The sequence below is a fragment of the Dermacentor albipictus genome, chromosome 1, assembly GCF_038994185.2.
Source record: "Dermacentor albipictus isolate Rhodes 1998 colony chromosome 1, USDA_Dalb.pri_finalv2, whole genome shotgun sequence".
Classification (NCBI taxonomy): Eukaryota; Metazoa; Arthropoda; class Arachnida; order Ixodida; family Ixodidae; genus Dermacentor; species Dermacentor albipictus.
Genome location: NC_091821.1, coordinates 194,134,372 through 194,258,800, shown reverse-complemented (window position 1 = coordinate 194,258,800; position 124,429 = coordinate 194,134,372). Strand labels below are relative to the sequence as shown.

Genomic DNA, 124,429 nt, shown 5'->3' with positions numbered 1-124,429 from the left:
TAAGCGTCCCCGACGGTAGGTTTGTTGCTTTACAACGAACGCCACGTATATATCGCGCGGTGCCGCCATCGCCCTCTGTAGACGTAACCGAGGGGCGTATTTTGAAACCACTTCGACGATAGTTTGCCGTCAGGTGCGCGCCGATTCTTTTAGCAAAATCGGATGAGCTACGTCATCCGATTTTGCTCAACCAGCCAACCAGCGCGCGCCTGACGGCGAAGTATCACGGAAGTGTATAGTTGCACTCGACGAATATGCCCATGTCAGAAATAATTATGCCGCACTACTACTGTAATCGCTCAACTTGTACGCTGCTTACTGTAACGCATCAGCGTATGTGACTGCTGACGATCCGTCGCAGTCTATAAAGACGCGTTGTAATCGTAATTGACGATCGCCAACGTCTTCTAAGCCAAGCCAGAGCATGTAACCAATAGGTGTTCTGTGATGTAACCTCCTTTTTCGAAGCTATCTGGGGTGGGCAGCACGTGAAGATGAACGAAGACAAGGGAGGCATATGCCTCCCTTGTCTTCGTCGAATGCCGCTATATAGCGGCATTCGACGATGTTTTTAACAGTGCGTAGCTCATGCGTTTCGCCGCGGATCGTGCCACGAACCTCGAGCGGTGGAATTAGCGGCTTTCTAATCCTCACGTTATGTTAAAGACTGTTTTTCAACGTGCTATTAGATCTTGCCGTTGAGTGCGGGAATTGGCTGACGTTAAAGAGGATTTTGAGAACTGAATGTTTATTTACATTATTTACGGTAGAGATGTTTACCTTGTCTGGTATTCCGGTAAAACTCAGGCGCACCGGGCGTTGGGGCGGAGGCGTAAACGTGAGCGGTCTAAAACTCCATAAACTTCGTGAAGTACTGCCACGCTTTGAAGAATGCCGCCTCCTCCTCGCGCGCTCTGGCCTACGACGACGCCGCGTCGCTATTGGCCTAATAGCATCACGTGGGCCCTCACGCCAAGCATCAGCACCATTTTTGCTCGAGAGGCGTCTACGGAGTGGCGAGGAGCACATGTTGGCGCTGTTGCTACGCTCGAGCAGTGTAGGCGGCGCCACGGTCGAGGAGGGAGCGTGAGAGTAGAAACGAGTGAAGTCGGAGGAGGAGTGTCGCTACTTTACGAAGTTTAAGGGGTTTTAGAGCGGTCTGCATGGGGCAGCCGCCTGGTGGTGCAGTGCTCAAACAGACAGAAACAGCTAATATTGCAGTAACCAAGTGTATTTTACTTTGTTGCGGGTGTAAATTTTTGGCAGCAACACGATTACGCCAGTGCCGAAAATTTACACCAGCAGCGAAGAAGAGTACGCTCGGTGCGGTGAAGAAGAGGAGCTCAGCGCCACCAGGTGGCTGCACACTGCTCACGTTTACGCCTCCGCCCCAACGCCCGGTCCGCCTGCGTTTTACCGAAATACCGGACAAGCTAAACCTCTCTAATATTAACACAATGAGATGAACAGTCAAAGTCATCGACAGCCGGCAGCAAATCGGACGCTGCGGCCCGTTGCAAGAACGAAGAACTCTTCTCGCTGCCTCTCGCTTTTAACCCCTTCGGTCTCTCGGGGTCACGTCATTTTCGGCCAATTGTCGAGCAGGCTCACGTGTCGTCATATTCCTCCAATGGTAGGCGCCCGTGCAAGTGCCGTCACATTCGGCCAATGGACGTCTTGCGCTAGAGTCTGAGGTATAGTAGCGGCGCATGGTGGCGGCGCGCGAAACGTGATCTGGGTAGTACCAGTTTGGGTAGTATTGAGCCGTGGCGAAGCACGTTTCTAGCACGAGTTTTGCGTCGATTCGCGCTTTTTTCTACCCTGTTGCGAGTGCCAAAAAGCTCGTCACTTCTCACAGACCATGCTGCAAGCTCGCCGCAGCCTACACTCCAAGAACAGTTTACACCCTTTGGCTTGCCCCTTCTGCCACACAAAAATAATCGTCATCTGCCTTGATGCGTGTCCTTTCTTTATCGCTGCAAGCCCGGAACTTTCCAGTGACGAACGACACGCGCGTTATCAGAAGGGGCACTCCAAAGGGTGTAAACTGTTCTATGCTGATAACGCGCGTGCCGTTCGTTACTGGAAAGTTCCGGGCTCGCAGCAATAAAGAAAGGAAACGCATCAAGGCAGATGACGATTATTTTTGTGCGGCAGAAGGGGCAAGCCAAAGGGTGCAAACTGTTCTTAGAGTGTATAGTTTAACGAAAACGGACTCAGTGAGACGTAATGCTGGAAACAGAAGGAATCGGCCACGCCGATCCGGAGACCTAGCTCAGCCTCGAAAAACCGTCACCGTCGTTACTTCTGCGTCGTGGGCTGCCATGAAGGCCTGAATCCCAACATCAGATTCTACCGTTTTCCTTCAAGGCCTCACGAAGCGGATCGAGCGTCGGGCGCGCTGAATGGCTGCAGTTCGTCGCGCTGGGTAAGCGAAACTTCGCGCCATGGTGACTTTCGCATATCTTGAACCTTGCTTCATTATCTGCGTTCTAAAATTTGGACTTTTGCACCTAGTCCCGACGGCAGACCGACATAGCAGCAGGCATGGCTGGTGATTCGATTCAAGACCCGGCCACAGCGACAAATAACGATTCGCCCGGTGCGAGGCGGTGATGTGACCAGGTCTGTACAATGAGCACAAATGGTCGGGCTGATTCAGCGACAATTCACTACCCCACTACGAGCAGCACAGCTAGGTAGTATTGATTGCAGCACATCGACGTTCGAGAGCTGTTATTAAAAGCCACATCAAGCGAGCAGCGCACGAGCTCGCGTTGCAGTGCGATTCGCACGTACGTTACTGCGAGCTCATATGCATTGCATCAGTTATTTATCAGTTGCTAAAGGGACAGATGGCCGCTACTACAGTGCAGGCATAACTACTTTGTCTAGCGGCATGCAGTCAACAAAGATTGCAGGAGGCCCGCCGTTTCGCGGCATGTCGAAAGACCGCTGCCGTCGCGGCGCGTACCCTCGTGCGCTCGAGCTGTTACGTACTGCTTATCGCTGCTGTGACAAGCATTTCCTCGCGTTTGTGCGCCTGAATCTAGCAGCGTGCAACGTTACTTGAAGTTCAACTTCGTACGCGACTCGCTTCACTTGCGATTGACACCGCTTAAACTTCGCCGCTTATAATTACTTCTTGAACGGCGTACACGTATTTGGCGTTGCATAATTCATTGCCTTTACGCAGCGTGCCACCTCCGAAAAAAATCTTGAGCGCCCAATATTCGCTGCAAGCAGTGGCACAACACAACCGAAAGTGGCGGATCCGTATTGTAAATGTGCTTTCCTAAGCAGACGACCGAGGTTGGTACTACCCAGTTCAGGACAGAGGGCGCTTTTTAGCTCCATTTTCGTAGCGCTCCCTGGGCAATGCAAGAACCCTATGGGGACGCTCCAAGGACTCCATTGCACCAGGCAACGTTACTTAGACTAGCTAGTCTAGTAACGTTGGTACCAGGGTCCTCCGGCGTCGCCTCCGCGCCTGGAAGCGCTCAGCTGGAGGAGACGGTTCTCACGTGCGGCGCATGAGGTGGGGGGTCGCCAACCTGTCCGACGGGTGCGGTAACGTGGTAGACGCGCCGCGGCGCACCATAATTGGAATGCGACGGCGATTGGATGTGGTCGGCGAACTTTAGTGATGCCAGGTAAAGCGTCCGTATCCAACAGCTCCTCCTCGCCCCGGAAGTTCGGAATGGCCGGTGAACTCAATTCGCTGGCCATGAGGAATGCTGATGGAACATGTAAAAACAAACTAAACATAGCGGTGCACCACATGCAAGCGCTGGCTCTTCACCCACGACTCGCCAGGCTGCTACTATGTCAAAATCAACCCTGGTTTCTTTTTATTTCTTTTCCCAATTGTGATAAAGCAGTTCCAAGCACCTTTCTAAACAGCTCTCCATATCTCCCCGAATGCCGACAAGGCCAGAGTGATATTGTCGTTGCAAAAGAAACGGGAGAAAGTTAAACCATTAATGAAAACAACTTTTATAACTACATACAAGCAAAGTTATGAAACTACAAGTAAGACTTCTAGCCCATAACACTTCCTACCTCGTTAGTCAAATCAAGGAAGGAAGGTAACACGCCGGTTTACCAAAACAACCGGCTCAAACCATCCGCGTTCCCATAACTTTTCTAAACTTTTGTATACAGGACGGTGAAGTTATATTCCTGGAGAATTGGACTACATCTGAGCAAGCGTCCATTCTTAGGGGACAGGAGTCTGAGCCAGGTAGGAGGACAGTGGCCGGTCTCGAAAGTGAATTTCGTTCAGTCCAGATAAGATAGTTTATGGACCAGCCAAACTAAGCAGGCGAATTTTTTTGGAAGCGCTGTGCGCCTCCCCTCTGCACGTTTTCAGCTAGCATGCAGTACCGGATGCTCCTCCACGTCTTCGCCCACCTGGCTGAGGACGACTCCCAACCCCCTGTCACTAGCGCTGCCCCCCACTGCACAATAAATTCCTTAAAATAATCAGGGGTCCGAAACACTGGTCCTCAGCTCAGAACCTCTTTCAGGTGCTGAAATGCGCTTTCTTTGGCCTCCTCCCATCAACCTTTTTCGGGCTCTCCCTTTAGGAGGGTGTGTCAGGGGGGCTTGCTACCTGTGAGAAATTTGGAATGCACCGCTGGCAATATACCACGAGCCCCAGAAAGGCTCTGACATCAGTCTTAGTTAGCGGTTCAGGAAAGTTATTGAGAGGCCCCATCTTTAGTTTGGAGGGCTGCCACGTTCCTTGTCCTACGACATTCCCTAGGTAGGTAACTTGCGAACACCCAAAGTTGCACTTTTCGGCCTTTATAAGAGACCCGCGTCTCGTAGACGTGCCAACACCTTCCTTAAGTGCTCCATGTGATCATTCCAGCTGTTAGAAAAGATGGCCACATCATCTAAGTAGGGGATCGCGTCATCTTGTAGGTCTTTGAAAACTATATCAGCTTGGAAATGTGCCAAGCGGTGAAGTGAATGCTGCATAGCGACTTTAGCTTTCCGACATGGGCACCTAATACCCCCTAAGTCGATTGTTGAAATTTACTGGGCTCCGCCCACCCGTTCAACTCGTTCTTCTGTTAGGTATAGGGTAAAGTTGATCCCTAGTAATCAAATTCAATTTCCTATAGTCCACATGTGGACGTGGCTTTCCCACTCGCCTCTGTGAGAATCATTGGAGAAGTGTAATCACTGTCTGCTGGCTCAATGATGCCCAACTCAAGCATTCGTTTGAGCTCTACTTCTATTATTTCTCGCTGACGAGGTGAGATCCGGTACGGTTTGGATTGCACGGGCTCGTCTAGTGTCAACTCAATCTCATGAGTAATGAGTGTCATTCTCCCCGGCCGGCTACTGAAGCATTGGTGAAATTCCTCAAAGAGTTTCCGGAGTTCGCTTACTTGATCAGCGTCGAGAGCCTGTCGGTTTACAGACAGACTCAGGTTGTCCTCTATGGAGCGTTCCGGATCTGTCACTGTCGCTAAAACTGGAAGTTCAACCGGTACTCCTTCAGATGCGTTTACCGTCGTGTTCAAGCCTCAAGAGCCAGTCAGTTTACAGACAGATTCAGGTTGTCCTCTATGGAGCGTTCCGCATCTGTCACTGTCGCTAAAACTGGAAGTTCAACCGCTACTCCTTCAGATGCATTTACCGTCGTGTTCACACAGTCTTCCCTTCCGCAACAAGGTTTAATTAAATTGCAGTGGTAAATTATTCCTTTTCCAGGGAACTTCCAGGGTGCAGTTAGTCTCCGATATCTTCTAGGTAACCTTTATGGGTCCGTCCCACTGTACCTCAAGTTTGTTTTTCGTGAAGGCCTTAGGATCATGACCCTGTCACCTATCTTAAATGTTCGCCTGCGTGCATTTCTGTCATAGTACGCCTTCGTGGTTTCCTGGGCCTCTTTTAGGCTTTTTTCAACCAATTTTCCAGAGAAACTTAAGCAATCCAGCAATTTTAAAACGTAACTCACCACCGTCTGGCTTTCACCTGTTCCTTCCCACATTTAGCTTAACATTGTAAGGGGGGAACGGATTGTCCGACCGTGCACCGAGTGAAGCCAGTGGCCTTATGTGGGACCGTTCTAAACATGAACAGGGTTGTGGGTAAATAGTACTCCCAGTCTGCTTTGTGTTCATGGCACAATGCACGTAACACTCTCTTAAGCACCGAGTGCATGTTCTCAACGCTGTTTGATTGTGGATGGTACACGGAGCTGTGTATCAGCCGCACACCACACCTTTCTAGGAACGTCATGGTTAAAGCACTTGTAAATACCGTCCCCTGGTCAGCCTGAATCTCTGCAGGAAAACCGATTCACGCAAACGCGGACAATATAGCGTCGACTATCTCCGTGGAGCTCAGTTCCTTCAAAGGAATCTCTTCAGGAAACTTTGTTGAGGGACAGAGCATGGTCAAAAGGTACTTGCACCCTGATCGGCTCGGCAGTAAAGGCCCGACGGTGTCGATCACCAGCCAACGGAATGGCTCCATGATTAAGGGAACCAACTTTAAAGGTGCTTTGCATTTATCTCCCGGCTTCCCAACTCGCTGACATGCATCACAGGACCTTACATAATTTTCCACATCCTTAAAGCATCCTAGCTAGTAATATTCTACAAAGAACCTCTCCTTCATTTTGTTGATTCCTAGATGTCCCTACCAGCCATTTCCGTGACACAAAGTCAGGATATCCGCCCAATACCTCTCCTGAACGATTAACTGATCAAGGATACGGCCCCTACTATCTTGTTTATACAGCAGTCCTCCCTCTTCGTGGACGGTAACATTGCGCGTAGCTATGGCCTCTTTTGCGTTGTAGTGTAAGCGTGTAAGAGTCTGGTCTCTATGTTGCTCCGCGCTGAGCGACTCCCTGTCCACCTGGAGAAGCCTGTCAAAGCCCACAGAGGCACGTGAAAGTAGAGCTGCTCTCCCTTTCCCTTACTTCCACTGATGACCTTTCTTCGCTACGCGAGTTTTCTATGACAATCATTTTAATTGGCACCTCTGCTGTCACACAGTTTTCTTTTTCCTCCGTTGTCCGAGGTTGTACTAGGGAATGCACTTCCTCGCGTTCCGCCACCGCTGCGGTCCTCGGTCAGCTGAGCGGCTATTTGGCATGCTCGCGAGCGGGTTAATGCCCGCACCCTTCCTTCTCCGAACTCCTGACCGCGCTCCCGTAACAAACGCTCCGAATGGTTCGAAAAGAGAGATGGGTAGTCCATTGGTAGTGTCTTCGAAACACCTGCCTCTGTTTGTGCGAAAGGACCGGAAATTTTCACTCGTGCCATTGGCAGACGCACGCCGTGTTCTTCTAGCACCTACTTGATTCACGTTACCTTCCCTGTACAGTCCTCGGTGTTTACAAAAGAAGGGTGAACTAAGTGCATGGTTTCTCCACTGTCCCTTAATACCTTACAGGTATTTCCGCTAATCCGTAGCTCATGGAGGTATGGACGGAGAAGCTCCAAGCTTTCGTCACTTGTGCCCACATAAAAAAGCGCTACCGGCTTATTTTTTTTTTGGGCAATCCGATGCGTAGTGACTTAGGCCCTGGCACTGATAACATCGAACCGGTCGCCTCTTCTCGAACTCTCGCGTATCAACCTTCTTTGTCCCCTCCTTCGGAGGGCTGCTAGCTCCTTTATCGTTGTTCCCTTCCAGAGTTTTTTTCGACTCGGCCTTCTCGGTAGCATTTACCTGCGTCTGTTTTTTGTGGTGGACATACCTTCTCGGATTAAACCTGCCATTTGAACGCTCGTCGTCAGTAGTGAGTTTTCGTCGCATCACATACTTATCAGCTAGCCAAGCCGCCTTATCTACCATACCTACGGCACCTCTATCCTGCACCTAAAACCTCACCGACTGTGGAATGCTGCAGTAGAATTGTTTGAGACAAACACACTATAATTTCGTCTACTTTCGTAGACTTTGGCACCCTTAAGCCATTCAACAAGGTTTGTTTTCAAACCGTACGCAAACTCCCAAGTACCCCTTGTCGCTCTTTTTGCTCGTTTCTTTGAATTGCTGCCCAACTGCTTCCAGGGAAATTCAGTACCCCCTCAACAGCGCTGCCTCTACTTTCCCATAGTATTTCGCGTCATTCACTGTTAATCTTGCGACTACATTCGCTGCCTCACAAGGCAACAAAGTCGCCAACCGCTGTGACCAGGTGCCCTGAGCGAAATTACACCTTTTAAAAGTTCTCTTGAAATGAACCAAGAATAAGGCAATGTCCTCTCCAACCTTGTGCGGTTTGATCCACTGGTCCATTCGACATGGCTCGACCTTGCTTGATCTGCTACGGTTGTCCCCTTCACTGCATGCCGTTGGACACATTTCTGAAGTTCAACCTGTAGCTCTGCCATCTCTTTCTCGTGCTTTTCCTGTTCTCGCTTACGCGTTCTTTTTATCACCTCCCAAACAATCTTAATGCTTTCATCATCATTGCCACTATCTTGAATTGCCTTTTGGATAGCTGGCTTTTTCATCTTTTTGTCTGCCTCAACTCCCAACTCGTCGCACAACAAGCCTGACCTCGTCTACCTTCCAAGATCCATGGCAGCTGCCCCGACTGGTGGTTAGAACTGTTTTCCTTAAATAATTTGTGCAAACATGCAACAAATTCCTGATTTCTAGAACCATCAAAATAAACACGCAAAATTTGAAGGCTGGCGAATTAAAAGGAAAAAAAACCACGCGCTCACTCACAGATGCAGCACCACGCCATCCGGTTCATCAGTCCACTGTTCGTGGTTCCTCAGGACTTCTTCTGACGAAGGCTCATCCTTACCACTGCCACCAGTTATTAGATCTTGCCGTTGAGTGCGGGAGTTGGCCGACGTTGGGGATTTAGAGAACTGAAGGTTTATTTACATTATTTACAGAAATAACACAAAGTAATGAACAGTCGTAAAGTCATTGACGGCCGGCAGCAAATCGGACGCTGTGGCCCGTGGCAAGAACGAAAAACTTTTCTCCGTCTCTCGGGGTCACATCATTTTCAGCCAAGCGTCGAGCCACCTCAGGCGTCATTTTCCTCCAATGGTAGGCGCCCGTGCAATTGTCGTCACATTCGGCCAATGGGGACGCTCTAAGGGCTCCATTGTCCGAGGGTTGACTTGCCTCCGGCGTCGCCTCCTCACCTGGAAGCGCTCAGCTGGCGGAGACTGGTTGTTCTCGAATGACCTTCCAGAGCCGCAAAACAGCTTTGCTCGGGAACAAGACCAACTACCTGGAACCATGCCAGCCTCCTGTTGCACTTTCGGGAAGAGTCATGCAGGGGGAAGACAATAGCCGGACGTGCGGCGCATGAGGTGGGGGTCGCCAACCTGTCCGACGGGTCTGGTAACGTTTAGAACGACAGAAAGCTGAGCTAGTTGGTAAGGTTTCATTATGCAAGAAAAGGTAAGGCGTGCAGACAAGACACAAGAGAAGAGACGTGGGCAACACGAATGCCGACTATCAACTGAAGGGAGCACTGAGGCGAAAAAAAGAAAGAGGACGCAAAACTCATCTGCGCAAGCTCTGGAATGGCCCAGAGCTTGTGCAGATGAGGTTTGTCTTCATTTTTTCCCCCTCAGTGCTCCCTTCAGTTGATAGTCGGCGTTCGTGTTGTCCACTTCTCTTGTGTCCTGTCTGCACGCCTCACCTTAGCTGGTAATGTGGTAGACGCGCCCTGACGCACCATAATTGGAATGCGACAGCGATTGGATGCGGTCAAGGAACTTGAGTGATGCCACGAAAAGGGTCCGTATCCAACAGTGCCTAGCCTGCTCTATTGTGAATGGCACGATGTGCGACCTTCACGAAGTGACCTACGTAACGAAGGATTTTGGAGGTCATCAGCACTGTTATAAAGGCATTCCACTGTATTAGGAAAGATGTAACTTGGAACCTATGGGCACATACTTACTCTATGGTAGGTTAGCCAAGGACCAGGTAGTTCAAAGTAATCGAAAGAAAATTTTAGAATAGGTATGTTAGAATCAAGACAGATTGGTTGGAATGATTTGATAAAAATGTAGTGATAAATTCATCATCAGCCTGTTTTATGTCCCTGCTGGATGAAGGCCTCTCCCTGCGATCTCCATTACCCATGCCCTGCGTGGATTCCTACTATCGCATGCGAATTTCCCAATTTCATCGCTCCACAATGTCTTCTGCCTCCCTCAACCGAGTTTACCTTCTCTTGGTACCCATTCTGTAACCCTAATTGTCCAGAGATTACCTAACCGGCGCATTACATGACCTACCTGGCTCCATTTTTTTCTCTTAATGTCAATTAGGATATCGGCTATACCCGTTTGCTCTCTGATCCAAACCGCTCTTTCTGTCTCAAAACGTTATGCTTAGCAATCTTCGTTCCATTGCTCTTTGCACGGTCCTTAACTTGTTTTCAAGCTTCTTTGTCAGTCTCCAAGTGGCTGCCCCGTATGTCAGCATTGGTAAAATGCACTGATTGTATACCTGCGATTGCAATTTATAGAAACAACCCCCGCTTCAATTTTTTTTTTTCTTTTCTGAACCTAGTAGTACAAAATAGTTATCCAAAGATATTTTTTTGAATAGGCATGTCCGAGTCAGAAGACAGATTGGACAAAGATTTTCTGAAAACTATACATTACAGAAACAAAAAAGGAAGGCCACATAAGATCCTTTCTTCTATTTCGACTAGTTCACAAGTGTGTGTAACGATAGCAGCAAGACGATGGTGATGACTTCCTGTTCTCAGACAAAGAAATCTTACCACCTGAACTAATCGCGAATGTAGTGCGAACGCAGTACAATGTTGCACAGCCTACTAAGTCGCACATGATGCTTCGAGAAAAAGACCGTAATAGAGGCTTATTTTGAAAGCATACCAGTTTCTCCGATCCGTCCCTAGCAACTAGCGCTTGAAGCGCTAGGTGCTACAGGGAATTGGAGAAACCGGCACACTTTCATTTTTACAAGCAACTTGTCGCGGTTTCCTTCCGAACTCTATGACTGAATGGAAACTGGCGTGCATGCACGACCTCTTGGATGTGCTGCATGAACCACTTGTCTCAAGGAGCTAGTTGGAAAGGTGTGCATGAAAATGTGGTCCAATGGTTAGAGAATCTGGCTGTTCTGCTGGGATACCGAGGTTTCAATCCTACCATCATACACAAATTATTAAGAGGCTTGAAACGATGTGACACGGGAACCTAACTGCCGCAGAGTACCTAGTACAAGTCAAACAATGCTTCGCATTAAAGGTATTACTGGGCCATTGGTTGGCCAATAAGCACTCTGTGTATCTGTAAAAAAGTCACAGAAGGTAGCCATGCATGCACAGTGGCAACAGTTGCATTAAGATGGAGAAAGTGATCATTTGTAGTGGTATCACTTCAGCAACATTAAGCGGAACATCTCCATGGCAGCATTCTTTTTGTGACTTCACATTGCAGATGCGTTATCAGCACATCTCGGCCAGATGGTGAATTGTGTGCATGAAAGCTTTGCATAGCCTGACAGCAGTGCATGTATTTAAAAGAAGAACCAACATTTGGAACCGCCAAATATGCCACTGCACTAGTCTACGCAAGTTACAACGGACCAGCATACAACAGACTTTAGGATATAATGAACCATTTTTAAGCCTCAGTTTGTTCTACCTGTTTTATTATAGCAACGAAGTTCACTTTTAATGGACCGCGCTACAACAAACTATTGGCTACAGTGGCCGAAATTAGCGTCAATTTTTTAAAAGATCGGGCGTATAAAACATACTTTTGCCGTGTCAACATGGGCGGACAACTGACTCGCAAGGGTCGGCTGATGATCGCAGCTCAATATTGCGTGCGAGGCACGGGAGGCAAGAGAGAGGGCTCTACTACGGCTGCTGCTACTTACGGCTTGCACGCCGTATGTTGAAAGCAATCAGCGATGTGAACAAAGTGCACACCCGCGAGGGCCTCATCTTCAAGGCGATCTGCGAGGTGGACAAAGTGCGCCCAGTGCCGGTAGCTTCGTATGTGCAGTGCTTTCGACGTTTAGTTCGCGTTGAAGCGAGACACAGCATGAAGGTCAAATCGCTCGCTGCCACACTGATCTTGCTCAAGTTGCTATCGCAATCGATGCTTGGTCGTTTGGGCGAAAGTTCAACTTTCTTGTTTTTTTTTTTACTTCGGACGTCCGTCCCTCACTGTTCGCAATAAATTTGTTAGACATCGCGACGGAAGTTTTAGAAGCGAGGTGTTTCGGATATTACAGCTTCGGATAAAACGGCCGTTTTTTGTCGGATTATAAGGGCACTCGCTCACACTCAATTCAAAGGCATGAGTGTGAGTGAGTGCCAGTGAGTATGAGCGGAGGTGAGTGCGAGTGATTGTGAATGGACATGAGCGCAAGTGAGTGAGTATTCTCCCATGCTGCCGATCTATGGCTGGCATAAACTACGGTGCTCTGTTGCTCAATGTTTGCTTGCCTGTAGAGGTGTATTAAACCAGTTTGTTTTCTGTCGTCTCGTCTATGTGCCGTTCCCTCCTCGATGGTCGAGGGGCAAGTTTCGAGTGACCGCTGTTGAAGTTGGCTGCTCGAGGTCAAGAAGTTATTTAAATATAAAGCATAAGTAATGGAACGACTAAGTTCATTCGGTTCCCTAATTATTTTAAGGAAATTTGAATATTTAAAGGAATTTGAGTTAAAGGTATACTCATTAGGCGTTCTAGAGTGCTTGTGGCCTGTTGACCTAGAACGATTCAAAGAATTTCGTACGGATGTGTCAATCGTTTTGTCACCGTGAATAAATTGAAATAAAAGCTTTAGTCGTCCTAGCTTTGCCCTACTTTGCAGTGTTAATAAACTGGCTCTTTTTAACAATTCAGTTGATTAATCTGTTAACTTGTATTTGTTATAAATGAAGCTTATTGGCTACCTCAGCACCCCCTCTTATGAGTTCTTTTGTGTACGTAAATCAAACAATACATGCGTACTCCAGCACTGGTCAAACAAGCATTTTGTAGGCCAGCAGATTTGTATCTGCTTGCACAAGACGAAGGCGTTTTCTCAGAAAGATGAGTTGCTTTGGTACTCAGCATATATATTGATTTCCACTTGAGGTTATGTTGTCAACCTGGGTTTCCCATCGCAGAGAGTGCGTTAAAGTGACACCTAAATATTTACCCTGAAATACACATGTGAGAGGTGTCATTAATAATGCAGGTAGAATCACATATGTTTCTTTCTAGTTACTGTTAGCATTACTTATCTTTGGGCATTTAGAGACATCTGTCACTCCTGACACCAAAAAAGGTAGAATTTTGCATATGGTGATCATTGCAATTTCACGGTACGAAAAATAATTGTCAGCAAATAGAGGGACTTTACCATGTAATTGGGAAGACAAATCGTTTATGTATATTAAAAATAAAACTGGGTCCAAAAATGTGCATTCTCACACTCCAGATGTAATAGGTGCTAAACTGGAAGCTTGAGTCTGAATATACACGAATTGTGAGCAGCAGAGGGTAGCACACTCACTCTCACACACATTTAAAAGGCGTGAGTGAGAGTGAGTGCCAATGGGTGTGAGCAGAGGTGAGTGCGAGTGAGTGCCAGTGATTGTGAGTGGAGGTGAGTACGAGTGAGTGTCAGTGAGTGTGAATGGATGAGAGTGCGAGTGTGTGCCAGTGAGAGTGAGTGGGCACTTGTGAGTGTGAGTGGAGGTGAGCGTGAATGTGGGAGTGCGGGGCCTGGAAAAATTAAGGTGAGGGATTGTGAGTGAGTATTCTCCCACACTGCCGACCTATGGTCTGTTGTATATAGAATCGACTGACTGTAACAAAGAGCCTTTCAGTGCTGGAAAAAAATTTGGAAATCGCTAAGTGAAATATTGGGTTAGTACAAAAAACAACATTCTAAAAAGTTATCAACCATTCACCATAAGCTCGCCGATAAGCAAGAGCCTTGTTGTGAAAGCACATTTTACAACTATAATGGGAAAAATGTCCGTGGAATGTATTCACGGCCTTCGGTTGTCGCTGCTGTATGCTTTGGCACACGAGTGAGTATATGAAGGCTTCAATGCCCAAAAAATGGCAACCTTAATTTTCACAGCACAGGTAAATCTACAAATTCTCGGGCGTGCACTACAAACTCGAATGTGCACTACGTTCTCAGAGTGCTCAAAAACGACCACACGCATATGCTATTACAAAGCACACCAGACAGGTTAACATAAGCTCATGCACATCACATGAGCAAATAGTACAATGCAGTTGACTTTCATTAATTCAACTCCAGTTAATTTGATACTGACTGCTAAGTCCTGGCTATGTGCCAAAGCATCCATTACTGCAATCTCAAAATTTGTCCTCAATTGATGTTAATCACACATACCGAAAATGCAAATTTTCAGCCTGCCTTTCCTATGTCAAAGCGTACTGACAATTATTACATATTCACCCAATTCTAATGCAGTTTTTTCCACCATGAAAATTGGTCTAAAAATTGCCTGCTCATTATGATTAGTTCATGCAAAACAGTGTTCATGCTTTAGCAACAGCCTATCGTCAGTGCCTGAAAAAGTTCTTGCGGAGGATGGTGATGATGTTGCGCCACGTTAAGCTCCAATTTATGAAAACCCAAAGTTGTGTTACATGCTAAGTTAGCGGCAACAGAGTCATCTTGCATGTTTTCGGTACGCCTGCATGTGTCGCAGGATGAAATGGTGAAGTAGGTAAGCCTAGGCATGGGCCACCATCTTGTTTGCCATTGCAGCAGAGTTGCTTTGGGCCACATGGAGGTTGACATGTTGTGGTTCATAGACAGCAATAAAAAGCTGTCAGACTGACGATGATGGACACAAATTTATTTCTGTCAAGATTAATTCTTATTTTGATTATGAATCTTATTTTTGATTGCCAGAATTGGAAGCATGCTACATTTTTTTATTACTACAAAACTGCGTGCGTGTTAGATTTGTGTGTACATTGTTTTATTATGAACCAGTAAAAACAATGTGTGCATTAAATTCGGCAGCACATTAGAATTGGGTGAAGGGTGTCAGATGATGCAGCTCTGTGTTGAGAATTTTTTTTAGCATTAGTATAAAAAAAAAAAAAGGTAGACAAGCAATGACCCCTGTGAAAGCCATGTTTACTAAAAGCAATACACAGGTAACATTTGAGACAAGCAAGGGTTCTGCAACAGACTCACAGAAATTGCCAGAATGCTGGTAAAACAAGTTAGAAAACATGATTCCATGAACTATGAAAAAAAAAAGAAAAAGGGAGAGAGACGGAGAAAGAGAGACAGCCATGAATAATCATTTTGTACAGATGCCAGCTGTGAACTGAACGCTTCAGAAGCCTTCCTGGTATTGCCGGGTCTCCATTTTGGCAATGAGTATTTCCAATTGGCGTTTTGCTTCGCACTGGGGGAAATTCGACATGTCATAGTAGTTGGGTGCAATCTTGATCAACCTGAAAAAAGAACATAACTTTTGAGCACATTGTGGCGCATGCATTGATAAAAATGCAGACACAATCCTTCTTGAGGTTGGAACACAATAGGCACTGAATTAGTTATGTCCTACAATATTGAACACAAATCTGACATCTACATTTTATTTAAAAAGCCCGAACAGGTGTGAAATAGCGTTAAGATTTCCTCTAGAGTTTACATATCGATACAAAAAGGTTGCCCGATTTCAGAGACCAAAGTACTTAGTGATATGTATAGTTAAACCTTGATTTAAGAAATTCAATGGGATCCAAGAATTGTTTCGTTAAATCAATAGCTTTTTAAAATTTCAATCAATAGTAATGCAAATAACGTATCTATTCAAGAGCGAAAGAAAGGATGCAACTATTGCCAACGTGGGATTTCGTAAAGCTGAAGATGAGCTTGCAACGGGCATTTCCATAAAAGGAAAACGGTGGCTGAAACTGTTTGTCAACACGCTGCTGAGGACAAGCAAAAGAAAATCAATCAACTGACGTGGTAGACAGAGTCAGTTACACCATTAAGTTAGGAGACAACATAAAAAGTGGTGTTTAAACAGCTGTGTCACATTACTTGTTACCATATACAAATTAATGTCAACGGAACTATTGCAGGAGTATCATTTTTTCTTCGAATAGAAAATTACTGCACGACAGTGTTAAGGCTACAGTCACTCAATCGTGGTATTTATCAATGGCCATGTCTGGAAATACGCATTTGCAGCATGAGCATGCATGTGGCCGGCAGTCTTAGTGTCAACACATACCAGAACCGGTCAAGCTCGGCGACGGTGATAATGCCAGCAGCTCATTAATCCTTGTAATAGTTTAATTAATTCTTCATTGTTTAGGGACCATGGTTCCAAGTTGGTGCATGTGCATAAGTTATCAGACACATATTGCAAGTCTGCCACTGCAGCTTGACATTGTGGGACTTAAGCGAAACATACACGCACGAGGCACCACAGAGAAACGGCAACTGCAAATTCTCGTGCGCAGTGCCTGCATTTGGCACAGCGCTGTGCTTCCTTAGCAATGGAAGGCATGCTACAAAACTTGGCAATGCACTAAATTCTCCGAAATTCCCACTGCAGTACAGCTCAGACGAGCAGATGTATCTTGACGCCATGCATTCGCCAGCAGGAGCCCACATTTTGCATGAACCAACATCTTCACAGTGCTGCCTGGGCAGCGTATCAGGCCAAGGGCCTGAATATCAAACAAGAAAGTGACAAATTACTCTCTGTGTATGTAAACACTGCACATACATTTGAGCAGCTCGCTTTTAGAAAGCCACGAGCAGAGTAGAAGTTACCAGGATAAATTTATTGCAGTTTATCAGGTGCTTGCTCCACAGACTTCAGCCTTTACTGAAGGCCATTTGAATCTCGCTTCCCCGCAAAAGCTGACATCATTGTACTAATTTTTTTTAGACTTCCAACCTTTGTCAACAGGCCTTTATCTTATGTTTCTCGCCTGTTAAGTAGTTTGTATCTTTATTTTACAGGCCCAAGCAACCGGAATGTTTCCTTCAGTTGAGCATTTCTGTGTTCTGTGTGACACATTTCACGCAAACACAGCATTTACATTAGTTCTGATTTTAGTCAAACAAGGCATAGGCTTTAGGCACACATTTTAAGTTTCTTTCGCAATCCAAATGAGCAATTTCCATGATTAGTGGTTTCAATGGCAACATATTTTAAAATATTGAAACAGTGGTCGCTTGTTCATGCTGTCTAGGGCAATGTACTTCAGCGACTTAATTTCTGGAACAAAATATTTCGCTTCATTGTATAGGAACGAAAAAAGCACTGAGGATGCTTGTCATGCATTAAAATAAGTATGGTTAAATACAATAAACTTTGTATACAGTCGAACCTACTTCCAACAATATTAAAGTGCCAAGGAAATTCCATTGCTATAACCTGGTTGCACAAAAGTGCAGAGAAACAAACATCCAAAGATTTTAACTAGACAGAATGCAGTACAGTCGAACCCACCTAAAGCACTAGCAGTTTTAATAACACTAGGATGTAACAATGAGTCGACCAATTAGACCGACCTGACAACTACCTCCATCTGTAGTGAAGGGTGACAATTAGCTGAGGCTAGGCACGACCGGGCTAGAGGGGCTCGGTGTCAAGTGTGCACAAAGTCACGGCCAGACAGGCCAGGCTGCAGCCGTGATAAATGTTCGCTTATTTCGCTGTGGCGGCATTGCATTCCTGCATGGCTTGCCGCCACATCTACACAATGGTCATCGTGTCACGTTCTCCTTCATTACAAACACAGCATGCGGTGGTTCCTGCTCGTTTCTGGTGCTGTGTAAGAAAGGATTTTGTTAATCTACTTCGACACGTACGATGTAGAGATGCATGAAACATCTTGAAGATGATGCACTACCGGAATTGATCGATCGAGAATATCACCCTTGAACACAACTTACATTTGCAAATTACCTTTGGTTTTTCTGTGCTATCGCGACACATAGTACTTATAGTCAACTTGAAAAAGTGTTTGCCAAGCAGATCTTGATGAGCAAGTGACTGTGCTGTTGAAGTGCAGCTCCGTCTACTGCAGTTTACCTGTTTTGTGCACGTTGGCTGCTCCGCGTCGCACTTACCTGCCGCGCCGCGGTGCACGCTTGCGCTTGGAAAGCTGGGACAAGAAAGGTATGTTCGGCCTACCTCTACTCAGCGTTGTGCAGTTCAGAGCCATCGCTCGTACTCGAGTACGTATTCAAGCACCGAACGGCCATGCAACGCGTCGGCATTCTTGCAACAGCTCAAATCACGAGAGCAACAGGGACAACGGACGCCAAGAGAGACACCCGTCAACTCGCAAATGAGGAGCGAGCAATGAGCCTGGCTGCCTTGGCCCAACAGAGAGACCAATAGTTGTGTACTGTTTTTAAATATGCGCCATACAGTCGCCCACCGATTTTCCGGACTCCGAAAATTCGGACATGCCCGATTATTCGGTCAGCTTTGCGGCACCGCCATTCTCCCCATAGACCATAATGTATAACAACTGCCGAAGGTTCGGACACCTTGCAACCTCTCGTCTGATTTTTCGGACACTCCTTGAGCCAACTTGGTCGAGAGCACCATGCACCGACTCTGACCGGTGCATGGTTTGACTTGCTGAATGCCATTTTTGTTTTGGACGGAGCTTCCTTGCTGCCCCACGAAGTGGCGCTACTGGAGATCCCCGCTCATCATCATCGTTTCTGCCTGGTTCGATAGAGTGGCTCTGCAGCAGTTCCGGTTTCAGCTTCGTAAGCCATGTCAAGACAATCCAGCAGCTAATTTGTTTTTTCACTCACGACGCTGCGAGCAGGCCAGCAGGCGACGTTTTTTCGTTTGTGTGACTGATGTCCGCCCGGTGGTGTTTGTTTTGTGTGCTGTGTCGAGGTTTCGGTGATCCAACGCTGCATACGGAAACATCGCGACAAGTCTCTAATGGCGCCGACAGTACCTGCGCAGACTGCGCTGGGGAATGCCGACAAGCGGGTGCCGGGAGGCTAGGATTTGTCGCCTTCCGATGTGCACACTACTGACGCCGAAAATGTTCTGTCGTGACCTGTGCAGTGGTTCCGGACACCGTCTCATTTGACAGTTTCACAGGTGCTCAGGCTGCTGTGCCGACATGCGCAGAACTCGATGACGGCGAGATCATTCGTCAGGTTTCTGCTGCACCGCCGGACGATGACTCTTGAGTCGGAAGATGACGCACCATGTGCTGCGCTGCCGTCGCATGCAGAGCGTGTACAAGCAGTGACTGTGCTTTCAGCCGCCTATAGTGACCATACGACCCTCTCCGAGATTCAGGCATATCTAATTGTGCGTAAACGGAACAGCGTGCAACGGCGCATTCACAATTTCTTCAAGCCTACTGCCGAGCCCGAATAAGTGCGTGGAAATAAAGGATTTCATTTTTTTGTCTTAATCTGCTTTTTCGAACACCTGTTTATTCGGACATTTCCGCAGTCCCCGTGAGGTCCGAATAAACGGTCGGCGACTGTATTTGCATTGCTACCACTTTGGCGCCAGGTGCATGCACCGTCTGCATAGGCGCTATTTAATAGCTGCTAATAACAAAATTAGGCCATTACCAGCGCCGCAGCTTGGCCAAGATTACTTTGAGAGTATACACTAGGCATATATAGTCAACTTAGCCCAAGTGAAATTTGTTGCAGTTGGCCCTTAAGCACAACATTGATGCTTTCCTTTCAAACCTGAAAAGCGTCTACGACCGAAGCAAGCTAACTCCAGGGCGCCTCACAACTGTGACTAAACAGGCTTCACAACTGCACACAATCCACCAAAGAACAGCTCAGGCCTTCTGGAAGATGTTACAAACTGCTAGCGTTTGTACCAGCTCGCCTGCGAGACCTTGAACTTAGGCACCTGTCATTTCGCGACCACCCCAGACAGCAAGGTGGGCTCCCTTGCTTCTGCAGCCTTATCAATAGGCAAGATGAGAGTTCCCCAAGCTCTGGAAAGCGCTCACAGGTGAACAGGGTGTATTTATTTGTCAGGCCCAGACAAACACTCCTTCTGCCAGCGTTAATGTGCCTCCTCCAGAGCTCCTGTGTGAGGATCCTCCACCCAACCAACAGTGTGGCGAACAAGCGAACACATCCCATATCCTCTGGTCCTGTGGATTGCATCCACCTTCCCTGCCTGGTCCCACAAGCCTTTCCCCTAAACCTCACGCCGGTTGGCTGACAGAAGCCACCAGCTGGACTGAAGAGTGCTGCAAGCGAGGCTCTAGACTGAGGGCCTTTTCAACACACTTGCCCGACCTGAAAATAAAGTTCTCTAGAAAATAAGTTTTTGCACCGAATTCCGGATATGTTGACTTTAAAACACCCGAGAAAAGGCAATCGGGAAGCATCGACAGCATTGCTTGCATTCGCTTTCCACCCGGTGGCAGCTCCTTAGCCGAGCCAGAGGGTGCACAGGGCAACACCCTCCGCTTATTCTCCCCCTTTTTTTCTGTCTCACATTTCGCACACACTTGCTCAGCTGCTTGCTACCAATTTTTTGTGTCCTCTTGCAGAAGCAAGGAGCTGAGAGTCGAAGTCTTTTACCCCTATTGCAGGGAAGCAAATCAAGAATTGAAATGGGCCATTGTCAAGGGACACAGTATGTATGCTATAATTATACATACGCTCACCCACTGTCTCCTCTCAAAGGACAATCACCGATACGCCTAATAAGTGTACTGGCAGGCCTTCAGAGCTATTTCGAATATGCTTGTGGCTATTTGAGACCTTAGGGGAAGTAAAAAGCATGCATTCATTTTTTTTCAAGCTACCAGATTTTTCTAATGTCTTCGCAGCATCTAGGGAATTTGAGAAATCGGACGTTGACTGCAGTGTCTTCCTGGAAACATTCGAGTGGTACCCCGTATACAAGTTTATTCTGAGCACTACTCACCATTCAGGTTTGATGTCTGTGACTGTACGAATGTAATTCTTGGTGGTGAGGACAAACTCATTATATACCACCCACTCAGGCTTGTGATCCAGACAAGTTGATGGGTGGAGCTGCACAACCTGGTTGTCCTTGATTGTCAAATAGTGGCCAGTCCTTTCCAAGTGGGCCACCTGTACAATGTTTGTCATTATCAGTTGCAGCTTACTGCAACTACTGATCAACCCAGCCAGCACGAAAAGACACTTGAGGACGACATGAACTGACAAGAACTAATTGACATTCTACATTTGGTTCTATCCACACCACATCTACAGAATTTTAAATATGAAAATGGCACAAATGAAATCAAAATTAGAAGGTAGTGACATGAAAGTTAAGGGCTGAAAGAAGGGTCTTGGTCATTGGAAGTGTGAGCACTCTGATAAGAGTTGCCTACTACTGATTCAAGTGGCAGGCCTGGCCACAGTGCTTCCTCTTTCTAGAATTAAGAGAAAGCTTTAGCTAGGACCCAACTAAGATGTTGCCTGTTCAAATAAATGTAAAACAAAAACGCTTTTCTGAGATAAACACTGGGCCAATTTTAATGAAATCTGTAGCACTTGAGAAAAAAAAATTGAATTCTAGTGACTGTTGGAAACAGAATTTTTATTTCGAACCTGAATTCCTGAACAGGAATTTTCAAATATTGGTATTTGTAAGTTTTTCTTTATATGCAACAAACCTTATCAAATTCGGTGCAGTGGTTGCCAAGAAAAACTATTTCTACTTTTCCACGTATTAAGATCGGAATACCCTAGCTAAACCTTCCTCTAAAGGAAAAGGGACCTTAACACTTTCCTGCTCGCAGGTAAAGCAGCAGTTTTTGTATAGTTTGGTAAATACTTTTTTTCATCTTAAAACTTTTTGTGTGCAAACAAACAGGGACGAAGAATAGAGGCAACACAAGGACGAGCGCATTCTAACAACTGGTTTTATTTTTGAAGAACCACCTGCTTAAATACCCACAGACCTGCGCGATCTAGTCAACGGAGCACGCCTATAGCGCATATGATACCTGCAGATTGATACCCGCAGAGTTTGATTCTTATGCCAGTTTGATTCCTATGCTAGGGAAATTGTGGAAGCACACTGGATTGAAAAACAAAAAGAAAAATGCATCAGCCATCCTTCTGTTTCATTGTTGGATAAAAAAAATTCGCTTCTATCATCACACCTTTAACGCATTTTATTGTAAGTGGTTGTTTTATGCACCTTGCTGTTTTTATGTTGACCGGGTGGCTTTTGTCCATGTCTTTTTATCACAAGTGTTATATGTACTTTGACGTGCTCTCTTGACTTGATTGCGCAGATCTGTGGGTATCATATGCGCTATAGGCGTGCTCTGCTGACTAGATCGCGTAGGTCTGTGGGTATTTAAGCAGGTGGTTCTTCAAAAATAAAACCAGTTGTTAGAATGCGCTCATCCTTGTGTTGCCCCTATTCTTCGTCCCTGTTTGTTTGCGCACAAAAAGTTTTAAGATGAATCTGTTCCAACTAGGCCGACTCGCAGTTATACTTTTTTTCCTATCACAGAGCATGGTTGGTATTAAAGTAAATAGCATCAAATTGAAGAGGAAGAAATGTTCTTTCCAGTCATACATTCCCAAACAGCATGGCTACTAAATCTCTTTTTTTTTATTACCTACAAAATTTGTATGAAAAAAAAAAACAGAACCTCACAAACATGCCATTGTTGCTTCACACAGAAAAGCCTTCAGTTTCAATGCAAAGGACCTGTGAAATATTCCAGCAAATATGCACGTAAAAATATTTTTGATATAAAAATAAGACGTTAACCCTAGTGACTAGCCCCAGCGCAATGACAAGGTAGACTCCCAGCCGTTTTATAGTGCGAAACGCGACTCGCTGTGCAGCTGCTGGCATATGATCCCGACCAAAGGCTGTTAACACCCTGCAGACGAGAACTGTGACCTTTGGAACACGCAGGATATCTTTATATCAGTGCACAGCAGCTTTGAAGCAGTCCAGCGTAGGAACTTCCTTCAGAAATCTGACAAAGTGAAGTTGTCTTCCGTGTCAGTGCAGCTTCCGAAGTCTAAAAACTTGCACGCAGATGCATTAGGATAGGTAGAAATGCAATGTTTCCGTGCACGAGCAGTACACAGCACCATCTTGGAAACTACGAGTGCTCACTGTGCCGATCACATCCCTTCTCAGGAGACGCTTTAAACATTAGCACATGGCGGAAAAAAAAAGCGGAAAACCAAACTGACTAAATAGTTCCTAGATAACCCAACAACTGGCACTAGCTGTCCAATAGTGCTCGGAAAGTGGCAAACATTTCTGGGTAGGGAAGGGGGGTGGGGGGAGGTGGGGGGTTAACCATCGATAGCGGGCTATCGATGGGAATAGATGCGGACAGGAAAGTGTTAAACAAGTGCAAGAGCATCCATGCTACCCCAAACAGACATAGCAACCAGAATCTTTTTGCTGAATATACAAAAACTCCTCTTGTTGCGACTTCTTTGATATTGTCATAAAACTTAAAGTACATTCAAACGGTTGCTTGTGAGCACTCTTGCGATGCAGTTTACATTTGGTTGGTCGCAATTGAGCCCTCTGAACACATTTGCCTGGCTCATTCAGAGCGCCGTGCTCCAGCTTAGAGCACTCAAAGGCGCCCTCACCTCCAAACTTGAAGTGCTACCGAGATCGGACAGAATCTTGATTACATGGCTACTGCGATAACTCTGGGAGCAGCTGAATGTTCAAGTGAGGCAGGGTTTATTTGGTTCCAGGCTCTAGAAGGCTTTGCATCACTGCAAACCAAGTTGAAGTACAGCAGGAACCAGTCGAATGTACTATTACTTTCACTGAGCATGTATACACGAGAATAGAACAACACGTTTGTCGTGCATTAAGTTGTACTTTAAATAGCCATACTCAAACAACCTGAAAATACTTTAAATTATAAATATGTGTATATCTCCTTCACACTAAAAAATAATCATAAAGCTCAACTTGCCATAAATTTGGCTGCATACTGCAATGCAGATGGTATTCTCCTTATGAGACCATAATAAAAGTGATATAGAGGGTTCAACGAATGTGGAGTAGTAAGAGGTGTATAGAAAGTGTAGTGGTTCCTAGGCTTACACTTTGAAATAAACCTCTAGACTAGGTAGGACAAATGCTGGAAATGTAGTAAGTGCTATCAACAGAACTCAGAACAGAAAACAAATGTTTGCTTCAAAAACTGCAGTATACCGTATTTACTCGCATAATGATTGCACTTTCTTGTAAAAAAATTGACGCAAATTCAGGGGTGCGAACATTATGCTGGTTAAATTTCCCACGAAAAGAAACATTTTCTTTTTTCATCCCGCACTTGCTGCAGGATCACAAGCAGGCAGCTGCCGCTGTCAGTGCGGGACACTAAAACAAAAATGGCGGCCGGCAAAGCAAGCCGAACGCGATTATTTTTCTTCTCGTGAGTACATTACGCGCATTGAAACAGTTTCTTTCGTATCAGTAATGAATAATATTGTTAATACTGGCATGTTGGAGAGAATAATTATAATGTAGCCATGTCCACTCTGAGGGGACAGAAAGAGAGATGGGCGCGCTTAGCTGCCAGTGTTGCGGAAAACTGCGGCATTTGTCTTCCATGCGATCCTAATACGGAACGTTTGTGCTAAGGGTGGACGAATATCTTAGCTGCGTTACAAGCGTCGGAGTATGAATAGGGTACACTTCCAACGTATCAGTGTAAACGTGGCCACTATCGTTGCCGCTCGCGATTTGTTGCGTGCCCACGAGTGCAGATTTGAAGAATCTAAAGGTGCCCTTTATGTTGCTGTTGTTGACCAAAACCATTATGAAGCCTACAAATAATAAAGCCGAGGCAAGTTTGGTTGTAGCTTTTTTTTTTTTCATGAAAGTGATGAAAGGAATGAAATGGGGCATCTACTTAAAAATGTTGGGTGTGTGCAGACCGCTTGGTATGGCTTCAAGAGTCGTTTATGTAGCATCAGACAGATGGTAAGCGTGATCATCATTAGCTAGATTTGGCACATGACATATAGCTGCGTCAAGTTCAGGGTGCGATCATTACATGGGAAAGAAAAAAACTGAATTGTGACGGCAAAATTCAAGGGTGTGATCATTACGTGAGTGTGACCATTATGCGAGTAAATACGGTATGTAAGCGTACTTTCGTTTCACTGCATTGTGGAACTACCCAATGGCACGTTCATGAGGGTTGCCCTGCCTTTTGAAAGCCAAAGAAGTCAGCTAGGACTTCAATTTTTATAGAGCTTTGTATTGACAGAGAAAAAAAAAAGTATTGTACCTTTTGAATTCACCTTGCCTCTTTCTTTTGTGATTTAGGCATGTTTTTGTCTGATTTGGACCAATGAACAAAAATAAAAAAACTTTGCTTCACAAATTTTGCTGGAGCAATTCAGACTGGATACATACATAATTCAAAAGTACATTCTTATAGCTTTATTTCTCTGTGAGGAGTCATCCTATACATCCGTTTCTTATATAATATATTAAAGGAAGTTACTAAAGGCCGCGTCAAAACGGGCCTTTTCCCCATGGGCTGAATAAAGTTAATACCTGAACAGCAATTTCCCATGTAGCCTTTCTCCCTATACAGAAAACAATTTTATGATGTTGGCCCCCAAATGTCACCTAGAATACCATAATACTCAATGGAGCAAGGTTGCCTTCAGCCACGTCCTGCTTTACCCAAAAGCATGTAAAATGCAATTTAAAATAGCCAAGTAGTAAAGTTAGGAGATGCAAACCTGCATAAAGAAGCCGGACACAAGAGTCTTGCGAATATTGATGTAGTAGTCTTTGCTAGTAAACTCTGTAGATGTTCGGCGAAGGTTGAAGCGGTCCATAATTCTTGAGAGCTGCTGTCGCACATTGTCTGCACTCTTCATAGAACGGTAGTTGATGAAGTTGTCGTAACACCACTGCGTGTCTTCATGGTCTATGTCAAGTGCAAGGGTATAAGCAAAGAGAAAGGGGGAGGGGGATAAAAACATTCATAACTGACCCATTAACGATAAGTACAACACATTAATCCTGGCAGACATTTCATTCAGCACTGTGTTCAATACTAATTTAAGATGCTCTACTTAAATCATGCACACACAAATTGATCAATTTATGTACATATAAGCATAAAAAAAGGGAGGGAGAGAGACCAACTTACACGTATGCACACATCTTTTGAACAGTAGTGACAAGTGTACTTTCGTTCTACCGATGGCTTCAGTCAAAAGTGGGCATACATCACAGAATTGAAACATTTTTCTCTCTTCCTCTTTCACGCTGAGAATTTACAGTGCATTTAGTCACTGTAGCCCATCTCTAAGCAAACAGCACTCATTGATGCTACTACCTCATACTTTGACATTCTCAATTTGACCAACTTACTAATATTCAGCTAGCAAATTTTTTCGAGGCATATTTCACACACCAGTGCCAGGTTTCCTTTCAAATTATTGTGAAAGTATGCATCGCTACTGAAAGCAAAACAGGCACACTTTCCCCACATCTGTGCACTTTCGTCCTTCCTAGCTGTCCAAGGGCAGTGAAACTGACAGCAATGAGCACATTACCCAGAACTGATAATGTGTTTGAAAGTAAAGGATTGCTGCAAGTGCATCTTCCGCATACCACGAACCTCTGCAGTTTGGGTTATGTAAATAGCCCAGGCAACCACTTCAACACTGGTTGCCAGCAGCTGCTCATAATAGAAGGTATTTTGACAAATCGAAAGTGGCATAGTAATAAAAACAATGCATTATCCAAGTAAATGTGTCCCAACTGGCCATCCTTCAGACCATGGTTGAATGTTATTCATGAGCTGCTGCCATGCGAGGCCCAAATTCCAGGCAGCCAAGCCACAGCCTACCTTAAGATCTTCTTGTGACCAATGCAAACGTGCACGATTCATGAGATACGAGGTCATGAGATACGGGCATTGCAAACATCACATGGTGGCAAGTGCATTTGCAAAAAACTCTCAATTGTAGCAGCAATAATCAAGCAGCCTTCTGAATAGTACAGCAAGTAATAACATGCAGTCTTTCCACGAGTTCTACGCATACCTCTCATAGAAGTGTTCCATGCTCGAGTATTTGATATGCAGTGCATAATGTAAAATTGACGGATGTAAGTGCAGGCAACCTTCAAAACAAAAATTACTCCACAAGAATAATATAGGTACAATAGTAATAGTAAATGAGTGTCGATTATGAGTTTGTGAACGCGGAGTTTGATTTTGACACCCACTGTGCTGAACAATGATGAAAAAAGTAAACGTTGTCAAAGTAATAAATTGAACTAGTAATTTTCCTGCACATAAACACACGGAAAATAAATGAAAATATAAAAAGCCTTTTGCTTACTGCTACCCCATGGCCGAAGCACTATACTGGGTGTTTCTATGAAGACTTTCAAGCATATCTAAAAATCATTGTTTTGAAATAAAAGGACCATTCCTACACAGAAATGCGGTGAGCGGTGGCGACCATGGAGTGATGAGTGACATGAGGTAATTGGTTGATAATCAACAAAAAACTAAAAATTAACAGTTAAGCTTTTAATTTCAGCAGGCTCATGGTAATCAAGAAATTGAAGGAACCTCTCCATACAAGCCATATTAACCTATGGATATGGAACAATGTGAGCACCTGCGCAAATGTGGCATGACAAGAAACATGTACAGAAACTTGCATCAGACCTTGTAAAAAATGAATATTCAAAATCGATTGAGCCAACTCACTCTGCTTGAAAGCGTGGTACACATTCAGCAAGGTCAGGTGGTCCCCGTCAATGTGGGCAAATCGCATCTTGGACTCGTCAGCAGCCTTCTTGGCCTCGTTGGGGCGGACAAAGCACTGCGGAACTGAACAGTGTCGGATGGGGGGGCCGCAGACGGGTACAGACGCAGCCCCACATCCACCTCTGCTTAGTTGCTTGCCACTAGGCTCACCCCAAGCACCTTTCACCAGGGTCCCATTTAGATGCCCTCCTGCCTCACCTCAGCCCTTTAGAAAGTGTCTTGCAGCTGCAGACCTGTTCACAAAGCACTGTGGGCTCCTCTAGTTCATGCCATGTTAAATGTCCCAGATACAGTACTAGGCCCACTTTAATATGACTTCCCACATCTCAACAGTTGTGCTTTGTTGTTAAACCAGGACATTTATCCCCAGAGCAATTTAAAAAATTATATATATATATATATATATATTGTCAATAATTTGGCATAAGCATACTCGCCCATTTCTGAGCACTCAGCTTTTATAAATCCAACCCTTTCACAAGGCAATCACATGTGTTCTATGAAGAACCAAATGTGAATACAGGTAATCTTTTAAAATATGTATTGTTAAAAAAGAAAAAAAAGCGAGAGAGAGAGCCATCACAAATGCTAAACTACGATATTGTTTTCAGTGCTTTCTATGCTTTCTTGAAGCAGTTAAGAATGTGTATACACAATGCAAACATATTTTTGCCTTTATTTTGCATAAAGAATCTGTGACCGATTGTGAAACCTAAACAGTGGCCAGGAACAAAATATTTCTCATCATAACCACTGCTATGGTAGCAAGTCCCCATCAGATGACCGAGTGCAATTTCTTAGTGGAGAATGAATGCTGGACTAGTGCAGTGTCTTGAATGTTTGACATGAAAAGAACAGTTTAACCACCCATAAGCCCTACAGGGTTGCTAAAACAATGATAGAGCTACATACAGCTAATAGTGCCATGTTAGATAGCCTGTTGCTGAGATATCGTCACTTGTGGCGAGATCAAATTTTGTGCTGCAACACGCATAGCTTGCAGAACTCCAAATGTTTATAGGCCATCACTCTTATATCATACCATGTTACTACAAGAATTACTGAAACAAACTGACTAACCTGAATCTTGGCAGACCACACAAAAATGACTAATTAACGAGAACAGGGGTCTGGAACTACAGTAACCCATGTAGTGCAATTCCCAACTTAACATCTTGTAAGCTGAGGAACTTGTTAATTATAAGCTTCTTTTAGTTATTTGCTGCACCATGATAATGACAGTAACAAAACAGGAGAACAGCATGCCACTCACATGCGTGTAGAGTGTTGTGTTCACTGAAGCAGCCAATAAGAATACAGTCGACATTTCTGAAAACCTTGTTAGGATTGATAATAATGATATTATACAGTAGGTCGAATTAAAGAAAGGAAAAAAAGACTACTACTTCATTTGGCAGTGCTCGTCCAATTTTAACATGCACTTTGAGCCTAACGCGCACCAGCTTTTATGGTTTTAAAGTAAGAAACTAAAGAGACGTCAGAGCTCCTAAACAAAGTGAAAGCCTAACATACACATGATTTATTAATAAGGAAAATGCAGCCTACCTTTGATTTTAGCAATGAGAAAAAGATGAAACTAGGTTTCCCTTCACAAGATTGAAGTTTATTTACACCTAATGTTCATCATAGTCACTCTGAGACAGCACTTTATTGCTGCCTACTCAACATATTGTCTACCGTATTGTACATTGCATGTTTAATATCCAGCAACAATCTAATCTGAACTAACACCTGAACTAACACTTTGCTAGCTCATCCTATGTTGCATGCAATTCTCAAGAATGCTGGCAGCAACTGACATGACTTTATTGCCACTAGATTAACAGGTAAATTGGTACCTTATCTCAGAGACAAAGCAGCATGTCACCATTGCCATTTTGTGATGACAGTGCTGATGACACTGGCTACAATGCAAGGCTGTCAACAATTTTGTGTTAAATTACACAACGCAGGCAATTTTCAGATCAACTTATACTTCAGGGCGAAAAAAAAAAAGTGTGCATTAGGAAACTAATGATTTATTGTGAGCTGCCGTTTTAACTTTAAAATCTCTCCAAGGCAGGTTGAAAATAAGTGTTTTCAGCAGGAGATATCGTTTCTTTAACGCATTCATTATTCCCATAGTGCCGCCAAAACTGCAACAGAGACTGAAACACACTTTGTTTCAGTCTCCCCAAAGCAGCCAACTGCTTTGTGTTGGCGTGGTTTCTGGCCACTTTGCGTTTTATGCAATAAGCCATAACTACAGCTCTCATCTACCATTTGACTCACCAACGGCAGCAAGTGGTGGTGATGTGGTCATGACATGTGCTACATCTCACTGCCTTGCTCATTGCGGGTGACTTATGAGGTAGAGAAATGATGCTCCTTCAGTCACGCTGCTCTCAGCTAAATCGTTTCTTGGCACGAAACAAGCGCTTCAATGCTTCTCACATTTTAAAAGTCTGTGCTGGCTGAACATTTGCCCTTAGGATCCCTTTAACATATGCAAATCCAGTGATCAATACAGAATGTTGCATAAATTTGAGGGGCAGAAATATGAGGCTCTTCCAACTAGATGGTTCAATTGAAGTTATTGTGAGATCCCTTTTCTGCTTGGACTCATGAAGGTTCACAGTATTGAATGAGTGAATAAACAATAAAAACAAAAATGCTGGATTGTTCACACACTAATTTTTCACCTAAATGGCATTTCGCAGTGAATGCATTTTTGAATATACCACATTTGGGTGCCTTAGTTGTAATTGCCTTAAAAGGTAAATGTACCCTGCAGTAATGCTACACAAAAAGTTGAATTTTCTGTAATGAAAAGGTGGCGTCATGTGTCCATGTTGGAGCAAAACTTACTCCCCAATTCTGCACTTTATTTGGCATCCGACACATTGCATCAATTTATTACGGATGAAACAGGCAAGTAATGAACATATACAGTTCTGAAGTTTATCTTCAACATTAAACAATACAAAGTCAAAAGGACTTCAAGCGATGCTAAAGGGACTTGCCTATCCTACCTTGCCTTGCCTCAATGTTACCCTTTGCTCTTCTGCACAGTCCTTTTTGCTAAACTATCAAAACATTTGCAGGCTGCCAAACTAAATACGCAATCTGTCTAGCAACTACATGAATGGTTTTCATGCAACTGTTGTAACCATTCTTGCTGTTTAAACAACACCATGCATGCCAAAGAAAAGCAGATAAAAGTAAGCATAGAAAGGAACAAAATAACCTTGCAAATGGCTTGTTACACAAAAAGGACCCACCTATTGCACCAGCAAGCATTGCCCGCACCCAAAAATGATTACTAACTAGTGTGCCAATACTCAATTGAATTATGTGCCTTTACAAGCATAAATTAACCGTTTCTATTCTTTTGAAGCATCCGACAATCTTGAGAGTTAAAAATAAAAAGGGGTAATTCATCGCATTGAAAATAAAACTTATGTTGTTAGTTTTGACAACTCCTTTTGCATTTGGCTGAACATAGCGCAAGCAAGCTTGAAATGCAACTCTGGCGATTTTTTGACCATGTCAAGGTAATGGAATATTTAGGTTCACCGAAACACCCGTCACACGTCTCATAATAGAATTGTTTTGCAAATTCGAAAACAATTTTAAATAAGCAAAAAAAAACACAAACAAAACCGAAACCTGATCAAGCAGCAAAATGAACCTTTTCGTATGCCATCAAGAGTGTCCCCAACGGGAAAGGCACACAAGGCATGCCGGTCTCACCCGTTGGGAGCGAAGAGCAGAGGCTCGGCTGAATCGTGACCGCGCCAGACCTTCGGGTGACAATGTCAGCTGCACCAGCTCTTCGGATCTGTCAAATATTGACAGTTATGATTCTGACGAAATCAAAAGCCATGGATCACCATTTGCATTTGACCCGCCACCACGAGAGCCAGTGCCCATGCGCTACATATTGTGCAGCTTGCTATTTTAGGTGTTTTACCTTTGCAAGGGAAGCGCTTCGCATGCTCAATGCAAGATGAGTGCGACTTTCCGCATTTGTATCCCTTAAGAACGGTGGATTTGTTTACATCGGCAGGTACAGTGACCACTCGCTATTCGCTTGATATAATGCTAGCCACACATCGGCGACATCAATTAATGTCAGAACATATGGAAACAGGCAGATTTTGTGAATGTGAGCACCCTTGATTCACAATATAAATCGCGCAGATATGAGCGACCACACACCTTCGAAAACAGCAAGCGGGAGACTGTAGTACGGGAGCATTGTTATGCTGCCTACTTATCATTCTTCGTATTCTCTTCATGCACAGAATTGGTTCCGTAAAGTGGTCATAGATGAGGACTTTTCACATATGATCGTTCATTTAGAGAATGCGTAGTTTTCTCGCGGGAACGCCGATGCCAGAATAGACACCGTTGGCAGCTGAACGAGGCGGTTGTTTACACTGCTGTATCGAGGGGCCTATGTTTGCTGCCCATCTGGGATACGAGGCAAACAGTGCACCTCGGAAGCTAAACAATGAGTCTGCATGACAATACGCAAAAATACGCACGTGTTTGTAGTCGCATGTAATTTAGGGAAGTGCCGTTGAGTGCAGCAGCCAGCTTTCCATCGAAAATGGCAATGCACCGATGTTTATACTGCTCCGTGTCGTCACTTCATGTTTTTTGTTTGTGCACTGTATGAAATGGGGAATTGTTTATTTCAAATACATATGGTCAAAACTGAACTACAGGAGTTTTCTTCACCCTGATGGCATAATTAGCTCCAGGCCAGTCCCTCAGATCTGCCAGCAGTAGATGCATGAACTATGTGACTGACATATAGGCTTAACCTCGGCTGAACGCGATTGGCATCGCCTTTAACTGTGTATGCGGATGGCGAGAGCTGAAGTTCGTGCAGCCAACAACACAACACCACTTGCCTCCCATCTCTTGCACGTCTACAAGGAACACAACGTCACGCGACAGCAACTGCTCATGCCACGCACCTGCTCACGATCGTCAACTCCTCGACACTCTCTGCATGATCCTGGCATGCTCTGCATGCAACACTCCTGACGTCATGCACAATGTGCCCTGTAACCGAGGAGGAGGCAAGGTAGGGTGTTCGAGGCAATTACTTAAATTCATTTGTAAAAAATCTGTCCAACTCTCAAACCTGTTTTTTTGAGGACACGACAGAAGTGTTCAGAGGAATGTACCCAGTGAATTTCATCGACATCCACTGTCTTAGAAAAATCAGCTCTGGTGACATTTAAAGGTTAACAAATGGCAAAGAAATTTGCTGGGTACATTCTTCTACGTATTTGTGTCATTTCTTCAAAGCAGCAGGCTCGAGAGTAGGAGACTTTTTTACGAATTAATTTTATTAATTGCCTTGAACCACCTCCCTGCCTCCTCCTCAGTTAATGGTCACACTGTGCTACAGTCAACGACTGATTTTCCAGATGCCCGATTTTTAAGGAATGCCTGATAATTCAGATGCAGTCACAAGACCGCCTCGTACCCCATTGTACCCATAATATGAACGTATACGAACATCCAAAATGTCAGACGCAAAAACCATTCATCGTCCGAGTTGTGGGCGTGCCATGACCTTAGGTCCGAAACAGCGTTATCCAAGCCAGCCTTGCCGCCATATTGAATATCTCGACACCTTGAACAAGCGCTCACGCATGCAGATCTGTCAGCAGTCGCAGCCACCACTACGTCAACATCTGGCATACCTGCTTTGACGCTTGCTACCAAGCTTCTTGCTGTTTGGTGCCTTGTTTTTCACTGAAAGAATTCACTGCTGTTAGCAATGGTGCTGATTCCACCTTTGTTATCCTCGCCAATCGCGTCTAAGCTAGGAAAGCAAATGCATTGCATAATGCCGGTTGCCAAAAGTCAGCCTCGCCTCAATACAGTAGTGTTACGCAGTGAAGCACATGTGTATTGCGGTGAAGCGTAACAAGAGTGGGAAGGTGCAATTGTAATTGGACACAGTATGCATTTCTTAATTATACACGAGTGCACGCGCCATCTCCTGTCACAGTACAAACACCAATATGCCAAGTAAGCATACTGGCAGGCCTTCAGAGCCATTTCGGACGTGCCTGTGGCAATTTGAGCCCTTGGGGGCTGTAAAAGCAATGTATTTCTTTTTAGGGACTGCCCGATTTTTCGGATGTTTTTGTGGCCATTAGGGAGTCTGAAAAATTGTACGTTGACTGTATTACATAGATATTGGCATACGGACAGCATGCCAAGGACGAATGGCAGACGACAGTGACAACAGCGTGGAGCAGTCAATCATTGTGAACTAGTGTTTGGCACGAGAAGTTGCTGTCGCAAGATGTTGCGTTCCATGTGGACATGCGTTCTATGGCATTCCAACATGTGGACATGTTGCATTCCATGGGTGGCAAGTGGCGCTGCATTGTTGTTGATCGATGACAATTGCATTCAGCCATGGTTGGGCTTAGCCCAGTCACCAAGTCTGTGCATTTGCTACTGGCAGACCTTACCTGAAGCTTAAACCATTAAGATGAAGAGGAAAAAAAAAACGGCTTATATTTCAGTTTTGACCATAGAGAATCAACAATTTTTCGTTCCGTACAGTGGACACACAAAAAACTAGAAGTGGTCCCATGGCACACTATCAACAACAGTATGTTACCATTCTTGAAGGCTGCCAATCGCTACCGCTAGTGCTTCCTTAAATGCAGCTACGTACATGGGTGTACTTGTAAGTATTGCGATGCTGATTCACTATTTAACTTCAGAGATGCACTGTTTACCTCTTATCCAAGACGGGCAAGAAGTGGTGGCCCCTTCGATTCAGCACTAAAAATGAATACCCCGTTTAGCTGACAATGGTGCGAGTACAGGCATTGGCTCTTATGCAAGAAAATTTATTTCTGGTCATACGTGCAAGGTCTTCATCGAAGTCTACATTATTGAACAAATGAATTAGACGCATGAAAAGAGTATGAAGAATTATAAATTAGGCAGTACAGTAGAATCCTACCAATATGCTTTTCACGGGACAGTAAAAAAAATATGTAACAGCCGGGAAACAAAAAAGCCGAGAAACTGAAAAAACTGAGAAATAAGGGTAGTGGCGAACTGCACAAACTTAATTCTTACGTTTCAACAAAAAGTTGCGGTTTCCCCTGATAGCAAATTAGTAGACACCTACAAAGTAAGAATAGTACTTTTACCATCCGTATAAACTTGTGAACATTCGCTTATTAAATAAATTAACAATCATGACGTCAGCGTGCACAGGCAAACATGAACACATCACACTCGACAAGTGTGGACACTTGCTGTCAAAATGCAGGTGTGAGCAAGTGCGGCAGCAGCAGCGAGCGAAGTGACTTTTGTGCCCTCTAGTGCTGTCTATCACTTCAATGCAAGTCAAGCAGCGAGAACACAGCATGCACAAAGGTATGAGCGGTCCACGCATTTAGACTGCCCTCAACGTGGATAGCTTTCAAGATAGGGCACGCATGACCGCGCAATACGCATTTGGTGCTACAGTACAATGCGGCCTCCCCTCCCACCGGTGCCTCGCACACAACGGAAGACGGCGCACTTCCTCCCCTCTTTTCACCCTTGCATTCACGAGATTGAGCTGAGACTGTCAGATCCCCTAGCGCTTTCACTTACACATACAGCATACGGTGCCGGTGTTATCACCCTTGGACTTTACACGAAACATATTTTGGCACATACAAAATATGCATCAAAATTAATTTTAGGGCCCCAGCGCATCGTAGACACCATTTTTAGACGGCAAATACGGATCTCAAAGGCCATGCTTTTGTTGGCGGAAACCGAAAATAAGTCATAGGTGTTGCCCCTGGCACCTTGAGTGGCCGATCCCATTGTCAAGCCACCACCAAGCCAAGCTACACAAAAAGTTAACATGGCCACCTGGGCCAGCTCACATGACAATGTTAACTAAGCACAATGGTGGTTACACGACGAAATCTGCCTGTTTTATTATGTTCTGGCATTAATTGATGTCAATATTGAGCAGCTAGCATTATATCTCATGTGAACGATGAGTGGTCGCTGTACCTGCCGATGTAAACAAATGCACCGTTCAGTGCTTTGGACTGTTAGCGGCTTCTTGTGGGATACAATGTGGAAATGTGTGCTCCACATTTTACAGTGAGCATGTGAAATGCTTCCTTGAGAAGGTCTAAGACACCTAAAATATTAAGCAGCACATATAAAATCAGTGGTTAGGGCTACCCTTGGTCTTCATGTTGCCACACGATCTGTAGCGCATGGGCGCGGGCTCTCATGGTGCTGGGTCGAATGCAAACGGCAATTCATGGCTATTTAATTCGGTAACTGTCAATATTTGACAGATCCAAAGAGCTGGTGCAGCTGACATTGCCACCTCAAGGTCTGGCGCAGTCACAATTATGCCAAGCATATGCTCTTCGCTGCCAGCGGGCGAGACAGGCATGCCTTACGTGCCTTTCACAGTGGGGACCCTCTTGACGTCACACGAAGAGGTTCATTTGGCTGCTTGGTCAGGTTTCAGTTTTGTTTTTTCAGTTTTTTGCTTATATAAAATTGTTTTCGAATTTGCAAGACAATTCTACTATCAGACGCGTGACGGGGGAGGGGGTTCAGGAGCTTAAATATTCCATTACCTTGACACGGTAAAAAAATCACCGGAGTTGCACTTTAATACCAGTATCGTTATAAGAGGGTTCGACTGTATATGGACATTCATTATATCAAGGTTTAACTGTATATTCAACTCTTTTCCTGCCATACGAAAAGTAGCCACATTTTTTAAGTTATACAACCTTTTTCTTTTTCTGAAGGAACTATTACACTTCGAATTTGATGGAATACAGTCGTCAACCGATTTTCTGGACCTTGCAGAGACAGAAAATAGTCAGCAAAACCGAACAATGCAAAGCACTCGTTCACCCTCAAAAACAACATTTATTAGGCTTAAAACGGCTTTAAAAATATCTTCGATTCCCTGCTTGATACTATGCTTGGACTTGCGCAAACAGTCTGACAAGAGTGTGACTGCGATGATGATCTCCATTGCCCAAGATCACCATGGAGATCGAAGAGACAGAAAAGACCACAGGAAACAAAAAGATCCCGCATCAAGTGATTATGATGATAGCGCTGACCGGAAAAAGAAACAAGAAAAAGTGTCGTCCCCTAGAGCTTTTTGACAACTAAGGAAGTGTGAGCATGGCCTCTGAGACGAGATGTTGTATGCTCTCTATTGAAAGTGTGCACCTCCCAATTTCAGAGGCTGTACAGTTGGCCACTGTAAGCCAAGCCTGGCTAAGCCAGTAGAAAATCTGACACGGCGGCCTTCATAACTGGTAGCGGGGCTCAGAACTAGCAATTTAGTCTGGAAAATTGAACTTTGGCACCTAAATTTATCAAAAAAATTGGTCGCGAAAATGCATTAGAATAGCAAGCCCGAATTATTGGACTCAGAAAAATCCGTTGGCGACTATAGACCGTTTTTTCGTAGGCGCCGCCATATTGTGAACGCAGTGGCGCCGCCTATGAGCAGCGCCATACTGGCTTGGGTGAAAGCGGTCTTTTGCATGGCAGGTATACGCTCGGCGGTAAGTTCTGGCATTTGTTTTCGCGGTCGTGTGGTCGGTTTAGTATGACGTGCGTCTTCTACGTGGCAAGCGGTTCTGTGAGACGTGCTGACGTGGTTTAAGGCGTCATGGCCGGAATTTCTGCTGGCGTTGAGGTGGACAAAACATGGAGCGCGATGTGTGCGCGCATAATTGAGCCTACAGTCAGCCTCGGAGATCAATTGTGTATTTCTGAATGTTCCGATCACTAATCTGACCTTATTGCACTATTACCCTCTATTTCTAAGCTGCGGTTTAGGAGCCATGAAATATACGGGACGGTCGTAACAGGGGGGTACCGTTCTGCTACGATAGGAGCTGTGATGTTACTTTGACAAGCGTTCAACCTGTTCGCTGCAGGTTACATTGCGTGACTACTTGGTTCGATGGATAAGGTTTCCGCCCTTGAATAAAAAAGTTTTGGCAAGTAATAGCATACCTTACAGTCTGAATTAAGCTTGTCCAGCAAAGGGACTGTTTACGAACTGCGAGAGTGTCCTAAGCAGTGGTAGGTGCTGGATTACATATATCTTTGTTCTATATACCGCATGGTCCAAGCATAAGGCATCAGCGGTTATGTATTTATAAACGTTGTGCGGCGTGACTATGCGAGGTCCTATTGCGGCGTTAGATTAGCCCGTTTTCTCTTGCTTTTTCGAAAAAGAAAATGATAACCGAATTTTTTTCAATTGTGTTCGTTCCGTTCTCTACAACGCACTAACACGTATTACGGAAATTTTGTCTTCAAAAATAGGCATCGCATTCTTTTTATGCGATCCCTCTCATATATTATGGCTGTATGCAGGCCAAAAAGACAATGCCGAAGCGCACAACTTACATATGTATCGTGCTGGCTCACCAACCGCAGTGATCGCTGTGTTGAGCAGCGCCATCGGCCTCATGCAGGAAGGCTAGCGTAGACATATGGTAATTTGAAGCCTACTAGACTTGAAGTGCACGAGAACGATGCCGGTGCATCACAAATATTTGATAGCGCCTGCCGCTTAGATGTTTCGTGGTTGCCTTAGGTTGGCCGTGCACGAGCATGCGCTCTTATGCTTTATGTTTTACGCCCTACACCAAGCAATCAGATAGTGAGCAGATTTACCATTTCATGCTGCTAATACAGAGACACCGGTTTTCCTTGTTGAATTAAAACAGATATAAGCAAAATAGTTCACAACACATACGCACACCGCAACTGATAATGTGCGTACATCGCGGCTGATAAAGCGCATCACATTTTTGCGCCCCCAAGAGATATTTCTGCCTACTGTAGTTACCGATGCACCGAAAGGCTTCCCTGACGACCTTATATGAACGGACATGGCGTAGATATCAAAAAGTACCATCTAAAACAACTCGAAATCGTTCCGCAGCACGCGACAGCAATACTTTCAAGCAGCGCCGCGCCGGATCGCCCAAGCCAGAGAGGAGGAAAGGCTCTCCGCGCGCCCTATCCTCCTCGTCCGATGAAACGGTCTATATATATATATATATAAAAAGAGTCACCGTTTTGCCTGAAATGAAAACCACCGATTGCAGTAACAAATTAGTAGATAGCTATATGAAGTAAGATTAGTAGTTTTATCAGCTGTTAGATTTGTAAACATTTGCTTACTAACTAAATTAACAAGACAGCACCGTTTCTTCGTCCAGTTGCGCTTACACATTCTATCACATATTCCCACCAACTAGCCTGGCAATGTGTTTTAACTAAATTAACAAGCAGTGTCGCGTGTGCAGAGGTAAACATGCACATCTTGCTTGATGAGCACAACTCGCTGTCAAAATGCTGGAATGAGGAATTGCAGCAGCAGCAACAATCGAATTGACGTTCGTGCACCACGCGCTTCAATGCGAATGAAATGTCGAAAACAGCGCGCATACAAAGCTACTGGCACTACGCGCACTCTGAAAACATTGCATATGGCTTTGAAGATGAGGCCCACATGGGCACACACTTTTAACCACGTTGCAAGCAGCAGCCACCGGAGAAGAACGCTTCCTCGCCTCCGTGCCTCGCACGCGACAGGAGAGGGAGCACTTCTGGCCTGCCTTCCTCGGTCGCACATGCTGTGATTGAGCTGTGTTTGCTGGCTCACCCTGACATGTTTTCACTCGCGCATACGACACACGGCGACTATTTTATCGCCCGTGGACTCTATACAGAACCTCACGGCAATAGCGATGGCAGAAATGGGTCTGGAGTGTTCGTATAATTGCTTTAGCATAAAAAGAGAATAAATGTGCCTTACAGGCATAGAAGTTGTATGTGGTAAAACAAAATTTTATTTGACAAAAAACGATATTTTACCATAAAACTGAACAAAATTTGTTAGAGTACTGACACAAACAAGTTTCTTCATTCTATTGCTCTTTGCGCGGTCCTTAACTTGTTCTCCAGCTTCTTTGTCAGTCTCCAAGTTTCTGCCCCATACGCAGCACAAGTAAAATGCACTAATTGTACACCTTCCTTTTCAATGATAATGGTAAGCTTCAGTCAGGAGCTGACAATGTCTGCCATATGCGCTTCAACCCAACAAAGAATGCTAGGCATAAAGTTAAGAAACAGAGAGCGGTTTGGATCAGCGAGCAAACGGGTATAGGCAATATTCTAATTGACATTAAGAGAAAAAAAAATGGAGCTGGGCAGGTCATGTAATGCGGAGGTTAGATAACCGGTGGTTCATTAGGATTACAGAATTGGTGCCAAGAGTAGGAAAGCGCAGTTGAGGACGGCAGAAGACTAGGTGGGGCGATGAAATTAGCAAATTGGCGGGCGCTAGTTGGAATCGGTTGGCGCAGGACAGCGGTAATTGGAGATCACAGGGAGAGGCCTTCGTCCTGCAGTGGACATAAAATGGGCTTATGATGATGATGATAAAATATTTTCTATCTTGTTTTTTTTTTTATGCAATAAGTAGCTAATGACCCAGTAATCACTGCACAAAACCCTATCTGCTTTAGAGTATGACAGCCAATTATTTGGAGTCCTGCTCGCAGCGACCAGTCCAAGTTTCAGTTTCAAAGAGCAACAAGAGGACAGGAGGTTTGTAAACACCGCTGGACACATGATCGCACAGAACTGTGCGCACACCAGCGCACGCATGAGCTTAGTGTTGCTAGTTTGTCTGTTACGTATGCACGTGCTTTGCTGTCCTCACTAGAGAAGTAGTCGTTGGTTTGGTCGTCCAGCACCGACGATTTCCTGCAGGTGGGAGGCGCCGCTGTATTAGACATGACTGACTACTTTCGATTCAATCCGCTACAAAGCGGCGACTTGGAATGCGCGACCAGCTACAGCTATCAATATGCGTACGCAACACTGCAAGTAGTAGGAACCATATGTCGAGGACACTTTGGGAATGAAGCATATTCTGGAGCAGGACACAAGGTGGGGTAAACAGTCAGCACAGCACCAGGCTTAAGGGTACATAGTCTCGGTAGAACAACATCAGACTGTGCTAAGCTCAGCGGGCTTCGTTTATATCAGGCACGCACGAAATAAAGCAAGCAATCCTGGCTGCTCATTACGGGGTCCATTCTAAGCGTCCAGTGGTGTGCACGAACTCGGTCCACTTTTGCCACTTATCAATGCCGACAGTAGCGAACGAGCAAGCCAGGTGAGCTGGTGATCACTGAGAAACAGTATAGGCCTAGCTCAATGGCAGTCTGATACGGGGTGATGGCCCTTGCAATCCGTCCACAGCTCGTAATAAAGCGCCTATATTCGTCAACACAATGAATGTCTGTACATTTGTATCGCTCATATGTAGCAATACAACTAGTTATCCCGACGCCATTGGTAGTGATGAGAAAACACCTTAGCCAAGTGAGCTGCTTCGCAGAGATCGTTGCAGCGGGGGCTGCGATTGTGTGTCAAAATCACCCCAGCGATTTGCTATTTTACACAATGTTTTATAACATGCACACTATTAATTACTTAACGAGTTATTTCCAGTCCAAGTCCAAGTCCATTCAATAATTGCTACATCAAAAATAGCTAACTGTATAGAAAATGAAACTATAGTTTTGAACTACAAGTTTGGTGGTGGAACCCGCTTTGATCATTTGGCACAGAGCTTGGCACAGGCAGAAAGCTGATATTGAGTGTATATCTATACACCACATGGTCCCTATTACAATCAAAATATTTAAGAAATGTAGCAGAATTGGTTTTATGCTAACACAGCATTCTGCATAAATACAGTCTACGCTCGTTACGATGGACCCGTGTACAGCCCTTTCAGATATAGCGACTATATTTCAGCTTTAGTTTGTTCTACCTATTTTATTAATGCAACGAAGTTCGCTTTTAACAAACCACACCACAATGGACTATTGATTAAAGTGGATAAAATTAGCGGCAATTTTAGTCAAAATCGGGCATATAAAACGGACGTTCGCCGTGTCGACGCGGGCTGGCAACTGATTTGCGAGGGTCAGTCAATGATCACGGCTCAATTTCTTGTGCACATGGGAGGGACAAAAGCGGGGCGTGGAAGCGTGTCATCTTTTGCGCACGAGGCACGGGAGGGAGGTGGCGGTTGTTAACGGCGCGGCCGCGCGGGCACTGTATCTTGAAAGCAATCTGCGACATGGACAAAGTGCGCCAAGTGCCGGTAGCTTTGTATGTGCTGCGCTTTCTACGTTTAGTTCACACTGAAGCAAGAGAGAGCACCAAGGGCAATTCGCTCGGTGCTGCTGCTGTACTTATCTTGCTTTGATTGCTTATTGCAATCAATGCTTCGCCTTTTGGGAGAAACTGCGACTTTTTGTTTGTTCTTTACTTTGGAAGGCCAACACTCACTCTTTGCAATAAAGTTGTTAGACGTTGCGATGAAAGGTTCGAAAGTGAGGCGTTCGGATATCACGAACTTTGGATAACACTGACGTTTTTGTCATTATCGGGATCTGTTGTAACGAGAGTCGACTGTATTAATAGCTTTTAATACAATGCCTTTCCCTGTGCACATTTCAGGGTATAAATCCAATTCTAACATTTAACTTGCAACAGGCGTTTACACATTCATGGCGCTTCAAGCAAGGAAAAAGTGAGAATGGGGGGGGGGGGGGGGACAGCAGAACAAGAACGTGTACTATAGAATGTACATGACTAAGACTTCTAAAGGTCTCTACTTTTAATGCACAGACTCTCCTGCATAACTGTGTGATGGCTTGTGTAAGAACTGCTTAAATTAAAACCATAGGGTCTGCTCTTCCGATTGCGCAGGGTTATAAGGAAGGTGCATACTAATACAGTCCAACCTCGGCATATCGAACGCCGTCACGTAACGCAGGGCACCGCCAGAGCACGTGTTCAAAGTTAGCTATGCCTGAGCATAGCTTGCAAATATTGGACGACTGTATCTCTGAAAGATTCTGCGGTATGCCCTGACCTGGAGTAGCCTGGGTGTTAAGCCTGTGGTTTGCCTAGTTTCATATGTGGCGGAGGATATCCTCTCCATCCCATGCAAAAATCTTTAGCAAGTTCGTTATATCAGGAGGGAGGCCGGTAATTTTTTTCACGTAATCATATAGCAATCTCTAGGGTCGGGTTACATGCTAAAAAACATGCCAGTTTTTAATTTAAACTGATAAATATGGTGCATAGCTAGTGTCATCTAGAAACGACTGAATCACAGCCGCTACTAGCTGCGCCAGTAGCCAACTGAAGCACACGAGTGACGTCGCCATTTTGACCTGTGTTGTATCGGTGTACAGGGTGGCGTTATCGTAATGGCACCAAACAGGCGATGCCACTATGCTGCCACTTTCAAACGTTTAAGCCAGGCAAGACTTCAGCATCGATAAGAAAAAATGTCCGTTGTTTGAGGAGGCAACAGGAGACGCTTTTCATGTGTGCCGCAACAAGGAAATGACAGCGATAAGGAAGATAGCAATATAGAATGGGCTCGACATGTTCATATTCAATACAGTAGCCGACCGATTTTCCGGACTCCAAAAATTCGGACATGCCCGATTATTCGGTCACCTTTGCGGCACCGCCATTCTCCCCATAGACCATAATGTATAACAACTGCCGAAAGTTCGGACACCTTGCAACCTCTCGTCTGATTTTTCGGACTCTCCTTGAGCCAACTCGGTCGAGAGCACCGTGCACCGACTCTGACCGGTGCACGGTTCGACTTGCTGAACGCCATTTTTGTTTTGAACGGAGCTTCCTTGCTGCCCCACGAAGTGGCGCTACTAGAAATCCCCGCTCATCATCATCGTTTCTGCGTGGTCCGATAGAGTGGCTATGCAGCAGTTCCGGTTTGAGCTTAGTAAGCCATGTCAAGACAATCCAGCAGCTGATTTGTTTCTTCGCGCACGACGCTGCGAGCAGGCCGCGTTTTTTCATTTGTGTACTGGTGTCGGCACGGCGGTGTTTGCTTTGTGTGCTGTGGCGAGGTTTCGGCGATCCAACGCGGCATACGGAAACATCGTGTCAAGTCTCTAATGGCGCCGACAGTGCCCGTGCAGACTGCGCTGCGGAATGCTGGCAAGCAGGTGCCGGGAGGCCTAAAATTTGTCGCCTTCCGATGTGCTCCCTACCGACGCGGAAAATGTTCTGCCGAGACTTGCGCAGCGGTTGCATTGCGATTCCGGACACCGTCTCATTGACAGTTTCACAGGTGGTGACACTGCTGTACTGACATGCGCAGAACTCGACGACGGCGAGATCATTCGTCAGGTTTCTGCTGCACCGCCGTCGCATGCGGATCGTGTACAAGCAGTGACTGTGCTTTCAGCCGCCTATAGTGACCGTACGACCCTCTCCGAGATTCAGGCTTATCTGATCGCGCAAACGGAACAGCGAGCAATGGCGCATTCACGATTTCTTTAAGCCTACTGCCGAGCCCGAATAAGTGCGTGGAAATAAAGGATTTCATTTTTTTTTCTTAATCTGCTTTTTCGGACACCTGTTTATGCGGACATTTCCGCAGTCCCTGTGAGGTCCGCATAAACGGCCGGCGACTGTAAATGCAGTTTTCATTTGGTGAAGGCTATCCTCGCTTTTTTGTTTGGCCAACCTTTGAGTAAGTATGGTAGCTTGCTTCTTATTAGTGACAGTGTGCCTAATCAAGGCCTCCTCTACAGAATCCAAACTCACTCATAATCCTCTACATAATCCAGCCTCACTCAAAAGTCAGGAGCAGGGTAACATCAGTGCTTGTGGGATCGTGTATGGCAGCCTCTTCATTATGCTGCTCGGCACTAACCTCTAGGGCGATCTCCGCATCCATCAGCTCGGCTGTGGTTCCAGTGGTGTCATCACCACTAATGAAGTTGTCACTACACATGCTGCCTGCAGTATGCTGACAGCTCTGGCGACAATCAACTTCCCTGCATTCTCGACGTGTCGGACAACCTCGAAGTTTTGCAGCAAATGTCAGCGACATTCACTTGTTCACTTTTACCGCCATCACAACACCACACACAGCACAGACCACACCACGATAACCACGACTGGCCTAGCTGCAGCACCAAGGAGGAGTCAGTGTATCAAATTTGCTGCCCTGTCAAACAAGCGTGGCCGCCACCTGTGTGTGCTACTATGTTCAAATCGCAGTTCAGGCACGATCAGTGCAAACGTGTAGCTTAGCACAGCAGTTGAAAACGCTCAGCGCATCACCACCATCTTACTAACCCTGCCCTTCTGTTTTCTTCTTGGATAAACTAAAAACTAATCCTTACTATTCAAACTGCATTAAGTTTTTGTTTTTTGTTTTTTTTAACATTCTTACTAGAGAGTGGTAGCGTCAGGCGACAGGGTGTCAACTCGTCTTGACATAAAATGAAGTTTTGTGTCACTCAGGGAATCTGGAAATGTCAACTTGGTAGACAACCGAAGTATAGATACCAGTGAGCACATGCGGTTAAATGGTGCTTCCAGTGCGATCGATACGTGCGTGCAGCAGTCGGAAACACCTACCTCCTGTCACAACATCGAATGCGGTCTGGGGCGGCGGAGTTCGATTTATCCATTTTACATCTGACACCATTTGATTAAAAATAAAGTGAAAGATGTATGTGATTTTCGATGTGGTATGTATGGGAAGAGTTTGTTATGAGCAATAATTTGATATATCTGTGTTCAATACATTGAGGTTCAACTGTAGCAAATTATTAGCCAATGCTTGCTAACCTCCTCGTCTTTCCCTTTCTTTTTTTCTGCACCTCCTCCTAGCCAGTAGTGAAGTATCCATATTACATGGTGTCTCTAAATTGGCAATGTCAACTATTCTAAACAATGTGAACTCAACATTATCCAAAGCTGCTTTCTAATCCAACAGCCTCCTTAAGCGAGCTCCACGCCACAGTAGTGCAAGGTAATATGAAACTGCCCCACAAACGGCACAGGCAACAAGGCCGTACAAAGGCAGAATGCTTGTACCAGAGAGAAATACATCAAGAGTGAAAACATAAAATGGACGACCGATGGCGTCAGCTATATCCATGGCTATGGCTGCTCAGTTCGTCTATGGTAATGATGATGACAGTGCAGTTTAGGTCTTGGTTTCATTTTTACTAGCACGGCAGCACTTGTACTTCTTTGGAACAGGTTTAGTGCTATTTTTCACTAAAATGCCATTTTGGAGCAGGATGGCACAGAGGACTGCTCTAGCCTCAATTTGACGCAATTGGCACAGCTGTTCCACTACTATAAGTGATAGGGAGCAGTATGCCCACAGAACGTCCAAAAACAGCTCTCAAAACCATTGTTAGTGGGTTAAAAGCTGGCCAATGGGCAAGGTAGGAAAAGAGTTAAAGGGACCGACAACTTCCCAGAATGTGTCACGAGAAGGCGCAAATGAAAAGGACAGGATTTATAGTGATCGAATCGATGACTCTGTTCATGACTTAATTAGAAATTGTGATTTTAGATTGGCACAGAGAGTCGATAAGAACGGTATGTAGTGCATACTGGTAGCAAAACCTTGCTACTAGAGATGGATGAATCAGATTACAGTACATAAGTTGACTGTCATGAAGCGCACCATACTTAGTACCCCGAGTTTTGTGGTTTCCCTGTCAGATACAAAATGCCATCGACCAATTGTGCCATAAATGGGTGCCAGCACTATATGAATGGCGCTACATGAATAGCACTATATGAATAGCACTACTGGCATATCCTACCAGTTCCCACCAATGTGCATATAATCGATATCGTACTCGCCTATCACTGCTTTCAGCATACTTGTGGGGATGCTCGACTTTCATGTGTTCCCTGACATTTTCCCCACATGCCTCTCGTCTCCTGTTCCAGCTTCGCCGTGTGGCTTTGCACCGCCGGCAGTCGGTGTGGTTCCAGAATATTACGAGAGAATGTGCGAGTGTTGCGATGCTAATGCTACCTAACAAAGGGGTTACTGGGGCGCAAAAGGGAGTAGGCTCGGGGTTGGCGAGCGGTGCGGATATAACACGCATGCACAGACACATTTCGAGAGACCGTCCTGCGAAAGGCTTAATGAGCAGGACACCTCAAGGGGAGACGCTCCTCTAAAAAACATTTTTTAAGTATTTGTGCTAGAGAAAATCTACCCACTTACAGAGCATTACAAGCAGATTTCAAATATGTCTTTAGTTTCTGTGTAGCCACTATAGTTCTTGAGGTATGTCCTACACAATGGCAAAATAGTGCAATTTTGTGGGCACTTTATTGTGTAATAAATTTTCGTAAAAAGCTTTGCGCTGTAGCTTATTTAGCTCTTTGTAGACCGCTAAGTGCCGATATCTATTCAAACAGCATCTATCTATCGATAGCATCGATATCTATTCAAACAGCATCAAACAGCAAAAAAAAAAAAAAACACTTCTAATTTTTTCTAGTCACATAAAAATGACCTTGTAGGTTTATAATTGTCTTATAGTAACAAAATTTGGCATACATACTCTTGAATATATGTACAGTGCTGATGCCTACCGTATTTACACTATTGTAAGTCGACCACTTTATTTAAATTTGAAGATCTGAAGTGGGGGGACGACTCACTATTGAAACCAAAACATGGCACCGCCAAAAAAGCAAGACCAGAGGGAGCTACAACATAGTTACAATTTTATGTTTTCTCTATGGCCCTACCCGGAGCTTTTCGCTATCCCGCGTGTTTGTTCGCTTTTCGGAAGGGTTTTTCAACATTTTTAAGAGTTTTACAGTGCACACAACACTCATGAGAGGGTGTCGATAGTTGATGGAAGCGCCGCTGTTCCACTCGCGGCGGCACCCTCAGAACGGCGGCGCTTGTCGGGAGCATTGGTAGTTCGTGGAAGAGCAGACACCGCTCGCGGGTTTCTCTTTGCCTGTTGCGCTTAGCTTACTCTACAGTTTGACGAAAGGCATTGGTTTGACGCGCTCCACTTGACTGCCGGCTACGTGCTACTTCTATGCTTCCTCAGTCGTCATGAGTGCTCCAGGCCCACTAATCATTCGGTACTCGTTCACAGCAGCGTTTAAGAGGACTGCCATCCTTAATGCCGAAAAAACAAATCACTGCGCAGTGGGCAGCAAGTTCGATGTTTCTGAATGAGTGGTGCGAGAGTGGCAACTGCAGCGAAGCGAAATTTTCACCTGTGACGGCAAGTGAGGAATTTCCTACGTGCCGAAGTCTGGATGCTTTCCGAAGCTGTAGGCTAAGCTTGCCCCGTATGTCGCTGAAATGCGCGATCAGTCCCTGCCAGTGAAGTGCAACATGGCCATGAAACAAGCCCGGATCTTCGCCTTTTAAGGACCTGCTCCGCCGTGAGTAAGAGTGGCTGGCGGCAGAAGACTGTGAAATTACGCCAACCGGACCTGTCAAAAGAGCCTCCCGACGGCTGCGTGTGGTTGGGTGCATTCGGCATGGGCTGCTGTTCTACAAGATGTCGTGGTGCAGTCATTTGCCAAATGTGAAATTTCGCGGGACGGCGACGCGCTGTGGGACCGTAGTAACGATGACGATGGAAGCACTAGTGAGATGAGTAGTCCAGTGACTATGTCAGCTACTAATAAATTTTCGTTATCGAATGCGCCCCCCTCGGGTACGCTCTTCCCCCCCCCCCTTTTCCTGTCACGCGATATGGGGGGGGGGGGGGGTCAACTTACAATCGTGTAAGTACGGTACTTGAAATTGCAATATCTCCAAGCAGTAGTTGCAAAGGTACAAGGTTATATTTCAGGGAACAGAGAAAAAGAATTGGTTGAAATACTCTAATCTTTTTGCATAGTTTCAGTAATTTTACATGTTGTTTGGTTAGATATCGGCACTTTGTGATTTACAAAGAGCTAAACATGCTACAGCACAATGCTTTTTGTGAAAATTTAGTTCATAAAAAAAAGTGCCCACAAAGATTACTATATTTTGCCATTGTGCATCACAAAACTCAAAACCTATAACAGCTACACAAAAAGCAATCACATATTTAAAATCTGCACAGAAAACTAACTGGTTGAATTTTGAAACCTCTAGTACAAGTAATAAAGATGAAGTTTCGAGGAGCATGTCCCCTGAATGAACGTACAGAATCATTGGAATGCGCCACTGTTCGCGTGGCTGTACATTGTCCAGTATGGGAGTAAACATATTCGCTCGCTATCCAGTTGTGGTAAGCACTTCCTCGATTTGTTGCGCATCCATCGGCATATTCTATGGGTAGAAATTTGGCTAGCAGGGATTAGTGTATTAAAGGTGCAATACATGTCCCTTTAGATTGTTTGTGCTACTGTGTTGTCGCTTTTTTTGCCCCAAGAGCACATGTGAGACCCCACAAACTTCATGGTCCCGATCATGACTGTAGATAGAATAATTCTAATAAAAATGTTCCATGGCACCCTCCACATTTCCACCGCAGGTTACCACTGCAGGAATGGACATTGTGACCAGTATGCTTTCTGTTGGACCAAAATGCGGGTACCGAGCAAATCGGTTATCCAACCCCAATAAAATTACTTTTGATTTCCCAGAGGTTTTCTACTATCCCACATGTGGCTGGAGGGTCATGGGAACATAAAATTGCCATTACTCTGACATAGTAAAAATCACCAGAGTTGCCATTCAGGGTACAATAATTAGCAGTGAAAAATGCAATAAAAGCACTGTAGAGGTTCAACGCACATGCAACATCATCTGCAAGCACAATCCTGCCAAATGGATGGACCAGTTGTAGAGAAAGGAATAAGAAATACCGTATTTATTTGAATCTAGGCCAACAAGTTTTTTTTCCCCAAATAATCATAAACCAAACTCTAGGGTCAGCTTAGATTTCAAGCGTTTTAAAAAATACGCCAGTTAGTAATGGAAAGTGATAAATATGGTGCACAGCTAGTGTCACCTAGAAAAGTCAGTACCGCAGCCGCCGCTAGCCATGCCAGTAGCCAACTGAAGTAAACGAGCGACATCACTATTTTGACGTTTGTCATATCGACGTGCAGCGTTGCCTTATTATAATGGCACTAAACAGGCAATGCCACTACAGTGCCGCTTTCAAACGAAAAGTTGTGCTCGCCGCAGAGGCATTGTCAAACATTCAAGACAGGAGAGACTTTAGCATCGATGAGAAAAATGTCTGTTGTTGGAGGGCAACAGGAGACACTTTTTACGTGTGCTGCAACGAGATGACAGCACTAAAGAAGATAGCAACAAGGCTAGCAGCGATGACGACATAGAGTGAGCTCGGCATGTTCAGATTGAATAAATGGCATTTTAATTTTGTCAACGCTGTCCTTAACTTTTTCTGTTCGGCCTACATTCGAGGTAAGTCACCTTCCCGGACATTCCGGAGTCGGCTTAGAATCGGGGCCAGCCTAGATTCGAGAAAACATGGTTGTGGGTGCTGACTAGTGTGTCACATCTAAGCACGTTTTCATGCACCACATGCCCTTGCGATCTCCTCGAATGCTACACTCACACTAGCATTTCTAGAATAATACATCTGATGTCATGGCATTCTGCCCTCATAAACATTTTTTCACACATTCTCAACATTGCAAAAGCTCCTCAGAATTCAGTACCTGATAACATGGCTGTGATGGAGAGGGCTTCATTGGAACAATTGTATTCACACGATGTGATCAGCATCTTGGCAAGTTGAGGGTCCAGGGGGAACTCGGCCATTATGGATCCCAATTCGGTCAGTTCACCATTGTCATCCAGGGACTGTAGGTAGTTCAGGAGCTCAAGTGCACGCATCAATGTTTCTGGAGCTAGAAAATGAAAACAATATCAAACCACCTCAAGGAAATGCCATCTATGTTGTCTTTGATACATTTTACAGGCAGTCTTAACAACAAGGGCACTCATTGCGCGAAGAATTCTGGCAGACTGTGGATAGTGCGCCATTTGTTGAAGTGGAGTTATTGGGAGACACCCAGTCGCACTGCAATGAAACAATGACTCAACCCTTGCACTGATCTAAAACGCTTCCCAGTATTTCCTTCATTCTGCCCTTTACTGTGCTGACATAGCTACTATAGAACCCATTCCCACTGGCCTTGATGCCACGTCCCTGATGTGAACGACGTCGATCGGTGGGACAATGTGCATGATTACTCTTTTGCTACCCTGGCTACTTCAATCTGTAAACACTGCATAGAAATCTCATCTTGCTTTTCCTTTATTTGTAGCTAAGCAATATGTATGCACTGCAACAATATGAAAGAAAATGCTAATCTGTTAACCCCTTGATGTCAGATTAGATTAAAAGCTTGAATACTTCCAAGCACACAGTCAATAACATTGGAGAGATTGTGTCTCCTTGTCTGACCTCTTTCTTTATAGGTATGTTCCTACTTTTTTCTTGTGTGGAGAATTAACCCTTTCAGGGTCAGTGACGTAAATATACAGCGCCACGAACAAGTCCAAAATGGTCGATGCCATATATTTACAGCGCCGCCTGTACGTTTAAAAAGTGCGCCAATTTCCTCATTTTTTCTTTCTTGGCATGTACTGCCACTATGTGGGAATGCAGGGAATTTTTTTTCTCACACCTATCTCTCTCGGTTTTCGTTACATGGTTCGTTTTATAGCTAGTTAGCTCCGGCGTGTCTATATACTATTGCTCGCGCATTGGCACATGCGCAGGCGGGTGGCGGTTTGGGTTTTGTTACGCGGGCAGTTTTGGCTTCTTGCACTCGCAAAACTGATGTCTATCTCGTTAATTGCTCAAAGGGCGGCCGCCTGTTTCTCGCTCGTTTAGTGCTCAGAGCGGTGAACATAGGAAGGATGCCACTATACTTGCGTTTCCTTTTTTTTTGGGGGGGGGGGGGGGGGGGGTGAAGACTCGATTTCCTTTGGGGGGGGGGGGGGTGAAGACTCGATTTCCAATTGCCTCTGGTTGGCGATAAGATGAAGATTAGCGGAAGTTTGTCGCATGTCTCGTTTTTCTGCCGGGCTCACAACCACACAGTTTTCGTGTGCAGTCACCTACACAGGTCGATAACGCTATGGAGGTAAATAATTAGTGTGAGAGCAGGAACATTTGAGACTTGCGAAATATTCTCGTGTGTGCATATTCTAAGCCTTGAACTATAAACGATGCATCAAATTTTGAATTCTTATCAGTTTATTTCTTTTTTTTAATTTTTTTTATTCATGAATAAAGCGCACATACATACCAACACAAAGTATTTATTTATCACTTTACAGTCACCCCAGAAAAACTACGGTAAATTTTTTTTTTGAAGTAGGTCTCTCAGAAGAATTGGAATCTGCAATAAAAAAAAAATGAACCCTGGGTTGTCGCACATGGCGAAAAAAATTGACCCTCCAAGGGTTAAGGTAGCTGTGGAATCTCTGTAGATACTTTCAAAGATATTTACGCAAGCGTCCTTTGCTCCTTGATTATGTAACGCCTCTATGACTGCTGGTATCTACCAAGTTGGCATTTCCAAATTCCCTGAGTGACACAAAACTTCGTTTCATGTCAAGACAGGTTGACACCATGTTGCCCGATGCTACCACTCTCTAGTAAGCATGTTAAAAAATAAAAACTTGACACAGTTTGAATAGTAAGGACTAGTGCTTATTTTATTCAAAAAGAAAACAGAAGGGCAGGTTTACTAAAACACACAGTGAATAAAATATTTTTTTTAAATGGTAAAAGCCATTGCAAATCGAGTCGTGCATTCTCAAATACAAAAAATAGGAGATGCATACAGAAGCAAAATTTTCGAATATGAGCAATTTCTGTCAACTGATAGTAAGATAACTGGTATGAGGCCTGAACTTTGTCACAAGTGAGATGCTCTCTCAACAGTTGATAAGTAAACCTCAACAGTCCTGACATACTCTCAGCCCACGCACAACGCCTCAGCATTGTGTTTTACTGCTTTAATGAGTATGCAAGCTAAATTATTTCCACCAGTTTTTGCGCAACAGCTGGGCGCGATGCACACTGCGGTAGTGAACCTGAAATTCCTCCGACAGCAAGTGCACATTTCTGACTATTTCAGTGCACCTAACACTTGACACGCTGTTTAGAGGTACAATTAAACATTTAATTTTTACTGCCTACTTCTACGTCTATTATTAGCGCAAGTGGCAAATTTGGTTTCAGAGCTACAAAAGTATGTTCGGTAGTCTTTTATTAGTTAAACGGGGTTTAATGGTGCAAAAACGACTAAGGCCATGCTGTGCCAGACACAGGATGATAAAATTTCGTTAATGAATGCAGCATACCCTGCACTAATTAAAGCTTACTTAAAAGTATGGTAGTCCAGATAAAGCAATGTCAGACATGCAGGGTATAGGACCGGGCTAGTTAGTGCTGGATCGTGTTCCATGCTGTGCAACAAAACGAACCACCCTCTCATTTAGCTTAATCGGTTCAGCTGTAGCCAGGGCAGCATTCTAGCTTCTACAGCTCCCATTAACGTTGTGTGCTTACCACACCATGGTGCAGACACTGGCCTTCCAGAAATTTTTCACTCGGGTTTTGCTTGTCGGCCTTTTCAGGTTAGCTGTGCACGTGCTTTGTAGGGACAAGCTGGCAATGTTTCACTGCCACTGTGTTTAAGTTGTATTGCAACGTCTTAGAAGACACCAATGAGGCAATGACAGTCTTACTAAAGCCTTAAAGTTCCTCCGGCAGGCCTGTTCATATACAGTCGAACCCACTAATAACAATATTCAAGTGTCACGAAAATGCACGAGCAAGTGCCACAAAACGCACGAAAGTACCACGAGCTTTTCTGAGAAAACCATAACTGTGGAGAGGTCGGTTCTCCCCACCACTTTCCTCCATTGTTGACTTATTCAACTGTTTAACTCTGCTTCCTGTGCACTCCAATTGCGTGTTGTTAACAAGCTGCTGCTGTCGGCGTTCAAGAACGGCACTGATATAACAACTGCAAAGAAGGGTTACGGGCAGCAAGTGACACGAGCTCCGCCGAGGCATCACTTGCCGCAGCAGGATCTCAGCTTGAGAACTCCAGAAGAAACGCTCGAGTCAGATCGCCACAAGCATCTCGCCACATACTTCCCACTGGCTTGCACAAGAAAACTGCATGTCTGTCTACCTTCCTTGCTTTATGCGAAGATTGCCGACGTCCTTCACTAACGCATCCAGGTGCTCCACATGGCGAAGTGGAAGGTCCCTCACGAAAACAAACCCATGAGGGACTGAATTATCTAAGGACAAAGACAAGCACAAGCGACTTCATCCATTAGCAGAATTGTGCAGATTGAGGGCCAGAGAATAAAGGCCCAACTGTGAGGGCCGAGCTAGCAATCTGGTAGCAGTGCCGGCAGCGTTGTCAGTGAAGTTGGCACAGTCTATTTGTTTTTCAGAGGGTGGCGCGGCGCAGAGCTATGGGCACAGCCCATTCGTGTTCAGAGGGGTGGAAGGGCGTTAGGAGAGGTGCGCACAAGGCTGGCGTGCATCTCTCATGGAGAGAAGCGTGCGGCGGCAGTTGGGGTGGCGGGCAATCCTGCAGCGGCTCGCACTTTTTTTCTTTTCAAGGATTTCGCATTCCATTACCTTACGGCACAGACACCCAGCAGCCACACTTCATCGTTATAACCAATAATACAGCATGGGGTTATTGTAGAAAGTGGGTTATTTCCCCATAGAAAACATACAAAAATTGACGGTGCAGTAGCTTTTCATTGTTATATCCAATATATTGTTAGAACCAGCATCGTTATAAACGGGTTCGACCAAAGTCACGAGCACGGGCTGGGTCATGCAAACCCATACCAAAACAATTCGGACTGCGCAGTGCTCTATTCATGCATTTTGACTTTAGAATGTGTGTTTACTACTTAAACGAATATGTTTTCAAGCATTACAGTACTTAGGCAGTCAGAAATCAATTGCACACGTTAAACTACAGCCGGCAGATTGGCTTTGTTGGCATCACCACCATAAAGGCCAGTGACTCGCTGTTGTTGGCTGCATCAGCCTAGTATGACAAACTGGCCCTTCAGTAACAGTGCCTACTGATGAATCGGACAATAAATGCTATTGACATTTTGTTGGCATAGTGTGAATATGCTTTTATGATTGTGCACAAAAGGCTGAGCACAAAATACTCAAATTCTGCCTAAATATTGCATGAAATAGCAGGTTTAGCTGCATTTCCCGGTTTGGTGCAATCAGTGCAGCAATCACATCAAAACAGACGTACTTGGCAAGAAACAAACATACGTTACCTGGAGGATCCATGAAATCGAAGTGCACCAAGTCATCAATGCCCAACTTCTTTAACTGGAGAACAACTGAGCCAAGGTTTGACCGAAGAATCTCAGGATATGTCTGGTCCTGCATCTCCGTCTTGTATGCTTTTTCTGTATACAGTCTAAAGCATTTGCCTGGCCTTGTGCGGCCAGCACGACCTGCTCGCTGCTGTGAGCTCGCCTTGCTTATGGGTGACACTAGTAGAGACTCAACCCGGATGCGAGGATTGTACACCTGCGCAACAGTGGGCAAGTTCACTATAATGCATTCTTCAGACAGGTCAGTTAACCTTTTTCCCTAATTAGCACAGCCACAAGATTGCATAACTCAACACTGCCAGCAAAAATGTTAATATTTCTAGCAGACAATTGAAGTCCTAAGTTGTCTTTATTGAGCACAATTGTAAAATTCATAGCAGCAATATACAAACTTCCATTATTTCTACTCTATATAAATATACTTTTTCAATATTCCTATGCCAACCAAGTCTCAGCCGGCATCTCTTTTACTAGTGGCCAAGACTCAGTATTTCAATCATTAAATTGGCTGTTGGAAGATACCGTACATACTTGGCTGTATACCGTATATACTTGGTAATGGCCACAGTTTTTTTTTTTTCTTCGAGATTTGGGGCGAAGATTGGGGGTGCGGTCATTACACGAAGAAAAAGACGTTTCTTTTTTAAACATTTTTGGTGGTACTTGCCTTTATTGAACTAGAGTACTCACTTCTACTGACTCTGGCTATTTATGGCTATTTTCGTAGCGCGTCACCTGCCAGCTGGAATAAATGGTGATGCCTCACAGAACAGCGATGGCAGCGTCTTGGAGGCAGCTGCTAAATCTTGGAGGCACTGCTTTTGCTAACTAGAGGCGCCAAAAACTCGGCACAGCTGCCTCGTTTTGACATCAATTATATATATATACAGTCGACTCTCGTTACACTGACCCTGATAATCCGACAAAAAACGCCTGTTTTATCTGAAGTCCGTATTATCCGAAACGGCTCACTTCCGAAACTTTTGTCACAATGTATAACAACTTTATTGCAAAGAGCGAGTGACGAATATCCACGGTAAAAAAACAAACAAGCACATTGAAGTTTCACCCGAAAAGCGAAGCATCGATTGTGATAGCAAATTAAGCAAGATAAGCGCGGCAGCAGCAGCGAGCAAATCGACCTTCGTGCTGTCTCTCGCTTCAATGAAAACTAAACATCGTGAAAGCACAGCACATACGAAGCTACCGGCACTGGGTGCACTTTGTCCACATCACTGATCACTTTGAACATGAGGCTTGCGTGGGGGCAGACTTTTTCACACCGCAGTTCGCTTTCAAGATATGGCGCCCGCGTGGCCGCGCTATTAACAGCAGCCACTGGAGTGGAGCCCAATTTTTCCTTCACCTCTCCCCGTGCCTCGCGCACGAAAGACAGCGCGCTCCTGCCTCACTTTCCTCCCTCCCTTGCAAGATATTGAGCCGCGATCGTCGGCTGACCCTCACAAGTCAGCTGCCAGTCCATGTCGACACGCCAAAAGTCTGTTTTATACACCTTATTTTGACAAAAATTGCCGCTAATGTTATCCGCTGTAGCCGATAGTCCGTTGTAGCGCAGTCAGTTAAAAACGAACTTCGTTGCATTAATCAAATAAGCAGACCAAACTAAGGTTGAAATATGGCCCGTTATATCCGAAAGCCTGTTGTATATATATATATATATATATATATATATATATATATATATATATATATATATATATAAAGGAAGCTTAAGAATTCTTGCACCATACAACAGATAACACTGCCAACATGCTTAGAAGTCAATGGTGCAGCTTATATATATATATATATATATATATATATATATATATATATATATATATATATATATATATATATATATGTATATATATATAAAAAGGAAGCTTAACAATTCTTGCACCATACAACAGATAACACTGCCAACATGCTCAAAAGTCAATGGTGCAGCTTATACATGTGTAATTTTTAAATATATTCTTGGGGGGACTCTTCTTACAAAGTTTTGGGCGCAGATTTTACCTGGGTGCAGCCATTACACGAGTATACATGGTAATTGTATACATGGTAATGGTAATTGTATACATGGTAATGGTAATCTTAACTTGGCTGGTCAGCATATGTGCAACTCAATGATGTTGTTTTGGTGTTGCTACTGGACAGTGACAACATTGAAAACATACTTTCAGCCTACCCTCAGTGGCAAAATTCTAAAAGTGAAAACGACAGCTAACTATTAGACACTTATGGTATTTACCCAATCCTAATGGGCAGCTTTCCTCCAAAACAAATATGTAGGTCCGAATAATGCCGGTGCGTACAATTGGGTACAAAATTGAAACCAAATTCGTGGCGAGGTCAACAGCTTACTACTGTCAGAGTCGGCATCATCAAACTCAACACGTTGACAGAAGTTTTCGTATAGGCATAGGTAAAACTCTTGCTTGGGCTAGTTGGTTCATGCTTGAATTAGTAAAGGTAAGGCGCAGAAGACCATGACTCAAGAAGAAGAACACAAACGACAGGACCGGCACCGATCCTGTCGTTTGTGTTCTTCTTGAGTCGTGGTCTGTGCCTTACCTTTACGAATTCAAGTATAGGCATAGGCAATAACCTGCCACTTTGATTATGACCCAGCTTGTTAACAAGAGAACCTGCTGTATTTATTTAATTATAAAGTGGTCAGACGATAAGGTGAGGGTGCAGATGGGGGCCCAAGAAAAGAAAATCTGGTTCGCTGGAAATTCAGTGCTGCTAGCGCCATATTGAAACAGTAACTGAATGTATCAGCCCAACATGTAAAGTGAGAGGCTAAGGATTCTGGGGAGAAAATTTCGCCTCATATTAGAATAAATATGGCACTTTATGCACTAAGCTACAACAGAGCTGCCTCATGTGTTTCTGGCATGTTGGAGTGTTGCATGTATCGCAGAAGGAACTGGCTAAGTGTTAAGTCCAGGCATGAGCCACCCATCCCATTCGATGATAAAGGAGCAGTTCAAGAAATGTGGAATATCAAATGCACTGCACCACATGAAGGACATGTGGGAGCCTATAGCAATAACTCTCAGGGTGACGAATATTTTGATTTAAAAATATTTCTTGCAGAAATTACTTCTCTGAATTGAGCTTTAACTGCAGTAGAAAACTCCCATCTTAAAAAATGTAGTGAAGTAGAACCCCGTTGATACATTCCTTATTTGTAAGTTTTCTCAGGTAGAACATCGCTGAAACCCGGCTCCAGCAAAAAGCTTGTAGACATCGTTGTCCTTACTGCAAAATACTGTAGTGTATAATTACAAGAAAAATATCAAGTGTACTGTCTATACCATAAAAAAATCTTTAAAAAGAAATGGCAACCATGCTAGACACCCCCTATCTGCGCAATTCCGACCACCACCAATGCATTCTTTTGATGTGCCATGATCTTGGCGGAAATTTACAAAATTTCGGACACCATGCACTGTGCCGTTCATTATTCGGACTGCGCCTGCCCGACCACATGTTAACTTGGCCACAGAATCAAGCAGAAATAGCACAAGTATTTTTTAAACACCATCAGGAATGTTGCCAGCACCTCTTTGAAACCGAAACCAGCGAAGCCTAGGCAATTCACTAGTCAGTGACCATGCCCAAACCAGATGCCCAAACTGAGCTGGTAAAAGTTGCAAGGGCTGCATTTTCTATTGTTGTGCGAGTTCCACGCATGCAGCGTTTGTTCATTTACATGTGAAATAGCGACAGTACCGGGCCACTTCCAAGCAGGTTCAAGTGGTGCCAACTTGACCCCTCGATATTTGTACCAACGAGGGTGGCAATTAAGCAAGAGAAATGCAAGACAATCACTGCTGTGAAGAAACTCGCAATTATACTGCTCCGGCAGCTCGGTTGTTTTCTGTTATGTTGGCGGGGGATGACGATTCAGTGCACACACTGACTGCACTTTCATGTCTCTAGCAACAGCCTGACAATGATCGGAATATGCAGGAGCGCATGTGAGCAGCAACGCGCTAAAAAACTGTGGCTGTATTCTTGGACGATCACTTTCGAAGATAATTTGTTTAGTAGCACCAGACATGTCGACAGGCTACAGTTATCCTAGCACTATGATAAGACAGCATGTTCTAGTCACTAGACACACATCACAAACATGAATCTAGCCCCAAAAGTGATCATCTGATAATACAAAACCTTTTTCGGCCACTTGTCCAATCAGTCACTCATTTTTTATCAATCCCATATTTCAGAATTTGGGCGGTCCCGGTCGAATACAAATTTTGGTCGGCAACTAAAAATCCTTCGGAGGCAAACCATGCACAGTGTGTTTTATTATGTAACAGCATGTTCGCATAATTTTAGCACAGTGTTCGCGTAATACGTTTTTCCGGTATACTGTTTTTTTTCTCTCACAGTCCCATGAAGAACATATTAGAGGGGTTCTACTGTTAGCTGGAAAAAATCAAGTGTATCGTGTAATCACACAATTTGCACCTGTGCTAAATTTGGGGCCACTGCAACAAGAAAACACAGCCTTGTAATCAATGGTTCTTGTCTGTAGTTTTGCAGCCTCAATAGGTTTTTCACAGATAATGCCTAGGGTGCTGCACAGAAAGATAGCATTAAAAGAGAAGTCCTGTACCTTTTGCTTGGCAAAACCAGGGTCAATCACGAAGACCACACCATCGATGGTCAAGGATGTTTCAGCAATATTTGTTGACACAACCACTTTTCGGCCAATGGCCCCATTTGCCTTGGCAGGTGGTGGCGGCTCAAAGATACGCTGTTGCAGATTTGGTGGCAATGATGAGTAGAGAGGAATGCACTTCATTTCTCCAACATCCGGCCCTAAATTATCAATTTCCCTTTTCAGTCGTTTACATGCCTCTTCAATTTCCTGAAACAACAAGGAGGAAAAATGTGCAACAGATCAAAAACAAGCCAAACTGAGTGCTGTAAATCATCGCTCTGACATACCATATGTACACGAATGTAACGCGAAATTGGGTTTGAATGTTGTCTGCGCATTACAACCGAATACGAAACCATAACCGCGTTTGCTGCGTTAGCAACAGCTTACTGTCAGAGGTAGCTTCATCACCATAAGGTGCTGAAAGAGCACGTTTTCGTGAAAGTTGCTGCGGTTACCCAGCTACTCATACCAAATAAGCACAAGAACACAAGAAAACGCTCTTTCTTACAGTAGTCACCATTACATGTGATCAGTAAAGTATCTTCACATAAATCCTACAACAATCTCATTTCTTTTGATCCTTCATAGTTCTGACATCACAAATAATGCAAGTAAGGTGAAAAAAAGTGATGTACCTCTTGGCCTGTCAGAAATAGCAGAATGTCACCTTCAATTTCCTCACACATATGAATCTGAATGACAGTTCTAATGGCTGCTTCAAGGTAGTCTCGTTCAGGTTCCGGTGTGTAGAATATCTCCACAGGATGCGTCCGACCAGGTACACTCATCAATGGTGCATTGTCAAAATAGTTCTATAAAGAGGACAGCGAAGGAAGCAAACAATGAGTAATGTCATTTAACATTTAGAGAAAATAATGTTACAAATAGAAAATTCCAAGTCAATTAATGTAAAGATTCAAGCAGTAAATGTGCACTTTGCACGATCAGTTACATAGATGATAGCCAAGTGCACTCCCAGCTCATATACAGTAAGCTGCATTCATCTCTAAATGAAAGCTTATTGTATACAATATATATACATATATATACAATATATATACAATACAATATACAATATATATACATATATTGCATACATTTCTAAATGAAAGTTTATTCAAAATAAAATGCTTATTGGTGATATCAAGTGGTTATGCACCTCAGATATCAATAAGAACTAAGAATTAAATTATGCAGTTGTATGTGCCAAAACCATGATTTGATTATGGGGCACGCCGTAGTGGGGGAGGGGACTCCGGAATAATTTGGTCCACGAGGGGCTCTTTAACATGCAGCTAAATCTAAGTACACGGGTGTTTTCGCATTTCGCCCCCATTAAGATGAGCCACCGTGGCCAGGATTCAACCCCACGACCTCGTGCTTAGCAGCCCAACACTATAGCCGCTAAACAACCACGGCAAGTATGTATCAATAAGAATTGTGTTGCATTACTATGCTATGGCTTATCTCATTAATAAGGCAATGCTTTCTTTTTTTCTTAATATGTGGTTTTTATTGCAGCAAGGGCCAGATATGGCCAAAGAGCGCCATGACAGATGGTGATGGGTTCTCAATGTATTATTGAGTGGACAATGACTTGCAAATGGTAGATGCAATGTCGTAAAAGGGCCAAAAAACAAGTCACTGTGAATTGTGTAAAATACATAGGTATTAAAATAATGGCAATGTCTAACCTTTTTCTTAACTCTTTCGTTACCGCTAGAAATGTGCTCGTTTTCGGTGCTTTGTTTTATTTTTATTTTATTTATTTACTATTTATATATTATTTTTATTTATTTATTTTAGTTTTATTTCAAGACATAGTAGATGCAATGCATAGCACGATACCTAAAATTATAGCCTAGTTACTGGTGTTTTGAATGGATGTAAAGCAGTAATCAGACAGTTTTTGAGATTCTTATGTGAAACTTCAAGGAAGCACATCAAGGAACATGACTGAAAGTAAATAACCGGTAAAAAAAATTGTGAAATATACAAATTGTGACCTAGTTCCTAGTTTCCAACTTTTGTAACTCAGATCATGCAAAAAAATTATGAAGATTTGTTGGCATCAATACAAGCCATAGCAAGGCCCATGCTATGTGGAAAAGTAGCAGCTTTGCAAATGTGAAAGTAGGTAAGTTCCTATTGTTTGTTTTTACTCTTTGCAGCAGGCACCTGGTTTGCATTTTACTGCATTCTTTAGGCTCATGAAGCAATGGCTGTCAGGTCAGACGGCATGCAGAAGCCTCCTCATACTAGATTATTTTGTTGAGTCAGCTTTTCTTTGCAAGTAAGGCCTAGTGTGCGTTCAACCAGCACTGCAGCCTCCCCATATATTTGCTCACTATGTGTACAGTAATGTGGAGTGTTGCTTAAAGGGGCCCTGAATCCCTTTTTATCAAAGTCAAAAAATGCATTTGAAATTAAAATAGACTATTTCAGAAATAGTACCGTAAAAAATATATTAATGCATTCAGCAGAAGCGGAGTAATTGGTAATTAAAGATCGCTCATGATCCCCTTCACGGTGCTCCCACTCCTTCAATACCTCGTACTGCGAAGTCTACAGCGGAAAGGGGCATGTATACAATGCTTTGCCTGCTGAACATCATAGTGGTGTGGTGCATAGTCAAATTTGATTTTGTGTGTTCACACAGGCGCCATCATTTCCAATTTTGGCACCTACTATAATGTGCCAAATGTGGATGTCCTCAGGGAGCCGCAGTGCATGCTGAGGACTATGTTGAGGATATATGTTACATAGCAGACCACAGCTACATGCAGCTGTAGTGCGTATGTGCAACGTTTGCTTTGTGCACGACAGGGCTGGAGTGCGAAACTGCGCTTATATGCTCCAGTCTGGCCATGCTACGTGGTGTAGACCGACTTTGTCTTGCAACGGCTTGACCAATGGATAGTAGTCACAGCCAGCTTGCACATTTTGAAACGTGTCAGTAGCTCAACACGAACCGATGTCTGCCAAGGTGTCTAGACAGGAGCGACCAGAAGTGAGCACGCGCTGGCAAAGATGCATGTGGTCTGACCTTAAAAGGTCCCTCACCAGGTCAGGCCATTTCGAGCTGTCAAGCGCAGTGCATACAATGCATGCTAACAATTTTGTCTGCTAAGTATTACATAATACCTTAAATTTCAAACCAAACGCTGTTTGTCCTCCTTGCAGGCGCTGCACTCCAAGCCGGAGAGTCGACATCAATCGTGCAGGAGCGCCTACACACAGGACAGTTATTTGTTTAATCTGTTGCTTCAATAGACGAATTAAAGTTTAGATAAATAATAAAACCTACAAACTGAATGCCTGCATGTTTTTATTTTACTTCGTGCCGTAGCAAGAGAGATGGTCGTTGCTATTACAAAAAATTATGTTGCCGAAACCGAAGCACACATTTTCCGTGGTTTTATTTAGGAAGTGCTAGGAGCATTGGAGGCTAGCTCGAACAATACCTCCAGCGGGTTTTATTTTTCCAGGCTCCCCAATCTGCCAAAAATTGTCAATAACAAATAATTAAAGATCAGTAGTCAATTCAGACAGTGCACGATGTTGCAGAAGCATTCTAATGGAAATGTTTCACAAGCGCAGAAGAACTGTCAATCAATTTGATCATTGCTATAGGTGCGGTAATGAAAGAGCTAAGACCATACAATGATACCTCCTTTATGAAGGGCTCAACTCTAGAAGTTATGATTAAAGCAAAGAACCTACGAATAGCACAACCGGATGTAAAACTTCTAAGGGTTCATTGTAAAAAATATCGCATACAAAGGAAGCAATGAATAGATTCGAACTGCATGCACATTGAATCAATAATGAATGAATCCCATGAATCAATAAATAAATCTGACCACATCACAGCTCCTGCCATTTCCACAATAACTTTTTTTTTCAGCGTCAATGTCACATCACTGCCTTTAAATCATTTGCCTTGCACAGGTCACACACAGCTTAAAGTAACTTGCCAACGAGTGCTATTAAAAACACTGAACTGGGCAGCTGCCTTTGAATAGGCAAGTAAAACCAGGAAATGAGAAAGAACTGTTACCATTATTTTCACTTGGCAAAAGCATACCTCTAAACATTGAGACTGCTCAGCATACATATCATCGAGTGTATATGTTCTGTACAATAAATGCTGGCTATTTACGCCGTCTTTCTTATTCAGTGCAGTCCAACATTCAGATACTTGTTCGGCCTGCAAATCCTCTTCCTTGAACCAGGCAGGACCTGTTCATAAGGGCTGTGAGGGCACTGCGATCGAGCAATGTGCCTAGTGAACGACGCTTCTCTGCTGGCTACAATTTGCATGGAGTCGTGGTGCCAGCAGACTATTTTAATTTCTCACTGTGTGTCCCTCCTCCCCGTCCATGCACATAACTCACTGCCGCAGCCTTTAGCATCGGGCCAAACATCTGTAGTCGTGGAGACCCATAGTTTCTGGTACGTGCAAGTCAGTGTGTTGATACTGCAGGCAGACTTAATGTGCAGACTTACGTTTTTCGCTTCCCGAGGCAAACCTTCCTGTTGTTACCATCTTACGCATCATGCTGCAGAACTTTGCAACAATGTGCTGACACTGAGTAGTCCATGGTCAAATGGGTAGCGCATCAGGCTGCTGCGCCGAGGGAACAGGGTTTGAAACCGTCAGACTGGGCCTCTGATTTTCGGAGTTCTGGCAGCCAACTAGTTCTGGTCCGGATAGGAAGCCACGTGGGCTGGGATCCCAAGACAATCCGAATCTGGTCGACGTTTGCAAAATCGAATGCTGGGACAGCTGGCGAAATGTAAACATGCTACCAGCATGGCAGCGCTCGGCGCGTGCTCGGCCAGTCGGCCCATTTATGCGTTTCCAACTTGAAAATATATAAGTAGTTGCATTCAGGGATACAATCACTTTCGTGAGATTCCGTGTGACTCAGCACAGGACATGCACTGGGCCAAGCTCACCTTGTACAGAGCAACAGACGGCCTCTGACCCGTCCGATGCCATGACGCGAAATCGCGTGCAAGTGATTGTATCCCCGAATGCAATCACTCAAGGATCTCTGCTTGCAGCGATCCCATCGCCCACCGACGACACTGACGAGTTAGCGTTGTGTCATCACTTGGCAAGACATGAAAAAGCAGGATATCGGGTACGTCTTATAGGCATAAAATTTCATGCCAACCTGCTTGGGCTTCGATTTCAACAAGTTTGTTTCAGCTGATGGTGCTTCTCATTTTGACTCGAAGGAGCTGGGGATGCGGCTGGCACATGAAAATGCGCGCTGCCTGTGACCAGCAAAAAGTTTCACACGAAAAAAAATATTGGTCGCGATCATGAGAGCAATAAGCTAATCTATGTGTGAGTAATGTACGTGTGCCCATTACTCAACCAGTGCGTTTTTAACATCAATGGCCAGCAGTTCAAACACATACCGGTTTCGAAGCTGCAACGCCTTCGCTAACTGCAGAAAACGGAGATATCGCCGCATACGCATGATATGTGAAAAGGAACACCACCAGAGAAAGACCAAACGAAAATGTACTACAATGTGTTTGAATGAGTGTCTATACTCATGGGCAGTTTTTCTTGGCTACGAAGCGAAAGCTACGAGGGCGGAGCTTCTGCACATGACTGTATTCGTACGCAATGTAGTCCGGGCGCGCTTGGCACCGGTTTCGGTTTCGCCGACCTCACACCTCTTCACTTTAGTGAAGGCAGATACAATTAACTCGGCATGAATCAATGTTTATTCAGATCCAATATGTACCAAGTTCTGAACAGCGAGCATCGCAGCCTGCGTCAGAGCTCCGAAGCAGCCGTATGGTATCAGTTAAGACTTGGACGCGCAATCGATGCTGGCGTCGATAGAGCCAGCGCAGCGGTCAGCTCGCCCACTCACTCGTTTGTACATCCCGAAGTTTGCAATTTCCAAATGGGCTCAATTGGTTTCTGCGCAGACGCTGCAAACACTGTGTGTGTGTGTGTGTGTGTGTGTGTGTGTGCTTCAACATTCTTTTGTAGCTAACATTGATCAACAGCCTACCAGGGGAGTCAATGGGCAGGACAGAAAGCGACAAACACTCACCAAAAGACACAGGTGCCATTTTGCGTTTGAGGAACATGCAATATGTGCGACGGTTTTGGGTGTGAGAAAACTCGAAAGAGCAAACTAACGATGCAATGAAATACCAATAGCTGACTGGTGAATGTTACGTATCATTTCAAATTATGTGCTGTAAAAAACAAGAATAATATTGTTTTCTATTTCCCACATAAGAAAACGTGAACAAAACTGCGGGACTACTTCCAGCAGCGCTGAAAGAGGCACGCTTAGTTTCCGTAGTCTTCAATTCATAGCCAAGAAAAGTTGTCCGCGAGTATACAACTTGCACGAAACACTATGCAGATAACATGCACGCATGCAAGTGCGGCGCGCTGATCTCACCGCCAGGAAGACGCCTTTATGGGACGCACACACAAAAGCTTCAAACGATTCAACGCCGCTCGTATTGCACCGCCTCGCAATGCGGAAAAGCGCGGTAGCACCTAAAAAGATAATACTAGAAGTAAGGAAAGCTGAAGATGACCGCAGACAGTTGGCTGAGTAAGGTAAATTTAAGTCCTGAAGCACCCGTGTTGCAATCAAGTCCCCACAAAGATTCCGGCGAGCGCCTGTTGCCTCTTTTAGTCGTCGTCTGCCAGCCAGAGAACTTCCGGAGAGCAGCCAGACCAAAATCATCCTTGCTGGTTCTGGCAGCCCGCAGGTAGCCAGAACAGCTAGGACTAGGATGCACAGCAGAAGTGCGTGGCGCGGTGGGCAGAGCAATCCAAGAAAAACGATGACGCTCTGGCTGGCTCTGGCAGCCCGCGGGTAGCCAGAAGTGGAAAATCGAAAACGCCCATTAACTTAAGTCACTGTGTAAGTGGCAATGTGTACATATGAGCAGCCCTTCAATGAACTTTCACACCAACATGGGTCACTACAGATGACAGAATGGGTAGGTACCACTGTTCAAAGAAACTCTGACGCCGACTTGGAGAACTGTGTATGCGCTACTCTGTCTCTGCTGGTCTTCAATGAACTTCTTTGATGCCAACTAGGGTCACTGGGTATATGCCAGTAAATTTGTGCTGCTCTTCAATGAATGTCTTAGATGCCAACTTGGGTAACAAGGTATGTGCCACTAGGAATGTGCCGCTCTACTATGACAAAAAAAGCTCCATCAAAATTTTCCATTATATAACGGAATCGAACCCGTCTCACAAGGGTTCCTCAAGGACAGCAACCTGATCCTTTAGCAGGCTGCACCACAAATGCACTGGGTATGTGCCCCTTCTGAATGAGCATCTTCCACACCAACATTTTAGCAACCTGCACCATGAATGCGTTGGGTATGTGCCGCTCTTTAATGAACCTCTCACCAACTTAGGTCACCGAGTATGTGCCACTGGGTTCATGGTAAGCGAGAGAACAATTAGCGTTCGCAGGCACCGGTCTGCCCCACTTCTGGTCTCGGAGGCCAAGTGTGGACTTCTCTGCAATGTCACTTGATGGCGCAGCGTGTTCAGAAAGCATAAAGCCCCTTGATAATTTGAAAGTAGCGACACTCTCCTCCTCACGGCTCTTTTCTCATGGTGCTTTCCTCCTCGATTCTCCTCGCCCGCCAGCTGCGTACGGCGCGCTTTTTCTCCTGGGCTCCCGCGGACGGGCCGCAGGATTCTATGGAGGCGTGTTATTTTGGGCCAGTTGCGCGCCCCAGTGGGATAGAAAATTGAGAAATGCTAATAACAGCATCGATAATGCTGGAGGAAACGTTTATGAGGAGGTTGGTTTTTTCTTAAAGCTGTATGAACAGGGTATACCAATATAAAGGGAGCTTTGAAGCGAGTTCTATACTCCAGAAATTTTTCTGCCACATGATCGGATGCTTTACTTCGTGCGTCTGATCTAGTATTGCTTGTGACACATCCCTTTGTGGTGGCTTACTAAGCGAAAGCCTTAGACCTCTGTTTCAAGGGCCCGTTGTGAGCTGCAGAAAATATCACGTGACCGAAGGGAGCCGGGAAGCGAACCAAAGCATCTACAGCCGTGTATAAGAGACGATTAATGATTAGCAAAGTAATGATTGATTAGTGATTGGATTAAGATGAATTCGGGTGTATTAAGGAGGATTAAGGTGGATTAAAGCCGAAGGTGCATTAGGGTGAATGAAGGTGCATAAAGGAGACTAGGTTGGGTTAAGGTCAATGAAGGTGATTAGGGTGGATGAAGGTGCGTTGAGGTGCATTAAGGACGATTATAGTGAATTAAAGTGCATGAAAAAGGATAAGGGTGGATTAAGGTGCATTAAGGAAGATCATGGTGGGCTAGGATGAATAAAAGTGAACGAAGGAGGAGTAGGGTGGACTAAGGTAGATGAATGTGGATTACGATGAATTAAAAACGATTACAGTGGATTAGGGTGGAGTAAAGTGATTGAGGGTGCATTAGGGTTGATTAAGGATGATTAAAGTGCATTAAGGCGGGTTAGAGTAGATTAAGATCAATGAAGGTGGATTAGGGTGCATTAAGGAGGACTTTCGTGGAGTATAGTGGATTAAAGTGAATGAAAAGGAGGATTAAGGTCAATGAATGTGGATTCAGTAGATTAATGTGCATTAGGAGGATTGTGGTAGACTAATCGGTGTTAATACTCAATGAACCCTAATTCACCTTAGTCCACTTTAATTCTCCTTTATCCACATTAATACCGACAATCCACCTTAATACAACCTACATCACCCCTAATGCACCTTAGCCTACCCTATACAGTCTTAACCAGGGTGTCTACCAAGTTGACATTTCCAAATTCCCTGAGTTTTCCAGGTTTTCCCTGAGCACCTTTGCGAAATTCCCTGAATGAGCCAGAACTTTGTTTTATGTCAAGACAGGCCGACACCACGTTGCCCGATGCTGTCACTCTCTAGTAAGCATACTGAAACAAAAAAAAAGACTTAATCCAGTTTGAATAGTACGGAGTAATATCTATTTTATTTAAAAAGAAAACAGAAGGAAGGTGTAAAATGCACAGAGAAAGAAATGGTAAAGTCCATTCCAAATTGAGTCGAACATTTTCAAATACGAATGAAAAGGAGATGCATACATAAGTAAATATTTTTTTAATATCAGCTATTTCCATCAACTGATAGCAAGCTCATCTGTATGAGGTCCTGAACTTTGTCACAACTAATTATTAAGGTTCTCTCTCAGCAGCTGGAAAGTCAACCTCAACTGTCCTGACATACTCTCAGCCCGTACACATCTCAGTGTTGGGTTTCACTGCTTAAACAATTTATTTTGGTTTGGATGAGGGTCACCTGTGTCTCAGCGTTAGGCAACACTTAGTTATTTTAGCTCAAGCTCCTTCAAAAAGGCGCCGGCAATTCCTTTCCCGTTAATTCCTCAGTGCGTCGGTCCTTTCTGTTCTCATCCTCCTTCTACCACGCTTTCACCACATGGATCATCTGAAGCATCCTCTTGGTCAGTTGTACAGTCAACATTTGATTTTTCGGATTTCCGAGGGGCCGCAAAAAAAAAACCGAAAAAAAAACGGGCAGTCTGAAAAAAATTAATGCATGTCTTTGACTGCCTTTAAGGGCTAAAATTACCACAGGCAAGTCTGAAAAAGCTCTGAAGGCCTGCCAGTACGCTTATTAGGCATATCAGGGCTTGTACTGTGACAGGAGACGGGGTGCACGCATGTGTAATTAAGGGATACATACTATGTCCCGTGACAATTGCCCCCTTCCCACGCTTGTTATGCTTCACCGCCTAACACTAGTGTACTGAGGCGAAGCTAACTTTCGGAGACTGGCATTACGCAACGCGCTGTGCTCTGCGAGTTTCAAAGCCAATCGCGAGGATTACAAAGGCGGAGTCGGTGCCATTGGTGATAGCGCCGAATTCTTTCAATGAAAAACACGGCACCGCACGGCAAGAAGCTCAATAGCGAACATAGAAGCAGCTAGGCCTAACGTTGCCGCGGTGGTGGTTACGGCTGCCAGCGGATCTGCCTGCGAGAGTGCCGGTTCGAGGCGGCGAGATAATCAAAATAGCGGCGGTGGCGGCTTCGATTAATGCCATTTCAGACCTGCAGTCAGGGCAGTATACATTGACTATATGGAGTACGTGGTGGTGCCGCAAAACCGTGCAAATTATCGGGCATGTCCGAAAAATCGGGCGTCTAGAAAATCGGTCGTTAACTACTCTGGCAATACATCGTGCCGATGACACGGCGTCAATGACGATTCGTTGTGATTCCTCTGTTACTGCAGCCAGCATTAACACGACTTTCGTTCCCTTTCAATAAAGTTACAGCTAATTTTCCCTGATGGAAGCACAAATTCCCTGAGTTTTCCCTGAGTTTTTCCAGACTGTTCAAATTCCCTGAGAATTCCCGGTTTTCCCGGTTGGTAGACACCCTGTTAACCCTCCTTTATCAACTCCAATCTATCATAATCCACCTTAATCCTCCTTCATCCACCTTAGTCCTTATTCACGCACCTTAATCCAACTTAATCCTGATTAATAGTCCCAATCTACCTTAATACACCCTAATCCACCTCTATCAAACCTATTCCAGCTGCATGGTCCCTAATCCACCTTAATCTACCCTAATCGGTCTTGATCCTCCTTTATCAACCCTAATTCACCTTAATCCACACTAATCTTCCTTTATCCACCTTAATCCTCCCTAATCCTTGTTCATGCACCCTAATCCACCCAAATCGGTCTTAATACCCTTTTATCAACCCTTCACCTTAATCCACCATAATCCACATTAATCCTCCTCCACCCTCCTTAATCTTCATTCATGCACTTAATCCTTCTTAATGAACTCTAATCCACCTTAACCTTTTTTAATACACTCTAATCCACCTTCATCTTCTCTATACCACCTTATGTCAATCACTAATGATTCATTAATAACTTGAGTAATCATTATTTCAAACAGGGGTGGACATGCTTTGGGTCACTTCTGGTTTTCCTTGGGTCACGTGATACTTCTCCAGTTTACAAGGCGACCTTGAAACAGAGATATAAAGGCATTCGCCTTAAAACTTAAAAAAAAAAACTCAACATGTTGACTAGCTAACGTTCATCACCTGCAATACCACAGGTATATTTGCCACTAACTTTTTCAGGGCGCAAAGCAGAAGCTATAATACTGCACTTCCGACTGAATAACAACAGTTAGCGACGTGATAAAGCCACCCCAAAATATTAAGCCTACTGAGGACAACTGCAACAAAAACCCTGGTTAGCAGGCCGGAAGAATGAAAAAAAAAATGCAGCTTCCCGGGATGCTTTGCTATGAGCTATAAGAAAGATGCCTCAGCTCGCAACGCTGTTCTTTGTAGGAACAAAGTTTTTTCGGCCAATGTAATGCAGCCACTGCTTCCTGCGCAACCGTCACGCTTTCCTTGTGGTATAAAAACTGCATAACCATCTTCAGGCTTCTTCCTGCAGTTATATAGGCAACAGCCTGACATAGCGCTAGCACATAGAGCAGGAAACACAGCGTACAACGTTCGCTGCGCCGAGCTAAAGCGCCAAGCCAGCCGTGCTCAGAAGGAAAATGGCGCGACCGAAAAAGAAAAACACAAGCAAAACTCAAGACCCGCGCGTTTTCAAGGGCAACGGCAGGGAGACCAATTGTCATGCAAAAAAAGGGGGCAAAACTGGTTGCCGCAGGGGAACGCGCAAGGGGCGAGAAGGAGGCAGGAGGTCGCGCGGCGGCGGCAGAGTTCCCAAAGAGTGTCGCTACTTTCAAATTATCAAGGAACTTTATGAAAAAACAAGAGGAGCCCGCACAAGCACCGGCGTGCCATGTATTTCGGAGGCAATGCGCAGGCTTTGCAGCGGTGGTGCTAGATGGTGCTGAGTGTTCTTAGGGAAGTGCAAAAGAGGAATCCGGCTGCAGTACATGTCTCATATATAACTCATTTCGACAGTGGCAATACCAGGGTGTCTACCAAGTTGACACTTGCAAATTCTGAGTTTTCCAGGTTTTCCCCGAGTGCCCTTGCAAAATTCCCTGAGTAACGCAGAACTGTTTTATGTCAAGACGGGCTGAAACCATGTCACCCGATGTTGTGACTCCCTCGTAAGTATATGAAAAACAAATGAAGAAAAACAACTTGAGCCAGATTGAATACTAAGGAGTAGTGTTTATGTTATTCAAAAAGAGAATAGAAGGGAGGGGTTAGTAATATGTACAGTAAATAAAATGTCTTCGAAAAAAATCGCAAATGGCGTCGGACATTCTCAAATACAAATAAAAAGGAGATGCAACAGAAGGAAATATTTTCGAATACGAGCTATGTTTATCAACTGATAGCAAGCTCACTGGTATGACGCCCGAACTTTGTTAAAATTGAGATTCTCTCTCAACAGCTCGTAAGTCAACCTCAACTGTCCTGACATACTCTCAGCCCACACACGACACCTCAGTGTTGTGTTATTGCTTTAAAGAGTTTGTTTCGGTTTGTATGAGGGACATCTGCGTCTCGGCATCAGCCAACACTTTGTCTTTTGAGCTCAGGCTCCTTCAACACAGCGGCAGCACGAATCCTTTCTCTTTCATTCCTCAATGCGTAGGTTCTTTTTGGTCTTGTCCTCCTTCCGCCACTGGTTCACCCTACGGACCATTTGAAGTATCTTCTTGGTCAGTTGCACAGTTCACATCTGATTTTTTGAACTCCCTAGGGGCCGCAAAAACGTCAGAAAAATCAGCCAGTTGGAAAAAATAAATGAATGTCATTTACTGCCCTTAAGTGCTCAAACTGCCCCAGGCACATTCAAAAACGCTCTGAAGGCCTGTGGGTACACGTATTAGGCATATCAGTGCTCACATTTTGACAGGAGATGCCGGGTGCATGCATGTATAGTTAACCCTTTCGCTGTCACGGACGTACCGGTACGTCATGGCACTACCCCCACACAGTGTCACTGACGTACCGGTACGTTCTCTATCGTGCGTTCAAAATTTCGCGCCTGTGCGCAAAGCTGGCGCTCCTGGATTGGCCGCGCCATCTGTTGACTCTTTCTACAAGATCGTATATTCGCCTCGACCTGTGTTAGTCTATGTATTGAAGAGTACGGTGCGACCGACTGCCACTCCCCACTTCTCTTTGCTCAGTGGCGCGGTGGCTCCGCGCTCGCTGGATCATGCGTCGCGCGCGTGTGGTTATGGGTTTAAGGGTTGTTCTGCCATCTCCGCTGGTTTGAAGGTTTTTATTTTTCTTCTGTTGGTGTGCCTGCTACGGCGTGTCAAGTTCAGGCGCACATGCCGTTGCCTCTCCGAAAAGAGTGACTCGATTGCTGCTTTCGCTCTCTCGCAACACCCTCGCTTCCAGCTTGCAGCAGTAAACGTAAAGCCCTTCGAACTTTGTTTAGCCTTTCTCCATCTCCCTCCGTCTTCTTAATCACGCAACGTCCCATTTATCTCCGTTGTGCAGGCGACTGAAAGCGCATCCTCCCTGAGCGCGGTTACTTTCGGATGGCTCAGCGCGCGGGACCTTCGTCTGCTCATTGGAGCGGTGGCTCAATTCCGATTCAGAATACGAGCCAAGCTCGGATTTGGACTCGGACAGAGTCGCATGCGAGGAAGAGGGTTCCGCATCGTCAGATTTGGATGTTGAACGGATGTTATAGTCAGGCTGATGATGATGATGTTTACTAACAACAGCTGCAGAACACTATGTGTTCTGCAGCTGTTGACTATGTTATTTGACTATGCAGCTATGACTATGTTATTTGTATACCAATCATAATCAAAAATAAATTGCTATGTTCATTCCCTGTTATGCTTGTTCCCTGAAACCAAGCCGACACTGGGGGTGCGTCACGGCCAGAAAGGTCTGACAGCGAAAGGGTTAAGAGATACATACTGTATCCTGTGGCAATAGCCCCTTCCCACGCTTGTTATGCTTCACTACAATACTTTTGCGTATGCTTCACGAAGTAACACTTCTGTACAGAGGCGAAGCTGGCTCTCGGAAACCGGCATTATGCAATGCACCGTGCTTTCCAAGCTTCTAAGCCAATCACAAGGACTACAAAGGCGGAGTCGGTGGCATTGCTGACAGCAGCGAATCCTTTCAATGGAAAACACAGCACCTAATGGCAAGAAGCTTAATATCGAAAGTCGAAGCTGCTAGGTCTAGCGTTGCTACGGGTGCCAGTGGATCTGCGTGCCAGAACGCCGGTTCGAGGCGGCGAGGTAATCAAAACGGCAGCGGTGGGGGCATTGAATAATGCCCTTTCGGACCTGTGGTTACGGCAAAAAGCGCCAGAAAATCGGACGGCGAAGGGTTCTAGCGTCCGACATTTCATAAGTTCTGATACATTGACTCTATGGGGTGCGTGGTGGTGCCGCGAGGCTGCGCAAATTATCGGGCATCCGGAAAGTCGGTCGTTGACCGTGCACTGGCAACTCCTCCAGCCGACAACAGGGAGTCAAAGACGATTCATTAGGATTCCTGTCTGTTAATCGAGCCAACATTACTGCGACTTTCGACCCTTTCAATAAGATTACAGGTAATTTTCCCTGATAGAGGCACAAATTTTCGGAGTTTTCCAGACTTCTCAAAATCCCTGAGAATCGACAGTCATCGCGAGAGGGATTCTGCTGAATATTTTTGGTACTGTGGAAAGGTAATATATTAACACAGCTCAGATCATTTTAATTTTACAACATCAAACCTGGGAAGAGTGTTGAACCAAGAGCTATCTACTTGGCACATAGCTGGTGCCAGAAGGGCATTTATATGAAGTCTATAAGAATATATTTCAAGCACATTAACGAATCACAGGGTACACTTTACGCTTTTACTGTATATTAAAACAAGGTGTGTACGCCCTTTTCAATGATCTGGCAGGATATGTCCTAGTTAGCGAACTTCGACACTAAAAGGGAGAACTGCAGATGGTTGTATAGCTGTTGTCTGAACAGGGCAATATTTCTGCATGAACGTGCATAAATCATTGTTTCAGCAGAAGGTTGTGTGGTTTAAACAGAACAGAGCTGCTTACAGCTAAGTACATAAGCTGGCAAAGTGTTGCACTCGTCAAGATTGATAAATGGAAGTACATGAAAACTATGGGAGGCTGGAACTCGGAACTAAATGCGCTGAAGCCGTTCTACCCACAGAGAGCAATGACTTAACGGTCTGCTGCATAGCAGATTTTGCAGCAATTAACGAAAGCCGTGTCTGGCGGCAAACGTCCAGTTTCATCTCGCTCTAGACCATGGCAAGTCGAGAGGCCTATAGCTGCACACGGTTCACACTGAAGATAGCTATACAAAAATTCCTGGAAACGGCTGTAATTTTACCTAGAGAAAGGATACTTACAGCTCATGCAGCTTTTATTGAGACTTCCGTGAGACACAGCTCAAGTACCTAGCCTCAGGTTATGGTCCTCGTATCTAAAACAGGTTGCGGTGCAAGATAGCTCTTGCAAATGCACCATGCAAATGCCATACATCACAATAAGCCACCGTAACCGCACCAAGCTATAGCAGATGACTCTCACATACTTGTCGCAAAGGTTGTTTGCAGCGCTGCAGTGACGGGAATGGCCTGCTACCCATAGGTGAGGAGTTTCAAAACAGAAGAAGTATCTATAAATGTTGGTCCAATCTACAATGTCTCAAGTGCCTGACCAGAGCAAGTTCCCTGTTGCCAATCATTGCCAATATCTCCACTTCTGCCAAATGCATTGAAGTACTTGCTGCGAAAAGTATTTCTGATGTGTATTTTAACATCAAATGCATTTTTCGACCTCTATAAAAAGTGGTTCAGGACCTCTTTAAAGGGTTAATGAGTTTCTAGTGCCAGGAGCACAAATAAAACAGCCATTGCTGTATATTAAAATAGAGACTTGCAAAAAGATTCAATGTTGCACAATGTACAATACCCTCACAAAAAATTTGCTTGATTTGCTTGTTATAAAAAGCCATGTCCCTTTTGGGTGAAATAAAATAATGCTATCATTTTATAGCTGCGCTACTCATAGAAAATCAGTTTTCAGAATACTTTAACAAAATCAGAATACAAACTGTTCACTTTCACAATTGTCAGAGAAAGCCATCATTTTATTTAAAACGATGCCTCGACCCCCCAAAAACATAGAATGAACTCTCATTTGAGCTTCATCATATGTTATGGCTACTTGTTGAAAGCAGTCAGTAAAAAGGGCACCATCTGATGGTTCACTCACCTGAAATTTACCGGCATCAAGAGTGGCACTCATAACAACAATCTTGAGGTCTGGACGCTGGGTGACGACCTGCTTTAGTACCCCCATGAGGATGTCTGTAGCCAAAGTACGTTCATGGGCTTCATCCAAGAGCACAACACCATAGGCTTCAAGCAGTGGGTCACTCATGGCTTCTCTTAGCAGCATACCATCGGTCATGTACTTCAGCAATGTCTTTGGAGAAGAGCAGTCCTCAAAACGAATGCTATAACCAACTTCCTGGCCAATAGCCACATCCATTTCTTCTGCCACTCGTGCAGCAACACTCATAGCTGCTACCCTCCGTGGCTGTGTACATGCTACACCACGGCGACCTCCCTTCTGGCGCAGAAGCTCCACACACCACTGTGGAATCTACAAAAAGAAAATTCATTATCACTTATGAATCTTCAAGCAAGAAACAGCTTTGAGAATGATCCTAACTCTGAACATGCTGACTGAGCTGATGCATAACTGACTTATGATGTGATATTTTTAAAAGTGCCTTAAACAGACTTAGACATCTTGAAATTTCTACCTGCCCTTTTTCCCCAAAAGTGACACCAAATCCAGCAGTCTGTTTCCTGCTGACATCACAGTTGATGTTCGCCTCGATGTCAGTGAGGGAAACTTGAAGATATTATGGATGTCGCGAAGTCACGTTACAGTAGGCAAGCCAGTGACGCTGATTGCAATGGGGTTAACTGTTTATTAAGATAGAATATGCAAGCGATAGAAAGGAAAGTATTTACATGGACATCACTACGAGTAACATGTTAGAATTTTGGTCTTCTTTCTCAGCCGAATCTCCACCAAATCCCCACCAACGGCCCCGCACGCACCTAAAAGCATTCCCAGCAACCCCCTCGCCCCATCGTTCGTCCAATCACACTGCGGTGCGCGCAGTGTGCACACAACGGGGCTCCAAGGTGACACTATCGGGAGTTCCAATACGTCCAGGTCGTTGCCACAAATCCCTTGCAGTGCAACGAGTCCCCTTTTGTCTCACAACCTCGCAAAAAAAACACACTTCCCGAAGAAAGCACTTCCGCGTTCTGTTCGGGCATCTGGACAGCTTGCAAATGTCTCTGCACACTGCGGTTAAGCGACGAGGGGCTGACTTCAAGGCCAGGGCATTGCTTCCGCGAACCGGGTGGCGGAAGCCCGACACACAGTCACCCCTCCTACGCGCTCTTCGTAGCCCGAGGGTCCCCCACCCACGATGCTATAAGTTGCCGCCGTCTTGGTGTCGAACCACTCGTCTCCTTTGACCACCCCGCGCGACAATTGCATGCAGCTGTCCGCACAAACGACGCCGACTTCACTCCTCCCCACCAAGAATGTCACGGGGATACTTGTTGTCAGCGTGACATTTTTCACACACACACCCGCACACACCACGCAGCACATCACGAACGGTCCTTGCAATTCACAAAGGAAGGGCACAAATCTGCTGTCAGGTCCACCATGCATCCGCGGTAGAAACAACAAAAATAGCCTCTGTCGCCGTGAGGTCTGTCGACAGCAGCACCCGCGAACACTAGAATCGGGCACGTGCGTCCTAACCCGCATGCACTCACACACAAGCCTATACACACAAGCAATTAGCAAAGCCACCGTAGCTGCGCACTTCCCGTATCAGGCTTTTACTCCCCCTCCCCGTCATCTAATCGCGACAGCGCATCTGCACATCGATTTGCCGTTCCTTTTATGTGAACTATCTCTAATTCATACTTCTGAAGCGCCAGTGACCAGCGCATCAGCCTTGGGCTGGTGGATGCTGAGCCGGCCAGAAACGTTAGCGGATTATGGTCGGTGGCCACCTTTATTTTTGCTCCAAATAGCCAGGTGTCCAGCCTCCCCAGCGCCCACACGACCGCAAACGCCTCTCTCTCTATGGCTGACCACTTTGCCTGTGATGCTGTCAGCTTTTTACTCAAGAATGCGACTGGCTTTTGTTCTCCCTCCACAAGCTGCGATAGGCAAGCCCCTACCGCTATCTCGGAGGCATCGGTTGTCAACAGAAACTCATTATCATGATCAGGCGCCACTAACTGCGGCAGTGAAGCTAATACGTTCTTTACAGCGCAAAATGCATTTTCTGCCTCCTCATTCCACGGGATCACCTTAGGTATCCTACGGGCTGTCAAGTCAGTTAGCGGGCGTACCACCTTAGAATATTCGGGAATATATTCACGGTAATAGTTAAAAAGACCCAGGACACTCCTAAGATCCCTCTTGGTTTTCGGGGCCTGCAGTTTGAAGATGGCACTCACCCTATCTGGATCGGGGGAATGCGTCCCGGATCCGACGACATGACCAAGATATTTCACCTTTGTCTGTGCGAACTTGCACTTAGCAGGATTCGCCGTCAGACCCACCTGCTTGAGAGTGGCCAACACCTTTCCCAGGTGCTGCATGTGGTCTGCCCAGGTTGTAGAAAATACAGCCACGTCATCAATATATGCCATGGCATATTCTGAATGCTCACTTAAGACATCATTCATAATTCTCTGAAAAGTTGCGGCCGAGTTTCTCAGCCCGTACGGCATGACTCTCCAAGCATACAACCCTTTAGGTGTAGCGAAAGCGGTGAGTCGCTGTGACTCCTCTTCTAGAGCTATCTGCCAATACCCCCTAGTCATATCTAGCACCGATATGTAGCTGGCACACGCTACCTCGTACAACAACTCAGTCATATTCGACATAGGAAAGCTGTCAGGCTCTGTCACTGCATTTAGTTTTCTGTAGTCAACACACATCCTTAATGAGCCGTCTTTCTTGGCTACACACACTACTGGATGTACAAAGGAGCTGTCTACCGGATACACGAAGCCCCAGTCTTGCAGTTCCGCAACCTGTCGCTCAATCTCCTTGCGGAATGCCACTGGCACCCTGTACAGGTGTGCTTTCTCCCGTGTTGCATTTGGAAGCAGTGCAATTTTATGTGAACCTACCAAGCATTTACCGGGTCGTTGAGAGAATACCTCCTGAGCTTCTCCTAAAACTCTACGTAGCTCGTCACACTGTCGCGCCGTTAACGTCTCGTTCGCCACTTGGAACTGTACGTTTTCTTCCTTCACTCTAGGACAGGGGGCATGCATCACTGCACCGAACTCTTCGTCCGATTCAAACACTACGCCTACATTATAGGATCTCGCCATGTATGGCCGCAGGCGATTCGCATGCACCCACTTCGTTCCCTCCTCAAACTGCACAACATAACTGTTGTCCCGCTTCTTCTCCTTTATTACCGCTGGCCCTTTCCATTTTGGCTGCAGCTTGCCTATCTGACTACCATCCAGCACTAGAACCTTATCACCTATGACAAATTGCTTTTCCCTCGCCCTCAAATTGTACTTCTCCGCGTACCGTCTTTGAATCGGCTCAGAATGTTCATTAACCTTAGCCGATGCTTCTGCCATCTTAGTCCTGAGATCCCTCAAGTACTGCGCTGCTGGCTTGTTCAACCCCGTAGGTAGTGTCCACTCCCCAGTCCATGTTTGCCGAAGGATGTCAAGCGGCCCACGCGGTGCTCAGCCAAACATCAATTCGAATGGCGAAATTCCTGTTATATCATGAGGCACTTCCCTATACGCCCATAACACGCACGGAACGTAGCGGTCCCAGTCCCCTTTGTGATCATGGACGACGTGCCGGAGCATTGCCTTAAAGGTGCCATTCCACCTTTCAACAATTCCGTTGCTTTGCGGGTGCTCTGGAGTGGAAAACCGCATCTTAACCCCTAACCGCTCCATGAGTTCCTGTGTTAACCTTGACACAAAGTTGGTGCATTGATCACAGCAAATCAGTTCAGGCGTCCCGTATCGCGAGAACACTTCTATCAACGCCTGACACGTCGCTTTCGCAGTGAGGCTCCTTAAGGGAATCACTTCCGCCCACCTTGTGCATAAGTCCACCACACTCAAGGCATAGCGGTGCCCGCGTATCGACGCCGGGTCAAGTGGCCCTATACAGTCAATGTATACAACCTCAAAGGGTCGCTCAGGCCTCGTCAATGGGGTGATAGGCACGTTGTCTTTAAATGACGGTCGTGCGAATGTCTGGCAAGTATGACAAGTTCGACAGTGGCGCTTTACATCCGCAACTATAGTAGGCCAAAAGAATGCGCTCCTAAGCCTTTGCTTCGTCTTTTTCTCAGAGAAGTGGCCGCCACTGGGTCTATCATGCGCAAGCTCTAAAACTTCTTTCCTTTTTGACTCGGGCAACACTAATTGCCTGTGCAGTTGGCCGTTAATCCCCTCGTCATAAAAAAGCATACCATCCTGTACTTTCATTCCATGCGTACCGTCAACTGCTTGCTTCCATGCTTCACCCAGCGAGTTGTCCTCTTTCTGCTCAACCCTGAAGCGGGCAGCAGGAGATGCATCATCCGAACCCATAGCTTCGTTTCCAGCCAGGCCGACGGACGCAACCATAACATCCTCCTCCGCCTCTTCGTCGCCATCGAGCTCTGGACCCCATTCCGGCCAGTCTGCGACTGCATTTTCTGTGGTGATAAACGCTTGCTCGAGAGTGGCTCTATCCTGTGCTTCTTCCTCCAGCTCCATTTTCGCACTTTCCAGAAGTTCGTGTGCTTCTGGCGTTAACAATGCACCTATGCCTTTTGACAACACATCAGTGACTGCACACAAAATGAGCACCTGTTGGTGTCTGCATCCATCCTCTCCGGCTAGGGATAGTGGTAGATAAAGCAGGTCCGCGTCAACAACCTGACCAAATGCGCCCTTTAACTTAATTTTACCTGAACTCTTGCCCTTACAAGCCTCGGGTACCGTCTCTGTCCTCAACACAGTTATCTCTGCACCTGAATCGAGACAAGCCCTGACGGAATTTCCCCCAACTTCCAAATCAACCCAGTTTAACACCTCCGACGCGGCTTGCTGGTTTACCTTATCACACTGCTCCACCTGCGGCCGAAAACTGTCAGATACAATTATCTCCGCCCTCGCTACGATTTTGCTGTTCTCTTCCTCGGGCTGCACCTTCTCGAAACCGTGCCGCGGGTCTGGACAATTGCTGGCATAGTGTCCAAATTTCTTACATTGGAAGCATCGGATAGCTTCCGTTCGAGTTTTCTTGCCTGCATTCCCTGTTTGGCCACTCGTCTTCCCCACGCGTCTGTCTCCTTCACAGAGTGGCTTATCCGAACGCTCTCGGGTCCAGCCCATGCGTCTGCTTTCCTCATATGTCTCGGCTAGCTCGGCAATTTCGCTAGCAACAAGCCAGTGCGTGACTTCATTCTGCATCACATATGTCCTTACTTCCTCTGATAATATTTGTTTAAACCTATCGGCGATAACCAAATCTTTTAAATCCTTCAAGGTTGTGACATCCCTACTCTTTAGGTAGTATGAGAACAAAGTTTCTAACCTGGTCGCCACCTGATGCCATGAATCATCCTGTTCTTTCTTTACAGAAAGGAATAAGCGCCGATACTCATTAGGAGTCATTTTAAGTTCCTTTAGAATTTTTTCTTTGAGTTCAGGGTATGGCATTACGCTACCGTCCGACTCGCTTGCTACAAATGCTCTCATCATCTCATTCAGGAACGGCAGCAATATCACTCCACGAATATCCTCGGGGATTTGCAATGATTCGAAGAGAGTGTCCACGCTTTTAAACCATGCGGGCACTGTGGGATCCGCCTCTGGCATTGGAGCAAGAACTGCCTTCAATTCTTTTGCATACTCCCCCAGCTTGATACCCGACAACTGCCTCTGCCCGCGCTGTGCATCCACCAGCGGCTGTAGCTGCATTTGAGCGAGTTTAATTTTTTCCATCTCTAGCATTAGTCTGAGCTTCTCAAGCTCCAACACTTCTTTTGTGAGCAATTGCTCACCTGCTCGAATGGGTACATTTTCCCCTTCTTGACCAGACCCTGCGTCAGCCATGTCGCTCTCCGCCATCGTGAGATGTCCTAGAATCTTCCCTTTAACTCGAGAATATCACTAAAGCGCTAGCCCGAAATGGTGGACCAAGAGACAACAGACAAGTGCCCTACCTTGACCACTCCTGTCTCCGCCACCTGGACTGCCTCTCCGGAGTGTTGTTGGCCGTTCTGGGTGCTCCTGACAGCTCTCTGTCGCAGCAACCGCTGATAGTTGTCCGATGCGAAACAATTCCGCAAACTACCCGTTCCTTTTCCAGGCTGCTCACTGCTCTCGAACTCCACGTCGCCACCGTCGCTATGCCGCCCTCGACATCACCTGCGCTCCTGCGGTTCTCCCTGTCAGCCTTGCCGACTCGAACTCCGCGGCGCTGAGTCGCTGTGCCACCTATGACGTCACCGGCGCTCCTGCGGTTCACCCCGTCAGTTGCTGACTCGAACTCTGCGGCGCTGCGTCGCTGTGGAACTCTTGACGTCTTCTGCGCTCCTGCGGTTCACCCTGTCAGTCTTGCTGACTCGAACTCCGCTGCGCTACGTCGCTAGTCCACCTGTGGCATCTCCGGCATTACTGTGGTGAGCGTCTCCGAGATTCCTGCAGCTCCGCTCAGCAACAATGAGCCTGCTGCAGACTGTCCAGCTTGCGGCTTTGCTCGTAGCTTCCTGCGCCGTCCTTCCGACGCTGATGTCGTGTCCTTTCTTGGGGCTTCCAAATGCTCCCCCGCCTGCTTGCTCTCCGCCCAAGCAACCAACATGTCACTTGCCTTCAGTAGAAAGACGTCGCGATCCTGTCGACTGCGCCAGTTGATGTTCGCCTCGATGTCAGTGAGGGAAACTTGAAGATATTATGGATGTCGCGAAGTCACGTTACAGTAGGCAAGCCAGTGACGCTGATTGCAATGGGGTTAACTGTTTATTAAGATAGAATATGCAAGCGATAGAAAGGAAAGTATTTACACGGACATCACTACGAGTAACATGTTAGAATTTTGGTCTTCTTTCTCAGCCGAATCTCCACCGAATCCCCACCAACGGCCCCGCACGCACCTAAAAGCATTCCCAGCAACCCCCTCGCCCCATCGTTCGTCCAATCACACTGCGGTGCGCGCAGTGTGCACACAACGGGGCTCCAAGGTGACACTATCGGGAGTTCCAATACGTCCAGGTCGTTGCCACAAATCCCTTGCAGTGCAACGAGTCCCCTTTTGTCTCACAACCTCGCAAAAAAAACACACTTCCCGAAGAAAGCACTTCCGCGTTCTGTTCGGGCATCTGGACAGCTTGCGAATGTCTCTGCACACTGCGGTTAAGCGACGAGGGGCTGACTTCAAGGCCAGGGCATTGCTTCCGCGAACCGGGTGGCGGAAGCCCGACACACAGTCACCCCTCCTACACGCTCTTCGTAGCCCGAGGGTCCCCCACCCACGATGCTATAAGTTGCCGCCGTCTTGGTGTCGAACCACTCGTCTCCTTTGACCACCCCGCGCGACAATTGCATGCAGCTGTCCGCACAAACGACGCCGACTTCACTATCACATTATAAGTTGAAAGTGCTTTTACCATCTGGAAAAGGCTCTGCAAGAGCTGGCATGTGTAATTGTCACAATTGACCATGTTCGCTAACCATACACAAAAAACTAGCTGCATGCTCAATTTTGCCAGCACACATTTTCTGTGCAAAGTAGTAGTTAAGTGCTGGAATGGTTCAAGGGGGCCTTGGGAGCTTGGGTCCCCAGATACCCCCTTTCTGGAACAGCCATTGTGCTACAGTAGGTTCAGAGAGAGTAGCAAAAATTTGATAACTCAATACTGATTGATTTTAGGGGAGTGAAAATGTGAAAATTTCAAATATAATTGAATGTTGTATTCTTAGTATTCATATTCAATTAAAAAACTAGGCATTATTAGAATATCTAATGTTTCGGTTGAAGTATGGGAAACAAATGGAATATATTGCTGGCAGTGCGGGAGAAGACAAGGTTCTTTGAGGTTGTTTCTATCTAATCTAAGGATAAGTGCCCGATTTTTTGCTGAGTTTTGTAATGGTATTGTGCTGCTGGTAGAACTTAGAGTGTCAAGTACAATCAGCCACTGGCTGCCTAAGCTTTGTGGGAAAGCCAGCTTCTCTGCTGTAAAGGGCACATTATGCACAGCAAAGGCCTAATTAGAGAGCCAAAAAGGAACAGGGATGATAGCAAAAAGGTGACCGCCTGCAATACTAATTATCTTTCTGGGTGTATGGGTCTAATGGGACGATTCACAACCGGGATGCCCATTGACACAGCCTCCCTAAGCAAACATGCCAGCTTACCACCGCATGCCCATGTCATGTGCCTCAGAGCAGCGTTTTGCATGCCTGTTGCAACATTTCATCGTAAAGCGATGGTCGATATGCTACTGCGCCCAAGCGGGACTCGGGACTTGTACAAATCTCGGTGGTGATCGGCGTTCAGTGATCGGCATTACTACAATGCCTGTACGCAATGGGGTATGCTAAAAGGCACCATTCCGAATGAGTACAGATTGCATTGCATATGCTTACTTGAAGTAATACATAATTTTTTTTTTTATTTTTCAAATATGCCATGAGGCAACTCTCCCTTGTTGACACCTCACTTTATATTTGCGGTTGCATTATATTCTTGCAAATGCAGACTTCCCCAGTGAAGGGTAACAAAAGAAGGCACTTGTCACACAAGGTGTGCTGCAAAAGCGCTACTTGCATGTGGCGCAAAAGAGAGGAAACAGAAAACACACTATGACCTTGCAGTTCTTTCATAAGCAAGAGTCACAGTAAACAGAACAATACTTTTACTGCACCACTTTTTTATTACCAATGACAGCAGAATTCCACAGTTTCAACATACTAAGGTAACCAAACTTGCTAATAAATGCATGTGGATATCATTATTCAATATTTAAAGCAAGTATTTGTATTCAATTCGTATTCGAAAATTCTGATATTCACAAACCCTTAGTTTATTTCAACGTCAGGTGATAAGTAGAATTTCTGCAGTCTCGTAATTTTTCATGCAAATTGATGGGTTTCTACTCAAATTAATCACCAACTTAAGTTGCAGCCCTCCAAGACCACTAGCAGTGCAGCAAGGTTCTCAACCCCAGTATGTGTACGCTGAGCATCCGAAACTCCTGTCAGTGCAAGAATTCAGCTCAATGATACGAAGTTTATGCCATAAACTACACCCTTTCATTTTAAGTATGAAATACACAAACAATGTCTATATGAGTCAAGAAGACTATCAACATTTCATGAAGCGAGCTCACTTTTGGATGCTTTTTCAAGACTGGAGCGATATCAAGCAGTATGACAGCTGCAAGCTGTAGCAAGGAGACTAACCAGACAACCCTTTTTTGCCTAGATCAAGTTAGTTGCATGTTTATGGCACTCATTTCCATAAAGTTATTCCTGTAAATGGCCAAAGCCACAGTAGCTTTTGCTTCATGGTAAAAGTTGCTCATTGGGCATACCGTGCCAGCAGAGGCTACTGGTGCGGTATGCCTGTGTGTTTTTACACACGAAGTTTTCTCTGCTTTCTGGTATTCTTCTAATTGATGATCTTCGAAATTAGACATTGATGATGATAATATATGTGGTTTTACAGAGCAAAGGCCAAGTGTGGATAAAGAGTGCCAGAAAATTAGACATTGTGCTATACCATACCCTGCAGACCACCTCTATGTATCTAAGCACTGATGATTCAGTTCTGCTTCTCTACCTTCGTTCTGCTTGCTGCACTATACTGCTTATACAGGACAAAAAAGAGACAGACACAGAGTTCTGCAGCAAGCAGAACGATGCCATACCAACTAACCCCAGTCGAAGCTTCTCTAGCTTATGTCCTGCCCAGGTTTTAGATATCCACAACTCTCGCCACACAAAAAGACAGTACAGTAAGAGCAGCACTAGAGTATTTTAAAAATAAGAGTTTTTACGGTACGCTCCGCTCCGAGCTGCCCCGCTAAGCCACAGCGGAGCAGCTGGCGATTTTCACGTCTCAGTTATAGGTTTAGCGGAGCTGAGCGGACCTTTCGTAATTGCAGTGGCTCCTGGTCAAATTCAGGGCAACTAAAGAAAATAAAAACACCTATTGATCATGAGTAACCGGTCCATTTTATCCAATGGAAAATAAAGTGCCATCTTGCGGAACGCCACGTGATAGCCAGCGCGCTTGCTTTCTGCAGCCAATCCAATCCTTTCTGATCCCAACGCTAGCCAAAGCACTGCGAAGCACGCTCCGCTCAGGCAGCTTCTAAGCGGACCGTGTTCCTCGCTCCGCTAGCCCGCTTACGGCTAAGCGAACAGCACATGCGCATTCGCTCTGCTTAGCTGCTTAGCGGAGCTTAAACATGCTCAACTAAAACACTCACTACCTCAATCCGTACAGACACATGCCATCACACTAATGTGATGGCATGTGTCTATTAAAGTTTAAAGAATTAAACTATCCTTTAAAAATAAAGCTTACCTGTGTTGTTTTGCCAGATCCTGTCTCACCAACCAATACAAGAATCTGATGGTTATTGAGGTATTCAAAGAACTTGTCCCGATACTCCCATACTGGAAGTGCTATGCGTTTGCGGAATAGCTCATAGTAACGGTTGGAGTAGGGAAGCCCAGTCAGGGCATTCAGCTGCTGCGACTGAGGAAAGAAACAAAAATAAAACCATGAGAAACTTCATTACAACAAATGCCCAAAATACCACAATAACAAGAGACTATAACCTTTTCTAATTGAGATGTAGTGCTCAAAAATTCGAGCGTCTATTTTGCTGTCCAAATCTGTCATAATGCTCATGTACAGTAAGCCATAGCACTTGGATAATAGCAAAATTTCTTGCGTCAAAAAGACCTTCATTAATGTTTACCAAAACTGGAATTACTAGTAAATACGGTAGAACCTCATTCATTCGTTTTGGGGAAAAAATGTACTAACCTAGAAAACATACGATCCAAGGTAACGCAACAATTTGAGACTCAACTGTAACTGACATCTACGTAATACGAAGATTTATGCAGATTGCTGCGCACAGCATGAGGCACAACACGCCAACTTATGTCAAGCTGGTGGGGCTCCCCCGGCCCAACACGTTTTCTTGTTTTCCTATTGTGAAGTGTTTTAAGACAGCGATGGGAAACCAAAACGAAACTGAGCTTTTGGGCCACACTGGATGCCTCGGCAGCAAAATGCGACACTCACATTGCGCAAACTAAAGCAGGCAACTGCAGTGCATTCGGATCATCATCATCAGCCTGGTTACGCCCACTGCAGGGCAAAAGCCTCTCCCATACTTCTCCAACTACCCCGGTCATGTACTAATTGTCGCCATGCAGTGCCTGCAAACTTCTTAATCTCATCCGCCCAACTAACTTTCTGCCGCCCCCTGCTACGCTTCCCTTCCCTTGGGATCCAGTCCGTAACCCTTAATGACCATCGGTTATCTTCCCTCCTCATTACATGTCCTGCCCATGCCCATTTCTTTTTCTTGATTTCAACTAAGATGTCATTACCTCGCGTTTGTTCCCTCACCCAATCTGCTCTTTTCTTATCCCTTAACGTTACACCTATCATTCTTCTTTCCATAGCTCGTTGCGTCGTCCTCAATTTGAGTAGAACCCTTTTCATAAGCCTCCAGGTTTCTGCCCCGTAGGTGAGTACTGGTAAGACAACTATTATATACTTTTCTCTTCAGGGATAATGGCAACTTGCTGTTCATTACCTCAGAATGCCTGCCAAGTGCACCCCAGCCCATTCTTATTCTTCTGATTATTTCCGTCTCATGATCCGGATCCGCCGTCACTACCTGCCCTAAGTAGATGTATTCCCTTACAACTTCCAGTGCCTCGCTGCCTATTGTAAATTGCTGTTCTCTTCCGAGACTGTTAAGCATTACTTTAGTTTTCTGCAGATTAATTTTTGGATACTCACCTACTAAAAGCGTACAGTGCACTACCAACAGCACTACATCCTACATGATGTAAAACAGATAGGTGAAGACGCTTATCACAATAGGTTTGGTGGCGGTAGCTGTGAATGCGGCAGGCAACGATCTGGGAGGAGGCTTGCTGGTACCAGACTGTCTCATGCGGCACACTGCAGATAGAGCGAAGTGTGGCACGACTGCCTCACTAATTGGAAGATTGTGTAAGGCAGTGCATGGGTGACGTGTGGGCATGATTCAAAGCAGCCACCATGCAGCTCATGCTGCGCTTTGTTTCTATGCAGATGACGTGCGCTACTGTGGTGCCATATCGTAGTCATCGTTCCACATAGCCAATCTTGCGCGGTACTACACTTTTATTCGCATGCTTTGGTTCCAAAAACGACGAGAGTGGCCGTTTGTTGCGCTGAATTCGTGTGACCAGTGTCCACGGCGACAAAACCCAAGGGGGTGTCACATTGAGCCTTACTCGTAGCCAAACTTAGTGTACTTTTGTTAATTAGTCAACTACACACTTCAATTTTTTGTGCAAGTTATGCCCGCCTCTTCACATAGACCAGTTAATGGACTAGAATTGTGCTGCCACAGGCAATTCAGAAAAATGTTTGAAAGTTTGCTGAAACACCCTGTATAATCTGTAACAATACATTTCAACAATAAATCTTCAAAGAAGCCAGCATTCAACATTTCACTCAGTTTGCTGCTTTTTTAGAAGTAGGTAAGAACATTGATGCATCTAAACGATCAACAAGAAAGGTTTTTGCTGAACCCCACACCTATCTTTCTTACATATCTGAGGGTGGCACTGAGACATCACAGTTTTACAGGTTCTTAAGCTCACCGAACAACCACATGAGTTCACACAGAAATAGTGATTTCATGGAGCCCTGCAAATAATGTTTTGGTCGGACAACACAAGTGGCATGGTTAAGTTCAGAAGTAAAAGCAATCTACCTGAATGGCTGTAGTCCTCAGTATACAATAAAACCCAGTTGATATGTTCATCGTTAAATTTTCCCAGCTGGTATGGCACATTCTTGCGGACCCGAAACAAACCCCACAGACTCCTATGTGTTATGCTCCCATCTGATATACGTCACCATTCTGTAAAGTTCCTGCATCTTACGCTGCGTTTGAATGTGGCGGTCATGTGAATTTAGCAGAGCAGAGGCAAATTCACTCACGCACACTGCTACAGTGAAAATAAATGTATACTCACACTTAAGCCTAGCAAGCCTCTCCCATGGTGAAATGCCGGAATTACCCAATCGTGAGACCTGATAAGCATGGCTCGGCAGGATTGTTTTTTTCCAGTTCCCCACAATGAGAATCGCCATAATACAAGTGTTATGCGGTGAAGCATATGCAAAGTATTGCAGTGAAACATTAATAGTGGAAAGCGGCCATTGTCACAGAACCCAGTACGTGTCCCGTAATTATACATCTCTGGTCACAGTATAAGCGCCAAGGCATCCACAAACTGTACTGGCAGCCAGTCAGAGCTGTTTCTGATGCTGCTGTGGCGATTCGGGGCCTTCCTCACTGTTACTGTTGCTCTTTCCCAGTCGTTACATTTTTTTTTCTGCGATCCCTTGTAAAACACAAACGGGGTTCTATTGTATACTTGTCATCGCGTGAGTTAACAATCTGCTAGTGGGGCCCGCCAACTGAAGTCATCAATTGAAAGAATCGCTTATCTATTGAGCACCCAGTGAAGCACCATATGCTTGAACCGTTTCAGGCCAAACCGATAACCATTACTTTTTTTTTCAGTTCAGGTACGTTCTAAGAATATTCCCTCAGCAGTTCCATTTCACTGGTGCTGCCCTGACTGTGGCCATTTCTTGCTTCCAGAGGTGCTTCGGCAGTAGTCCACTGCCGTATACACGTGTATTTAGGCCCCCAGTTCCAACAAGTACCTTAAAATCCTATACATAAAGGGATTGAGAACAAAATGCGAAAGCAACTTCGGAGCTGTAGATATGTAAACAAGGAGAATAAGAAAACTCAAAATCAAGAATGAACTCCAAATATAGTGTTTGAATTGAATTCTGGAGTTTTATGTGCCAAAACAATGATTTGATTATGAGCCATGCCATAGTAGGGGACTCCATATTAATTTTGACTGCCAAAGCATCTTGGCAGTCACGTGCCCCCAATGCACGGGACGAGCATTTTTGCATTACGCCCCCATTGAAATGCGGCCACCGCGGCCAGTCAAATATAATGTTACACGGGCTGTTAACATATTTATTCGAACCTAGGCCGCTAGTTTTTTCCAAATAATCATATACAAAACTCTAGGGGCGGCTTAGATTTAAGAATTTAAAAAAATGCGCCTGTTTGTAACTAAAAATAAAAAATATGGTCCATAGCTAGCGCCATCTAGAAAAGTCAGTACCGCAGCCGATACTAGCCAGGCCGGTAGCCAACTGAAGTACAGGAGTGATGTCACTTTGACCTGTGTTGTATTGGAGCTTGTTCTATGGTATCTGCGTGCAGCTTTCAAATGACAAGTTGTGCTAGCTGCAGAGGCATAGTAAACCAGGCGGGACTTCAGCATCGATGAGAAAAACGTCCGTCGTTGGAAGGGGCAATGGGAGACGCTTTTGCGTGAGCCGCAACGAGATGACAGCGATAAGGAAGATAAGCGCACAATATCAGAGAGGAGCTGTTCACCAAGATCGTGCCACGTTTCGACGTGTGCGATGCCGCAATGTCTGCGCATGCATACGTGTGGTCTGGGCTATAGGGACGAGGCTAACGGTGGTGACGACGTAGAGCGAGCTTGGCATGTTCATATGAAATAAACGCTGTTATCATTTTGTGAATGCTGTCCTCACTTTTTTTGGTCAGCCTTCATTCGAGGTATGTCTTTTATTTTTTCTGGCTTTGGACTTTTGGGGGTTGGCTTAGAATAGGGGCCAGCCTAGATTTGAGTACGTATGGTTAGTTAAATTGCCAAAATTGTGACGAAACTTGTTATGTGAAATTACTGCCCATTGCACCAGCAACTGTTTCCTCAGCCACTGCATATTTATATAAAAAATGCTTTTTATGCCTTGTTTGCTTTCTCCCATCTAAAAACTCTCTTTCCTGTTCAGCCGTGGCCAGCCTATGCACTGTGTGCCTATCATTACCGTATTTACTCGATTCTAATGCGCACCTGTTTTTCATGACAAAAAAAAAAAAAATTGTAATGCGCACTTGTTTGCCGTGACCTAACAAAAAAAAAGATTACTCCTTTACAGCACTGCACACCTCATTCTTTCATACATAAATACAACTATCTCATTTGAAAAAAATAAATATTTACTTCCAATGCACTAAAGTTACGATAAATAAAAAAAGTCACAGTTTCGTGCGAAAGGCAAAGCATCGACTACGATAGCAAACTAGTAGACAGCTATACGAAAAGTAAAGATACTACTTTTATCAGCCATATAAACTTTTAAACATTCACTTACTAGCTAAATTAACAAGCGTGGTGTCACAGCACACAAGTAAGCATGTCTCACTCAATGACCGCGGAAACTCTATCAAAATGCTGGAGCGAGAAAGTGTGGCAGCAGGAGAGAGGGAATTGACCTTTGTACGGCCTCTCGCTTCAAGGCTAACTAAGCAACGAGAACACAGCACGGTATGACTAGATGCGTAGACTCTTGTCTGTGTCGCAGATCGCTTTCAAGATAGGGGCCGCGCACGGTCGCGCCATACGTAGCAGCCGCCGGTGTATAACACCTCTCCCGTTTCCGCCAGTCCTGCACGCAAGTTTCGGGAACTCCGAACACCCATGACGCGGCGCAATTTCCGTCCATATCTGCACACATGATCGCTTTCCTTTTAATTGTGGCATCGTGATGAACTTGGCATGTCTTTGCAGTCGGCACTTCCATGCTGATGGAGCAAATGCAGAAAATGGGAAGACAACCTAAGCCAAAGCAAGCAGTGCCTAAGCACCCGTACTGCAGCACATGGAGAAAGCTACGGTCGCTAGACTCGAAGCGCGTACGAGGCGGTGATTCTGAAATGCCGATGGCGATATGGTAACGCAGATTTAGGCTCATACTCAATTCTAACACGCACGTAATTTTTGGAACCGTTCTACCGGGAAAAAAAGTGTGCGTTAGATTCGAGGAAATACGGTATATGCTGTGCCACTCAAGGCTAGTGAACAAGATGCATGGCACATACTGTGTGGGGGGGAAAAAAGTACATGCAGGTATGAATACTCTGCACAATGATTACTCTGAGCAGTTGGTGGCTGCACGTCAACACACAACCACCACACTCCGTAGCAGCAGCGGGCACGAGTGAGTGGTCGGTGTATTATAAAGAAATTGGCGGCAAAACTACCATTGCCTTCCAGGTTGGCACCCTCACAGGAATGTGTGGACTGTTAATACATTACTGTGATGCCACAACTCTGAGCTCCAAGGCCTTGTGTTATGCAAGGGGTACTGCTGAAATGCAGCACAGGGCACAGATTTTGCAGATTTCAACAGATCATACCTATGTGTCAAAGCTTCAATTTAGCAGCAGGTGCACCAGAGCTAAAGAATACTAACATATGGCTCCACCTTGTCCAGATTAAACCTTTAGCCTCTTGATTTCACACAACCATGTGCAGCCAACATTGTGAAATATGTTTAAGAAAACTGAGACTTGTGTAATGTTACAATATCTTCAAATGGAAACAAGAGGTACTGCTGAAGTGGCTCAATGACAAACAATAAATCTTATGTTAGTAATCCAATACCATCAGAAAAAAAGCATGCATGTAAAGTTCTGCTTCTACTGGCACTGTCAAAGAGGCCATACAGGACACCGCTGCTTCAAAGCCTGTGAGATGGACTTTGAAATAAAGCATGAATTGAGGAGCAATTCAGTGTTTCAATGCTTTCCAAATTAACATGTCATAATGATCACTAACTGTGTGTACTACTAGTTGTATCATTGTCGAGTGCTTCCAGAAACGGCGACACCTACCTTTAAAAAAAAATGAAAAAAAAAACACAACCAACACAGCAAAAGTAGATGATTACATAAAACTTACGACTGGCACGGTCTGCAAATTATGGCAATTGTCAATTTTCTCTTTGCTCCGATCATCTCGATCATAATCTTTGTCGAAGTCCCGATCTCTGCAAAAATGGCACAAAAAGCAAAAATAAACTTAGTCACATTGCTTCACAGGCTCATCCCAGATTTAGTGACAAGCAGCTAATATGGTTCTTTAGAAAGGGTAAATGAGCCTGATCCACCCAATCGTAGCACTTGCTGCAAAGGAAACCCATAGGGGTTCCTTGAAAGAAAAACCACGTGAGGCTGCGAGGTTTTTCTTTTGAGGAACTCGTTTGGGTTTCCTTCGTAGCAAGTGCTACGATTGGGTGGATGTCTCATTTTCCCTTTATTAATTACTTTTCTCCACCCTGCAGATTTCCCCTGAAATATTACGTCAAACATGGTTCTTATTTACACAATGCTTGCACCCAATATTCCTGCCACTTTTCCTGGCTTTCATGCTTCATCCGTGCATTTTCTAAAGCAGCAGCTGGTAAAGAGTCTACAGCTTTTAGCCATGCTTCTAGACTTCATAACTGAGGGGTGTGTCTTTAGATGTCTGCCACTTCCAAGACAAATCTAAGGATGTGCTGTAGCTTTTTTTATACACGCAGAGCCTGCCGTCCTGCAGACATATCAGAGCTGATAGTGATCAGTAAACTGTAGGCATGTGCGAATATTCAAAATTTTCGAATAAGGAAAATTTACGATGCGGTCTTCAAATGGAATAGTCATTATTCATAGATATTTTTTCAATATTTCCAAACGTCAACTGCTAGGAAATAAACAAAATCTGGGCAGAAGTATGGTTACTTTAGCTCGTGGGGATAGTACAGACATAAAACATCAGAACTTGTGTAGTGGAGCAGGCTACGTCCTTTAGGTAGCCAGATTTCACAGGCTGTACAGGTAACATTCGCACTCTCTGAAGATCCCCCTGCATGCGAAGAAACTTGTTTGCTCCTAATGCTCCAGTTGTGCTTTTATAGAATGATTCATAAAGTACCATGTAATGACAAAAACTTCCTAACCTTAAGAATACTGGGATGTAAACATCATTTTATATGAAGTGTGATACTGGCTATTCATAGTTCTAGAACTATTTGAAACATATTTGATATACAATTCATTTCTGGCCCTATTTGATTCATATTCTATTCAGTCTCAAAAATGACTGCACACCCCTAGTAGACTGCAATGACCTGCTACAAATAATAATCATATTTCTGGCAGTATCTAACGTGTGGTGACAAAACGCTGCCAAGGTGCCCCAACATAATTTCACATCTATAAACTTTGTCCAGAGAACAGGGCAAAGAACTTATGGCCAGGTCCAACAAAGCAATATGGTGGCAGTTACCGCTACTTGCTTGGTATAACAATGCAAATAGCTAGTTTTCTGTGGGTCTTTACGCCTAAAAAAATAGATCCGCATCGGTAAGTGCGACATACCCAAGTACCTAAGAACAGGCTATATAGACTAACACTGATTTCTTACATAGACTATACAATGGTTTACGAAGAAGTAATAGCTCCGAGAGGGCACAGCATGACCAGAAAAAGACTGCCCATCTGCCATGATAGCACAATGCATCATGGAATCGGTGGTTTATAGTGGTCAGTTCACAAAGCATAAACCAATAATGTCTGCAGCTGCTTCACCATAAACATGTCTTTCTGAGCACAGCTGAATCTCAAATCATAAGCAATGGCTGTGACATGCTAACAGGTGAAAATACAGGACGGTGTTATGTATACATAAAACTGAAAGTGACAAGGTAAAGAAGAAGAAAAAAAAAAAAGACATCTTTTGGCAGAATATAGCCAAACTGGATTCAGCATAAACAGGTGAAGCGCACAATCATGTAATCCACAGACTACATTAGCAAGTTAATTTTGTATATCTAGTTAATTGTTCTCTGTGAGCAGAAAACTTATCTGGCATTGCAGGATATGCTGTACAAAAATGAAAAACTACTTTAAAAATTCAAAATTTAAACTCTGTCAAGAATCAGCAAGCACCTATACCAAAGTTGCATGTTTCCAGATGAGAAAGTGTGCTTTTGATTGATAATACGTTCTGTAGTAAAGGGTATAACTTTTTTTTTTATTTTCATTTGTACACATGTATCTATGAGTGTTAGAGATATGCATGGGCCGCATTTCTGAGTCCAAGCACAGCTTGCTGCTTGTGTCAAAAGCCCAGCCGAGCCCGCCACACATCAAAAACTTGAGCCTGACCCAAACTGTCACTGTCAAAGCTTAGTTTCCGTTACCAATTTTTTTTTTCAGATTAAATGAAATTTAATTTACCACAATGAATTAGAAGCTAATTAAACATAAAAGCCTACGATACTTTAAGAACACACACACATCATACCTTGATAAACAAATACAACAGGTTGTCCAACGACTAGGGCTTCAAACAAGGGAACACTTTCGATTAAAGCTGCAGAGGGAAAGTTACCCTTTCATTTATCCGTTGTCTGAATTGCAGTCTTATGTGCAAGCTTATCAGCTGAACATGACGAATGTAGCAGCCTGATGACCGCTTTTGTACTTTATATTTTAGTCTTTACAGCAGTAGAATTGTAAGGCTGTTACAGCTGTAAGCTTGCCGTTAACTGTATGGGCAAAAAATTTGCTCTGGAATAGGAGTGTGCACATGCACACAAAATTCCTGCTTGTGAACTGCTCCCATAACTGTGAGGAGTTACCACCGCAACATTCCATTCAGACAGCTTGAGAATGGATTTCCGATTACGTAAAGAACAGATAAATATGTGTCCATGTACATGGGGATGAAAATGTTGCAAGTGGCTGAGCAATTACTCACATGCTGCTTGATTCCCTGTGCAGAAAGAAAACTCAGTGCTCACACATTATTCCACATTTGACGTCACTGCTGTGGAAAGTGAAATCCTGGCATAAATCAGTAGCGCTTGCACAGGGAGGATATAAGTGCTGACTTGCACGGTTATCTAAATTCAACAGTGTGATATGTTGTGCCAGCCATGGAGATAACGAATGCTGTGTTGTTGCTGCAGGCGGTGTTAGCCTGAGAGTTATTTCCGGCAATCGATTGCCAGTTATTGCCAGCAATGGGCTACCCATCGCTGTTAGTTGAGCTTGTCGCGCTTGCTTTGCCCAAAGGTGTGCATTTAAAACGGTCATAAACACAGGCACTCCTTGTGCAGCTGAGGAATAGTACTAAGCCATCCCCGGCCTCTCGGCAGAACGTTGCTGGAGCAACCGCTGGGGTCTAATGCCTGCTTGCTCCAGATTTAGTAGGCATTCAATGGTGGCAAACCTGTGGCACTTATTGCTGTGCAGGGCACAAATTTCTTGCTGTAAAGAATCTATAGTGCCTCTGTTCTGGGCTCGAGTCAGGTGCTCTACATGGCCTAGTGGTGGCCGACAACGCATGCTGTCAACCCTACATTTTTTGGGGAACGTAGAACAGTGGCTGTGGCAACCAGCGCAGTGCAGAACGAGATCGCATTCTGTGAGCTCATGTCTTCCTTGTCCTCCAAAGGCAGTGCAGTAGAAGGTGGAGCCACTACCTGCCACCCAAGCCCGACCCCAAGTCATGACGTCAGGCTGCCTAAGCCCAGGCTTCAGGTGTTCCGGAGCTGGTGCACACTTCTGGTGTGTCCATGTTTCTTGCCTAGGTTTTCTTTTTCCCCAGGTAGTTTTGATGAAAATGGTGAACTCCACTTGTTTTACTTCAATTTGTATTTAGTAGTACAAATTGGAAAATCTGTCCTCAGTGTTATACCGGTGTCACACATACACTTCTGATTGCGATTGGGGCTGAACCAGATTGAGCTCGATCTGGATCAAGCATTGCTACACGGTCATTTGTGATCGTGATCTTGCAGCATCCGGATCCGGACAGTCGCGACCAAGCCTCTTGATCTAATCGCAGGCTGATGTCTGCACCCTCTGGCGCAGTATTCCAAAATGCTAAAAACAAAAAGTGAATGCAGCTCAATAAAAAATCACCGCCCAAGCCCTCCATACAGATGGTTAACCAGCGAAGCTGAAATATGCAGCCCCGGTGTTTATCACTGGAAAAATCCCAATGGTTCATTAAATGACAGCCAGGTAGGCTGCCAGATCCTCGGTACGCAATTGCTGCTTGCACTCAGCTGCACAAGCCTAGCTGCACTCAGCTGCATGAATCGACTAGCCATAAACAGCTTCGCTGTAGAAACATTTTAAAACTTTTTTATCAGCAATAGTAAGCTGTACAATTGAAATATTGTCCAAATTTAACCACATTTTGCAAATCTGAATTTGTAGCCAAGGCAGACAGCTCTGCAAGGTGCCCACTATCAGCTGAAGATAATAACTCGATCCAGATTGTTGGACCATTTAGCAGCGACAATTGTTGATCGCGATCAGAAGTGTACGTGTGACATTGGAATTAAATATGCTATTTGAAATTAATACATATTTATGCTGAAATGTATAAAAAGCATGTCTTTTGTTAAATGTGGATGTGCTGTGTAATCATTCTTTCTGTGCTACTACTGACATATCCAGTCGGGTGTCACTGTTGCCTTGGTGTCATGACAATCATTTATGACCAACCGAATTCAATTTTATTGCATTACAACGGCGTAGCCTGGAATTGGGGCACGCACAGTGTACGTCAAGCACAAAAGATTCACATTTAGCCACTAAATTTCAGGCTGAACGTCTAGTTTGCAAAATATGGTTTTCACACAATAACATATTTTTTATCATGGTTTTACATAAATGTATGAATGATTGGATAACCTTCCGACTGCTTTTCATATTGCAGCACGTGTATGTGCATGCATAACACAGTATAACAAACTTTACTTTATAGAGAAGTCTAATTATCAACTGTCTTCCTGCTCTCAACCCATTGTAGCAACTATATTAAACGACATTTAAACCAAAGCCCTGCATAGGTTGTGCATTTGCAAGAATTGCAATGTCAGATTCCATAGTGCTGAAGCGATAAGAATTATCAGATGTTTAGGAAGAAAGAAAAAATGTGTTGCAATTCACAATTTTATCATTGAGTGATGCCTAAATGCTAACATGGTGTATCTATTAATGGCCAACTTCAACAATTTTTAGTCTTGTGTTCTAAATTTGTACTGCACATTGTGCACAAGTTCATCATGTGCACCAAATGTAGCATATGTGGGTTGTGCAATTCTTTTTTTAATTAGAACACTCCTTATTAGTTTACACCACACGCATAATTTCCACTGGCCACACTTTGCTCACAGCTCATGGTATCACCATGGGAGCAGCAGCACTGCTACAAACACTGTGTGAAGATGTCTTCAAATAAAATGGGCAGGACTGGCATTTCCATGAGCTACTGTGTTCCAGTTACCTGCTAGCATAAAGGCTTTGGCAGCAACATCCCCTGCAGAAAGCAATCTCTCTTTATGTGTTCTTTCACTAAGAAGAGTCATGCAGCACACAATGTATCAAATTCATTGGAGCAAAACAAGTCCCGAGATGTAATATCAATGCTGCTGTCCCCAGAGCATGCTTTCTCTAATACTACAATTGGCATCAATGTGATACCCTCATGGCCAGTCAAGTTTCATTTTCAAGGTGGTGCTTTTTATTTAAAATTCTTATTGTTATACAAATTGAACTATCTCATGTGACACAAGGTGCACGTATGTCTAAAGCGGCCACTTCTCCAATACGGTGAAAAAATCATGAGCATTGCTCTTCAACAAGAGTGTTACCAGGCCAGTCAAAATGTCACTAGTAACAGCATGAACATGACCTCTCCACTGGCTCAAAACCATTTTAATACTGATTAATTCACAATTTTCAGAGGAGGTAAGAACTTTTCAGATGCCTCAAATTCCAAAAAGGGAATCATAAGGCATGTTGTCACAGCATGGGAACAGGCTTAAATATGACAGTAGCTATGCACTTTGATTTAGAGTGGGTGAGAAGAAGCCTCAGCCCAGAGCTAACTTTACAACAAAGGAACTTCTCTTCAAGGCAAGAACACTGGCACAAGTTTCAGTGTCCAATCGCTAGCTCCAGACTGAGCCTTCCTTCATTCGCTCACTGTTGAGCAATCATGACCTCTGTCTTCGTATAAATTAGGTAAGGGCATGTGTTGTGTACAAAACAATGCGACATGAGTAATGTGAAGAAAGAATATGTGTGAATACTACCTCAAAATCTTTTGTAAACATGCAGTGAGAAGTTTTTTCTCCCTGAAAGAATGCACACCGAAAAAACCACTTCCAGGCAATGCAGAAGCTAGTGGTCTGTTCAGTCAGGCCGCTTTAGTTCAGCCTAATCTCTGCATGAGCAGCAGAAATTAGGCACATTCCAAACGTTTCTCCTTCAAGTAACCACCACCACCACCTTTTAAATGTCTCAAGACCAGCACCAGTTACCTCAAACAATATCAATAAAGCAGTTAGAAACACATACAAGAGCAACTTGGCAACCTTTATCAATCACATTAAAACTGAGATGACTGCCCAAACGTGCTTTAGGAACCTACGTAAACATGACTCTTCACTCTGCAGTAACACACATGCCAAAACAACACTACTTAATGCAGCAGTAAGCTCCATTCTTTGCAACCTCACTTCAGCAGGAGCTGGCTTTCCATCATGACTAAACGCACACAAAAACGAGAATTCAAAACAAACGAGGAGCGAGACCTCTGCTTTCATGAAACAAAACAAAAACGAGGTGTCCTACAAAACTTTTTTGCACTTTTTGTGCCCTACAAAGAGGGGGGAAATGAAAAAAAAGAGCAAGGAGAACATAGGGCAATTCCAGACTTGTTTCTTTTTGTTTGCACCTATTAGCCCCGAGAACGAACACGAGCGGCGCTGCGAGCGCCGCTCGTGTGACGTCAGGGCACGGACTCGCGTTTGTCGTCTGCTACAGTTCGGGCGTTGTCCGGGCGTTTTCTGCGGTGTTTCCGTTTGTTCGCCCTCGTTCTCTCTGCTTGTATACTTATGGTGGTCGTCTCAAATATATTTTTACGACATCTTCCTTTGCGAACATTTATTCAAAGAGCTAATTTCTTAGACAACAATGCAGCTCTCGAAGGCAACACTACAGTGCCAGCCGAAGCGACGCAGACCAGCCCATTGCGGGTTTTTCATACGCGGATCGACAATCGCAAAAGCATAGCCTATAGGAATCCAGTTATGATACCATACCTGCCGCGGTGCAACAAGTATGTCACAAATCTGGCTATATATGACTTCTACAGCAGTTACGTTGATTTTATTCCGCTAAAACAGGTTTGCTCACGACAAGTAGTTCATGGTATAATATCGAATTTTTGCATTTCCTCACAGAAACGCTCGGCAGTAGCACGGTGACTTAACTAATAATGGAGCTTAGATTCTACACGCCTCACTTGCTTCTTTAACTGCTTGTCAACATTAGGCGGTTCTTCACGTGTATATTTTTTTTAAGCGGCGGAAATTTGAAGTAAAGTTAATGAAGGCTTACAGCTATTTACAGAGTAAAAATAGGAATGTACCAATATATATTCCCTTTTCCGTGCTACACGTTCAACTCACCTCTTTAGAGCGCGTTTGTTAATGATTAATAATGCATGTAATGTTCCTCTTTTTTTGTCTATGTTACCAAGTGTATATCATTTATTTATTTCAATGCCGCAGTGTGTTTTGCATTGTTATCGTGGAAATATTTCACTGTGCTTTCATATATTGTATAACTGCAATGTTTTATGGCCACTATATAAATGTAATTTATATGGCGCTTGATGTGTTACCCCATGCAGCCATATTGTACCTGAGAGGGTGAGGTTACCTCAAGCCGCGTCTGTGCGGCTTTTTTCCCTAATCCACCTCCATTTACCACTCCTCTGTACATGTGTGTGTGTAAATGGAAATTAATAAATCAAATCAAATCAAACTCACTTGAGAAATTTACTGGTGCTTGTTGCTTGAGGAATATACATGACGAATCTGTTTGGCAAACTGACACAGGCTGCTCGGCCCAATTTTTTTTAGTGAAGTATGCCTGCTGGACCGCATAGCTGCAGCCAGAAAGCAGTCGAAGCGTCAATGACTAGTAGTATGGGACATATTGAAGATATCGAAATTCCCCTGTGGAGGGTCAGAAATCAAGTGAAAGTATATGCAAGGCTTGTGGTGCTTTCTTTATGAATATTTGCGATTGGATTGGAGCAAACTTAAGTTAGCCTGCAATGTTCTCTTTTATGTACCGACGAAGCGAATAGTTATCCGTTTGTATAATTAAATAACGCTGGATCGAGACATGGTGAGACAAAAGGTGCTTGAATTTTCCTTTTGTAGGCAATCTAAGCTGCGTAGTAGTAGCTCGAGAATACTTTAGCCATTCCAGTTGGCGCTGTAAAAAAATGCTCTATGGTTTTAATTCGAAGTTGAAGTGAACTGATGGGTTTCGCGAACATAGCGTGCCTCGCCATACGGACAGTCGATTGCTACCGTTACGTGATCAGGGGTGTGCCATATTGTCGATAAAGGCTACTGAAGGCCACCATGATACATTTCATCACTTTCAATTGAGTGGCTCTCGATCTAAACAACGAAACTTTTCTCTCAGGTGATTGCTACTATAGTGTTTGTGAATTAACTATGTAAATATTCTACATGACGCGCCATCGTGTTAGCAGCCATGAGCAATTCGTTTTTTGGAGGCCTGTTTCAGAGGGGGATGAAAGTAGCAGCAAACATTTTCACAAGAAATGCGCGCCTAACTATTTTTTTACGCATTAATGAATGGCCGTATTTGAATAGAACAACACACCAGAGTAATAGGAATCATGATGACAGCTTCGCTGGGCAGTGTCTTTCTAACATCGGATAACATGTTGACGCCAATTACCAAATTTTTCTTCCACGTAAAATGCAATACCTCTCATAGCTAAATACTAAAGGAATGTTAAGTGTTTAGCGAAGCATCATACACAACTTCGCGCATTGAATTTGCAGATATTCTTTTTTTAGTCAAAATTTACCAATAGACACGGCGCATATATGCATTGCAAAAACTAGTAGACCCCTTTAACGCTACTTAGCTTGCGATATCCAAGCCGCAAAGTTTCTCGACTCACACGCTTTTGAAGAAGAAACTGTGGTTAAGGTATGGGAGCTGAAAGAAGCCGACTTATTCTTCAATACGTACGGCTCAAGCCACCTATACCCCAAGCATACACGAAGGGAACGAGCGCGCGCGGCAGCCGAGCGAGCCGGAGCGAGCGGCGCCCTGGCCGTGACGTCACTCGCGAGAGGGCGCCATTCCTCTTTCTCGGGGCTAATAGTAATAGAAAAGCTTGTGCAATTTTCAGCCATTCGACCATACATCACAATCTTGTCGCATCACTTCCTTACGATGTTTTTGCGATTGTCATTTTTTAATTAGTTTTTATCAGTATTATTGTCATTGTTACACTGTACAAATTATATAGTTGCATAGTTTGCACGTTTTCCTGCTTTCATGTATGGCCCCCTTACCCTATACTCCAACCATAGCCTGTAAGGTGTGCTAAATAAATAACCAAAAATCCTCCTGGATTAATCCATTAATCCCACAGGATTTGCTTTTCAAAAGTGCACTCTGGGGAGCTCGCACAAATTATAGAGAAATGACTTCAGCGTGCACAGCAATCAGCGAGAGTGCGTACTTATGGCACTCAAGTCTGCGATCATTTGCCGCTCTTAAATCATCCCTTGGAGCTTTTTCTTTCACAATACTTTATTTGTGAATTTGCAATGAATCGTGCAATATGGTGAATGCAGAGAACATTTGTTGGTATGATGTTATACATGTAATGTTATCAGCATTAATCTTCATTCTACTGCTGTCACTTTCACGTTATTCATGAGGAGGGTCTCAGTACAATCATTACGGGTTGTTCTGTGTAATATGCTGGTTGCATTATATTCCTACTGAAACCAATAAAATGAGACTTCATCCTTTGATTGTGAGGATGCGATTAATTACACATCTAAATTAAGTGCAACAGCTTTTCTTATGGGATTAAGAGCCTCTTATTTGTCTAGAGGCCTGTTCAACCCGTGTGAACTCTACCTGATCTTTTCCAGCTTGTTAAAAGCGTTATGATACTACAAAGACAGTCATAGAGACAGCTGACCTGCTACACACCAAGCAACGTTGAATCTGTCTGAAGCAGTATGCTATAATTCCGAAATTTTTGTTGTACAGTAGCAGCAATGCAGAGGGCAAATAACTGTGCGGTAGCATTCATCATACAGAGCTCAGTTTCCATTCTCTAGCATGACAAAGTACCCATGTGACAGATTACATGAGTAGCCCAAACACAAAGGACAGTGTGCAATATCAACAGGGTTAATTTAAGCATAAACAGAGCATGAACGTAGTCTACATAGCAACGAGTGCGCTATTTTATCTATTAGTACTGTCAATCTTTTTAAATATTGCAGATTTGACAGGTTTTAAAAATAACCTCGCAAATTTGTGATTAACGTAGTCCACAGAACGACGCTGTGCTCTTATTCTTACAAGCCCACAACTGATGAATGATCAATTATACACCACATACCAAAATGAAGCACAGCTGTGAACGAATGAATAAGTCTACTAGCTCAATTTATTATCAGCCGTCATGCAGGCTACATCAGTACCAAAACGCCGTGAATCAGTATGCAGAAGTTTCGGTTCAGGCAACCCCAAGTGGTGGATATTATTCCAAAGCCCTCCACTGCAGCACAACTCGTAGCCCATATTCGAGACGTAAAACTCCATTGTTCAATACGAACGCAGCACATGGAAAAGAGGTGAAATTACCTCTCCTGAAGGGTGCCTATCACTGAATAGATGAATAAATTATGCGGCAATAGTGAAATATGAACTGTCTTATAAACCATGCTACGCAACAAAAAAGACCGGCATCAGAAACTCGCTTGCGATTCTTGTAACAGTTGAGATTGATTGACCCAAAAGACATGTTCATATAGCTCCGCAAGTAGAGACAATGCTGGCAATTACTATATTCCACTATGACAGTTTAGAAAGAAAAAGCGGAAGTTTTTACTGAAGCACTGCTGTCTTTCCGACCGGCATCCCCTCCGCGCTGCAGCAGTCTTGCACAGCCAAGTGTGTTGCAAAACACAGGACACGTTCACTGTTTTACGACCACTTGAAGTGCAAGACAAATTTAGACGAAGATCAAAATTTACGCTCTCGTACCACGTGCGAGAAGACAAACGCACTTGCACAGGAAACACAGACACGAAAGCGCGTCGCAAGAGCAGCGTGCATATTTAGTGACAAGACATAGATAATAGACAAGTGAAACAAACTGGCTGCATTATACCTTTGGCTAGTATCAATACGACATTAGTGATCGCTGACCGAAATATTTCCTGACATAGAAGCAGAGATTATAGTTTCAACATACGAAGCAGTAAATAGGCCTAATAAACAACGAACGATATTCGCTTTAACATGCTACCAATCAAGCAAAGAAAGGAGCCAGAAAACTCGCACAAACCTTTTCTTGGTTACCGGCGAATCGCCTACATCTATTCTGTGTCTTTTAGACATTTTAATGTACGAGAACGGCCCCACAAACGGCCCCCTCAGGTACTAACGAGCGTAATATGGCGCTTCGGCCTCAACACAAAAAGGTGCAGGCGGCATCCATGGCGGCGTTGCGTGGTGTCGATCGCGGTGGCTCGCCAGTCACGGAGGAAGGAAATATCCTTCCTCCGTGCTCGCAGTCAAGACCAAACAATATAGCTGAACAATAAAAACCAACATACATTCAAACTTATGCTATGACGACTACTGCATATTAGCAGATTTCAGCGTGCAAAAATGTAGCAATATTTTCAGCTTTTTGAGAATAAAATGAAATAAAATTTTGGCTGCAAGTCAACGTCTTGCCAACGCTAGCACGAAGCGCTAGCTTGTTGATCTATGTGCTACTTATTGGCTCTGTAGTTTGATGTACTGCAGTACTTGGTTGATATTTTGCAGGTCATGCCAGTTTTTATTTGAAGACGCTTTTACATAAATTGTGTTCATGATGTTCATTTAGCCTGCGACAACTGCATCTTCCATGTTGCAGCTGAGTGCAGAATAGTCTTCAAAGCCATTGCTTCCAACCCCGAAGTTCATCTGCACGCATCGCCGCTTCCAGCTTAGGACTGCAAGAAAATGTAGGCATATTGTGTTTATTATAGTTCCATGCTGTTGTTTAGACACGCAGGGGTTAACCACAACATCATGCTGGTATTTTTTTGTATGAGCTATGCGCCAAGGTCATATGTATACCTGTATTTTGCGATATGCGATATCAATGGAGGAGTCTGTGAAGTCGTCCACCGATTGAGGCGAGCCTGTTGGCTTGTGTGTTTAATACCGGTGTCACGCTGCCACTTTCGATCGCGATCGAGTTCGACCTGGATCGAAATTTTCGAGAGCGATTGGTTCCCTTCCGCAGATTGAGCAACGAATCCAATCGCGACCAGAAATCAAGTGTGCCGTGCGACATCCGTATACAGTAAATTGCATGTTTATTCTGACAGCCTTGAAAATTAATTCGGGTTTACCGACGGCGCGTGAGCGGGCTAAGCTTGCACGGTGATAGCATTTTGCAGTGTAGTCTGTATAAGCACATTTGTCACTCGCACTTGGTTTCAGAAATTGGCAAGCGCTGGCGTTTACACAATTTAGACTTCCGCAATCAAGAAAGCGAGTTTTATGTGCCAAGTAGACTTGCGTTGCCGTTTAGCTTCGTAGCCTGCTATCACTGCTGTTGCGTTAGTCAATTAATTTTCTTCAATGCAAATGACAACAGCGGCAGGAGGGCTCCTCAGACGGGCGACAACGCCAACCCTCGCGGCATGCTGAGCTCGCTGTTTTAGACGCAGTGGTCGTAGACTACAGCAGTTCTTCGTTTATCTTGGTCGAATCTGAGTAATACTGGTACCATTTGCACTGCTATACAAATTGGACCGCAAAAAAACAATTTCCGCGCGATACAGTGAAATGGAAAGTAAAGTTTGTCATGATACGTAGCTCGCAACACACTGCTCTATGCAAGCTGTAATGGCTTCTGCTTTTCCATAATTTTTCTCAACGGAACACAAATAATGTAGCTTCAGTCATGCTGAATGATGACCTATTTCCTTAATTTATTCATGTAACACTTAAATAGACTGAAAACCAAACCTCTCACTTTTTTGCAGAGAATTTATAGATGCCTTTGCATTGTTCATATCTGACTTCTTCCTTCGTGCTCATTTTCAGGCAGTCAGTGTTTCGTATATCATTATGAAAGGTTTGATTGCACATGCGGCTTGTGCAAGTCACCTGCATCAGACGTTTTACAGTGCAAAGGTTTGATTGTACATTGTTAATATGTGACATGTTCGTTCAAGAATCAGATGAAAGTAGATGCTTTAATCAACTGTTGAGCTGTTAAAATATTGAATTGGTACACATGCTTTAGGAATGAATGTGGTAATAAATTTACATTTTACATTGAGTGCATTGTACAGCTAGCACAACATTCCTCTTTGTTATTTTCTGCATGTCACCCTTAAGAGCTGTTAGCTGGTGTTATACTGGTTGTGTTAAGTGATATCTTGAAAGTGAAATCAGTGTCAGGGTTTCTACTACAGTGTAAATGTCAGAAGGCTGACCAGTTTTGATCTCGCGAATGTAATGTTTACCATAAAGTGAATAATTAAAAGTTAAATAGGGGAATTCATTGTTGTTGTAGTGAAGTTTAAGACAACTTGCACACATTGTCTTTGGGGGGTATGGCTAAAGGCACAAGTGTCTGAAAGGCCATGCCCCTCTATTTTGTTTCTAAAATCTGTCTGTTCAAGTAACTCAGCCAAAGAATGAGAATGGAGCTATACTCGGATACAACTTAAGTCTGCAGTGAAACTTTGCTCACGCCCTCATAACTGCCAGCCACTGTTCCTCTGCGAGGCTGCAAATAGTTCGTACTTCGAACTTTACCTGTTACCTAAATAAGGCGGTAACCACAAAAATAAAATTGTAAGAGCATAATTTTATACATTTTCACTTGTCTATTATAGTGGAACGGTGGAAGTCTAATTTTTTATTGAACTGAAATAAAATGTTTGCTTCCACGCAACTATTTACTGTCAAGTTTCACTTCAATTGGCATTGAAGTTTCATGAGTAAAACGGACTCGGTAATGAATTGAACTGTGCTGTGGACTTTTGAAGAGTGAAATGCTCAGACTCCATACACATAGTCCATGTCTGTTGCCCGCCTCATTGCTTCCGCCGATGAAAAGACTCTTCACGAACAGCAGATGCTCTGGAAGTATCAAGTACGACACCATTTTGAAAGCGTGCATTACGACGACTTGGTTTGCTTCTGTGATTGCCTAGTGGAGTAACACAACCCTGCTGTTCGTGTGGCTTGGTTGCCAACTGGTGTTTTTTTTTAATTGTATCCTACTATAGCTACCTGAAGTGATTGTATAACAAAATAATTGAGTGATGGAAGTGCTGTGCTAATTGCGCCAAACTGTGCTGTGAAGCAAATGCTGCTACATGCTGCACCAGGTTGTTCATTGCAGGTATTGCATTACGCCTGCACCGACACACACCTGCTCCGAATAACCAAGCAGAGGGAAAGAAAAAGCTTTTGTAGTGACAATCGATTTCACTGCTTTCTACAACACCAGTGGTACGAAGAAAAAGCGTAATTTTGCTCTATGCTGTGCTTCATTAAAATAGCCTCTACTTAAAATTATATGATGCTCATGGCCACAGGGACACTTCACATTCACCTATCCCTCTCCCTTCACGCAGCCTGATGTGCGTTGCATGTTGTCACGAAGTGCATTACGCACACAGTTTTCATAGTTTGCAGCATTGTGCCTACGCCATTCTGTCTAGTAAGCACACAAACATATATTAGGTGAGTTTGCAGTAGTTCCTGGTGGATTGCCTGTGTACCATGCATGGGCTTTAATTAAAACATGCGAGTTTATCTAGGTGCATTATTATTAATGCACAAGGATATGGCGCTTGTGCCATCTTATTAATGAATTAGGTGGCTATACATATTCCACTTGTTTACATATGTTTAGCATATGAAATGCTTTAACAAATGAAACATTTAGCAGATAAAATAGATAATGAAGCCAGCAACAGCATGGGGGTAATTAACTATTTATTGAAATGCAGAATTAACTGTGAATTCAGAGTTAAATATCTTCTAATGCACTAACAAAAAGAATGGAGCAGCAAGTTGAAGAAAAAAACTTTCATATTAATATAATACATAACGAATGCACTTTTTTAGAACTAATTCAAACAGCATCTTTTTTGGTTAACTGCATGCAGAGCTTCCGCTTTGCACCAGAGCAGTAAGTTGCTGCTCCAAACAGCAAACTTTTCTGCTCTGAACTGTGATTTTTCTTGTTCCTAAAGCTGCTCTAAAAGACCAAGTGCTGTTTCCATCACTGGGAACTGTTGTGTAAAGGTGTAAAAAAAAACAGCATATGACTGAAGAAGGAAAGGCAAATGAAATGAACTAAAATGTGTGTATGATCAAACTTCAGGAGAAATCTTTCATGGAGAATCGAGTGAACATGATAAAACACATTGAATGGTTCTTATGCTTTCTATTGAATTTGGCCAATGAACAAAGATGCTTGAGAACCAGAGATCCACTATGTTGTTCTTGTACCTTATACACAGTCATTGCTCACTGTGTGCTCTACTTGTACCAGAACCTGCCTCCTTTTGTTAGCAGTAATTAGTTTATTTTACTTTACTAAGCCCTCTTCGCAAGCATTTTTCTGTGCCTCATGTTGTGGCATTCTGATTTGCTGCTGCTTGCACTTGCTTTGTTTTACATGCATGTCATAATTAAGGTTTCATTCCCTGTAGTAGTGTTTTCCCCAGTACTGGCAGTGGTTTAACCATTGTTTCTTCTTACATTGAAGAGCAAGCACATTGATTTTAAATTTGTTATTAGATGTATAAAGCTGCCCTTTTCAACTTCTTTAAGTGGGCCTTATGAAACTAACCCCCCGTATTCAGAAATGCAACTTAAGTTGAAACCCATGCTTGACTTGATCTAAGTGACGCCTATCGTGAACGCACCGAAGGAAACGCGGTGAGCGTCTTTGGGCATGTTAATGCCAGGCGTCATTTAAATGAAGTCAAGCATGGGCTTCGACTTAAGTTGCATTTCTGAATACTGGGGTTACTTTCTGGCCCTGCATAAAACTAAGTGTAGTTCATGCATTAATTGCTAGTGTTCCAACTACATGTGAAAGATTTGCTGTATACAGTGGAGCGTGTTGTGCATGCCCAGAAACGATAATTTATTCATATGCACACCTTATGTGCAGGAACAGCTAGTGGTGACTACAGCGTGTGGATGGTGTCTTAGGCGCAACGCAGCTGACGGTGCAGACTGTGTGCACCATGCCTTTGGAGCGAGCAGCAGTACGACATCATCGGCCCCATCACTGGCGCCTCAAGGAGCGCGAGCGGAACTTATTGGCAGCTGTTCTCAGCATTGTTGTCATTGCTACACTTTCCACAGCTTTAGTGCACCCACGTTGGTTTTATCTGCAGGGTGGTGGCTGTGGCCATAAGTATCTGGGGGTGCAGAATTTCTTTTATGTTGGCTACTTTGAGGAATTCCCCCGGCACTTTGTCAACGGACCATCACGATTGCCTTCATATGTCTATTACGGGTGGAATGAAGGTAAGTCAAGTGCTTTCTGTCCTGCTGGTTTTGTTTTTGGCAACCTACAGGCAAGCACACACACTGGAAGCAGGCAGGATTAGGAGGGATGTGTTCACATCTAAAACTTTAAGCTGATTGTGGCATTGACAAAGAACTACAGAAAGAAAGAGAAACTGAAGTGTGTCTTATTTAGCACCTTAAAGGGACTGTAAACACAACATGCGCTTCATGTTTTCCATGCAGCCAGGTAGCTTAGTCTCTTGAAACCCTGTTCCTGCTTGTTTGATGCAAATAGGGTTTGATTATTACTGAGAAAATTCATTTAAAGCAATGAATTATTGAAGGTCTGTACAGGGGCCATGAAATAACAAGCAGCACAGCTGCTGGTGCAGTGCATTAAAAAAATAAAGAACTGGTGTCTGTGGGAACGGCTATCTGTATTCACCTGCCTTCCACCCTATAATGACTTAACTAGGGCAGTGTTACAGAAAACTGCGGCACTTCAATTTGGGTGATCTCAGTGGAGAAAACGAAAGCTGTGCAATTAGCTAGCTCTATATGTTTTGATTGCTCTCATTTTGTACTGTCAATTCGGGATGCCAAATAAGATGGCAGCTCATAAATAACGACTTCTCAGTGGTCTCTCAAAGCAGTTTCTATCTCCCTCTTTGTCACTAATGCTGTTTATGATTATTGTTCTTGTCACTTTGTCACTTGCACTGGATTTTGTCGTTTAATATTTAGTTTCAGCCAATCGACTTGCATACCAGCATTGCCTCATTACCACTAGTACGCCAAAACATGGGCTGACCAAACTAAGCGAACAGTATGGTCTGTTATATCTGAAAGTATATTGTAAGCTCATCTGCTGTAATGGGTGCGGACTGTACTTGCACTCTGTACTGAAGGCAAGCTAGAACAGGAAGTTACTTGGTGCCGTATATGCACTTTGCCAGTGATACACAGCCTTTCCACTCTAACATTTCTTCAGCTACTTAGGTGTCTGTAATACTACGCACTTGTTCTTCCCTTCCTTCACACAATTTTGTTATAGGTGTGTTATGTGCAGACATGCGTTGAAAATGCATGTGCAAGTTACAAAATGTGACGACAGAGTGGTGCTTAGGCCACTCGTCCATTTTTGCGATATCATAGAAATGACATCCCACGACGCGTCACAATTCATATGGCGTGACCAAAGTCCTTTTTCAAGTAGTTTGCCAACTTGCACTGCTTGATCAGGTTTTTTACTGGCAGCATGCACCACATAAAGAGTTTGCAGTGGTGCTGCAGTACAATCATGTGTACTTATCACAGAAAACAGGCTGTGCATCCTGATAAGAGAGTCAATGTTTCTACACTGAGGGATGGCGCACATTGTTTTCTTTTTGTTTTTGTTTTTTTAACTTGCCATGTTTTTCAAAAATGCACTGTTGCAGGGTCGTGCTGTTAGTTGTTGCTACAAACACTGTGTTTGGTCACTGCTTGCCATGCATTTGAGCCTGGCACAAGTGCTCCCATGGATGCAGATGCGAAGCAGACTGATGCTGGCATCTGGTTTCAGTTGAACAAACTGCTTGCTGCAAAGCATTTTAATATAATATTATATAATATAAACTTTTAATATTTATCATCCGGTAAATATTTGTAACATAGCTACATTGGGTTGCTGCTGTCTTCACTCTGCTTCTGAAATGAACTCTGAGGTAATTCCTGGAATCAATGTAGACAACTGATTATCTTGTTCATGTTTTTATCAGTGGCTTAGCAGCTATAGTGCCGCGCTGCTAAGCACGAGGTTGCGGGATCAAACTATGGCCGCCGCGGCCGTATTTCAATGGGGGTGAAATGCAAAAAACGCCGGTGTCCCGGCTCATTAATGATCCCCTGGTGGTCAGAATTGATCCGGAGTCCCCACTGCAGCGTTCTTCATAATCAAATTTTTTTTTTTTTTTTTGGCACGGAAAATCTCAGAATTCAAGGCTCTGTCTGAAGTTATGAAATTGTGTAACCACTCCAACATTATGGAATTATTTCACTGGGTTTCTCACCATCTGTATGTTACTAGCTGCATCACTTTTCAAATTGATTGAAATTCCAGTTGTTCTGGAGAGACCTTGTGGATATCCTTTAAATTGTTTTTTCCCTGGGAACTACATGAACCAAACACCTCAACCAGCTATGTTATTTCTACATAGCTGGTAGGGATCTTCAGTTTTTCTTTTCTCAAAAAGTTGCAGTTTCCCTATAGAATTTTTTGGAGAGCATGGGGCAAGAGAGTTGTCATAGGATGTAGCGGTCATACTAACAGTAATTGAAAACCAGCTCGCAATAACTGCCTACTCTTAAGTAGTGTAAAACAGGCAAGTGTGGTATGGCCTGGTGCCAGAAAATACACTATTGAAACACCACTTGTATTAATGCTGTGTGTGGTGCTTTGATATTAGATCACATTAGGATACACTAAAAGTTTGGGGAGATGTTTTCACCATGAGATATGAAATGTGTTAAAGTAAAATGTCCCTGAGGTATGCAAAAAAAAATGGATAATTGTTTAAGACCACACTGTAAATTCAGGCACTATAATTTGTTAGAGGGGTACAGCAGGCCATTTGTAAAATTTCATAGTGCTTGGAAAAATAAGACCTGGTCACCTGTTTTTTTAACTTCCATTCCACATTCTCTTGCAGTGATGAAGGACTGTGTCACGCCAACTATCGTCAGCCTCCAAAGAGTACTCATAGTTTTGTGTTTTCTGGCTATCGTGAGCAGTTTGCTGCAGTTTTTTATGGATGCCCTGGGTGTCACATACAAGTGGTTGAGAGCCATTCGAAGAAATGCTTTCTGCAGCATCGTGACAGGTACGTCTGTATGTTATAGCATATGACCAAGCTGCTAATATTTTTTTGTAGTAGCACATAGTGAAGTCTTGTACTGATTTCTTCTTAGAAGTGCAGCGGCTTGGGTGAGTTTGTGTGGCTTCATGATGTAGCTGCACAAAAATGTGGACACAGATGAAAGAAAGACAAAACGAGCACCGACTTCAAACCGAAATTAATTGCACACAAGAATAGAAAAGGAAAACAAGAATTAACAAAATGTATGCGCATGCACTTGCGTTAAGGCACTGGATTTGTTTCAGCAGATTTACTTCACTCTTGAAGAGAGTTGGCAACGGTTGGCTAATGCAGACGTCGCCATTTATATGGATTAGGAAAGCTTCCACTGTCTCTCTTGTTAGTTTACTAGCATACTTATAGGCAACCAAGGAGTTGGCTTTTATTACTCGATGTGAGAGACTGGTTGAGGATTTCAAGGAGTTGCTGACCTGTTACCTTCATTCAACTTACATTCATTGGGAAGTCATCGTCTTGACTCGATGTTTGAGGGTCTGCATCAGGTCGTTAGGAGCACCTATTTTTGGCAACATTTTCTTGGGTTGTGTCAACAGGGCCTTGAAAAAGCACCTCTGTGACCTTACTACCTAGCTCTTGTTAAATTCACCTCTGTGGATGACTGCCTAGTTTTTACTAACTGCAACAACTTTAACCACAATGCTGTGAATGTTCTCAAGCTGTTTAGGGAGCAACGGTTAGGCCTGAACTTCTCTTTTGAGACCCCCAAATAAATTTTATCCAGTACCTTGATCTTTAGGTTGTGTTCTGCGACACTTGCATCTGCTGGATCTATTTGCCCCGGTACATGAAATCCCTCTTAAATTTCAGCTCTGACCACTTGAAACTCGTGAAAGACAGCATTGCTTTCTCATGTGTTTGCTCGGCTGTGAATGAATTCTTTGAACGCCAAATGCCACACGGTGTCCATACCCAGGTTGGCAAACTGCACAAGGCAGGCCACCCTGTTTCTGTAATTTCTTCAATTGTTGAGAAGGCTGTCAAGGCAATAGGCGAAAAGGCGCCAAAGGAAAAGACTTGTCGAAAAAAGGCTGCTTGTGGTAATTCCATATGCTCATCAGGTATCACTCTATTTGAAAAATGGGGCCACCCAATACAATGTGAATGATTTTGACCCAAAAATAAGCTCAGTGCTATATGTCCAACTTTTGCCATACATCTTTTGGTCTGAAATTGTTCAATATGGGAACCGACTAGCCTAGCAGCACGTACTACTATATGTCCAGCCTTGCAAAAGCGGCTGAGCAGTAAGGAGCAACCGAAACGCACTCAGTGCATCACTAAACATGTAACACAATGTGTTCTCTGCAGATGTGGGGTAGTATATGACATTCCTTTTGTCTGCAGAAGGCATGCCAACGGGCCAGGGCATAAACATTCAGCTCAAAGAGCACCATGGCTCACTCAAGGGAACTGCCTGTTCTCACCTTACGTTACACTGCCGTGAATGCGGGTGTGAACCAGTTTTATCAGACATCTCAGTTGTCTATAAGCACACTAATAAACTAACAAGAGAGATGGTATAGAAGCTTTCCTAATTCAGAGGAATGGTGACACATGGGTTAGCCAAATGTTGCTGATTCAATCAATCAGTTTCAATCAAATTATTAGACATTATTACAATTACAAAGAAAATGTAATACAGAAAGAGGTCCCAAAGTAAAAACTGTCTGGGGGACCTCTTGTTATGTATAAAAATATAGAATATACGATTAGCAAAGGTAAGAAAAGCGTGAAAGTGCAATCAACATATTAGAAGTAATTAATGAAACATCTGGTAGTTGAAAATTAGACAGAAATGAGCGAGAATAATTCTATATACAAATGCACATGAAAGTTCGAACATTACAGTAATTGAATAGGAGTGTAATAATTATGTAACAGTGCACAATCCAACAATGCAACAAAACTAATTTACAAATGGCTAATAATCTACGAACGTAAAACGAGAAAAACAATAAAACATGGCTACACAGTAATGAATGCATACACACACACACACACACACACACATACATACATACATACATACATACATACATACATACATACATACATAAACATGTATACACTATTTAATAGTGATGTTAATCTGCTGAAAAAAAATTGTCTTACCCCCCCACATCTGCACATGTGCGCACACATGTGTTCTATTCTTGTGTGCAATAAATTTCAGTTTGAAGTTGGTGCTTGTGCTGTCTTTTTTCCTCCTGCGTCCATATTCTTTTGAAATGTGCAGCTTCTTTTTCCATTTCATTATTGGATACAGTTTCGTGGCTTATTCCCTATAGATCTAAGGGGCTCTGGAGAATTTGTGTCCTTTTCCTGCATTTCAAAACAGCATAATGTCATTTCTATTGTGCAAGCATCCAGGCTATCATATTGATTCAATATGATAGCCTCCATTGGCAGGCTTGTTTGAACCAGAGATCAGAGCACCATTATTGATCAGTAAAAAAAAAAAAAGCTAAACAAAAATATGGCAAGCTCATGTGTGATAGTAAGTATTGCATGTGCTGCACTTGGGCACATCAAATACATTTGCAACAGTGAAAGCAGAGGAAAAAGAGGAGAGCTCGGAAGAGCTGTGTTAGCAAGGGGTGTTGCTGAGCTCTTTGACAGCGTAGGAAAATGCAGTTTGCTGAAGCATGTGGCTTTCCTATCTGGTAACTGCAATTTTCAAGCAATGTTTTGTAACCTGTGTTAGTTTGCTGTGAACAACTGTTTCATACATCTGATGGGCAGTTTTTCTTAACTAGTTGCATATAGATATGAAGTTTAGTGGGTGTTGTGACAAGGGGTATATGCACCATTTCATTTTGGAACATCTGATTTTTATTTTTTACTGTGCAGTGGGCCTCTGTCTTGGAATTGTTGGCACATGCTACTACATCTCAACATTGATGGAGGTGCAGCAAGAAATGACTAAACCAAGCCGGAGTTCACGTGTGGAGGTCAGCTTCAGTGTTAGTTACCATCTTGTAGCAGCAGCTGGAGCTGCAGCCGTTCTGGCTGCTGGTGCAAACCTGTTGGCTCGTCCTGTGCCAGTGACACGGCTGGGTGATTCAGCAATTGACAGCCTGCTCCTGGATGATGACTTCTCGCGGGAGACCTTTGTAGTAGGCATCTCACATTCAGAAATGTGGCCTTACAGACAGGACTTGACTCACTTGCACAACTTGCCTCCATTGCCACCCTACTCACCATGAGGCAAGCAACTAGGGCATCTGCTCTTCACCAAATGAAACACTCCAGTCTGGTCACGAGGAGACAAATATTTGTTTTGGAAGCTGGTTCCCAGTGTAAATGTGTGCCTGTGACAGCTACAATTGACATTCTCCACTATTGAACCTGTGCAACACCTCGTGTCTGCAGCTAAATGCAAGGCGCCCATTTGTTTTGCAGCCATTTTAAGAATGTGAAAAGACATCTTGAGAACTGATGGGTGGTTAATGTTTTCATTTTAAAACTTTAATCGCAGTCTTCGATGTTATTTTGATCTGTGCTGCTGTTAGTATGTTGCTTCAATAGGGAGTGCACAAATTATGTGCAAGGTTGTGACACAAATCTGTGTTGCTTCTTGCAAAGTTTATTATGCACATCTGCTGTACTTTGAGCAGTGCCTGTTGCTACTAGGTGAAATAGCACTTTAGATGCTGAGCAATTTAATATATACATAACATTGGAATATTAATGCAATACTATGCATGATACCATTTGTATCAATCTGTGTTGAATGTACAAGCTATTGTTTGTGAATGTACACGAGAAAAAAAAAAAGGCCACGCAACCCTTCTTTATCCTTGGAAATAGCAGCTGTTAAATATGTAAATAATACTGCACACTATGCAGGATGTAGAAAAAGTTCCTTCACACAAATAAACATCCATAAAAGCAAGTAAGAGACATTGTAGCAAGATCACTTGTGTTGACATGCTTACTTAACTTACCTAGTTTTTCACACAGCCTATGTCTTGAACAAATATGAGCTTTGAGTGACTTGGGGAAGCATCAGTGGCAACAAGGATGTAGCCTTCACTTAACTCACTCAAGAAGGCTTTCACCTAATTCATGTCATAAATATCTATAGGCAGTAGAGCAGGCATTACTTTTTAGGACAGCCCACAAAGGAAAGTGGATATATAGGCAAGCTGTTTGGAGGCTATCTTGCCGCTGAGATGAAATTCAGAAAGTTTTTAGCACTGCTGCATCTCACTTGCACCACCCCTTTTGGTTTGTGAGCAGGCACTGCATCCTACTCATACTTGCACAAATAGTTTTTGAAGTAATGTTCGGAGTAATGTGACACCTCCTCCTTCAAGAAATCTTCCCAGATATTTTTGGCTATTGAAGTTCACTTTCTGTTGGAGAAAAACTAGAGGCCTCTTTCCATCACTGGTTGAAGGTGAGCATCTCTGCAAGTTATTGTTTCCATGTTGGTGGTTTCCTTGAGACTAACTGCCTATGTTTGATCATTTTGGAGTTTTACAAACCACTAAATTTTGAAGTGAGATTTGCTAAGTAAGGAGAATTCTGCAGTGGCATGCTTTGCTACCGAAGTGCTTGAGCAGATCCTTGCACAGTCTGGCTCCAGTCTTTTGATGTGCTGAGTGACACCATAATCCTTCTTAAAGTGGACCTGCCCCCCCCCCCCCCCCCTTTCTTTTTAACAATTATTCTGTTTGACAGTCAGAAGTTCCTTTGTCTTTGGCCATTTGATGCGTGAATCTTCTTAAATTGCAATAATTTTTTTTTTTTTCCTGGGGCACTGCTTAGTTTTCTAGAACAGTTTCATCTGTAGATGCAATCAATTTAAACCTTGTCACACAATTGTTGGAGGACCTTTGTGAAACTTGAAGCCCTTGAGAAATTTCAAAGTGCAGAGGTTCACCATTGGAGCAAAGGAGGCAAACCAGAATGTGCAATTAAGAACAAAACAGTAAATATATTGAAAGTGGATCATAGATTTTAGTGGAAATAACTTCCTAAAGGCATGACTACATTTCTGTAACATATATTAATTTGAAAAGTTATATCCTAGATTAGTACCTTGTCAAACTACATTAGTAAATTGCAATTCTGCCATATGGCTACATAATCTATATAATATTGTTAAGTATACAGGTTATGGGAGTACATGATGATATGGTTAAATAGCGGATATGTCACTAATCCTAAAACCAGGAGTTTATTAATCTCAAACATGAAGTAAAAACAAAACTGGCAGCAACAGTACCTTCATATTCTTGAACTCCCTGCATTGTCACAGCTTTTGGTATTGGCCAGCTTAGGTTATTGAACTGTTGGCTGTGATATATGAATTGCGTCATGTGGGACAACTTAAAATGATTCTACCTGGCAACTTTTGTCATGTCTTCACAACAAAAAAAAAACAAAAGTAAGCACAGCGTAGAAAATTTTGATAGTGGTACAGAAGGTTGTGAAAGTTTCATGTTTAATCAGCGTTTTAGTGGAAAAATTTCGCGTGTGGCAAACCTCTTGTTCTATTAAGAACAGGCTCTTGCATCCTCTTTATCATGAATGACTAGATGAAGTGTCAGCAAGCATTCCGAATGAGAACTTCATAGGTGTCGGCATTAACAAATTTCATTGTTACAAGCAGTGGAACGCTACACGGAAAGATGGCAGTAAGTAGCAGCCTTTTGAAAAGTCTGTAGAACTCTAGAAATTGTCAAATTTCGGCTAGCGTGGCAGTTGTGTCACTCCAACCATGGTTCATACTCGGGATTCTGAAATGTGGCTCTCAGTCACAACTTTCATTGCTGATGTTTTTTTATGCCAAGTTAATGCTGGGATATTTCTGAAAAATCAGTATACCATTATTCTGGTTTAATGTTTGCTTTGAGTGCCTTGTTAAAAACAGGTGTATGTACAAACAGCTGTTGTCCAATTGACAGTGCATAGCCTTCCACAATGATGACACATTTCTGGCATGTGTGTGATACAGTGGCATTTTTTTTCTAGCTGTGTTGTGCTGCCTGAAATTATGAGGTATTACATGGGGCCTACTTGGGTATTGTCAGCATTTGTGGCATGTTACACTTCTTGCCATAGCAATACCTAAGAATATTCCGATCCATTGTGGATGCACTAGCAAGTGTTGTGATCAAATGTGCATTATGCTCATTTTCACCACAAAGGAACCAGTGGTTTGCCCAAAGGAATGTTTCAGGAATTTTCATGTAACTATGCAAGAGTATGTGTATCATAGTTTTATCTATTTCTGTTAATCAGAGTGGAGTTTTTGTGAGATATTATTGTTTGTTTCCAGCTACAACAAATATCTGCAACTACAGTGTTCTTGGAATGGCTGTATGATCAAGACATATTTAGATAGTGTAAAACATTTAAAGAAGACACTATCCTTAGGATTGATATATGTGTAATACCACTAGTCTGAGCACTAAGTTTGTTGTGAGCAAGATAATTGATTATGATGGTCTTTTTCTTTCTATTGATCTAAGAAATAAGCAGTTGTGTAGACTGACAGCTGTCAATTTCTGATTAGCTTACATGTTTGCATTGTTACTAGTTTTTAATTGACTAGAAAGCTCAAAAACATCTTTTTTTTTCTTTATTTGTACTTGTTGCTAACTGCTTTTTAAAAATCCAGTAATTGCACAACTCCGCTAGCTGCCCTAACTTGGCTATGCAGTGCACACAACGTACACATGCAGGATGTCCCAGCTAACTTTAGCCAATGATTTAAAAATATGCTAGTGCACTACAGGGGGACGCAACCCAAATGCACATTGTTAGGCACTCTATAGACTAAATCATACTGTTCTTTTTTAATATTCTTTTGTATAATTGGCCTAGATAGTAAATTTTGCAAGTCTCATATTTAGGGAGAAACTTGGAGTGAGATAACTACGATGCTCTACAACTGTCTACTTTTAGGTTTTTCCCTAAATTTCAGACTTTCAAAGTTTATAAAACAATTTTGACTTGGTATGCCATTAGACAGAGTTTGAAAAATAGATTACTTGCATGCAGAGTGTTCAGAAACATGCTTTTCGTTGTGTTCAGCTACAGTGCACAGGCATTTCCTTTAAAACCTTGGCCAATGTTAGCTGGGACACTGTACTTTTGTAATGAATTTCTTTCAAAGATGCATGGCCAATAAATAAACATTAAAATTACTAACAAGCAATTTAAATTCAGTGTTATTTCTTTCTCCAAATTGTTTAGTCCAGACCTTGCTTATCAGTTGTCACTAAATATCTGTGGCAAAGATGATCACCTACCCAGCTACAAAGCCACATTCTGCATTGTCCTTATTTTCATTGCTCAAAGGTGCAGCTGTTGTCTTTGTAGTGGCTGCATATTGTTTGCATACTACACATTCTTGAGTACATACTGTACAGCTTCATGTACAGTATACGTCTTTGTCAGGGTAGTCAGATAGCAGTTTCATTTTTCTGATCTGGCACATGCCATTTTGCTTGTTTAACAAACAAATCTGTCAATTAACTAGAAGCCGAATGACATAGATAAACTGCATTTAATTGTAAAAGCAGACAGAAACAGCAGACATACTGGCTGCCTGAGACAGAAAAATAAAAAAATATTTGCTGTGTATGTAGTTTGCGTTGTTGTGTTTACCCTAAATTGTCTTTCCCAGATTTTATACAAGACTACTTGGTTTGTAAGATCTGTCAAGAGCTGCCAATATTATCCTATGCTGCTTTGGACAATGTTGCTTCAGTGGGTAACAATAATGGAACACAGAGTAACATAATTTTCGTTTTGAAGTGTAACAAATCTGGAGCATGGTTTACTAACTGGTTGCATCCAACATTTCAGAGTGAGGTATAATATCACAGTAAGCGAAGTCACTGACATATTTGTTGACTATCAAAAATGCATCAAAGCTTTATATAGTCACTATTTGATATAGAATGATGTGAACTGTGAACATGCCAAAATATGCTAGCAAAATAATGTGTTAATACATAAGATGGGCACTTGCTTAGTTGAACACAGGATGTTATTTTGGAAATTATGGTGGCAATTAACTGCTCTGTTAAAGAGAAGTGCTAAAAGTAGTGGTGGGTTCGTATTCTGTAACAGTTCACTTTGGAACCGGTTCGGTCTCGCTATTACATCTGGCTTACGTCACTCGGAGAAAGGGTGAAACGTCGCAGCGCGAGGGAGACCAATGAACGAGCGGCGTTCTGCCGCAAGGTCACGTTATTTTTGTTTGTAATTTGAGGACGAAATAGTAATTGAAGAATGTTGGTAGTTTGTTAAAAAATATATTGGTTTGTACACACTTGGACATTTAATTTTCAGTAATAACAGTGAGCTTCCGACGCGCACAGCTGGTGGTTTAATTTTATCTGCGCGCTTTTTTTTTTTTTTGTCGTTACGTGGTGCGCCATACGTTACGCAATCAAAGCTTTTTTCTGCGTGTAGGCTGCGGCTCTAATCGTATTTGGTTTAGCCGTGACTGAGTTTCTTAAGGCGAACGATTGCGATGAGAGTTCCGTACACACATCCCACAACTTCGAGAATATTGCCGCGGCCGAGGAAGCGTTTTGACTGCGGTTTTCAGCTGCTGCGCTGAGAGAAATCTCACCCCTTTTTCTTTTCCCTCAACCGTAATGACCCTAGCGACGGCGGGTGATTGACGGGTGCGACAACCCAATAGCGTCCACATTCCAGACGCACTGCGGAAAACAAGGCGTGGCTGAAAAAAAAAAAAAAAAAGCGCGCACAGCACTTACATCGCAGCGTCAACGCTGCTAAATCTTGTGGTCCGCGATATTCTAGCTCGTCGCACATCCATCGCACTCTGTTTTTGGGGAGCCTAAAATGCCTTCGGAAGTCTCCTTCGCTCATACCAAAAGCATCGCGCCGTTGCCTCTCGTCATGTCGTCGTCTTTGGCCAACGCTCGCCAGCAACACAATCAAAGAAGCCACTATTCGGCGTCTCTCTCGTCGCGCCGGCCAGCGCGAGGCAAAACAGTCGGCCACGGTGGCCCGAGCAACCCTCGATTAAAGCCCCTTGACAATTAAGGGACTTTACCCTCGATATCATGCCAGCGACCTCGCGCGACCCTCGAGCGAACTTCTCCGCGGTTCCTCTCATAGCAGACGACGGATTCCTTTCCAGATGATTGACAACCTGTGCAGGCACGTACGCAGGATTTTTTTTCCGGGGGGGGCCCGCCATCTCCATCATCATCATCATCATCGTCGTCGTCATCATCATCATCATCAGCCTGTTTTATGTCCACTGCAGGACGAAGGCCTCTCCCTGCGATTACCCCTGTCCTGCGCCAACCGATTCCAACTAGCGCCCGCGAATTTCCTAATTTCATCGCTCCACCTAGTGTTTTGTCATCCTCGATTGCGTTTCCCTTCTCTTGGTACCCATTCTGTAACCCTAATGGTCCAACGGTTATCTAACCGGCGCATTACATGACCTCCCCAGCTACATTTTTTCCTCTTGATGTCAATTAGAATATCGTCTATAGCCGTTCGATCTCTGATCCAAACCACTCTCTTTCACTCTTAACGTTATGCCTAGCAATCTTCGTTCGATCGCTCTTTGCGTGGTCCTTAACTTGCTCTCAAGTCTCTGCCCCATATGCACTGGCAAAATGCACTGGGAAATGCACTGGCAAATGCATTGGCACTGGACATATTGCACTGGCAAAATGCACTGATTGCACACCTCACCTTTAAATAATAATGGTAAGCTTCCAGTCAGGAGCTGGAAATGTCTGCCGTATGCGATCCAATATATTTTTATTCTTCTGTGAATTTCCTTCTCATGATCAGGTTTCCTCTGATTAATTGACCTAGGTAAACGTGCTCCTTCACAGTCTCTAGTGGCCGACTGGCCATCCTGATCTCTTGTTCCTTTGCCCGGCTATTTATCATTATCTTCATCTTCTGCATAATAATATTCAAACCCACTCTTACACTCTCTCTGTTAAGGTCTCCAATCGGTTGTTGTAACTCGTCTGCATTGTTGAATAGAACAATGTCATCGGCAAACCGAAGGTTGCTCAGATATTTGCCGTCGATCTTTACTCCTAAGCCTTCCCAGTTTAATAGCTTGAATTCTTCTAAGCACGCAGAAAATAGCTTTGGATAAATTGTGTCTCCCTGTCTGACCCATTTCTCTATATGTATCTCCTTGATTTTCTTGTGTAGAATTAAAGTAGCTCTAGAACCTCGTAGATATTCTAACGCGAAAGACGAGTCAGTAAGACGAGAAACTATTTACAGATTATATTTACAACAACGGTTGCAGCACTGACCGGTTAGATTCACAGCGCGAGCCCAGTTCGTTCTTCCTCCTCTTTTCTGGAGTGATGGCGCCTATACGCGCCTCATTCAAACAAACAGATACCTCACGCATGTAGCAATATTTTCCAAGCTTTTTACGTAAGCGTTCTGTACTCCTTGATTACATAGTGCCTCTACGATTGCTGGTATCTGTACTGAATCAAATGCCTTTTCGTAGTCTATATAAGCCACATAGAGAGGCTCATTGTACTCTGCACATTTCGCGATAACCTGGTTGATGACATGGATGTGATCCATTGTAAAGTATCTCTTCCAGAAGCCAGCCTGTTCCCTTGGTTGACAAAATCCAGTGTTAACTTTACTTTATTGGATATTATTTTGGTAAATATTTTATATAGTACTGCAGGGAGCAAGGTAATGGTCCCATAATTGTTCAATTCTTTAACGTCTCCTTTTTTGTGGATTAGTATAATGTCTGCATACTTCCAGTTTTCTGGGACCCTTGCAGTCGATAGACACTTCGTATATAAAGAGCCGCCAGTTTTCTAAACATTATGTCTCCTCCATCTTTGATTAAATCGACTGTTATTCCACCTTATCCTGCCGCTCTTCACCGTTTCATGTCTTGCAGGGCCCTTCTGACCTCATCGCTAGTTATAAGAGAGTTTCTGTATCCCGTTCATTACTGTTTCTAAGTGAACTATCGTGACTCCTCTGGGTACTGTATACAGGTCAGCTTAGAATTTTTCGGCTGCTTTTACTATATCTTCGAGATTGCTGATGATAATATCCTTCTTATCTTTTAGTGCATACATCATGGTTTGTCCTATTCCAGGTTTCTTTTTTTATTGATTTCTGGCTGCGTTCATTTTTTACGGCTTCTTCAGTCTTTCTCATGTTATAGTTTCGAATATCAGTTATTTTCGCCTTGTTGATCAGTTTTGACAGTTCCGCGAATTGCGTAACGCTGTGCGGCCGCCAGTCCCCCACAACCACGTAGAGCGCAGGACTCTGCGATTCTAGACGTACTGTGTTCACTGCGAAAGGTTCGAAAAACACCCACATAAGCACAGCAGAGAAGTGGCTACGTGAGGCGGTTGGACCGATAACTGTAGAAGCGTCATTCAAAACAAGTAATTGTTCTCCACTTCCGGCGGCCTTTTCTCTACTTCCTTTTTAAATAAAAAGATGTTGATTCATAAATATTCTCATAAACAAAGGTTAACTTTTTTATTATTCGCTTTTGCTTGAAGTTTGGTTGTTGCCTTGGCTCTCTCCCTTAGTAGATAGCTTAATTTCTCAACTCCTTGCGATTTTTGTTTCCAGTTGCCAATTTTGCACGAAAAGTGCTATATAGTTAGGCAAAAACAGACAAGGTAACGGGCGACAGTCATCTTGCTAGTGGGTTTAAGGGTTATTGCAGGGTTTCATGATGGACGCTCTTTCACATTATTCTATTTCCCACCTT

General features: G+C 44.0%; 2 protein-coding genes across 2 annotated transcripts; one reads left to right on the top strand and one right to left on the bottom strand.

Moving 5' to 3' along the window:
• Window positions 1-15,102: 15,102 nt before the first annotated feature.
• On the bottom strand, window positions 15,103-104,726 carry Dhx15 (DEAH-box helicase 15). The gene is made up of 12 exons (XM_065426712.2): window positions 104,556-104,726; window positions 93,012-93,099; window positions 86,482-86,655; window positions 76,069-76,461; window positions 60,439-60,615; window positions 59,753-60,007; window positions 55,051-55,309; window positions 50,412-50,603; window positions 27,723-27,845; window positions 25,729-25,919; window positions 20,915-21,084; window positions 15,103-15,449 (listed from the first exon to the last, which is right to left on the bottom strand). Exons 1-12 carry the CDS (start codon window positions 104,606-104,608, stop codon window positions 15,329-15,331), a joined length of 2,196 nt encoding a protein of 731 aa, XP_065282784.1. The 5' UTR covers window positions 104,609-104,726; the 3' UTR covers window positions 15,103-15,328.
• Window positions 104,727-104,961: 235 nt separating this feature from the next.
• LOC135898003 (transmembrane protein 127-like) lies at window positions 104,962-120,283 on the top strand. Its single transcript, XM_065426713.2, has 4 exons — window positions 104,962-105,225; window positions 109,419-109,780; window positions 112,453-112,623; window positions 115,531-120,283. Exons 2-4 carry the CDS (start codon window positions 109,495-109,497, stop codon window positions 115,884-115,886), a joined length of 813 nt encoding a protein of 270 aa, XP_065282785.1. The 5' UTR covers window positions 104,962-105,225; window positions 109,419-109,494; the 3' UTR covers window positions 115,887-120,283.
• Window positions 120,284-124,429: the final 4,146 nt, after the last annotated feature.

What these genes read in the sequence shown, in the direction of transcription:
- Dhx15 (XM_065426712.2), bottom strand. Translation starts at nt 104,608, where the DNA reads ATGTCTAAAAGACACAGAATAGATGTAGGCGATTCGCCGGTAACCAAG. An exon ending in TATTTCTGACAGGCCAAGAG is followed by an intron (nt 60,008 to 60,438) that starts GTACATCACTTT and finishes TTGTTGTTTCAG; the next exon opens with GAAATTGAAGAGGCATGTAA. An exon ending in CGATTTCATGGATCCTCCAG is followed by an intron (nt 50,604 to 55,050) that starts GTAACGTATGTT and finishes TTCATTTTCTAG; the next exon opens with CTCCAGAAACATTGATGCGT.
- LOC135898003 (XM_065426713.2), top strand. Translation starts at nt 109,495, where the DNA reads ATGCCTTTGGAGCGAGCAGCAGTACGACATCATCGGCCCCATCACTGG. An exon ending in CTATTACGGGTGGAATGAAG is followed by an intron (nt 109,781 to 112,452) that starts GTAAGTCAAGTG and finishes ATTCTCTTGCAG; the next exon opens with TGATGAAGGACTGTGTCACG. An exon ending in TTTCTGCAGCATCGTGACAG is followed by an intron (nt 112,624 to 115,530) that starts GTACGTCTGTAT and finishes TTTACTGTGCAG; the next exon opens with TGGGCCTCTGTCTTGGAATT.